Source organism: Clinocottus analis, unplaced genomic scaffold (genome assembly GCF_023055335.1).
Source record: "Clinocottus analis isolate CAN_PGR_092001 unplaced genomic scaffold, fCliAna1.0.p SCAF_9, whole genome shotgun sequence".
In the NCBI taxonomy this organism is placed as follows: Eukaryota; Metazoa; Chordata; class Actinopteri; order Perciformes; family Cottidae; genus Clinocottus; species Clinocottus analis.
In genome coordinates this window covers 20,677,227-20,820,994 of record NW_027176251.1, presented here as the reverse complement: position 1 = coordinate 20,820,994, position 143,768 = coordinate 20,677,227, and the positions used below count along the sequence as shown (strand labels likewise).

The following is a 143,768-nucleotide window of genomic DNA, read 5'->3' as shown; positions in this document are numbered from 1 at the left end:
AATGATCGTTTGAAAGCTCTCTGCGAGAACAGAGAACCATCTTTGTGTCGCGGCTCCCTGACGATCTGCAGGTTCCACCTCAGCATGACGTCACTTTACTGACGTTACTGATTTATTATAGTTTTCTGAAACGGTATGTTAAAATATGCAAATGAGGCATTAGCTTAAATATGTGTTGATTGCATAACGCGGGTTCAACATTGTTGTTTCATTTTGTTGAATTAAAGGTTTACAAGGAGAATTATGACATCACTCCATAAATCTGAAAATATTGTCAACAGCTATAAACAAATACATTTTCACCATATTTTTAGCAATAAAACATATAATGTAGTATAATGATGTTATGAATGCCTTGTAAACAAACACTCAGGACATGAAGCAATGAAAGAGTGAGGTTTGGTGATGTCACAGCTGCTGGAGTGAGAGGATGAGCACAAACCATGACTCCTTTAAGAGAAGTTTAGTAACGCATCTATCTATCTATCTATCTATCTATCTATCTATCTATCTATCTATCTCTCTATCTATCTATCTATCTATCTATCTATCTATCTATCTATCTATCTATCTATCTATCCATCTATCTATCCATCTATCTATCTATCTATCTATCTATCTAAGGGAAGAACTGATGAAGACTCTGCAGGTGAAGAGGGTCACAACATGAACTCACAGATATCAGTTCATCACTAACATTACATTATTATATGTATTTAATGTTTTGTTTTAATAATTTTCTTCAGAGAGATCTCAGCTGAGAGAAAATGTTCAAATGTACTCAAAAATATTATTGAGTTACTGCAAATACTTTTCCATCGTTAAGCGTCTGAGCGATGTCATGCTGGCAACAATACTATTAAATGAGCAACAATACTATTATTATTATTATTATTATTATTATTATTATTATTATTATTGTTATTATTATTATATTTGATCATATTTATCATAGCAATAATATTATCAATACTGCTATATCTTTTATATTTTTTAACCCTTTATTGTAATTCTTTGTTAGAAATACCGAGCAAAATAATTGCTTATGACGGGAAACACATCTTGAATCTTGAAATACTCTTCAATGCAGAACAATAATTACCTAATAAACTGTGTATAGAAACACTGATGTAACCTTTAGAGGATTTAGAGACGAAGAAGTGAAATAAAACGTGTTTGTTTTCATCCTTCTGTCCACGAGTCTGAGAGAAGACAAAAAGTGAGCAGAGGAACCTTCAGGAGGAGAGCCCGGCTCAGCGCAGCACAACCCAGATCTACCGATATCTGCACTTCAAAACACACACACACGCACACAAACACACACACACACACTCTGAGTAATGAAGTGCTGGTGGCTGCAGCTCCATCTACATATAGAGTAAATGGCTGGATGCTTTATATGCCGGTGAGATGTAATAAATCCTATGAAGCGTCCACACGGAGCCGCGGCCCTCAGACAGGAAACCAGCGGGAACGGGAACACGGAGACGGAGGAGGGGAACTGTCGAGGAGACGCAGACACCGCTCAAAGAGTGGGATGTAAATTGACTGCAAACAGAAAATCCATTAATAATGATAATTGCAAAAATAATTTAGGAGCAGGGGATACACACATTTAGCCAGGCAATCATAAATCCATCTGCAGAGGTGTTAATATTGAAGAGATGCTGATGGCACAGAAAAAAAAGGAAAAAACAACACACAGCATCTGAATAATAATGACGACTGGGAGGCCGTACCCAACACTGCTTTTATGTAGCGCGTATGACTTATTAAAACGGCATCTTAAATATTTATCACCTTATAGATGGCCCCTGTCACTGTTTCCTTATTTGTATCCCTGAAGACGAGCGTCTGCAGCGAGGGGAATGTGTGAACTCAGATTATTACAACCCCCTTCTCTTCAGAAGCCGCCTGATTAAAACAACTGCCACGCTAGATTGTGATGAATTATGCAGACTTTGGTAAGGAAATGAAGCAAAAGGCGGTACAGTTCATTTCAAAATGTAATCTTGGACCTCTTAGGTAGCTGTTAGCGTGCTGCATATTGATAAGCTATTGTTGCTATAGCGTGTGCCGTGTTGTTCTACACGTGTACATGTGCCGCCGCCTCTGAGGTTTGTCCGTGAGCCGCTGCAGATGGAAGCAGAGAAGCTGCTGCAGCAGGAGATCATTCATCTCCACGACGCTTTTTCATCCAGTCTTAAAGCAAATGAATACGGAGCCTTCAGCTCGCTGTGCAAAGGAGATGAATCAACATTGTAAACTGGTTCCGTGTTCACGGCCATGGATCATCGTTACTTTCTGTAAATGAGATGAAGTGTTCAAGGAAAGTGTGAGAAATATAACTGCTCATCTTTCTCTCCGCTTCAGGTCCAGATCAGAGACGCCGTCGCCTTCAGCCAGAGGGAGCTTCAGCCCAGAGAACAGAAGCATGAGGCATGCTATGATGCACGCTACGATGCATGCTATGATGCATGATATGATGCATGCTATGATGCATGTGTGCTGCATGCTATGATGCATGTGTGCTGCATGCTATGATGCATGCTATGATGTATGCTATGATGCATGCTATGATGCATGCTATGATGCATGATATGATGCATGCTATGATGCATGCTATGATGCATGATATGATGCATGCTATGATGCATGTGTGATGCATGCTATGATGCATGCTATGATGCATGCTATGATGCATGCTATGATGCATGATATGATGCATGCTATGATGCATGCTATGATGCATGTGTGATGCATGCTATGATGCATGATATGATGCATGCTGTGATGCATGATATGATGCATGCTATGATGCATGTGTGATGCATGCTATGATGCATGCTATGATGCATGCTATGATGCATGTGTGATGCATGCTATGATGCATGTGTGATGCATGCTATGATGCATGCTATGATGCATGTGTGCTGCATGCTATGATGCATAGGTTTGGTCATAGTAGGTCTTCAAAACGTAACAATGTAACGTAACAATGTAAAGTAACAATGTAAAGTAACAATGTAAAGGAACAATGTAAAGGAACAATGTAAAGTAACAATGTAACCACCATTAGTGATCTTTCTTGTATGATGAATGTTGAATGATTACAAATAAAACTAACTTCTGTGCTTCAAAGTGGAATCTTATTATTTTACAGAAGCATTAAATGTGCTATGAAAATGTCTAAGATTACCATAAAAACAGAGCATGTGTATTTTAAAAACAATGAAAATCAAAGCAAGCAAAGTGTGTTTCATACGTTGGGCCTCTGACTCCTCCATGACTCCACGCAGCAGACGGATGAGGAGTCTCACCAGCAGCCCTCCACCTCCAAGATACTGAACTCAGCAGCAGCTCCTTCATTCACAGGTAGGAACCGGTTCCACAACTCTGTGTTCACACTTTACAATTGATCTGTTTTAGGATCCGGCAATAATATCAGATGTGACAGGGATGAGTGCCCCTGTCTCCTGTCTCCTATCTCCTCTCTCCTGTCTCCTCTCTCCTGTTTCCTCTCTCCTGTCTCCTGTCCCCTCTCTCCTGGCTCCTGTCTCCTCTCTCCTGTCTCCTCTCTCCTCTCTCTTCTCTCCTGTTTCTTCTCTCCTCTCTCCTCTCTCCTGTCTCCTGTCTCCTCTCTCCTCTCTCCTCTCTCCTCCCTCCTGTCTCCTCTCTCCTGTCTCCTGTCTCCTGTCTCCTCTATCCTCTCTCCTGTCTCCTCTCTCCTGTCTCCTGTCTCCTCTATCTTCTATCCTGCCTCCTGTCTCCTCTCTCCTGTCTCCTGTCTCCTCTATCTTCTATCCTGCCTCCTGTCTCCTCTCTCATGTCTCCTGTCTCTTCTCTCCTCTCTCCTCTCTCCTGTCTCCTGTCCCCTGTCTCCTCTCTCCTGTCTTCCCTCTCCTCTCTCCTGTCTCCTGTCTCCTCTCCCCTGTCTCCTGTCCCTTGTCTCCTGTCTCCTGTCCCTTGTCTCCTGTCTCCTGTCTCCCTCCGTCCGGTCTGAAGACACAGAGGAAGAGGTTTTAATGAGATCAACAGAGGAGCGCCGGTTACATTGATAAGTAAATACTACAGCTTTAACTGCCTCTCGCTCTCAATTGGCTCCCTGCTATTGTTGCCGGGCGCACGCCTCACTGAACACTAAATTTTCACTGTCACACTTCAATAACCCTAATTGTCCAAAATAAATGAGCTAATTTCTGAAGTTCCATTTTCATATGCGGGAGATAAGGCAACTTTGCTGATTGATTGGATTCCTTTGTGTGGCTGTAAGTGTGCGCGTTCCTGAGCCTGTGTGTGTGTGTGTGTGTGTGTGTGTGTGTGTGTGTGTGTGTGTGTGTGTGTGTGTCAGAGAGACAGAGAGAGAGAGAAACTGCTGCACTCATAATTTGAGTGAAGGCTTCTGTTTATTATGCCTCTGTTATTCACTGCAAGCGTTTCTCTGACCCCTGCTGATATTCATCCGGCTCCTTTTCCCCAAAGCAAGAAAGAGAGAAGGAGAGAGAGAAGAGATGGAGACAGAGAGAGAGAGAGAGAGAGAGAGAGAGAGAGAGAGAGAGAGAGAGAGAGAGAGAGAGAGAGAGAGAGAGAGAGAGGGTAAAGTTAAAGAGAGAGAGGGAGAAGGGAAACCGCAATAGGAGCCGGAGTTTGTTTGCCTGTTTGTGTTCTTGTGTGTGTGTGTGTGTGTGTGTGTGTGTGTGTGTGTGTGTGTGTGTGTGTGAGAGAGAGGGGTCCCTATGGATTTGGTGTTGGATCCAGCCTGATCATTTGCATTTTTTCATTTGAGCTGTTATTTGCAGCACAACCCCCTGAGGGCCTGCCGAGTAATTCAGTAAAAAGGCAGGTAAGACATAAATTAATCATAAGACGTCTCAGAATTTATTGCACTCAATGCACACATGCGTTCACGTGCCCGGATATAAACTGAGATATATATATATATATATATATATATATATATATATATATATATATATATATATATACGCCCACAAGTAACTGCACATACAAACAGTAACACACGTGCACATGCACACATCGCACATCGCTGAGCCTCAGATTGGATGTGAAGGTCGAGAGAGGAAGACTTCAGCTCCATCAGGATGAGTCACCGAGCTGGATGCAGGAGGAACTTTTAATGGACTAATGTTTTAATCCAAAAACTTCTTCAAACTCAAACGCGACTTGCATATCAATGTGTTAATTACATTTTCCGTAATGTACATTGGATTTGTCAGAAGGAAAACAATAACTCATTTTATTTTTTTCCCTGTTGCTGTAAGTCAAGACAAATGGAAGGAAGGAGAAGGCATGAGGATGTGTTAAGTGTTAATAATGAACTTCTTTATATATATATATATATATATATATATATATATATATATATATATATATATATATATATATATATATATATATATATATATATATATATCAAATAATGAATTAGCTAACGGTAAAAATTAAAAATTAGCTAACGGTTATGCTAACATGCTGATGTTTGGCAGGTATATTTAAAATAAGGTAACTTCCTGTATGAGCATGATAATATTTGCCAAATAACACTAAACATAAAGTACAAAATAAAATCATGGGAAAATAATTAGTTTTGCAGGTATTTAGAGGGCAGCCAGCTCCTGGTCTGAAGTTGAGCCAATGGTTGTATAGAAGTCTATGCTTCATGTGTTAAAGCTGCATTCTCTCTCCTGACCACCAGGGGGCGACTCCTCTGGTTGTATAGAAGTCTATGCTTCATGTGTTAAAGCTGCATCCTCTCTCCTGACCACCAGGGGGCGACTCCTCTGGTTGTATAGAAGTCTATGCTTCATGTGTTAAAGCTGCATTCTCTCTCCTGACCACCATGGGGCGACTCCTCTGGTTGTATAGAAGTCTATGCTTCATGTGTTAAAGCTGCATTCTCTCTCCTGACCACCAGGGGGCGACTCCTCTGGTTGTATAGAAGTCAATGCTTCATGTGTTGTGTTCTGTGGTATTTAGTTAGAATTGTGTTATTTGAAAAAAAATAAGATTTCAAAGTATTTAGATTTGTTCAATTTGCCAATTCAATGATGTAGGTTTAGTTTTATGTTTTTTTCTATTGATCTTTTTCCTGATAAGCGCACAATGTATTGTTTATCTCTTGAACGTGTAAAGTTTAATGTGAATACTTAATACAAACCTTTACAGTCCGTTAGCCGGTTACTTGGATGGGAGATTAACCCTTAATCTGAGTAAACTTCAGGCTTTAACATTTATTTATTTCCTGAAATACAAACAAGAATGAACAAGAAAAAAGCTGTTATTTGTATTTAGTTTGCTACATTTCAAGAAACTGCAGCACAGTAATACTAAATAAGTGAAACTATTTATCAATATTTTCATCCGCATCCGTTCATGACATTTCCTATATTTTAAATGTTCATCAAGATTCCATGTTTCATCTCAGCTCACAACACAACTTTACATCTTCTTGTGTATTACTACACACATCCGCCCAACCACAAAGCGCTGCTTGTATCTGTAGAGTCCTGAGCTCTTTCATTCCACCTCCACCTCTTGTTTTATTGCTCTCACGCTGCCCGTGACCCCGCTGACCCCGAGCAGCAGCTCTGCATCGTCTTCCCTCCGACCGTGTCGTAGAATCCAGCCCCGAGCCCGGCTTTAATAATCCAGCGCTCCTCCCATTTACAACACAAACGCAGAGGGCTGAACTGGGTATTTTCATTCTTCTTTTTATATGCTTTAAATCCCCCGCAGTCCTCTGCACTTTCCTGCCGTACTTATCAGAGCCTTTGTTCCTGAACGCAGCAGTCTGAGGCAGATTGGCCCATCAATACACTATCAGAGGAGGTACGCTAGATAAGAGCTCTGCTGCTATCTGTCTGCTGAGAATAAGCTGTCTAGAGGTCTCCACAGTCCGGTCAACGCACATACACTAACACGTATAGAGGGTGCCTACACACACACACACACACACACACACACACACACACACACTGAATAAGCTGCCTGGAGCCTCCATAGTGTAATCCAGCGCATGCACAGACAACACAGCGTTATCAGTAAAAGAGGATTCAATGCAGAAGAGGAAGATATGAACACATCTAGTGTATCTCAGCGCCGACATTATGTTCCTCCCACAGTTCAACTTTGAGCCAAAGAAAAGTTGTCTTCAAGTCAGACAGCCAACAGGACCAACAAAACCAGCTGATACCTTAATGAAATAAGTTTGTCAAGTTCAAATCAGGTCAACTTAATGGTCGAGATCTGGCATCCGGACTTATGACTGAGGATTCAAGTCTAACAGCTTAACACCCCACTGACGCCACACAATACACACCTACAGACATACAATATACAATACACACCTACAGACATACAATACACAATACACACCTACAGACATACAATACACAATACACACCTACAGACATACAATATACAATACACACCTACAGACATGTCATACACAATACACACCTACAGACATACAATACACAATACACACCTACAGACATACAATATACAATACACACCTACAGACATACAATACACAATACACACCTACAGACATGTCATACACAATACACACCTACAGACATACAATATACAATACACACCTACAGACATGTCATACACAATACACACCTACAGACATGTCATACACAATACACACCTACAGACATGTCATACACAATACACACCTACAGACATGTCATACACAATACACACCTACAGACATGTCATACACAATACACACCTACAGACATGTCATACACAATACACACCTACAGACATGTCATACACAATACACACCTACTATACAATACACACCTACAGACATGTCATACACAATACACACCTACATAGATATCATACACAATACACACCTACAGACATACAATATACAATACACACCTACAGACATACAATACACAATACACACCCACAGACATGTCATACACAATACACACCTACAGACATATCATACACAATACACACCTACAGACATGTCATACACAATACACACCTACAGACATGTCATACACAATACACACCTACAGACATACAATACACAATACACACCTACAGACATACAATATACAATACACACCTACAGACATGTCATACACAATGCACACCTACAGACATACAATACACAATACACACCTACAGACATACAATACACACATACAGACATACAATATACAATACACACCTACAGACATGTCATACACAATACACACCTACAGACATACAATACACACCTACAGACATGTACTATACAATACACACCTATAGACATACAATACACACCTACAGACATGTCATACACAATACACACCTACAGACATGTCATACACAATACACACCTACAGACATATACTATACAATACACACCTATAGACATACAATACACACCTACAGACATATCATACACACCTACAGACATATCAGACACAATACACACCTACAGACATGTCATATACATCTTCAGACATATGATATACGATCCTATAGACTTCTATACAACCCGAGGAGTCGCCTCCTGGTGGTCGGGAGAGAGGATGCAGCTTCAAGACGCCACCATTGGCTTCACTTTTCAGACCCGGGGGTTACCACTTGACTCCTATTCTGGTCACATTATAACACTACAGCTATGTTATATAACACAGAGAAAATAACCAGCAGAGGTCCAAGACAAACACATGATTTAAAGGTCATTTTCATGAATTATTCTGGACCCATGCCCAGATGTTGAGAACATCTTTTATTCCACTGGAATTTTTAAGCTTAGTCATCAAGGTGTCCCATCTGTGCTGTGTTTTAACGAAGCATCCCGGGACTGTGAAGGTTAAGAAAGGATGAGCACAATGAGCACTTCCCCGTTAGAGCCACAGATCAGAAAGAGAGGGATGGAGAGGGAAGTGAAACGGAGGCGGCGAGAGGCTGATTAAAGGCGCTCGGGTGGACTGTTGAACATTTGAGAGAGCGAGGGAGGGAGAGGCTGAGAGGGGGAAGAGCGAGAGAGGAGAAATGAGGAGGCTTATCTTTGCCTGTGACCTGAAACAGCTGTTTCTCTGCGGCGCGTTGAAGATGGATCCTCGCTCATTTCCTCTCCATCCTGCCACTCTATTTATGTGGCCCGTTTACTGTCTTCACAGGGACAGAAACCTACTTCTCTCCCGGAGAGAGGAAGAAAATCAATTTGCCTCAGCGATCAATCACAGCGGTGAGGAGTCCTGTTTGTACCAAACAGTGCCGTCATGTAAGTGGCTCCTTCTGCTTCTGTTTGGGGACGCCCTCGACAGGAACAGGAGGCGCTGTTTCAGATGAGGCGGCTTCTCGGGGACGCACTCCTGTCAGCTGGGATGCCGCTCTGACGCCGCACATTTGACATTGAGCCCAAAAAGTCTTCTCCGAGCCGGCTTTCAGTGGCGATGGGGAGGGTTTGGCCTGTCGTCAGCAGCCGAAGACTCCCTCCTGCTCGCCACAGCTGTCACCCAAACACACGGAGACGAGAGGGGAGAGTTGGGAGGATGCTGCTGCTTCCTGGTCAGGAGCACAGTCAGCAAGGGCAGCGGTGCGGAAAGCCACTGAAACACAATCCTTTGTTCTCTGTGTCTGTCTCTCTCTCTCACACACACACACACACACACACACACACACACACACACACACACACACGCACACACAACCTGCACTTCCTCAATTTCTAACAGTAGAGTTTGTACATGCAAGTAAGTACTTTCCATGAGAGGCGAGGGGGATTGGAAATGAGCCAGAGGAGAGGAAGAGAGAGGATGAGGATGGTGGATTAAAAGTAGAGACAGAACGAGATGATGAAGATGACCTTAAACATTATAAATGGTCCATTGAGGACACAGTGCTTCACATGCTGGAGGCCTTTCATCCCACAACCACACAAGTTGAAAGCTACGCAGTAAACAAGCTAGTTGGTATTGTGCGTTTCTGGAAAACACGGTTATGTTTAATCTCGAATTTTCACATCAGCATCAGGTTTCCTGGGTGAAAGTCCTGTGTTTGAGCCGTCCAAGAGTCAGGCAAACGTTATTTTAATGTATTTGTGATACGTGAAATACTAATCTGGGAGACAGTACATCCCCTGTAGAGTACAGGGTGCAGTTTTGTTGTATGGAAATGTCATTTTTAAGATAAAACAGTTATTTATCTTCCTGACATGGGGGATGAGGGAGCTGTTCACGTCACTGCGAGGCTTGTGAGGAGAGGAGGAAGAGGAGGAAGAAGAGGAGGTAGAGGGAAAATAAAGCAAGGATAAAACTGTGAGGAGGTTTAGAGGAGAACGAGCAAAAGGAGAGTTAAAGGACAGGACGATGGAGGGAAGAGGGACGTATGACTGGTGGTCGGCGGAGGTTGATGGCCGGCCCGTCACTCAAGCTCACACAGAGAGAGCGGGGCCGGCCATCTGCTCCAAAGTTAATGGGAAGGAGACAAGGTGAGGAGGTGAGGTGTGTCGACAGCCCAGAGAGGCTGCAGCCAGAGGATGGAGGTCTGGGAGAAGGTGGATGAGCCCGAGGACAGACGGAGGGACAAAGAGATGGAGGTGGAGAAGTGTCCATGATGGATGAAATGAAGGAGTCCTCAGAGCGAGGAGGACTGAGAGCGTGCACGCTATCCCATCCACGCCGTGGGGCTCATCATTGGTCTGAATGTTCTTTTATTCACATCCATCATTGATGATGAACAATCACAATCAACCCGTCTATAACGTTTACGCAGTATCATCTTATTTTGGATTTAACGTAGCGCCGCTTTGTTCATGAGGTAAACCTTTAGTATACCACGAGCAAGCTTTATTTACCCAGAACATGACACGCTCACATAAACACAACTCATTGTAAAACATAGTTTACAGTCTTCTTGTGCTGTTCTCTTACAGGTTATAGCTTTACAGAAATAAAACGCTCTACTCCATGTATGACCAATGTAATCCGTCCGTATGTAATCTGCAGGGAGGAGGTCAGGTGGATGAAACAGCAGACTTCACGCTGTCCAGGTAAAACCAGACATCCAAGTAACACCACCGTACGTACTCTAAAACCAAAACACAAGCTTTTCCTGAAGCAACTTGTTGCCTAAACACTGCAGAGGCTCGTCTGGGTTAGAACAACACAATTAATAAGTCAGTGTTTGGACAGGATAACTGCAGAAGTGGTGTTAAAGTAAGTATGGAATAAGTCAAAGTTTGGGTTAAAATACCTCCATAACAAATGTAACCTTGACATCTTGTTTCACCTGGACACACTGCGCTTAAGCTGCTGGACATTTGAAGGAAACCGCACAAAAAGTAACACTTCAGAAAGTAACCTTTGTATGAGGACACATTGTGCAACTCTGATGAGGAGGAGCAGTGATGATGGCCGGTGTGAGCCTGCACTGCGCTCCACACACACACCTTCAGGAGTGAATGTGAGCTTAATGCTCAATCAACTGCTTTGTGATCCATTGAAAGCTTCTGAATGGACCAAGTGGTGACATCACCGAGGTCACAGACCTTTGAGAGGTCAACCCTCCTGATTCATGACGGGGTAGATGGCGACACACTGTAACACAATAACTACATCAGGCACCTTAAACGTCTGCTGGAGGTGCAGTTCCTCTCTCTGGTAAACACCCACATGCTTCACGCTCACGAGGTCACAGGGTGCGTGGACAAATCATTATGATTTTGATCTATAAATAAACAAAAATGGGAGCAGGGTCGAGTCAAATGACCGCACATCGCCCGGGTCGAGCCTCGCACCACCTGTTCAGGAAAGTAGGAACTGGGTCAGAGCTCGCCAAAGTCACAACCAGGCACATTTTTAGCGGCCCGGGTGAGAAAGATCCGGTCTGAGTGCAAGGATTCCCCCCCGCTGCTGGACATGAGCAGGACTGGAGTGTTCCCTCTGAGGTTAACCCCCCTCCCAGCCTCACCTTCTGACTGGACAACAGATGGACTGTGCTGGAGCCAGACAACAACACCTCCTGCTAGTGTGTGTCTGTGTGTGTGTCCCCGGCCGGCTGTGTGTTGTTAGGTCAACATGGCTGCAGATGCAGGTGTGATCCTCCATGTTTCTTGTTGACACCTGTTATCCGTCATTGTCCCAACACGGACGTCCAGTTTGCCTTTAGCTTCTTATTCAGGGTCAGTCGAAGTCCATCAAACATGAAACTCTTTGACAAAAGAAGCACAATAGACGTCATGTGACCAGAAGCACAATAGACGTCATGTGACCAGAAACACAATAGACGTCATGTGACCAGAAGCACAATAGATGTCATGTGACCAGAAGCACAATAGACGTCATGTGACCAGAAGCACAATAGACGTCATGTGAAACAGCAGCAACAGTGGATGTAATAGAATGGTAATAAAAGCAGTAATATATCGGCAATACTAATATCAATGCAACGAATAATAATATTAATATTGATAAGAGCAGAAGGTGTCAGGAGGGACTAGAGTCCAGGTAAAACCAGGAGTAGAGTCCAGGGAAACCAGGACTAAAGTCCAGGTGAAACCAGGAGTAGAGTCCAGGTAAAACCAGGCGTAGAGTCCAGGTAAAACCAGGACTAGAGTCCAGGTAAAACCAGGCGTAGAGTCCAGGTAAAACCAGGACTAGAGTCCAGATAAAACCAGGCGTAGAGTCCAGGTAAAACCAGGAGTAGAGTCCAGGTAAAACCAGGACTAGAGTCCAGGTGAAACCAGGAGTAGAGTCCAGGTAAAACCAGGACTAAAGTCCAGGTAAAACCAGGAGTAGGGTCCAGGTAAAACCAGGACTAGAGTCCAGATAAAACCAGGCGTAGAGTCCAGGTAAAACCAGGCGTAGAGTCCAGGTAAAACCAGGACTAAAGTCCAGGTAAAACCAGGACTAGAGTCCAGATAAAACCAGGCGTAGAGTCCAGGTAAAACCAGGACTAGAGTCCAGATAAAACCAGGCGTAGAGTCCAGGTAAAACCAGGACTAGAGTCCAGATAAAACCAGGCGTAGAGTCCAGATAAAACCAGGCGTAGAGTCCAGGTAAAACCAGGACTAGAGTCCAGGTAAAACCAGGAGTGGAGTCCAGGTGGAACCAGGATCCATGTAAACCTGTGAGGGGAGAAGTAAAGTTATTAATGTGCATTGATGGGCCATGAATCCATCCTGAAGGAGGAAGAGGAGGAGAGGAGCCCAGTGTCTGCTGATGAAGTGCAGCACAGTAACACACAGGATGTGTGCGTCACTGCTCCACTCTTCACAACACAAACACACCACAGAAGCTGAACGTTTGCCTCTTTGTACAGATTAATAAATGCTATAACCGCCAGCGCTCGTCCCTTTACAGCTCAACAGGTCCTTCAGGTGATGCATAAGACAGATGACAGCGTGACACACGACATGTCTGATGCGCTGAAGACCATCACGCGTCAGCCTCTCGGTGTCGAGCAGCCGATCCATCGCTCTGTCGGCGGCTCGGCCTCCTGCTGCGCCTCGGCTGAAAGTTGAGGACATTTGCAGTTTGAAGCGTCGTAACGACGGAGCACATTCCTCCACGGTCTGGCGTTCATGATCATCACTCAGCAGCTGAAGACGAGCATATGTTACGGCAACAAATTACACATTCAAAAGGAACAACAAACATTTAGCACCTCGTCAAACAGAGCGGCCCTGCTGCGAGGAGCCGGCGCTCTCAAGCTGCTGCGTGTGCACACACACACACACACACACACACACACACACACACACACACAAACGCACAGGAAAACACATTTTAAATAGCCAAATGTGCACACTCGAATGTGGTAGCACAAACAATGTGTGCACTCACACACTCACACAGACAAATACAAACACTCCCACACACACTGGTCTCCAACAGTGGTGATAGTCTATCGACAATTAGTGACATCTGGGCTTACTGTATTCACACTGTATGTGTGTGTGTGTGTGTGTGTGTGTGTGTGTGTGTGTGTGTGTGTGTGTGTGTGTGTGTAGGTGTGTGAGTGGGTAGGTGTGTGCTGGGTTATGTTGTGAAACATCTGGAGTCTAGACTAAATGACTGTGACTAGTGGCCAATAGTCCGTCTCGCTGTTGACTTAGTGCTGCTGCTGTGTGTGTGTGTGTGTGTGTGTGTGTGTGTGTGTGTGTGTTTGTACTCCTATCTTTGTGAGGACTGGTTAGAGGTTTTAGACTCCAGGTCAGAGACTTTGTAAAGTGAGGATGTTTTGGCCCTCACGTCTCCTCCAGAGGCCCGTTTGAGGGTTCAGACTTGGTTTTAAGTTCCTGTTAGCGTTAGCTTTAGATTGGTGTTTGACATCGTGTCATTTATCTGATGCTTTTATCCAAAGAGACTTACAATAAGTGCATTCAACCGTGAAAAGAAACTCAGAACAAGAAGACATTTCTTGAAGAAAGTTTAACTACAAAGTGCTGTCAGTAAGAGACATGTAGATGCTACTAAAATGCTACTTAAGTGCTACTAAAGTGCTACTTTGGTTCAATTTGCACTGAGACGCCTACACATGGTCAGCACTATACTGAAGTAAAGCTGTTCCCTGCATGTGCTTAACCTTCAGTCTGCTGGTTGGAGAAAGTTTCTGCTTTTAGTTCATTATTAAAACCCATTCTGCCTTCAACTCGCTGCTGATTATAACAATAATTACATTGTAATAACAATATTTCCCACGAACCAAATGCTGTGCCTCAAGACAACCAGAGAAACGTTATTTTGAAATATATTTACTACAAACATGTTGCTGTTATGTTTAGTGTCAGCGTGTTTGCAGGTGGAGGAGGAGGCGGGTGGAGCACATGGTGTGTCACTGCTGATGGTACCAGTGACTGAGAGATGCATATCGATAAATAAAGCCTCCTAAATGTCCTGAAAGCTTCACTTCCAGGAGTGAAGATGGTGAGTGTGTGCTGGTGGCTCAGCCTCTGGTCTCTCTGTTCCCGTCTTCCAGTCGAGCACTTGAGTTAATTAAGTCTGTAATTACACAGCGTTGTGTTTGTTTACTCCTCCAAATACCAGAATTAGACGAGTCATTTCAGGGTGCTCTCTGAATGTCATGTAATGAGCAGGGCAGCTGACATTTGGGCATTGAAAGGTTTTGTTGTTGCTGGAATCTGACGGCTTAAGTTGTTGTTGTGTGTAGTTTTGCCTGTAAATGGAAAGATGTGTTTGTGTTGTTTCAGTGTGTTCATGGAGGTATTCTCTCAGTGATCTGTGTCGTCTTGAACTCACTGGAGTGCAGTGGTGAGATGCGTCGATCCTGCAAATCTTATCAAAAAGCAGTCAGTGTCTGGGACGAGGACGATGCACAAAGTGCTGAACGCTGTGCTGAAATGCATCATTATCCCAAGTTTCATCAAAATCCAATCAGCAGAGACTTGGATTTAAATCTGACACATTTGACAAATAGAAAGCGCCTCATGGGGGTGTTTGCTCATTTGTTCCTCTGTTTCTCCTTTTTAATTATGTTTTGGGGGCGGGGGCTGGAGGGTGTTCATATGGATTGGTTGCCAGTCAATCATGAGTGTTTCCTGTCGTCGGGGCGTCACTGTGGGGGTCAGAAGATGCCGCATCCTTCATGCTCGACATTAGCGTTAGACTGAAATGTGTGCACAGACCCCGAGTGTGTAGAAAACAGTGCATGAGTCCAACAATCTGAAATCCATTGTTTCAAAACTCTGCTGTTCCTACACAAGCTCTGTGTTTCCCTCTACCTTCATGGGAACACTTTGCACTTGACAGAGAGCAAAGGCTGTGCGGTGGAGGAGGGCGGCGAGGGAGGCGGCGTGCCGGCAGGCGGCAGGTGATGTGTCTGCCTCCTGAATGCCTCCACATGCTCCGTGTCCGTGGATTTATGGCCGCGCCGCCGTCGGCCCGGATCCCCCGCCGGGCCGGAGGGGTCAGAGGGCGGCCCGTACAGCCGGCCAGCTGGTCCCGCTCGGCCCTGCCACCCACCAGCTGCAACGGGAGAGCCACACACACACGCTTACAACACACCACCACACACTCAGCGTCATGTACACACTGCTGGCCGGAGAGCCAACACAGATGCCCACGCAGAGCACACACCTCGACATTGATGCTCCTTGAACGAGTTTATAGACGAAGAGCAGTGTGTGTGTGCAGACACACTTAACGCACTAAACTATAGAGACAGGACCTCCCACTCTGCATAATAAAGTTGATTCCTTATTTGATTGCATAATTAAAATATAAGCGTTCATTTCCACTCGCTTGCTGCGCTGCAGTGTTTCTGACTCGAGTCCAACTTCTACGCTGAAGAAGTAGTGAAGAGGAAGAGTTACTCCAGGTGAAGATGTTGTGTAAGTCTGTGTTCTGCAGAGAGGGACGGACACGGATCTCTTCATCAGCACAGACGATGAAGAACAGAGTGTGTAAATAACATCATGCGGGAAGAAGTCGACCCCGCCTCCCAGGGAGGATGAGGGTAAGAAACATGGAGCTTGATGAGCTTCATCCTGGTCACTGAGTTTACCCGTAGCGGGAGGTCCACTCGGGGCGAGGATGGGTCAAACAAACACAGGACTTGGACCTAGGAGGGCTCTGTGTGTGTCCTGTATGGATCCAGAAGCAGCCGTGTACGTCCTGCTGGTTACTTGACGTTATATAAAGTCCACTAAAGTCGTTCACATCATCTTTTAAAGGGTGACGTTTGATCACAGCTCGTAAATACGATGATGACCAGCAGTCAGTGAACTGTTCAACTGCACATACAATCATTCCTTTACAATCATTGACAACATGGATCCAGGTTAGTGACAGCAGCCTTGAAGGAGATGACGGTAACTGAAGCTTGTAAAACAGGAAAGAAGTCGCCGATATAAACTATGTAGTAAAAGCTTCTGAGTAGTTTTACGTGGACATTCCTGTGTGATGGAGGAGATGCACATTCAGCTCTGCCTTTGCAATCCTATGGAAGTTGGATATTGATGACTCAGCTGTTCCCCAGAAGATAGAGTCTTCATCTTCAACTTCAGGCCGTGCTTTAAGTTTTCTGCTCAGGTTTGATGTTCTGTGTTTCTTTGCGTCGGTCCGAGCCACCGCTAACGCAAACAACAGCATCCAAGACGGCGTCTGATCCGCCAGCTCACCTCCTTCATTCCTCTCACGGCACAAAACACTTTGCCACAGAGAAAAGAAAGAAAGGAATACAGAGCTGCAGAGTTTACAGCAGATTGTGGCAGGTGATTGCAGAACAGCTCGGCATCTGTTGGGGAAACAAAGGATGTAATAAAAACTAGGCAGTAGTGACTGATAGCGTCTCGCTAACGTCTTAAATGCATTCGCCCCGTTTGGGACTCGCCCCATGACATCATCGCTTCAGTTGGACTGAGTGCACACGGTTACTGAGCGACAGATTGAAAGATGGTGTGAAAGGAGGAGAGGAGCAGTGGAGGAGGAAACCTGGAGGAGGTGAAACCTGATCTGGGATCTCTGAAGTCAACCTCATGGCTCTTGCTCACATTTAGCTCACTTCTGTAGTGAATTAAATAGCAAACATTTAATATGCCATCTTTCTGGGGACCCCTGGGACTCCCCCGAAGAAACCCCGTAGCTCCTCCGCCGCCGGGTTCAGCACCACTGCCCTGCACCAGAGTCATGTTGTGGACCCAGATGAATATTACCTGAACAGTGTTGAGCTGGCTCAGCGTCTCCGGCGTGTCCTCTGGGTGCTGCTCTCACCAGCAGGTCATCACCTCCAACACTGGTTCTTCAAGACGAGTCACAATAAGGTGTTTAAATCCTGAGCAGGGCGTAAATGAAGTCTCTGAGCATTTATTCTGCCGTTGACACATCACCTTATGTTATCTGGAATAGGTGGAGCAGTGTTTTAGACTTGTATGTGTGTGTTATTGAAAACATATACACATGTTAAATACTTTAAAAATGAGATGAAATATACGCATTTAAGGGGAGTGAACTCTTATTTTTTTTACCTCTCGTCAGCGGAACAAACTGAGTGAACACCAACCTTTATACTATATTAATATTAGAGTGTTGTATGTACAATACAAGTCTATGGAAGAAAATCAGCTCATTCAGTTCGTGACCCTAATAAAATCTCCTGCGACCCACCTGCGGGTCCCGACCCAGGGTTTGAGAACCACTGAGCAGAAGCAGTCACATCCTCTCACCACAGTCAGGTCAGACAGAAATACAAGAGCAAGAAATTAGGGGTGACACAAAGTACTTGTGGTGTAACACACACACACACACACACACACACACACACATGATGATGTGTATGAGGTCAGGGGGCTCCTGGATAATAAATGAGTCTCCAGTGATCAATCCACTCAGATGGTGTGTGTGTTTTTACATCTGTGTGAATGTGTGTGTACGAGTCCCCACACACACAGGTCAGTGTGTGTGAACCCGGCGTAACGCACAGCGGCTGTGTGTGTCCACTTTGCGGCACGACAGCCTGCATTCAGCGCGCTGTCATCCTGCAGCCAGTTATCTGCTCCCGCAGCGTTCTGCTGACAGACATTTTAAATTAGACTAATAAATTGCCTCGCGCTTTCTAAAAGAGCCCCGTTACCCGAAGACAAATTAGCATGCCGCAGGTATAAAGACGGGGTTCTGCACGGAAGGCCGCGTTGTTGACGCCTAAATGTCCGAACGGAGGAGGTCCTACAGCGCCGATAAGGACGGCGAGGCCTTCAGGTGCTAATGAGGAAGTATCGGGAAGTACAAGGCATCCTGATGCGTTTCAAAGCCGGTGCAGCGGGAGACGACGCGTTGTGCCTTGTGATGCTGCCAGTCAGAAGCGGCGGGTTTGAAGAGTCTCTGGAGCCGGCTCGCCGTCGCGGCGCGGCGGTCTTTGTCGGCGCTCGTTCGGTAGCTTTCAACTCTCCTCCGACAGATGAATTGAGCCGCACTCAAAAGCCGTGAGTGGAGGGAAATTAAGCTCCAGCACAAAGCGTGGGCAGCGCCGCCGGAGCGCGTGACAAAAGTGGAAAGTGTTGTATTTCAAGCCGTATAATGTTTCTCTAAAGTGAGGCGACGCTGCCGGAGCAGAAAAAAGGGGAAAGTGAAGAGAGGAAAGGGAGAGCAGGAGAGAGAGAAAAGCTGTATAGCCGGCCAAATAATTGACACTATGGAACAACAAGCCAGTACTTCTCCTCTTCCTCTTCCTCTTCCTCTCCCCGGCTGATGCCGTGCTGTTGCCGAACTTATTGTGCGCATTGTGAGTCCACAAAGCGGGCAGGAATGTTTGGCCGGCTCTCTGGGAAACGCCACTTCAGGACCCACAGCTGTCACAGCCCGGGGACTTGAGTCCCGCACAGAGGCTCAATGGAGACGAGCTGGCAGAGGATGAGCTCCTTTAACTGGGAGGCAAGCTGGGAGAACGGGACGTGAAGAGTCTGGATGAGAAGCTAGAGTCTGGATGAGAAGCTAGAGTCTGGATGAGAAGCTAGAGTCTGGATGAGAAGCTAGAGGATGAGAAGCTAGAGTCTGGATGAGAAACTAGAGTCTGGATGAGAAGCTAGAGTCTGGATGAGAAGCTAGAGGATGAGAAGCTAGAGTCTGGATGAGAAGCAGAGTCTGGATGAGAAGCAGAGTCTGGATGAGAAGCTAGAGTCTGGGAAGCTAGAGTCTGGATGAGAAGCTAGAGTCTGGATGAGAAGCTAGAGTCTGGATGAGAAGCTAGAGGATGAGAAGCTAGAGTCTGGATGAGAAACTAGAGTCTGGGAAGCTAGAGTCTGGATGAGAAGCTAGAGTCTGGATGAGAAGCTAGAGTCTGGATGAGAAGCTAGAGGATGAGAAGCTAGAGTCTGGATGAGAAACTAGAGTCTGGGAAGCTAGAGTCTGGATGAGAAGCTAGAGTCTGGATGAGAAGCAGAGTCTGGATGAGAAGCTAGAGTCTGGATGAGAAGCAGAGTCTGGATGAGAAGCTAGAGTCCAGATGAGAAGCTAGAGTCTGAGAAGCTAGAGTCTGGATGAGAAGCCAGAGTCTGGATCAGCAGCAGACCCTGGATCAGCAGCAGACTCTGGATCAGCAGCAGACTCTGGATCAGCAGCAGACTCTGGATCAGCAGCAGACCCTGGATCAGCAGCAGACTCTGGATCAGCAGCAGACCCTGGATCAGCAGCAGACTCTGGATCAGCAGCAGACTCTGGATCAGCAGCAGACTCTGGCTTCTCGGATGCTCGGGGTCTCTCGGCTCCGCCCCCTCACCTCGGTCGCACGCCGTCAGCGGCTTTCTTCCCTCCTTGAAACCTTCTCCTCGTCCTCTTTTCAAAAGCAGCTTCTCTTTCTGTGGGCCTGAACTTGAATAAACAATCGTCTCTCTGTGGCGAGCGCTTCCCGTCCCGCTTCCTCCAGGAACGCTGCCTCCCGTCCTCCGCCTCACCATGGTTACAGGGGAATCTGCTGGGAATCAGGGTTTTGCAGGGAGGTGAAAGCGGGGCTCACTTCAGAGCGGCGCTGCAGACTCACACTCATTTGAATACAGCCTTTCATCAAATCAGACATAGTCATGTTACTTCAGAGCCCTGAAAAGAGCTCATGCAGGTGCAGAGAGGATCTGCATCAGTTCACTGACTTCAACACGAAAACCATCAAATCCACTTTTCAAAATCAGCTTCTGATTAAAGTGATTAGTTTTAACAGCGAGAATGAAACTCACTCTGGGGTCAGTGCCCTTCAGGGCTTCAGTCAGTGGAGGTGTATTACAGATCATAAGGTTTACCTTTGACTGTGTACGCTTTATATGTCTCTGGTGTCAACCTGTCAATCACCCTGTAGCCCCGCCCTAAAGCGTCCCCTTATTATGGTCTGTTTGACTCTAACAGACCATAATGTACTAAATGAACATCATGCTGTATAGAAGAAGACTAGAAACTAGAGATTGAGACATAAACTCATGGTTACAATGTTTACTGAGGGAATACATCAAGAGAGAAGTAGAGTCACTTATGTAGACTTCTATACAACCAGAGGAGTCGCTCCCTGGTGGTCAGGAGAGAGAATGCAGCTTTAACACATGAAGCATGGACTTCTATACAACCAGAGGAGTCGCCCCCTGGTGGTCAGGAGAGAGAATGCAGCTTTAACACATGAAGCATAGACTTCTATACAACCAGAGGAGTCGCCCCCTGGTGGTCAGGAGAGAGAATGCAGCTTTAACACATGAAGGATAGACTTCTATACAACCAGAGGAGTCGCCCCCTGGTGGTCAGGAGAGAGAATGCAGCTTCAACACATGAAGCATAGACTTCTATACAACCAGAGGAGTCGCCCCCTGGTGGTCAGGAGAGAGAGTGCACAGCCTTAAACTTCATTGTAAACTTGGTTCAGTCGGTCAGGAACACGCGTGTTCTAGTGACATGTTGCAGAGCCTCTCCTCTCGTTAGCAGCTGCAACAAGTACAGCTCTGCCGCGGTGCCGCTGAGCCCGATGTGTTACTGAGTGTAGAATTCATGATCAGGCATGAGCTCATGAGCTCAACACGCGTGTTACTGAATCTCAAGGAGGACAACAAATAAATAATTATTTTCTTTAAAAAAACAAAAGGTTTCCAAGAGAATTGTAGAATTTAAAGTACCAGTAAAATACTGATGGTGGAGATGGGTAAAGAACTATTGTATATGTTTATATATTAGATGTTTATGCTTAAGCATCAACACAAAAGCAGCTTTTTAAAGAAAAAGATGATGAAGAAATTCATGAATTATTAAAATTAGTCTCTCAAAACTGTACCGTTCAGCACTTGAATAAATAAACTAGTTCAATCTCCCCATGTGTGATGTACATCACAATATGTATTTCCTACACTTGTATGTTCCTACATTTAAATATAAACATTAAAGAGTTTATATATAATATATATAAAAACTCTTTAATGTTTATATTTAAATTTCAGTGATTGTTATCCCAAAGGTACACAGATCTTAGTAGCATGTCTGTTTTTCAGTTTATCCGAGCTGCACACGGTGCTGCAGAGAGTTATTAAATGAAGGGAGATATAAACCACTCAAGTGCAGGAATCACACACACACACACACACACACACACACACACACACACACACACACACACATACACACACACACACACACACACTCAATGCCCCGCCCCTCACCACAAACACTTGCATATTTCTGTAACAAAATGCAAATCTAATTTTGTGCACTTCCATCTCCCCTCTCTCTCTCTCTCTCTCTCTCTCTCTCTCTCTCTCTCTCTCTCTCTCTCTCTCTCTCTCTCTCTCTCTCCCTCTCTCTCTCTCTCTCTCTCTCTCCCTCCCTCCCTCCCTCGTTCCCCAGCTCTAGCTTTGGCATTAGAGCTATTTGCATCTGACTGAGAGGCCATTAGAATAATAATTAGCCTGACCCACCAGAGAGGGAAGGCCTTCGTCAGCTCTACAGCAGCCTGAAGGCACACACACACACACACACACACACACACACACACACACACACACACACACACACGGGGAGAGGGAGGGAGCGGGCGAGGCCAACACATATATGTAATTCCATTAGCCAAATACATCTCTGCAATCAATCTGCACAAACAAGGTTTCTGGGGGTTTTCATTTTTGCCCGGGTGAGCTGCAGTGTTTATGCATCAGTTTATTTTCTTACTTTGTGTGTGTGTGTGTACGTGTGTGTGTGTGTGTGTGCGTGTGTGTGTGTTCAAAGAAAAAAACACAGAGCGAGAAAGCGGTCAGTTTCGTCCCTGAAACCACTAACGCATTCTTACTGCACGGTTTATCTAGATGTGTTTCATGAAATGGCTGATTGCATACTGGTGCTGCATACTGGTGCTGCATACTGGTGCTGCATACTGGTACTCCATACTGGTGCTGCATACTGGTGCTGCATACTGGTACTCCATACTGGTGCTGCATACTGGTGCTGCATACTGGTGCTGCATACTGGTACTCCATACTGGTGCTGCATACTGGTGCTGCATACTGGTGCTGCATACTGGTGCTGCATACTGGTACTGCATACTGGTACTCCATACTGGTGCTGCATACTGGTGCTGCATACTGGTGCTGCGTACTGGTACTCCATACTGGTGCTGCATACTGGTGCTGCATACTGGTGCTGCATACTGGTACTCTATACTAGTGCTGCATACTGGTACTGCATACTGGTGCTGCATACTGGTACTGCATACTGGTGCTGCATACTGGTACTCCATACTGGTGCTGCATACTGGTGCTTCATACTGGCAGCAGAGCGCGCTCCTGCAAATGGGATGAAGAATGGGTGTCACATGCTTTTAGCGGCTACGTGCTAATGTGCCCAATTTCCAGGCTCATTATGGCATTAATGTCCAAATGCTGTGGCCTGGGAGGTGATTATTCACATCGGAGGCCGGAAGAATCACCACTAATTATCTGAGTTGGAGCGTCGCAGAGAGCTGATCTGTTCTCATGGAGGCTCTTTGTGTGTCCGTCACAGACTTTGAGCTGTAGCTGGATGCATCGGTCCGTCCAGAAGAAGCTCCTTCCTGTGCAGCACCCTGAGGACAGTTCAAGGTTCCTGTTACCTGCAAATGATCAAATACAATAAGTCACCCGACTGAAGGACAGGTTCTGTGTGAGGAGGTCCAGCTGACTGTCTGCCACTAGAAATAACAAGTCACAGTCACACTGAGCTCAGATGTTACACCACAACCCGAAAATGTTTTTTTTTACTTCTAAAATGTACGTAAAAAACATAGTTCTTTAAGTTACGTGGGCTTCTCAACATGACAAGAGTAGTGAGTCCTAACGTTTGTTAGGTTGAAGAAAAAAATAGGAAAAACAAAATGGGGCCTAAGATAGAGCCTTGAGGCACACCTGTCGAGATGCTAAGAGGTTCAGACACGATGCTTTCGGTCTTCACCCGCTGGACAGGACCAGCCAGGTAGCGAGAAACCAGCTGCAACATCTTCTGGACAATCCAACGCTGGTTATGGTTGACTGAGGCAAAAGCCTTGCCTCGGTCTATGAAGATACACAAGTCTGTGTGTTGTCCATGGCGGTGATGACATCATCCAGGACGTCAGTGTAGACTGCAGGTTAGACAAAATATGATGTAAGTCGATGCAGTGAATTCTCTATGTCCTTGTCCTGAGAGGGCAAAATGTAAACCGGCCTGCAGCAGTTGGGGTCGGAGTACGTCTCCTTTAAAGAGGGGCAGAACCGTTCATCGAGAACATCAGGAACCTTCACAGGTTGAAGGGAGAAGCTGTTCACATTTACTCCGTGCGATGTGTAATCTGCCACCAGGAGGTCCTCGTCATCGTCCTCTGCTGTGAACGCCGATGCAGCGCGATGTCAGAGCGGCCTGCTCACAGCGACAGAGCAACTCGTCCCCTCTGAGCCTCGTGGTCCGTCCTCGGTTTGTCAGTTCCACCTCGTCTGCATCCGACCCGGAGTCCAATAGCTTCTCCACGTCCATGTTCCCGGTCCTGTCCTGCGTCCGGCTCCTCCTTCTCCGCTCGCCATGACACTGTTGGCCAGTCGTCAGCGATAAATAAGTCCCCCGACACGTGAAACCACATGGGTCGCTGGTCCCTCCTGTCTCACAGCTGAACACAGCTGGTCTGGTGAGGGTTACACAACAACACGATTCGGTCAGATTAATGTCAACATAAAACAATAATGCTACTTGAAGTATTGTTGTCGTGTACGTGACATGTCACAAGCTAAGATGTTGTAAAGGATATATAGAATTGGTGTCTTTGTAAGACTTTGTTTAGATGTTAGAACCCTCTGCATTATGGGAAAGGGGATGAAGGACTTTTGACAAATCTTAGATTTTAGTTACAAAACACATGAAAATATGGATTAATGCTCTTAATATGTTGTCTTTGGTCAGTGACCGCGGTCCCTTTGCAGAGGCAACAGGTGAGCCTTGAGTTTGTTGAATGAGTCAGGTGCTGTAATCTATTGTGTGATGTCACACTAACATAAAAGCAGGACGTGCTTCAGTTACATCTTGTCCTTTGGCATCCTGCGATAAAGAGGATCGCAACCAGGACCTTCAGGAAGCCGCCCGGCGTTGGAGGGAACCAATCAGAGCCTCTCAGCTCCTCCAGAGGAATGTGTGTGTGTGTGTGTGTGTCGCTGAGCTCCGTCTGTCGAGTGGCTACTGTGTGTGTGTACAGTATGCATGCATGAATCCTTGCATATGTTTTTCTGTGTGCAGGTAAGTCTGGCCGTATGCTGTCTGGCTGTGTGTGCACAGCATTATGAACTGTGTGTGTGTGTGTGTGTGTGTGTGTGTGTGACAGGCATGTGTGCGCGCATTAAGTATGTACATGTGCAAACATCCAGTTAGTATCGTTTCCAGTGTACACACGCAGGCCTGTGTGTAGCAGGCGGCTGCGTGCAGGCTTGTGTGTGTGTGTGTGTGTGTGTGTGTGTGTGTGCGTGCTTGCTGCAGGCAGGTTGAAGATTGTCTCCCCCCCGAGGGCCTCTCCCTCCCTGCAGCATGTGGAACCGTGGCGCGTTGCCAGGATACAAGCCCCTCGTCTGTACTGACAAGAAGACATGAAGAGCAAAGATTAATTATTTACAAGCAGACCCCTGTACGCCGCGTCTGGCTGGCACTTCTCCTGCATTAAATGTCACTATCTATGAGGCCGTCCGGTTTATTGCTTATTCTGCCGAGGCTCTGGAAAATCTGTTGCATCGCCCGAATCCTGTGACACGCAATTCAGCCAATATTCTGTTTTAATACGGATGTTTATGTCACGACAACCAGCGATGACTGAGCCCACGCTGAACTAACGACCATTTGATGAACCGCTTGTGGAGCTACTTCCAGTGGTCGCACGCTGGGATCAGCACACACACACACACACACACCTCATCTAATATTTATGGCGTCTATACTCCGCTGACTGACGGGCAGGTCAACCTCTCTGAGCAGACATTTAGCAAAAGGATATTTGCGAATGGTTCATTTACAGTCGCGGGTCGTCTTTGGCGTTCGCTCGTCCTCCGTCGACCTGAATGAGGAGACGACCAGAAGCACAGGAAGGAGAGGAGGGAGGAGGGAGGAGGAAAGGAGGAAAGGAGGGGGAGATGGAGTGAGTTGTGAGTTTATCGCTCGGATGGTTTTTATTGTTGCAGGAGAACCAGATGAACGCGTGCAGACTGCAACACAATATTCTACATCGAGAGTGAAATCAGATCCATATTAATATTCCAGTAATATTCAGTCGTCGTGGCTGCAGTGAAGGCATCTGTGCTGCTTCACCCCGAGCTGCTCCTTTGTTCTCCTTCACCTCTTTGTTGTTGCTGTCTGTGTGTGTGTGTGTGTGTGTGTGTGTGTGTGTGTGTGTGTGTGTGTGTGTGTGTGTGCGTGCAGGATTTAATTGGGCTGTGGTCAGAGGGGATCCCAGGTGGAGAGCAGGGTCCCACTGTTTGGAGCGTTATTATTGTTCCCATTGTTTCCCGCTCCTCCTCCGGTCGGCCCCTGCGCTCCCGCGGCGCCGACACGAGGCGCCTTTTCATCAGGATGAAGTCGGTCTGATCCGGAGCTGACGCCGCTCGTATCCAAAGAATTGATTCAAGGACCGCCGGCTGAGGACGACGCAGCTCGCTGTGACGCTCAGGAGGGGGAGGGGCCCCACAACACGCTACGATATCATAATATCACACTCAATTATTATTGGCTTGTGTGCAAAAGATAATAATCTAAAGATAATAAGGAAGACATTTGACCCTTTTTGTTGAAACGACATGCATCAGAAAAACACAGCCGGGCTCCCGCCTGCGTCTTTGTGTCTTTTTTGTCATCAGAAATATGATTGCACAGTTGTTGTTGGAGGACGAGGAGGCGGAGGAGAGGAGGGACCCGGCTGGGAGACACAGCAGAGCGTCTCCTCACATGACGGCCCGTCGTGTCCCCGTGACCCGCCGCCGTGTCACACGTCAGGAGACACAATCGCCGCCGCAGCCTCCTTCACCCCGAGGTGGACGTGCGCATCGGGCCGGGCGGCTGCAGAACACGGCTCATCACGGAGGCCGGCGGCTCGGAGCCGGCTGCGGCTGTCAGGTCAACAGACGTGTGTCACGTGTTGTTCATGTTGAAAAATGCACGGATGAATCTTTTACACAGGTGAGGGTGGGGGGGGGGGGGGGGGAGCAGAAGAGAGTCTACGTTTATTTTTATTAAATATTTTAATTTTGAGCGGGAGAGCAACGTGCACGTCTACACACGCCGAGCAGAACATAAATATAATAAATAAATATAATAAATAAATATCCAACGCAGATCAACATTCACACGTTCACCTGCAGCTCTGTGAGGAGTCATCACACCTGTCCGCCTTCTCTGCTGAACACAATCACTAAGTTATGTATATCTTATTATTTCATTATTTTTTCACAAATGCACAGCATGGTTTATAGTTATTTCCTTCTATCAGCTTCTGTTCTCACTTCTTCGGTCTGTTGTTGTTTATCTTGCTCACAAAGACACGTCTGCAGGACCCAAACCATCACGTTTACTTCACACACTTATTACACTCCTTTATATTTATATGATTTCCTCGTCGGTGTACCAGACATGATGAAGATTCACTCTTAGTGTTCATGATGCCGGCTGGTTCCAACGTAGTTGTGTTCTTTATTCAAAGACTTGAAACCCTTTCTGACAAAGGAAAGCATCTTTCATCATCACTTCCTGTCAGGCCGAACACGGAGAGCGTGTTCACTTCCTCTACTTCCTCCTTCCTTCCTGTGGTAACAGCTGTTAGAGCTCGTGGTTCAGAAGACCTGCCGGTCTTTATTATTTCTAGATGAGTCAAGATGGGTGTCAGTTAACTTTGTTGTGTAGTTGTGTAGAAGGCCTTGCATGTGTTTTGAAGTGAACCGTCTCCGGCCCTCACGCCGCCATGTTGAGATGATTGTAACCATGGAGTTTGAAGAACAAGATTGGCCTCGTGAAGACAGTCCCAGTGTTGCCCTGAGCTGCACCATCATGTCCGTTCACTTCCTGCCAGAAGCCGTTATCACGTACCCTCCCTTCAACTTCCTGTGTGACAAACGCCGCAGACAACAGGAAGAGAAAGGCGTCTCTCTCAGGCGGCGCGTGTTCTCCAGGTGATTCCACGTGAAGCGCTCACTGTCGGTCTTAAAACAATTAGCCTCTTTTGTTTGATGGGAGGAGAGAAGAGAGTCCACCAGAACTGATTATTGCGATGGGGTTTTATATTGCTTTTTAAAATCCAATTACCTCCTGAGAGCTTAGTGGCTTTCCCCGACAAACGGCACGTCGTTAAAGTATTGTTGAGAAACATCGCTGGGCGTGATAATTGGCATCCGCTCAGCGCCTCGCAGCCTCTCACCGACACCAGCCGCTCGGAGACGGACGCCTGACTCGGCGTTTCTGTCTCTGGTTCTTATCTGCTGCTCGCGCGGATCGTCCTCTGGAAGAAAACCTTCGGCGTCGCCGGCTGACACGCAGAGCACGTGAGGTCGTGTGTGCGTATTGTCCGTTCCCTCTTGACATTGGATTTTAAAGGAGCCGTTTGAATCCTGCCTCTGTTTCATCCGTCTCCTGACAGCTGCTGGAAATGTTCTCATTGTCCGCTGGAGCGCCGCTAATGTCAGCTCTCTCACTTTGTGACGAACACGTGTTGAAAGTCCAGATAAAATCTACGTCCCCGGAAACCTCAGCAGGATTTTAATTGGATTTCTTTCCTGAGGGTCGGCCATGGCACCATGTTTAAAGAGGCCCGTAGAAAGGAGTACAACAAAAACATGACACGTGTGTAATATGTATGAATATGGTGGATGTGTTTGTCATTCTACAACACGGGCTGACCAGAGATGCTCTCCTTTAGAAGTGAACGTTAGCGTAGCATACATGTTAGTGTAGCATACACGTTAGCGTAGCATACGCGTGTTGTCGTGTCCTTGTTCCCTGAGTTTCCTGTGAGAACGTCAAACGTTCATAACCACCAGACATCAGACCCGCTCACACCGACACACAGGAGGAGGAGGTGAACGCTGCTGCGGCACTGTGAAGCTGATTGGATGGAAAACAAACACACACACACACACACACACACACACACACACACACACACACACAGACACACAGAGACAGACACACACACAGAGACAGACACACACCTGCTGGTTGCTCTCCCTCTAATCGAACGGACATGTCGAGCTGCTCTCTGGGGCTTTCTGAGGCCCGGACTCTCTGAAGAACATCAGACACACACACACACACACACACACACACACACACACACACACACACACAGATAGATAATAATAAGACTCTCTCGGTTTGTTTTCCGCTCACTTTTCTAAATGTTTCAGCGTCTCTTCTCCGCTCAGATCTGCTCTGTTGACTCATATTTTGGTGTTTCTCTACAAAATAAATGTTATTTATGAACGCCTAAGCTTCAGTTACACGTCTTCTCCTTTTGCACCTTTTCCTGAAGGAGAATCTACTCAACAGGAAAAAATAATTAATCTTGTTATAATAAACTACGACGGGATGAACTGGAATAAATGTTTTGCATTTTTACAGCATCAGATATGTTCAAAACATGTGGATTAAAAGGTAATGTTGTGTGTGTGTGTGTGTGTGTGTGTGTGTGTGTGTGTGTGTGTGTGTGTGTGTGTGTGTGTGTGTGTGTCGTGAAGAGAACAATATTCCTTTGTGCTGCAAGTGTGTTTCTGGTGGCTGAACCTACTGAGAGAACAGAGATGAATAAAAGATGAAGAGGCAAAAGAAAAAGACGCAGCGAAGTAGAAGAAGAAGAAGGAGAAGAAGAAGAAGAAGAAGAAGAAGAAGAAGAAGAAGAAGAAGAAGAAGAAGAAGAAGAAGACAAATAAATAACTTTGAACACAGCAAAGTTTGCATTAAAGAGTCTGGCACTAGAAAGACATGGAAAGTGTTGTTTGCTTGAAGAAACCGGGCTTCTCTTTTCTTTTTTTAGATCGCTTTGATCAGAGTGACACAAATGGATCCAGAGAGAGAGAAAGAAAAACAACAACAACAACAAAAGAAGAAGCTGATTGACAGCTTTAATTAACAAAAGCAGCGCGGCTCGTGCACTTCCTCTCGCGGCCTCCGGGGGCCGAGCCGCGGCAACGAAAACAAAACCTCAACGCATCATCTATCCTCCGAGCGGCTGCATCCGCGTATGTTGGTGGAGGATTTTTTTTAATGAGGACGTTTAATTTGCTGAGCGTAATCAAACTGGATGGTGAGAAGACGGCTCCGGAAATAATGTTTCCTCTAAAGGAAATTAGTGAGATACCATATGTTTCTATAGAAACACGGCAACACGCACGTGACACCAGAGCAACACGTTGACGGTTCATCCTCTCCTGCGGAGAGACGGACCATCAGCATCTCCTTCTCATCTCTACAAACTAGACGCTACGAGTCAGATCATTAGTTACTGGAGCTGTTCTTCTCCAGCAGACTTCACGCTGAGCAACGCAGACACGTCGAGGCTCTTTCTGTCCTCTGGCCTCCATGCAGCAGTGACGACACAACATCTTCATAATTAAGATGCTGATAGATCTGATTTCATATGTTTCCAGAATAAAAGTGTCTCGCGAGTGTTTTATCTCCACGCTCCACATCCTGGTCAGCGGTTGTGTTTGCAGCAGCTCTGTGTTCCCCTGACGCTAACACACACACACACACACACACACTCTGACAGTAACACACACACACAGTCATCACTAGACACACGGCTGGAAAGGACCAGCGAGAGTCCTGGAGCCGCTCAGTGATGAACACACAGCAACGCACGGTGGACACACACAGTGCACCGCTGCATGCTGCCACTGCAGCTTCCTCCATCCAGATCATTATGTGTGTGTGTGTGTCTGTGTGTGTGTGTGTGTGTGTGTGTGTGTGTGTGTGTGTGTGGTGCTGATTATGCTGTATGGAGCGGAAATGGCAAGCAGGCATTAGCACACAGCGACATGAGCGTCGTCCCAGACAGCCTGTTAGCTGAAGTGGGTTTTAATTAGCTGTTTTCCAGTTAGTAAATGGTGGAATTATCAGTGGCCCCAAAAACAAGATTGAGAACTGGGATGGAGCCAACACACACGGCAGGAAACACACAGTCTTCATGTGCATGCATGGGCCCACACACACACACACACACACACACACACACACACACACACACACACACACACGTATTCAAAGGCTGCGGAGTACAAAGGCAAACACTCCGAGTAAATGACAGATACAGGCGTATCATATTAGCATAATGCGTGGCTCAGGAATGGAAAAACCCATTATCTAGTTTTAGGGACACAATTATTATTATTTTTCACCTGCTCCAAACAAATCAGAGCGCTCAGACGAGTCCCTGCTTACTGTAAGTGTTTATAAATGCAAGATTGCTTTCAATTCCTGTCCATTCAGCCGCTGCATGGCGGCTCCTGTGTCTTCTTTATGGACCTGCTCCGAGGCGGCGTGCCCAGGCCGTGGCGTCACGGCGCTAACACAACGCTAACACAACGCTAACACAACGCTAACACAACGCTAACACAACGCTAACACAACGCTGAGGTTATTAGCAGCTTTTTAATTAGATTCTGCCCTTCCACCCCGTCTTGTCCCTTCTTTCCTTTTATATGTGGGCGCACCACGGAGGCATTATTAATATTTAGATGAGAAGCCCCTGCCTCTTGCCTCGGAGCGCGCTGTTAGTGGAAGCAGCCTCCCCCATAGCGGGAGGAGGGGGGAGGAAGGGAGGGAGGAAAGGAGGGATGAATTCCCCTGACGGCCCTTCATCTCTGCCGCTGCCTCGGCCGTGCAGCCGCTCCGAGGCGGCCGTGGACTCGGGGCTGTGCTGCGGCGTGCGGCGTGCGGCGTGCGGCGTGCGGCCTGCGGCGTGCGGCCTGCGGCGTGCGGCGTGCGGCGTGCGGCGTGCGGCGCCGTGAAGGAATTCTGCTCCGACGGCGTCAGAACGTTCCCGCGTTCATGGTTCAGAGCTCAGGACGCTTTGTTTCTGCTCCTCTGCATCTCCGGCCCACAGGCCGCCATGTTGAGATGATTCTCACGATGCAGTTTGAAGAAAAAAAAAAGATTGGCCTGAAAATAGTCGTATCAAATATTCTATTGAGAGTGATTTATTATTTATATAATGATAGATTATTACGTTATTATTATTTCTTGGGATGTTTGCGTGTGTGTGTGTGTGTGTGTGTGTATCTCTGTGTCTATTTACAGATAATCTCACATCACACTCGACCCGTCAGCCCAATATGTTCTGTTTTTTTTGTTATAACGCTAAGCTATATTATATTGAGTACTTAATAGCTCTCTCGGAAGTTTCTGGGGCTTTTATTGTGAAGGGAAAAACGGAAGAAGAGGAAATGTTCTGAAGTGTGAAACGAGAATAAAAGTGGTTTCCGGCTTGTGCAAACTGCGCAGCATCGTGTTGTTTCATTAATAAGGTGAAGTATATAAACCCTGGGCTCCATAACTAACTGTGTTCTTGTTGATGAGAACTTCATGCATTGTCCGTTAATGACGCAGCATCCTGTCATATTTATGTAAACCATCAGAAGGCGGAGGTCAGAAACTGCAGCACACAAACAATGAGCGACTCGCTCCACTTCCTCTAGTCAGCCTCTGGTTGACTCACTCGGAGAAGACAAACAAAATGTTAACTTGGTAGCGCAGCTGAGAAAATAACCAACATCCAATGTCGTCTTTAATCTTAATGTGCCGTTATTACAGAAGCGCGAGCTCTCTGGTCGGAAAAACATCAGCAACATCAAATGAGTCCTGAGCTACAGTTTAGAGTTTATAGCTCTGATCCTGGAGTCAAACAGGAACTTCTGCATTAATGAGACCGTCTCCCTCGTGAGCGGCTGCCATGTAAACATTCCCGAGTCGCAGCCGTCTGGAAGAAGTCATGCGGCGGCGTCGCGATGAATTCTCATCGACTCTGACATCTCTGTGATTTAAATGGAAGACCTGTGTACCTCCGAAGTTTACCACCATCAAATATAAAACACAACAAAACCTCCCCGTTCCAGCGAGACCGCTTCGCTGCTAAATATTTCAAAAAGCTTCCCCCTTTTCCTCTTGCCGGCAATCAGGAAACAATCTTTCCTTGTCTCTCCCCGGCATCTTCGGGGACTCTGGGTACCGAGTGTGAGGGAAGACGTCTGAATGCGAGATGACTGCTCCAGATCCGACGGCGGATGGGTGTAGCCGGGTGGAGGGCGCTTTAATTGGAGATGCGGCGGGCGGCGGCTCCAGTGGAGGCGGAGCGGGAGCTGGAGTGGCTCCCAGCGGCTCGCAGCGTCGCAGAACCAGTGACCTAGAAAAAAGAACGCCGCCGATCACTCCCCGGAGTTGGCAGCGGTGAAGCCGCGACTCTAACGAACGCACGCTGCTCATCGGGCCAAACAGAAGGCATTGTGGGTACGCGGGACAGGCAGCAAGAAAGGTGTGACCACAAAGGGCCAAGAAGGACGAGCCGCAGAGGATCCAATTCAGACGTTACAATAAGGAGACTAGCTGTGGACAGAGCTGAGGACGTAGCATGTAGCATGTAGCATGACAACAGTCTTCATATGTGGCTCTTATCTCATCCCTTCAGGTGATGCTTCATGACTAAACTGCTGAAGTGAACATTTAAGAAGGGAAAGTCTATTAATAAAAAGTTTGAGGATTTAGCATTTTGATTAGTGGGTAGTCTTAAGAAACTAGCACAGAGGTAAACTAGCAGTAGCTATGCTAGATTTTGCTAACTAATGTAGCGGCCGCTGCTGATCCTCACGGTTCAACATCACGGTGATGAATAAAGTTTTACTGACGACATTCAGCAAAACATGACATCAGGACGTCATTGATGCTTTTCTAGTGTTCAGAGCTAGTAGCGTTAGCCTCACCGCTAACGGCTAATACAGGTTACATGCAGTTACATTACGGCGCCTTCAGGCTCCGTTTAGTGAAAATGAGAATTGGGTGACAGTAAATTATTAATAATAGTCTTATACATTGTGTGTTAAGCAGCTTATAATAAATCATTAAAACTACAAATGACCAGATTTACATCTATAGATTGTGGCTTAAATGACTTTTGTGTACTGGGGGTCAAAACAAAAGAAGCAGAGCTCTGTGCAGCGTTCTCAACCTGTCATCAGTATTTTTATGAAGTAACTCCTGACCAGAGAAAAATCATTTCATGCACTTTATCCTTATCTTTACTTTCATTTTTATCCTGTAGATCCAAATGTAAATATTCACTACTGTAAATATTCATGCTCCCCTTTTATTGCACTCTATTTCATGTAAAATGTTTATGTTTACTGTTAAATGTTAAATGTTACACATCTGCTGCCAGGACTAATTCCTCGTATGTGTAAACTTACTTGGCAATAAATGATTTTGATTCTGATCATTTTTTATAGAAAGAAAGATGTAATAAACCGCGCTGTGCCATCAGTGTCTGATTTAATATAGAATATGTACAACTCAGTTCATGAACATATACACTTATATTTTATTTAATATTCATGATTTTTTTTTAAAGGATTTTTGAATGAATGCTAATTTAAAACATAGATATTTGTAAATCCCACGTTCCCCCATGTGAGAAGCTCTGCTCTACAGGACGGACCATGAGTCCAGTTGTGTAGCGAGCAGCTCTGGGTGCACACACAATGAGTGCACAGCGTGTGTGTTGGTGGACGCGCTTACTTCAACAAATAAAAACATAAACAATACGAATGTTGAAGATGACCCAGCATAGCTTTAAACTACACGACCCACAACCACCACGTATGTGCCTCAGTATTACTGGTTCTCACCTTTTCCTCCATTTTGTGTACAATAATTAAATTACAGCAGATTGTGGACGTGTCAGGTTGTCTGAACCTCGTTGTATTCCCTGCTGCCGGCGTGCCTGCAGGCAGCACTGTGTTTGAATTGGAATGGTACCGGCCCATTGGAGGGGTTTCCAGTCCGACCAGTAGCCACTGGGCTACGCTGTTACAACATGGGGCTGAACGGTCGTCACATCTGTCATTTACAAAGACTAACGAGACAATAAGAAGCGTCTGAAAAGGCTCCGGCTTACGTTCCCCATGTAAAATAGAATAGCTCGGGTTCGTGAGCGAACATTTCCTTTATAATGAGACGAATCAGACAGAGAGAGAGAGAGAGAGAGAGAGCCTCCCATTAGAGGTGGTGGAGGTGGAGGTGGTGGGGGAGGAGGACTCCTGCTTTCCTTCCATCAATTAGCGGTGCAGCCGAACCAGAGGAGCTGAAGGAGCTGCAGCCAGCAGCTCGCGACGCGGCTAACCGCGAGGTGAGCTCCCAATGCGGCCAGTTAGTCCGTTAGCACAACCGTTAGCCAGACTGGGAGACGGGCCGCCGGTCTTCTGACGCGGCTCGTAGCACTCTGGGTGTTTTTAAACTGCTGCGTGCTGCACGGTGACTGCAGACATGAAGCAATCAGACAACAAGAAGCAATGTGGTGATGTCCTGCAGCCGTTAGCTGCAACGTGCAGCTTGAAGACATGATGAGGACCTCCAAGAGGCCACAGGAAGGACACGATATGATGTTGCACAAAACAAAATGTGTTCGCCTCTTTGCTTTTATACTTGTATAATTGTACTGTAAGGATTATTGAGATGAATTAAGGGGTTAAACATGATCATATTCAAGCCATGCTAATGGGCCACAGGGAGCCGGTTCTGGCCACGGAGCCCAAAAGGTCGTGATCACGTGGGTGTGCACGGGTTCTGTCCAGACTTGAGACAGAGATGTTGGTCGCGTCCTGGTTTCCCTGCTCAGAGAGAGCCCTCTTCTCCCTTCATGCCTCCCGTCTCCGTGCATCACAGCCTCCACATTAATCACCAGTCTGTCGCTCCTCCTGCTCGCAATTTATTCACATTCCTCTCTTTTCCCCTTCCTTTACCGCGAATCACGCCTAATTAGGCGCTCTCCAGATCTGATTTTCATAAAAGGCCTGGGGGGGTTTGAGTGGGGGCGAGATTTGGTTATGACAATTATTTTTCATATATGGAACGGGGACAAAGGATAAATGGTTATTAGTATTCCGCGCCTTAAAGGAAATCACCAAAAGATGCCGCTCTTGATTCTGCCGTTACAAAGAGATGCTGCGGTTGTGCGGATGAGACACGGCAACAACGCTCGGGGATTAACCCTGAGATTTGATAAGAAAACAATCACGTTAAAATACCTGAAATGATATGAATCATTGTAGAATTTCAACAGTTAGAGACTCGCTAAACATCCGCAGAGCGACGGTGGACTGCTGGTTCCCATCTGATGGAGTCGCTCTCCTCCTCATCGCCTCTGCAGCTCGCTCTGTCCCAATTACTGCGACCAGCAAGCATCAAGACCGACAAACAGGAAGCAGCCGAGAGACTGACCGACTTAAAGGGAATGATGCCATGGTGTACATGTTACACACACACACACACACACACACACACACACACACTCATTGTCCATCTTTTCTTACGTATTGAATAAGTGAGTCTTTACATTATTCAGAATGTATGAAGAGCAGCAGCATCTAACAGCCTCGGGGAGGATGCAGGGGGTGAGAAAACATTGGTTTAGGATCCTGTGACGTTCCCTGCTTTATTAACAACACACACACACACACACACACACACACACACACACACACACACGTATATTCATGCACACCGATGATGCCATATTGAGTGGGCTCTATTGTTTACGGCCCCCTGGACAGGGTCTCCAGATGGCAGGGTGCCTATTACTGCGGCCCCTACTGTGCAGGCCCCACTGTGTGTGTGTGTGAGTGTGTGTGTGTGTGAGTGTGTGTGTGTGTGTGTGTGTGTGTGTTCTATAAATGTGTGGAAATGCAAATACAGAGCGGTTCATATTTGTGTATTTGTGTGTATATGTCTGCAGGGCAGGTCGTGTGTGTGCGTGAGTGTGTGTGTGTGTGTGTGTGTGTGTGTGTGTGTGTGTGTGAGCCAGAGGCTACGTACAGTGTGACATTCCTTCAAAGGCCTCATCAGAGCCTTTCCGCCCTCAGAGAGCGGCGCGTGTCACCGGGGGATCAGCTCGGGCAGCGGTCATTAAGGCCTCACCACACGGCCCCGAGGAGACGCCGGCTGGATCTATAGCACCACACACACACACACACACACACACACACACACACACACACACACACACACACCCTCACGCGGCCGTATGGCCCCCGAGCTCATGAATATCATTACATAGTCATGAAGGGTGCGGGGTAAAGCCCGGCGTCACACACAGCGTGTGTTTGGGACGCGATGTGGACGTGACATGAAGAGTCAGGATGTCAAGCAGGTCGGGTTCTGTTCGGTTCTGTTCGGTTCTGTTCTGGTGTGGAACTGAAGAAGAGAAAGTCAAGGAGAGATGGGGGCCTCACCCTCCACCTCTGACCGTTCACGCCCATCAACAACACAACATTGATCAGCAGAGAAGAGCTGTCAATCACCCTCAAAGGTCACGAGGTCGGCCAGGAACAGTTAGCATGTAACCGGATTACGACAAACTGGATTAAAACACATTGAGTCTTTGTTATGGGAGAGGTGGGATTGAGCACAAGGTGCGCTAGTTTTATTGCACGTGTGTTCTTAATAATATAGTAAAATAATATATAATATAATGTATGATTCAGAAGGAAATTAAAGTTATGGTTTGGCAACGGAGCTGAGGTGCTATTCACCTTTTTAAATGGTAAAAATAATCCTCAATCCCACGTTGATTAATAACGATAAAATGTGCTCGTTAATTTTTTGGTCTTCTAAAGCAAATTCTAATATTTGATCATTTTGTTTGGTCCAAAAAAAAAATGTTTTAGTTTAACATTTTATGAAATTTTAAGAATTATCACCACACCTAGAAAACAATGAGCAGAATCATCCGTAGCTTGTAGTATTTTTTAGTTAGATATTCTCCATAATATATAATTATATAATATATATGTGCGTGTTTCAATAAATAATAATTTAAACCCTGTTCAATTTGTCTAAATGATAAAATGATGTTTAAAACACGACTCGATCTGACATCTCGTCCGTCTTTCAGATTCATATTTAGTTTGTACATAATATAAAAACTACAAATAAAAGGACATTTAAAATAAAAGAGTAAAATGAAACAGAGGGACGACAGACAGGAGAACATGATCCCTGCAGAAGCTCATGCATCATGTGAGTGTGTGTCTGCTGCCACCCGTCACACATCTGGACGGATGCGTCCGTCAGTATCACAGACACGCTGACATTTCAACATAATGGAGACAATAATGCATTCATCTGTCCCCCGTTTATGGAGCAGCAGTCAGGAGTGATGTGATGTCATGATATGTACCTCCAGCTCCTGCTGCCGTGTTTTAGATTATGGAGCGTTTGACTTTTAGCATTTGGACACACAATGGACTGCAGGGAGACAATGTGGGTTTTATCGCTCAAACTTGGGTTATCGAGTCTTCGCGACACGTTTCCATTAATAATCTTCCCGTCCCGGCCCGTCGACTCTTTCCCGTCTCCATCATCGGCACGCTGCGCACAGAAAACCGTTCCCCACATTTTTCAGCGGCTGATAAATTATTTACACGGCGGTATGGATCTACGATGAGGCCCAGGGGCGGAGCAAAGGGGGCGGAGGGCCGGGTGGCCCCGCGCGCTGTTCATTTATTTATTTATTTTTCACGAAAGAGCGAGCAAGCAAAGCGAAAATGCAGCGCTCTCCAAAGGTCATCGCCACCCACCGGGGTCTGCTGTGATATTTTCATTATTGAGGTGGAAGAAAAAAAAACACTCCGCTCTCTGTGTATGTGCACCACCTTCAGGCCGCCGCGGCAACCCCCATGGGCCACGCTGTGATGGAAGGGAGGTGTGTGTGTGTGTGTGTGTGTGTGTGTGTGTGTGTGTGTGTGTGTGTGTGTGTGTGAAAAGTAAAGGAGAAAATGCGAGGAGAGGAGAAAGGATAGGGAACAAATGGTGGAATGGGAAGAACAGCATAAAAAAGCAATGAGAGAAAAGGAGTAAGAGACAAAAAGATGAACTGCAAAAATGACCGAGAGAGAGAGAAATGGAAAGACAAAATGAGAGGAAAGGAGGGAGGGAGATGGAGGTGTGGGGAGATAAAGGGAGGAAGAGACTTCATTACAGGGACGTGTCTCCCGCTAAAGCTGGAATCAGATAGGCTCTGATTGTTTTCCTCAGATACTCTGTAATCTCACTGATCTCCAAACAGTGCTGTAATTGGATTCTTCTGGGATGATCAGGAAAAAGTCCTATTAACTGTTTCCAAACAACAGGAGCTCGAGCAGGATGCCCTCCATGATGGAGACAGGTTGGCTGTTGATGAGGAAGGAGATTACTTTGTAATAATTAGATGTTTCGATGCAGGAATATATTTTAATATTATGATCACCGTCTGACATGTATGTTACCAGGAGATCTGCTGATATGTTGAGACATAGATGCTTTAAACCAGTAGATGAGCACTGACGGTGTTAAATGATGCATCACAGCCCCGACGCTCCATTTGCATCTTCACTTCATGGAGGAGCGCGTTTGCTTTCCGACGGAGGATTACAGGATCGATTCCACTCTCCTGTTTGTCTGTTGAATATGAAGCTCGAGCCTTAGCTTAGCTTAGCTTAGCACACACCTGGAAAGTAATATCTGTTTATTTAAAATGTTGAAAAACAAAACATTAAAAACACAATTAAGTTTGTTTTTTTTACCATTGGCTCCTTCGTGAGAGGTTAGCTTTTAGTTTTAAAACTTGCTAACTGTTTTGAGTCTATGCTAAGCTAATTCCCATGTTGTCTCATACTTAGCATACATGTGGCCTCTGAGCGGCTGATGACATGGAGATGCCTGAGTGGACGGCTTGCAGCTAACAGCGCTAACAGGACTAACAGTGCTAACAAAGCTAACAGCGCTAACAAAGCTAACAGAGTTGACCTGAGAGATGTCCGTGGGTCGGGTCGGTGTTATCAGCTGTAACCGCCATGAGAGCTAACCAGTGGTAGCACGCTCACGAGCACTAGCATGCACGCTCACGTGTACTAGCATGCACGCTCACGTGTACTAGCATGCACGCTCACGTGCACTAGCATGCACGCTCACGTGCACTAGGATTTATTAAATCAACCGTATCTCTGAAAGATTCCTTTCCCATCCAGTAAACTGTACTCTTACGTTTTGAGGGAAACACGTTCTCCTTTCAGAACCGTTCAAACCATTTGAAACACAAGGAATGAAAACGAAACGCCAGAAGAAACACGACAAAACTACTCGATTCGGTTTAGTTAAAAACATCACTGAACCTTATTTTGCTTAAAATAATTTTAAACTAACACAATGAATGTCCTTTATGTTATGTTTATGTGACAAAGTACTGAGGACGAGTGGATGAATAAAAGAAGGACGAGATGGATCCTTCTTCTCTGTGCTGAAGCAGAGGTCAGTGCTTTCTCCACACACACACACACACACACACACACACACACACACACACACACACACACACACAAACAAAACACTTTGCATACAAGAATATTAAAATAGAACTCCTTTTTTAATTATGAGATATTGTTCTTTGAACATTTCTCGTGTAACCCGAAGCAATTACTGTCACTGAAGGTGTGTGAAATTGGTGCAAAAACGCTGAAGCTGACTGTTAATTAAATCTTCCTTTGAAATGGCATTAAAACTCCCCTGAACGTATAAAGCTCTAATTGCCGTAGTAAAGTCTTCGGGCGGCTGAGGAGGACGCGGCCGGGCCGGAGCAAAACAACGCTGATCCTCTGAACGCGTTCCTGCAGGAAGGTGACGTCTTCCTCTCGCCACGGGCGCAGCAGCGTGGAGGAGATGGAGGAGACGCTTCCTCTTTCCTCAACGATCCCTTCATCAAGCCTTTCTTTCTCTGCCCCCCCTCCTTTACTCTGCAGACAAATCCTTCACAGGGTCAGGGGTCAAATCAGCCGCTGCTCTTCTGATACCGGCGCCGGCTGGAACTTCTTTTAAGGCCTCTATTGATCCCCGCTATCTCTCTCTCTGTATAAATATGTATATATTCATGTATATATTCATGTATCAGTAAACGGGAGCACAGGGAGTTTTCCGGCGTCACCTGATGGAACACCTTCTAGATTGTTCTGTTGTGTCTGTTATTGTCTATTGTGTAAAGTGTCTTTGTGTACTACGAAAAGCGCTATATTAGTTGAAACTATTATTAATATTATTATTATTATTCTAGATGCTACACACACCCGTCACACACAGGGGCATCCTGTCAGGTAAGAAATACAAGTACGGAAGCAAAAGTAGACAAATCTGGCAACTTGAACCTTGTGACTCATCTTTAAGTGCTTAATTATCTAAATATATCAATTTAAATTATTATTAATAAGCTAGAAGTGTGGTGATTGTCTCAGATGAGTGAACAGAATAACTCCCCAACAGTCAGAGACAACGAGAGGCCAAACACGCCGTCGCCACCACGCCACCTCGCCACCTCGCCACCACGCCACCTCGCCACCACGCCACCTCGTCACCACGCCACCTCGCCACCTCGTCACCACGCCACCTCGCCACCACGCCACCTCGCCACCACGCCACCACGCCACCACGCCACCTCGCCACCACGCCACCTCGCCACCACGCCACCTCGCCACCTCGTCACCACGCCACCTCGCCACCTCGTCACCACGCCACCACGCCACCACGCCACCTCGCCACCACGCCACCTCGCCACCACGCCACCACGCCACCACGCCACCACGTAGCTTGCATAAAGTCCTTTCCAAAAGTAGGCGACTCACACCAGTGACGGCAGCAGTGCATTCTGGGGCGCACCGGCCCTTTAAGGGTGAAGCCGTGTCGTCTCACCTTGACTTACCTGATGCTGAGACTATCAAACCGTTCCACTGTGGACCAAATAATTCATATACTGCTTTCCTGCTTTTATCTTCCATTTCCTTTCCTTTCATCCTCGTCTTCTCCTCCTCTCACTTTCTTTATTTATTCCTCTTTCCCAGTCTCAATCGCTCCCCTCTGCTTCACACAGCTCTCTCTCTCTCTCTCTTTCTTTTGATTGAGCACCATTTTCAAAAGCGGCGGCCAAGGTTATTTGGCAGCCGCCACAGAGCACATTTGTTTGTGGCTCTGTGCGCCTGAAGAAGACACTCTGCTATTCTAATGGACTCCAGAAGAGAGAGTCCTTTTGAATGGGCTCATAAAGAAAGGCCAGCAGAGCTCCTCTTTCTCCTTCCCTCTCTCCTCCTCTGCCTTTGTGGGCCTGACAAAGGAGTCTCTCTGTGCCTGCCATGGGACCAGATGCACAGGATGCTAACCCCTGGAGGTCCTTATGGTCCCGCTATAGGACATTAAAGCTACACGGGGCAGCTTTGCATATTGGCAGCTCCCAATGGCCGCGAGGTGGTCGTTAGCGAGCCGAGAGCACGAGAGGCGACCCGGCGACCGCCTCCCCTTCAGCGCGGTGGCTTTGATACAGTGACGGAGACCCAGACCCAGAGATGACGGAGGCCCGGTCTGAACCACCACGCGGGGAGGTGAAGGAAACACGGCGGTTTGGATAAAAATGGACTTTCATCGATAATAAAGCCGCGGTGAAGGGAAGGATCGCGGTCGAGTGTTGAAAGAGAAACAGAGTTTACCTTTAAGTCTCTCTTTGAAAAGTTCATAGAATGGACAAATAAACCTGAAGTGACTCGACAGCTTCCTCCTTCAGGTGTGTGTGTGTGTGTGTGTGTGTGTGTGTGTGTGTGTGTGAGATACGGTACTTCATTTCAAATGACTGGGTTTCAGCTTTCCTCTGGACGACCATCCCGTGCAGCGATGATGTCGTTGATGTCGCTTCAGGCCTCGATGGATGAAAGAATCTTTTCCACATCACCTCTATTTCTCCACAAACACATTCCCTTGATTTCATTGATTAGTTTAGTTTGATGTCCTTTGAGGATGCACGATATATTTATTGATCAATCATTTGCTCTATTTGGGATTTTTTCATTCAATTACACTTCTTTGGTTTCTTGTTTGCTTTGATTTCTAATGTGATGACATCTGGACCGTACCAAGTAGGATGGCTGAAGGGGAGGGGGGGGGGGCAATGGGTGCACAGTTAAAACTACATTTATTGACAACTTTTATTATTTTATGGGACCCTTACTGTTAGCCGTTAGCTTTGTGGTTTTGACCTTTCAGAAGGTATTTTAATGTATTTTACATACAGACCGGGAAACTTCTCTTTATTCATTTAGAAACTCTGCAGCCTTATGTGTCCAGAAGCTTTCATGGAAGTTCTATAACTTCTATGCAACCAGAGGAGTCGCCCCTGGTGGTCAGGAGAGAGAATGCAGCTTTAACACATGAAGCATAGACTTCTATACAACCAGAGGAGTCGCCCCCTGGTGGTCAGGAGAGAGAACAGAACGTCACTGGTTTTTAGATCCATACCCAACAGACAAACAGCTTGAGGATGGAGAAGAGAATGGAGAAGAGGATGGAGGAGAGGATGGAGGAGAGGATGAAGGAGAGGATGGAGAAGAGGATGGAGACGAGGATAAGGGAGAGGATAAAGGAGAGGATGAAGGAGAGGATGGACGAGAGGATGGAGGAGAGGATGAAGGAGAGGATGGAGGAGAGGATGAAGGAGAGGATGGAGGAGAGGATGAAGGAGAGGATGGAGAAGAGGATGGAGACGAGGATGGAGAGACGGTCCTGTTGCTCTTTTCCTCGTTCCCGTATCTTCTCACATTCTAACAACAAGCTCATTAAACGGTGAAGCAAACTGACATTTGACCCTAACACCCCTCTCTCTCTCTCTCTCTCTCTCTCTCTCTCTCTCTCTCTCTCTCTCTCTCTCTCTCTCTCTCTCTCTCTCTCTCTCTCTCTCTCTCTTGTTTCACATCATTACATGTTGGTGCCAGGCTCAAAGGTACTCGGGCAAACTCTTTGAGGGAAAGCGGCTCGCTTGGTAAGCAGCGTTTTGATGAGCTTGTCACTCCCTCACCCCAAACACGCCTCATTAGTAGTTCAGTCGTAACACCCCACCACACACACACACACACACAGACACACACAGACACAGACACACACAGACACACACACACACACAGACACACACACACACAGACACACACACACACACAGCCCCCCCCCCCCCCTCCTCGCCCTGTTTTCGCAGCACTAATTAGCTGTTCTTTGCTTCTCCCTCTTCTGCTTCCCCCAGTCACAATCTCAAAGGGAGACGGATATGATTTTTCTTTAACCCAAAGGCCAACTTAATCAGCTGAATTAATGACTTTATTACCCGTTAGGCTCCGGGCCATGCAACACATTTCCCCTCCAATGCCCAGCGCTGCCTCTCTGCTGCTGCGCCTCGCTGCAGGATCCACATCTCAGAAATAGAAACAGACGAGAGACAGAGAGGCAGTACAAGACCAGGCAAATATATATTATGATATATATATATATATATATATATATATATATATATATATATATATATATATATATATATATATATATATAATTGAGGGCACGCAGAGACACAGGTACACCCTAATGAGTACTTGAACAATTATCTTAGAGCCGGTCATGTAGAGCAGTGTGTGTGTGTGTGTGTGTGTGTGTGTGTGTGTGTGTGGGCGTCGTCACCGTATCTGGAGGTAAAACAAGGAATATGAGCTCCTTACCAATTTCTGTCACATCCATTCTGTTATTTAAATATGTTTAATTAATTACCACCTGTGTCTGTCAAAGATGGCAATACACACGCACACACACACACACACACACGCACACACACACTTACACAATGTAAATGCAATGGAAAGCCCTGCTTTCCCCCGTAATGGCTGAAGCGCAGTAATGAGTTGAAGCATCAGCGTCTGTCAGCAGACGTATTACCACGTTGAGGAACAGCGCTGATAAGGAGATGCGCCATTAGTCTCCTCGTTTCCTTCACTAACTCTCCCAGAGCCCAGAGGCCGCCGCGTGGTGGGACGTTCACGCGCCGACAACAGAATAATGAGGTGCTTCTGCAAACGGAGAGCAGGCCTGAGGGGGGCGGGGGGGGGGGCACCACTGGACCGGAGACAGGAAGTGGACCCGGTGACTCATCCTGCTTAAAATGACACACGCAGTCATGAGCTGATTATCCTGCTGGATGAGCAGTGTGTGTGTGTGTGTGTGTGTGTGTGTGTGTGTGTGTGTATATTTACGTATATTCCTGTAAACACTGACATATACTAAAGTGTAAATATGTGGCACAAAGCATTCGTCCCTATTTTACTCATTAAAAAGGATTTTTCATATTATATTTAGTATTTTTTCTTATATTATAAAGGTTGCTTATTGTATTAATAATAATAATAATAATAATGTTGGCCTTCAGACAGTGAAATCCTGACTCATATTCAGTGTAAACTGGTTTATTTTATACTACAAGTATTTTCCAAAAGATGTTTTGCTCACAGAAATAATTTCTCAACGAGACTCCGTCGTCACCGCGAGGCATCATAAAACCAACGCGCTCAGTAATACGACAGCGTCGGCCACGAGCGACAATATTTATTTCTCCCAATCAACACCATTAATAACAAGTGATGCAGTTATGGACACGAGCTGTGAAGTGAAGGCAGATATGAGACTCTCATTAGCTGATGCCACCTCGCAGGAGGAAGACGTACAGTGTGAACACAACGTGAACACAACGAGAACACAACGAGAACACAACGTGAACACAACGTGAAACACGAGAACTCAAACCTCCACCTGCAACTTACTGAACCTTACAACTTTAATGAACACTACAGGTAACCATGAATATTAAAATATTCTCATTAATAGACGAAACGTATCTTAATGTTTAAATATGCAAATTGAGCATTTATTTATATATTTATTACTCAATATGAGCACGTGTGTGTGTGCGTGTGTATTTCCAGAACAGAAATCAGTATATTGGATGAAGGCAGGTTGAAGGCATGAAAAGCAAAACATATCTTGAAACCTTGAATATAATCAATTTTCCACCGAGTCCTCCCTGCAGTGTGTGTGTGTGTGTGTGTGTGTGTTAGTGATTGTTCATTTGTTCTGCTTCTCTGTGATGGATCTCAGTGACCTCGTGTCAGCTGCAGCTCAGGCTGAGCACCGGCTGTCCTAACACGCCATCTAGAGCTGACTTCCTGTACTGCAGCCTCCTGCACTGGCTCGTCTCCTCCTGACGTTTCTAAACACTGAAGCGCCTCTGACCCTCTTGCCTCGGATCTTTTTCACGCGTAGGTTTTACTTCGTGAGAGATTTTTAGCCCAACATGTTCCAGGTTTTGGTGGAAAGGTCTCTGGCTGGAGGTCCATCCAGCTCTTCATGATGACCTCATCGGACCCGTTCACTCGGTCATTTACTTTCTAAATCTTCACATCGTGAGTCTCCTGTTATTTGTCGTTACAATCCAACAATTTGATGAAAAGTGAACGATCTAGACGTTTCCATTCCACGCTTCCTCGCTTTCTATTTCCTCATGTCGTCATCCTGAGCACCGTCATGGAGGACGAGTCCTCACTCGCTCTTTCTGGATGAATCCCGTCTGTCAATAATAATATTCAGTCACCTAAGCAGAGGAACCAAAGTTCTTTTCTTTATCCAAAGAGAGGCTTGAAAGGCCGGAGAATGACTTCAATAAGCTCTAAAAGATATTTAAAAAAGGTTCACTTTATTTACAAAAATACATAAATAAATACAAGTGTGTGTCTGTACAGATGAAGAGACGACGAACGCCACCAACATGAGCTCGAGTCCCGTGTCGTCTCCTCCAGTACCAGTACTGTGGTACCAGGCCCGCGGCCTCCTTCCTGTCCGGCGGTTAGAGCACAGAGCGGTATTTACATGCGAACATGAGCCACACAGCGCAGGCGTCCTCCGGGTAGGCGAACACACGGACGCGGACGGCGAGCCTCACATGGTCGCCGCGGCAACACAGTATCTCCTCACAGAACGCAGACCTGCACAGGAAGTGAAAGAGACACGAGGCGTGGAACAGGAAGTACTGCTTCTCCGTCAGCAACAAAGGGAACATATGATATTTCAGTCGGCCGCTTCCATCCATTCTGTATTCATGCTTTATGTTAATCAGACCTTAAAAGAACTACGGTGTCCTTCAAGGAGCATAAAGATGCCGCCGCCCCCCCCCCCTCACTGGCTCACCTGAGGCAGGTGGCGAAGGCCCTGCGTGCGTTGCGGTGCAGGAAGTGGATGGGGAAGCCCTTGAAGGTGTGCCCGTCCGGCACCGCCCTCCTCACCGCGTCCTGGAACTCCTCGTTGCCGCAGGAGACGCCGGTGCAGCGCTCCAGCTCGTAGGCCGACAGCGCCGAGGACAGCAGGTAGGACAGGTGGTCGTCCCACACGGTCGCCAGCTGCAGGTCCTGGAGGGGGAGGAGCCACGAGCTCAACACTTTGACCAGCAGACCTCACACTCGAAGGGTCCTGAGGCGTTTCAGTGACTCGCACGTGAGCTCAACCTCCCGGGCCGGAAGCAACTCGACCGGCTCCGCTTACCTTCCTGTGCTCGGAAACCAGGAAGCGCATCTCCAGCTCCAGCTGGTTGCTGGCGGCGGCGGCGTCCAGAGTCGGGGCGCAGAGCGGCGGCAGCGGGGGCAGAGCGTCGGTGGAGCCGGGGGCGCACACGGACCGCAGGGCCTCGTCACTCATCGCCTTCCACCGGGACTGATTCTGGAGGGACAGAAGGGGGGAGGGGGGGGTGAGCTGGTGCTCTGGTCTCAACGTACTTTAGTTGCTCCTGTGGAAAAGAGAACCACGGGGCTGTAGCAACCGCTGCAGGGCAACGCAACAGCACTGAGCAGTGAGTTGCTGATGAATGGAAGCGTTGCCGGTTTCATTCACAGAGTATCACACACTCACTTCAGAGGACGCCTGTGAACAACACGACCCGGCAGAGAACGCCACGCCCACGAGCTCCATGACGCGTTACAGTCAATAAGAAGAGCGCGCTCCTACCTGGAAGTCAAAGACACAGAGCTCCACGGCGTCGGACGGCTGCCCGTTGGCCAGGAAGCTCTGGTGGTTGAAGACGCAGCCCACGGTGCGGTAGGGGGAGGAGGGGCGGGGCTGGTGGGCCAGGGGCGGAGCCTCCGGGTCGATGGCCCGGTGCAGGTATCTGAGCACGCACACGGGACTGTCATCACACACAGATTCTACATATTAAAGCCATGAGCACATGACGTTTTCAGGGCGTGATTAAAGAACCTTCAGCCGGTTTTATTCAGCCCTTCATTTTGTTGCTCAGTGGCTCATCGTACGCAACGAGCTCATCCTCGATGTCCAAATCAGCTAAATATTTTAGACAAGCTGAGCTTTCTGTACACAATAAGCTGTTCAACACATGCAGAACCAGGGAGTGACACCCTAACGCTTCATGAAGTCAGAGATAACATGATAATAACGTCTGCGGCGCTCCGGCTCATACGGGACCGTTTCACTGTGTTCTCACAAAAAGCACCAACATGTAACTGTTTCTCCATGAAAAAGATTCTGATGTCCCACTGAGGAACGAACCCTGGCTCTGAGTTTGAGTCGTTGCAAAACTGAAATGTCCTTCGTATCCAACATATGAATATTAAAAGCGGATTCCACGAGTTGCGGTTGATTAGCGGCGTGTAGAGAACAGACCTGTGTGCCGTCAGACTCTCCCAGAAGGTGACGCTCCCCTCGGCGCCGCGGGTCAGGACCCAGGCGTGCGGCGCCCCCTTGGCTCTGGTGCCCACGCACACGTAGGCGTCCAGGCCGAAGCCCAGCAGCAGGCTGCACAGCAGGGAGGCGTGGTCCTCGCAGTCGCCCTGGAGAGGAGGACAGAGCTCTGACATGAGGGAACGACATCATCCACGTGGCGTTCAGTGTCTGGAGCGCTGCGAGAGCCACTGCTGCTTCACGGCAGCACCAGAACCTCCAGAGCACATGATGGGTTCTTGTAACCCCACTCAGAGGCTCCTGACCCGACAGGTACGTCGTTCAGGTACATCTTCACATATTTTCATACACGAGTTTCACTTGAAAGCTGCACCGCAGTGCTCGAATGCGACAGCGTATTGAAGCGCTAACATCTCAACGTACTACAACTATTCATGAAATAGTCTGATTTTATATCGCAAATACTCTTCAGATACTTTATAACCAATATAACTCAACTTTACTATTGAAATGTATTTTTAGAATGATTGATATATTCCAAGTCCCTGTATTGAGACTGACGTGAAGCGGAGCGCCTCCTGCTGGACACTTCAACATGTCTCTGCTTGAGGAAAGAGAAGCGTGTTCCTCTCGTTCTCGGAGTGGAACGGGCAGGAACGTTCTGCTGGAGGTCGCCCAGCGGGAGCAACGCCTCGTCCACTCGTCCCGCTCTCCCGGTAGAGAGGCCGAGCTGCTGCTGCATGCTGGGAGCTGGCTCGGCTACCGGGCCGGTCACAATGATAGATGTTCCCCAGAAGAGCTAACATCGGAACAGGCTGGGGACTGATGAGGATAAATTAATTTTCCCTGGAATGAAACTCATAAATCACAGCTGACAAGGGCCACTTTGCCAGAGTTGCGTTGCGTGTGTGCTGGCAGCCGCTCGGAGGAGAGGGAACAGTCATCCTGCGGTGGTCTGGGAAAGCCCCCGCTACCCAGCACGCAGGAAACGCATCACTCTTCTCAGAAGTGACCCAAGCGGCTGTGCTCAGGAAGAGAGAATGTAAACGCAGCTGAGCCAGTTTATGATCCTGATGAATAACTCGTCTGCTCGCTCACATGAGGAGGCGCTGAGCGACACTTCCTCCTTCCATTTGACGCAGATTGTGTTGCAAGAGTTTTCATGACACCACGCATTCACTATTAGCGATCGTGATTCTTTTCACAGCGTTCCCTTCATCTCATCTTTCAGCACACGTCTTCAGAAACAGAATGAATTACAGACGATTAAAAAAAGTGTAACTGAATCTATTCCGTGATCTCTATGTCTCTGATGCTGTATGTGCTGGTGTTGAACGTAGCTAATAGCTTCTGCTAGCGGACATGGCTAAGCCGTTAGCTTCAGTTAGCAGAAGGCACCACAGGCAGAGAGATGAGTCCGCCTCTGTTCCCGTTCTCCTTACCTTCCCTCTACACAGGAAAGCCAGCAAGCTGCACCACTGCTCCTGCTTGGCTCCGCCCCCCACCACCGGGGCCTTCTCGTGGGCCAGCAGGCTGACGAAGCGGGCCGCCTGGCGGGGGCTCTCCAGCAGCCGCCCCGCCCGCAGGACGCGCACGTAAGAACACGCCGGCCTGTTGACGCCGTTCTCGTCCTGCAGACACAGACACGGTTGGAGCAGATAGGAAGTCCGTGAGTTCAGGATTCAATAATTCCTAAACGGGTTGTGAATATGAGAAGTCCTCTTCCCAAACCACGAACACACTAGACGAGGGAAACTAATATGTAGGTTGTTTTTAACTCCATAAGCAATGTCTGCATATTTATATGTCTGCATATAAACACATACACACACACTTGAGTCTAAGTACCCAGAAGCATGTGACATAAGTAGTTTTAGACGGACCTGGGCAAAGATCTTGACCATTTTGGATTGGTTGGACGGCCGTATCTGCAGGAACTCCCTCCACCACTGTTTGGCATAAACCAGGAAGAGCCTCTCCTTCTCTGCCGTCCGGTGCCTCTCCAGTGATTGCTGAACGAGGAGCACACAGAGCATCGGTTACTCCTCACGGAGCTTTGTTTCCTCACACGACGGCCGCCACACCGGCTCTGAGGAAGACGGACGGGCCCCAGCATGGAGGACGCAGTCACCTGAGTGCTGACGACGGCGGCGCTCAGAGGCTCCGTGAGAGGAGGGAGGAGCTCCAGACTGATGGTCAGAACACCGGCCGGGACTTTGCATTCACTTCCTGGACACACACACACACACACACGCTGGTAACTTGCCACAACACTTATGAACAAACCACAGACGTTTTTCTGTGGCAAAAACATACACTTCTGCATATGCCGACTGATGGTGGTGCACAGAGAGAACTGCTAGAATTGCACAGTATTGGTTTCTTTGTTTTTTTCTTCCCTTTATTGGTAATACTACAGAGATCTACATGCTGTGGGTTGGAAGATGTTTTGAATGGTTTTTGGGTCACCAGCCAGGAACCAACATTCCACTGTAACAACATCAAACTGAATAGTTTGACTGTAAAAAACACAAACGTTTCATTGAGTGTTGGGACGATCAGAAACCAGGATTTATAGGTTAGAATACATGAAACTGATAGTGAGCTCTATATTCATGAAAGAGAGAACAAAATGCACTATGTTTTAGAGTTTTAAGCAATCATTTTGTCCAGATGATCTGATGTTCATATTGTCTGACCCCAGAGGAGAAAGTCTTTGTAAATGTAATGTTGTTTCAGTATTTAATGGGTACTGTTCTACATCCGTGTGAGCTGGGCAATCACACACAATGAGCTCCTCGCCTCCACAAAGAGCTGCATCATTCGTTCTTCGCTCCTCGCCTCCACAAAGAGCTGCATCATTCGTTCTTCGCTCCTCGCCATAGAAAGTTTTAAAGCACATTAATAATTCAGCTTCACGCCGTCACTCGCGTGTTCACGGCAGCAGAACCACCGACGCCTCACCGACTCCCATTAGCTCCACGGCAAAGCAGGTCTTCCCGCCGGGCGAGCAGAGGACCGTCCTCCAGTCCAGGAAGTAGGACGAGACCAAAGCCGTCTCGCCCGAGGTGTCCGTCCGGATCAGCACCAGGTGAACCGGGTCACACAGGGACAGCATGGCGGTCGCGTCTGCCATTTTGCTGCCCTCGCCTATGGGAACCCAACAAATGATTTAGTCACAAACTAAGTACAGATGATAACAGATTACAAATGAAGCAGCAACATGAGAACTGACTGACGGACCTGAGCCGTCTCTGGTGACCTCTAGGAGGAAGCCCTCCTTTAGGTCGGGGTCGCAGGCGCACGGCACCGGCTTGGAGCGGAACCTCTGGCTGCGGAAGTGCAGGTACAGCGTCAATGTAGAGCACACCTGCCCGGGTAGAGGCTCTGGCTCCTGGAGGTGCTCCAGGAAGGCTTTACCGCCGAGCACTTGCACATACAAGTGCCGCCTGGATGGGTTGACACCGGCTGAGAGGATGAAAAGAATCAATTAACCGCTCACACATTAAGAAGGACAACTTGAGAGAAATGAAATATTCAGCTGGCTTAGTTGGACTTACTCTTCTTCAGTGGAGTGATGTTCTTGTCTACAAAGTGAGTGGCCGGCTTTGGAGGGGGCCCGGTTCCTGCATCGGCTGTGCCTTCCTACCAGAGCAAACCAACATGACACGAACACCAAAACCGTCAACTTGGGATTGAATTCATACCAATCTGTACCATTGAGAACTTGTTTCAAATTAGTAAAATTATTGAAGAAAGTTGTGTTATTTGCACACTTTTAAATCAAATGAATCGATGCAATCGCCTCGCTGCGTGTGGGCCGACCTGGGTGAAGTGCAGGTCCTTCATCACATCCTCGATGATGCCCCTGCGCTGCAGAGCGCGCAGGAGGTCCGTCTCAGACAGGGCTCCTTGTGTCTCGCCCTGGTCCTGCTTCACAGTCTCAGCCAGCACCTCTCGGATCCTCCCGTGGATGTCCATCTGGGGACCACAGAGACCGGGTAAACACCACAACAACAACACTACACTGATAACCTCTGTAGACCTCTGGAGGCTGCACAGGCTGACAGCTTGAAGACACCAACCAAACCGTGGTAAACAATGCCACCATATACTTATTTGATTCAGCCGAACTTCATAAAAGACTATGTGTCGTGGTGCCAGACCTTTAAACGGGATGCATAATGTGTACTCTTCTTAAATAGGCATTTGGACTTTAATTTGCTATATGTTCAAATGGCGTTTGGCGTATATGTGTTTTTCCCTTAAGGAAAACCCAGGAGGAGTATTAAAGCCTCTCCGGCACAGCGGCGCACAAAGAGACATGTTTACTTCCGTACTGGTAACGGGTTCCGGTGGCTCACCTGGAGCACAAAGTGACATGTTTACTTCCGTACAGGTCACGGGTTAAGATGGCTCACCTGGAGCAGATGGTTGTGGATGAGCCGCTTCAGCTCGGACGCTTTCTCTGGCGGCAGAGACATCTCAGCCGGAGCTCCGTTAGCGGCAGCGCCCTGTCACACACGTTACTCTGGTGTTGAGGCAATATTCTCTCCCGGTAAACATGTTGTCCTCTGTAACATAATACACTTTGTGTGACAGCCCGTGGATGACAACCACCAGAAACACACAACCGCCAGTTTGAACTGTGGCGGTAGAGCGAGCGGGAACGTCTTCTTCTTCTTCTTCTGTGTTTTTTAACGGCAGCTTGCATCCGTTCAGTTGCATTACTGCCATCTTCCGGTTCCCAACGCCAACACTTTCCCCATCAGTCCTGTTGCTCGCAAAAACTTGGTCAAGCACGTTCTTCCCCGCTTAATCTGATCCACACTCTAGTATATTCTTTAGCTCCATTCCTCCCAGTATGCAACTCCTTTCTGAGCTGTATCTCGTACAGCTTTTGGCGACATGTTGTACACTTTCTGGTGCCTGGCAGTGTTCACAAAGCGAGCGGGAATGCGGGCGCGCCCCCGCGGATGCCTGACGGCGTCCTGTTGTCAACGTTGTTGTCTTCGACTATGTTGACCTGGGACGAGGTATTGTAGGTCGAGTGGGATATAGATAGACGTCCCCTTTATTCTAGGGTAGGTCTAATTTAAATGAGTTTGAATAAATATATTACTTTTAGTCAGGCATTGTTTTCATCGCCTTGTTGACTCGTGTGCGGCAACAACCGTTAAAGGACCCCTTTGTAGTCCTTTGTTGTCTTTTTTACAAGTTATTTAATAATACATCAACTAGGTTTATACTATGCAGACAATTCAGATTGTTTTGCTCTTTAATATATATAACTTATATTAATATTATTTACTCAAAAAGAGGAGAGGACAGTAAATACAAGAAATACAGTACTTCCTTCTCCACACAGGCCTCTTGGAGCCTCTAGGACTGGATCCCAGCAGCGCTGTGGTTTACTGACACAAGAAAGAACACGCGGACAAGAGCGGATTGGTAACAAAACAAAAAAAGGATGAATGTTTTATTTTTAGGAAGTATTTCATGTTTTGTTTGCTCTTTTTTCCCTCTTTCAAGAAAACACTCCATCATGTTCTCACTGAAGCTTTTAGCAGTGTACAAAAAAACTCCCACGGGAATCTGAGTGTGGAAAAACTACAATGAATGGAATGTTACGGTCAAACGCTTCTCTCCTGGGTTCAACGAGCCAGAGCCATGTCCCGCCTCCCCTTCAGGGGTCAGTTCAGGCTCATGACACACTCGGTGTACAATCGACTCTGGATGCCGCTCCCTGCATCACACCTCAAGTTGCTAACCGGCCAATAGGGCGCTGGCGTGTTACTCATGTTAGTGACACTCTCATACACCTTTATCTGATCACGCTAGGACGCCTTGGAGCGCACCCTTTTCCATCTGATTCACTTCAAGGCACATTTAAAGCTATCTTCAACCAGCGAACATCTCCTGATCTCCTCACTGCACCCCAAGGTGCTCTGCTCCAACTCCTCCATTGCACTACTATAGCTTTAGATTGGTCTCTGTCAATTCACTATTTTTTCGCCACTTCTGTGTGTTCAAATTAAAAAGACACACGCCAGTTTTGTGTCAGTTATGTTTAAGAGATTTCAACGGAAAAACACATTCCAGGACAATATTTAAGCATTTAACAACCTGCCTTGTGGTTAGGGACACCTTTACTTTGGTTTTCCTACAAAGAAAATACACCTGAAAGTACACACATGAACCCATCCAGTGGGCACAGACACGCACTAAGCAGTGACGGGCATTAACCATGAACACAACAACCAAAATGTATGAAAAGAAGGTGCTTGTATAACAGAAAGAAGAGGTTTCAAACACCAGCAGGGCAGCTCTGCATGAAGTATCCAGTCACACAAAAATATATATCTGGCCGTATTGGGATGCCCTGCTAAATGTGAGTGGAAGAACGAGTCGTGCTCTGGAAAAACCTCTAAATGAGTGCAAGATGTGCACATTTCATTGCAGAAAAAGCAACTATTTGGCTCTGGGCTCTGATGATGGGATGGACAGTCAGTTATTTGAAATGTTAAAGGTTCGATTGCCACGCACCTGACCGTTACAGATAAGGAAATGAACTAAACGCGTCAGAGTTATTATGTTTCTCTTGCTTTGCACTGCAGGTTTGCTCTCAGAGCGCGTCTCTGGGCTTCAGTACATTCAGTGAGGAGAGAAGGGAATCGTGCTGGCACCAAGATCCTGAGATGTTACTCATTTGTTTTTCTTTGTTAAGATCTTAACATGGAAAACACACACGCACGCACACGCACACACACACTTTGATCTAGCGCTCCCGCAATTGTTGACCTTAAGAAATAAATACCCTCTGTAATGCTCGTGTTACCATCTAGTCTACTTGGGGGAGTACCTAATCCCAGGTACTGGTGCAAAATAGGAGTCCGGGTTTTTGTTGTTTCTTCTTCTCCTTTCAGTGCGTGTTCACTGGGCGTACATCCAGCACACCAGCAGGCCCACGGCCACGGCTGCCCCGGCGCCGACGTTGAGCAGGATGGGCCTCCAGTACAGCCACTGGTCTCGCTTCCTCTCCGAGTGGTTCAGTCTCTGTTTCATCTGCTGGACCTTCTGCGAGGTGCTGGCGATCCTCTCCTCGCGGTGGCGCTTTCTGACACTGAAAGAAAGAGCCGGTTAGCGGGTAAGTGGTCGGTAAGTGGAACTGTCATGAGGGGTCAGAGACCGCTTCCTCTGGGGTCCGAAGCGCTGACGGCGAGCTGGCTACTTACAGCCCCGAGTCCTTTGCCGCGTCGCGGTCCGGGTCATCCGGCTCCTCCGCCAACAGCATTGCCCCCGAGGCGGCTTGGGGCTCCAGACGGGGTCCCGGCTGACCGTTGGGCACGCCGTCGTTGAGGTGAGGCCGGGGGGGAGGCGGTGGCGGGGTTGGAGTAGGGGGAAGGTTTGGCTCAAGCTTGTCTCTGGACATCTCCCTCTGCTGGTTGGGCTGCAAACACAGAGACGCACGGTCATGACGGAGAGGACCGAGCTGAGAGAACGCCTCTGGACCGAAACACCTGTTCCCAGTTGACCAAGTTCAACTTTGTGTTTATACAACTTTAATCAACTGACTGGACGCTGAGAATAGCTGAACTCGCTTTAAGGGTGTCTCAAAGGCAGAGCAGCAACATTCAAATAGAAAGACCTTTGAGTTGTCACACATCGTGTCCATGAGGTACGAGGCTGCGGGTCCAAAACAAAAAGAGAAATGGAGGCATTGTGGCATTTTGCTTTGAAGACATTATCAGGAGGAAGTAGAGGGAACAATGGAAGTAGGAGGTGTGCCGGCTGATTGCTCAGTTGCATAATGATACTGATACTGATTATGGTTTCAAAGTAATAATAAAAAAAAAAAAGGAAAAGCATGACAACGCCTGTCTTTAGGGGCGGTTGCAACGACAAGGATTCATTTCATCTCATATTAGTTGTCATCAGAGTTTTGCAAAACTAGGGTTTAAGATGAAGAACTCCAGATTCTGTTGCTAAAAGAAATGGCAACGAGCGTGCCGCCATGTCCCGTCAGAGGAGGGGAGCTGTCCCTCTGGGCCGCTGTGTGAACAAGACCTTACAGCTAGCGAGCTCCTCGTGTCCACTCGGCAGAGAAAACGTGTTCAACCAATAAACAGCAACAAGTTAAATATGATTTAAACTCAACCGGTCGAGTCCCTTCCTCAACTTTCTTTGAGGAATTTGATTATTTTGCTCAATCCATCTCAAAAGGGTTAATCAATCCCCTAAAGGCTGAATGTGAAGCTAATACTGGGTCATGTAGTGGCTGGATTTCAAGTTAAACTTCAGTTTAATCTGGTTTAAGATGTTAGTTTACCGCCGGCATGAGCTTGGCTCCCTCGATGACGGCCATGTAGGAGAAGCGGAGCTGGTCCGGGGTCTGGATCAGGCCCATGCGGTACTCCCTCATGTCCAGCAGCACCTTCTGGACGTCCACCGACGACGGGGTCTCCCTCCGGTCCATCTACAGAGCACAGCCACATGTTGAAGGTACAGAGAGAATCGAAAGAGGATCCGACTACGGGGCATTTCTACATTATCACACTGCTTTTACTGGAGTTAAAAGGATGTGAGTACTTCTCTGTGCTCTCTCTGGCTCCACTTCCTCCATTCAGGCACGTTTACATTGAACACAACCTATTGGTTTAACTTTCTTTGAACGGTTTACTTCCCCCAGAACCCCGTCCCGTCCTCACCAGCACCAGACAGGTGTCCACCAGGGCGAGGGTTCCCGAGCGGCCGATCCCGGCGCTGCAGTGCACCACCGAGGGCCCGTGCTCTGGCCCCAGCGAGCCGGACTCCCGGACCTTGAAGAGGAAGTTGAGGAAGGAGGCAGGGGACTCCGGGACGCCGAAGTCCGGCCAGGTGGTGTAGTGAAAGTGGTAGAGCTCCCTGGACTCCCCCGTCTGCAGCGACATGTCAGGACATGTTGAGGAGACAAGAGTTCTGCGTGACTGGTTTGTCACTTGGTAACACACCCCGACCCGAACAGAACACTTGTCATCTCCAGAGGTGGAGAATCCAGCTGTGGCTACACTCGTCTGTTTCATGTGACTTCTGTCAGCCCATTAGCCAGACCGCATGCAGAGGGAACTACTCCTCAATAAAACAGAGGCGACAGCTTAAACATGTTGAGGGCCGTGACAGGTATATACTGGGCTTCCCAACAGCTACGACCACGCAGGATAACACCAGCAGAGACGGCTTGAACACACTCTCAGAGCCATCTGCCGCCCTCGCTGCTCCTGCACGAGACACTAAATACCACTCAAACTATTCTGCATTAAAAACGTTTAAACATTATTGGCTCACCACTGTGTTCTGCAGTTCCAGCACTCGGATGGTGTAGTAGGACTGGTCCTCCTCTGAAAGCAGCCGGACAACGAACCCCGTGTCCGTGAAGGACATCTGCAGCTCCTCGGTGGTGGGCCAGTACTGTGCACACTTTTCCTGTTGAGACACAACTGAATGAGTGGACTTCGATAAGAAAGTCCTGCGGCATAAACGCGCTTTGATTGAGGATGAATCACAGACTTCATTCCCAAGAACATTGCAGAAACTCAGGAAATCCCTCTTCATCAAGAAAGGCTTCACAATGTAAAGGAACGCACTGAGAACCAATCACCCTTTGCATCAGGTTACTTCCCCCAGGATCAATCGTGCTGTGAGACTGAACCGGAGAGGACTTGGCAGCTTGTTTACCACAAGTCATAAATAAGCAGCTCCCACAATGCACTGCCACCCTGACGAGCGTCTGCACGCTGTGAGGTGGCTCCTGAAGCCTGTTTGCTGTTTGTGCTCCTTTTACCAGCTGAAGGTGCTCGCCTTAAAGAAACAGTTCAACCCCAAAAATACATAACTCAACATTACAACATTGGTCTTTTATCTGCAGTGCTATGCATCAGTCTGGTTGTTATGGTGGGAGATGCCCAGATACCGATGAAGCAGAATGATGAAGAGCTCAAGAGAGGACCAGGAGAAGCAGGTTTTACTTTGATAGCAAAAACAGAAATCCAGAAAACTGGTAGTAGACTTTAGAATGACAGAATCTAACTATCATAGACAATGTAGAAAGAACATCCACAGCCTATACGCTGAAGAGCTGACACCTGCAAACAACAACAGCACAGATCTACTCACAGATCCCTTCTCAATGACTCGGTTGAGCATTATAACGGCTTTGGACCCCTGCTCCCAAATCATCAGCCAGAAGTGACCACAGGTGTTCCTCAACGGCCCCTGTGGACCAGAAGAAACAAATATATCAGAAGCTCACAAAGCCTCAGGGTGAAGTCCTGCACATCCTCCTCCACATCTCTCCCGGGTGCATTGGCGCTGCTGGAGTCGTACCTGACAGAGAATGTAGGCTCGCTGGGCTTCTTCCACCATCACCAGACTGGCGTTGATGTAGTCATTTTCTGAGTTTTCCAGTTTGACCCGACTGTGGTCGACTGAAACCAGGGGAGACAACAACAACGGGGCGGTTAAAAATCACAAGGATGGTGCTCCCATCGCAGGAACACACCTTCTCTCTCTCTCCCACAAGCGACTCACATGGGCTGACGTCTCGGTAGCGGTTCAGATTACGGTTCGCTGGGAGTTTGGCCACTTTGTAGGAATAGTCACTGGCTTGGTTACGGATCTCCTGCCGGACCAAAAACAACAACAAACAAACAAACATGTGGGGACATATGAGTATCATAATGTGTTGATGACACAATGAGAAACAACAGTGAGCATTCCACACGCATGCACACATACGCTATGGTTGTAGCTTATGAGGTGTTCAGGGTACAATAGCCCTCACGGGACACACAAGTTTCAGTGATTACATTGTTATATCAGTTATATTGGGCCTGAAGGGACGGAGAACTGAAGTATACTGATGCACAGGCACATAAACCTGACCAACTTTAACCGTTAAGTTAACTAGTAAATGAGGAAGGCCATCAGCATCCGTGCCTTCATACTGTAGAGGCAGACTGTAGTCTACAGCTTCAGCTCACACACTCACAGCTGTACTTCACCATCTGACTGTAAACGGTTCTGATCGTTATCTGTCAGATGTGTTGAGGTGCACTTCTTGTTCACTGGACAATACGTTTGCTGTGTCTTTCCTTTTATGCGATAAAGAGGAAATATTTCACTATTAAACAAACAAAAGCAAAACAAACCAAACTAACTAGAGTTTAACAGGAAGCAGTTTCACCCTGAACAGTACACATGGCTCACAACATCATCATTACTTTGATTTCTAGTATTATTTTACATGTATTAAAATACATGTCCCATGTGCCGTGTAACCGTGTCTAAACTACGGGGTTGTTTGCGGGGACCCGTTTCAGAGCTGGACCGGGTGTTCCTGCGCCTGTCCCAGCAGGGGGCCGTGTCCTGAGCCCCGCCGCCTGTAGCAGCACTGTGCCCGGCTAACGCGCGTCCAGCTGGCGGGGAAACACACGCGCGTTTCTCTGGAAGTCCTGACGAGTTCTCAGAAACTGCGCTGACGTCACCAGCCCGCTGAGAGACACCGAGCTGCACGCGTCCTCGCTACGGAAGTCACGGACTCCTAGCCGCTAGTTCTCCTCCGTCCTAGCTATGTGCACTAAGCACGACTCCTCCGTCCTAGCTCCGAGCCCTAAGCACGACCTCTACCCGCTGAGGATTGTACGTTAAGCCCGAGTAACAGAGTCCCAGCACCCAGACCCCGGGGAAGCGGTCCCGGGGGCCGCCGGGAGGCCCCGGGTCCAGACTCACGTTGAACAGGTTCTGCCATCTCCCGGACGAGTCGATCTCCTCAAACGCGCCCTCCATCGCGGCGCGGCTCCCGAGACCCTCGCTGGGGATCACGGAGTGTTTACAGCGACGTTCACCCAGTCACTCCTTTGTGTCCGCCATGTGAGCCGCCGTGTGTGTGTGTGTTTGTGTGTGTGTGTGTGTCACCCTGGGGATCCCTGCGGGGAGTCTGCTGCTCCGGCACAATACTGCTGCACGCTGACGGACTTGGGTTGCCAGTTGTGGGCTTTTGTCAACCTGCCAAAAATAAAAAAAAGTGTATCATATAGTGCTGTAATAAACGTATTGTTGGTGTTTTATTATTATGATATATATATATATATATATATATATATATATATATATATATATATATAAATAAACATTGATATGTGCATTAAACTATGGCATTCTGAAAGCTAGTTTGTTCAACCCAAATTATTGTTTATATTATTATTATGTTTCTACAATATACACATGACATGATTAGAATGTCAAATAAAGTAGCGCACAATACAAAATAAACATTTGACAAACACTTCTGCTATTGACCTCTTGTCCAAAGTGTTCAATGTGAGTGGGTGCCGTTGTAGGTAAATACAGACCAAACCTGGCAACCCAGGATGAACGGAGGAGGAGGGCCGTTTTCTTGGAAGTAGAGATAAAGTATACACTGTTTAGTTTAAATATACGGACCAATATATAGGTCCGTTTTCCCACTATGCAATTCCAAATTATATTCTGGTTGATGTTCAATTCGGAACGACAAATTTCGACACAAACCTTTTAAAAAGTAACCCAAAACAGGATCTACCCGCCGGTGTAAAGTGAAATGGGGTGAAGTGCGCCCCCTGTGGTCAACGGGCGTGATGCGCGCGCACTGCGAACACCCGCCAAACATAAGTACTCGCTCGCGCGCGCGCACTCGTAACGTTTAGACACATGACGGGCCTGCGAGGCAGCTAGGTAGCTCTTTCGCTGCTAGCCGGGTATAACCATGTTCGTCGCGCGGAGCATCGCAGCGGACCACAAAGATCTGATTCATGACGTGTCCTATGACTTCCACGGCCGGAGAATGGCCACGTGCTCCAGCGACCAGAGCGTGAAGGTACCATGAGATAACGGGACGTCTTATCCAGCTCATGTTAGCGTTCAAGCTAGGCTAACTAAAGCTGAGCAGCTCATGTAAACACGGCAGAGTTGGCTTCAAACACCGCGGGCACGTGCATAACGACACACCTGTCACGCAGAAGGTGTTTTATTAGTTGTAAACAGAGTCAATCATTTCAGAAATACGTCCTCATATTGTTTCTCGTCTTCTTTCTCAGGTCTGGGATAAAAGTGAGAATGGAGAGTGGCACTGCACGGCTAGCTGGAAGGTAAGCTGGAAGGATGCACATACAGCCCGACATCTCAGACTGGAGTTGGGGCTTGTTTGTCTGACCACAGATGCATTGTCTCCCCTGCAGACACACAGCGGATCCGTGTGGAGGGTGACCTGGGCTCACCCTGAATTCGGGCAGGTTCTGGCCTCCTGCTCCTTCGACAGGACGGCTGCTGTGTGGGAAGAGATCGTAGGGGAGTCCAACGACAAACAGAGAGGACTGAGCCACTGGGTGAGCTCCAGCATCACGGCTCAACTACAACCTTAAAACATAAATAAAGTGGTTGCCAGGCTGTAGACCTGGCCTCAGCTTCTGGTTATCGAAGTTGAAACCACGGTTGCCATTTTAAGTCTCCTAATACTTACATTATTGAGATAGGAAATCGACATTGTGATATATGATTCTGGCCGTATCGCCCGCTCTAGTTACTGTTCTGCCTTTCAACAGCAATATTTATACCATTCATTATTTCCACGCTGTTCCGTTTGTAGATCAAGAGAACCACGCTAGTGGACAGCAGAACCTCAGTGACTGATGTGAAGTTCGCACCGAAACACATGGGCCTGATGTTGACCACCTGCTCCGCCGACGGCGTGGTGCGGATCTACGAAGCCCCCGACGTGATGAACCTCAGTCAGTGGTCCCTGCAGCACGAGATCTCCTGCAAGCTCAGCTGCAGCTGCATCTCGTGGAACCCCTCCAGGTTAGACCGCTGTGCGACTTTGTTTGGGGAAAGAATACCGTGACATTGAAATGTATAGAAGATTTCCGGTTGTTCATTTCCAGTCCTCGTTGCAATAAAAAACAGTATTGATCGGGCAATTGTGAGAAAAATGGCGTTGGGTAAAGATAAGATCTCTGATCTGAGGAGTTTGTTTCGATGGGTGCAGTTGAAGGATTTAGGGCGAAGCAAAACTTCAATTAATGCAACATAACAATTAACTTTGGAAGTAATTCATTTCATGATTTGTACAAGGTCAAGTCAAAAAAAGATTTACTCTCTGCTGTCGAGCATGTGAACTGTGACCACATGACACCGACCTTGTGTCCTTCCTACCACGCAGCTCTCGTGCCCACCCGCCAATGTTTGCAGTGGGTAGTGACGACAGCAACGTGACGTACAGCGGGAAAGTCCAGATCTATGAGTATAATGAAAACACAAGGTAGGCACGACAGGTGTGTTGTCTTTTATGAGCAATAAAAAATGACATGGGAGTTAAGAGAAGAACTCAATGATTGTTCAAAATGTTCCCAATGTTGTAAAGGAAATATGCTAAAGCAGAGACGTTGATGACTGTCACCGACGCGGTCCATGACATCGCATTCGCCCCAAACCTGGGGAGATCCTTCCACGTGCTCGCCATCGCGACGAAAGACGTCCGAATCTTTAAGCTGGTCCCCATGAGGTGACTATTTCCATAAACATGCACGCTCCTCTGCAGCAGCAACCGCTTTAAACAAGTCTAGAAGACAGAAATGACAAACTACCAACTACAAACTGTGTAAACTGCATTCTCTAACCTTTGGGACAGGAAGGAGAGCGCCTCTACGGGACCCACCAAGTTAGAGGTGCAGATTGTGGCTCAGTTTGACAACCACAACTCCCAGGTGTGGCGTGTGAGCTGGAACATCACCAGCACCCTGTTGGCTTCTTCTGGTGACGATGGCTGCGTGCGCCTCTGGAAAGGTGAGCGCTTGGTGTTGCTCCGGTTGACGACTGCTCATCGTCTTCCTTTTTAGGTTAGCGACGGCTCTACGGACTGCAGCTTTAGTTTTGTTTTTGTGCAACATGTTAAAAATCACTCATCACACCTCCTGGGAGGGAGCGTTTGAGCCCATGTGCTACGGGCCCTTCCTCTTGGCTATCAGGTCGAACAGGCAACGTTTTTCTCAATTCAGCCAAGTGGTTTTAATGCACACAATAATAGAATTGGGTCAGTGTTAAAAAAAAAAAGGTTTGATACTAAGTCAAACATGGGACCGTACCGTATTCTACCACTAGGTGTCAGACTTCACCCGGCTGCCTAAAGAAACAGAAGCTTTTCTTATACTTTCTGTTGCAGAAGTTGAGTCACAACAGGTACAGTCACACACACACACACACACACTGTTCTGTTCAGTCATGAGTAAAACAGTCAGGTTTGGAAAAAGAAAAGTCAAACTTGTGTAATTGTTTTCTTATATTGCACTTTACTTTGTTAGCATTGTTAAATGAAACATAAGGACTAAAATCTAACTTCAAGGATTTTCCTTTTATATTGAAGGGAAACGGCTACAAAACGTGCAACGATCGCATCAAATTCCAGCGACGGCACATAAAAACTGAATTTGCCCACATGCATGGCTGCAAGGAAATAGATAAATAGTTTAAAGCATTGGGCAACAAATATAATAAAAGCCCTGTCTTTGCATAGACTGGCCGTCTCTCGACACACAACCAACAGCTCCTCGTAATCATTCATTAATTGCATGATGATTGTCGTCGCGGTGCCGTGGCTCCTTCTCCTCTGTCACACTATACATGTGTCATGTAAAAGAAAGAAAATGGCGCAATGAGGGCGACCATCTGCTTTGTGGATGAAGTGATCCTGTTGCAGCGTGAGCTCTTACTTTGCCTCCCGCGTTCCCTCTGCAGCAAACTACATGGACAACTGGAAGTGCACAGGCATCCTGAAAGGGGACGGCAGCCCTCTCACCGGCTCCTCCGGTCAGCCCACAGCCATGAGCACCGTGGTGGGCTCCTCGGTCCAGACCTCCCAGAACGCCCTGAATGGGACGTCTGCAGGCAGGTAGGTGGCGTGGTGCGTCCGCCGCCACTCACCCTGCCCGGGCCGAGCCGGTCGGAACTGACAGCTTTCTCATGCCTCGCACTGACCGGGACTGCAGCCGCTCACTGACTCGCCTCCTGCGCCCCACACTGACCCCACGATGCACTCATGCAAAGAGCTTGGCTTCCGAGCCCGCGGACTTGGATGTGCTGTGTGTTTATTGTCTGTGTGTTTTTTTTTTTTTTTTATGAATTAAGTGATTTCCTCTTGACTTGTACAGATGCATGCAAGAGTAGATCACACTTTGTGTTGTCAGTGTTAGCGCTAACCATACTATAAAATAAACCACTTTTATATAACATTTGATATGTGACGATTATTTCAAATTCATATGTTGGGAGTTGCAGCAGAACCATTGTGGTGTTTTGTAAATATTGAGAAATCTGATCCGCTTAAAGGCCTACAACTCGATACCCATCCTGAGAAGAGCCAATACATCAAAGCTCAGTCACTCTTCAATTGCAATGCATCCCTGAGCAAGTAATGCCAAACTCTTTGCTGAGCAGAAGGACAGCGTGAATGGAGCTCATTAACTGTCATAACACATGAGCTTTGAGTATGAATGCGGGTATGAATACAGCCACTGACGTTAAGAGAGAACTTGTCAAAAGAAGAGATAGTGGCCTTTCTTTTACAAATGAAACGTTGAATTCATAAGAAATAAAACTCACCTCTCAGTTCAGTGGACTCATGTTACCGGGTGACTAGTAGCCTTAAGTGGCCCACTTCCTGTTGACTTTCTGACTCTTCATCTGCTACAGGTTCAGCTAAATATTGTTTTACAAATAAATTCATATTTTATGTGGGATAAAACAACGTTAAGTGTGAAACTGAGTCAATACGTGGCTGTATTTATGTTCAACTTTAACACCCTCTTAACTCAACAAAACCTTTGCAGTTGTTTAACCCGAGTCACCCTTCAACCGTAGTAACACAAGACCTGTCGCCTCCTCACCGTAACCAAAGGGAAACGTAGACCAGGTCTTTGTAAACATGAGTTTGTATAAAAGGTTTTCTTGCATTCCACCTGTTTGGAGTGGGCTTGTTTGAAGTAATGTGGTGTTGTACTGCTTGTTGCATGCAGGATTGTCAAGAGAGCTCCCTTTGCCCCACCCCAGCGGCAGCTGACCTCTCCAAAGACATACCAGCATCCTGCGTATTACTAGTCTCCTCTGCAGCAGCTGCCTCGTGTGTCAATGCATTGAAGATGTGTCATGTCCTAGCTGAGTACTGACTGGTTAAGAGGTCTGTTATGGAATTAAAACCTGCACGGTTCTGTTTGGCCACAGCTTCCACGTTGTCTTGATTCCAACATGTTTGTTAAATAACCATTCACACGTCCACCTTTTTTATAGAATAACACTTCAACTCTGTCATTCTCCCCTCTTTTATTTTGTTTTCTGAAGCATACGTGCATCCTTTTTTAAATCTCTACTTCATTTTGACATTTCCCCCCCCTGTTCCATCGTCTTCGTCTTCCCACTGTCCTGCGTGTTTGTTGTCCGTTTGTCTGTCCATCCATTTTTTTGTTTGTTGCTTCAGGTATTTCTTCCCGCCTCTGGATCCTCCCAGAGCGGGGACGAGGTGTGGTCACCTGCTGCCTCCCTCGTCGCTCATAGAGCACTGTGACGCTGAGCCTCAGCAGCAGGCTGCTCCTCACAGACTCTACTCTAGAGCCCTGCTGCCCTTACCGGAGGCTGAGGGACTGTGACTGTAGACGGGAGGGGGAGGGGCGGGACCCAAACAAGTGCCTTCATTTCTAATAAAGATTCTGTTTTCTAAATGTGGTGGTCTTTTTTTCCTTTATGGAGATTTTGTGACATGTTAAGCCTCTAGATGGCCGGTGTCTGCAGAGGGAAGTGCTGTTGCTCAGCGCTTACGCTGGTATAAAAGCACACGTGGTGGAAGTTGGAATAAACAGCACAAGATAAGATTGTTATTTTTAACTGGTGTTCCTTCAACACAGGAGTCGGCAGTGTTCCTCATTAGTGATGACACCACGTGGAAACAATTCTGTTGTTGGAAATGTGTGCACTAAACTTTTCTGGATGCTGAGCTAGGTGAAAAGGTCCCATTTGTTGTTGAAACTTTATGAATAATATGTATATATATATTTTTTTATTACTATTTTGGGGGAAACAAATGTCTTCTCTCAGCTTTCCTCTCATGAAGGTAAATACACGTTATGTCATTTGTTCATTTAATGTCATGGCTCACTCGCGTTGGTACATCAGAATTGGAAAGCACTTCCTCAGCTGTTGGGGGTCTTAATCCAATCAAACTTCGGTAACTAATATACTGTCCTTATTAGTTTGATGTTCCTCTGTATGGTAGAGATCCAAACACTTAACTTCAACTCGTTTCAACCCAATACTGGATTTCCACAGTTTGTTGTATATTTCTATATTTTATATCGCCATTAAATTGTAGTTGCGGGCTAAAAATAAGCCGCCCCCCTCCATTCATGCTCGTGAGGACAAACGCTCCATGGATGCAGCGATGGGCCGCTGCCAAAACAGTCCAAAGTGTCTAAAAGTCTGACGGAGTGACGTGAACTCCAGCCTATCGGGATGGATAATGCCCTCCTCCCCAGTTGTGTTGTCCAATCACAGCGGTTTAAATTGGTTAAGTCCCGCCCACGTGACATGGACGCTCACGCGGGCTTCCTGTGGCTTCTGGGCGCCGCTTGTGTTCTCCGAGCAGTTAGTTGTTCTGTTGGTCGGTCGCGCCTCCTTTCAGGAAGAAACGACTGAGGAAGAACTTAACAAGAAGAACTTTAGGAACTTAACGACGTGACCGCCCCGGTTCTGAGACACGCGACTCGGGTTGGACCGGACCCGGGCTCTCGGCGGTCTCCTGGAGCTCCTGAAGGGTCGGACGTGAGTACAAGTCCAACTGCGGTTCTGGTTCCGCGCCGGTGGGTTAGAAGCGGGCCCGGGTGTTATGAGCTCTCTGCAAGTCATGAGGCACGCAGGGTAACTTCTCTGTGTCTGTAACTAGTGCTGCAACAACTAACTAATGGAGTCAAGAGTTAGTTAGCACCCCCCTTGTTTTTAGCACTTGAGCTAACCGAGCGAAGTTAAGTTGGCCGTTAACGTCCCTTAGTTTGGACGAGTTTCCTGGACAGCTGTGACGTTCTCACTTGTCCCCCCGACCCGTCTCTCTTGACCCATTGACCCGTCTCTCTTGTCCACTGACCTGTCTCTCTTGACCACACACTGTCTCTCTTGACCCACTGACCTGTCTCTCTTGTCCACTGACCTGTCTCTCTTGACCCACAGACCTGTCTCTCTTGTCCACTGACCTGTCTCTCTTGTCCACTGACCTGTCTCTCTTGTCCACACACTGTCTCTCTTGACCCACTGACCTGTCTCTTGTCCACGGACCTGTCTCTTGACCCACTGACCCGTCTCTCTTGACCCACAGACCTGTCTCTCTTGACCCACAGCCCTGTCTCTCTTGACCCACAGACCTGTCTCTCTTGACCCACAGACCTGTCTCTCTTGACCCACTGACCTGTCTCTCTTGTCCACACACTGTCTCTCTTGACCCACTGACCCGTCTCTCTTGACCCACTGACCTGTCTCTCTTGTCCCACAGACCTGTCTCTCTTGTCCACACACTGTCTCTCTTGTACACACACTGTCTCTCTTGTCCACTGACCTGTCTCTCTTGTCCACTGACCTGTCTCTTGACCCACTGACCTGTCTCTTGTCCACACAGTGTCTCTTGTCCACACACTGTGTCTCTTGTCCACACACTGTCTCTCTTGTCCACACACTGTCTCTCTTGTCCATTGACCTGTCTCTCGACCCACTGACTTGTCTCTCTTGACCCACTGAACTGTCTCTCTTGACCCACTGACCTGTCTCTCTTGACCCACTGACCTGTCTCTCTTGTCCACACACTGTCTCTCTTGTCCACACACTGTCTCTCTTGTCCACTGACCTGTCTCTCTTGACCCCCTGACCTGTCTCTCTTGACCCCCTGACCTGTCTGTCTTGTCCTCTAGTCCTGCTCGTGGATGGTCTACACCTGAAGCAGAGCCCTGCGCGCTCCCTTCTGCACGATGGCGGATAGTTTCTACAAGCTGGAAGATGAAGCCTTCCCCAGCTTTCTCTGCAGGTCCATGAACAGCACCGCGGGCCGCGCCACCCTGGGGAATGTGACGCTGGGTTCTGGCCCGGGACTCCCTGTGGCCGCCTCGACGGTGGCTAAAATTAACCCCGGGGCTGACAACAGGTGGGAGCTGCTGCGTCAGACAGATGTGGCTTTTTGTGGAAATGCTCTCATCAATCTGACTCTCACGAGCTCTGCTGACTCATAGGACAGAGAATGGATGCTGACATTATTCCAATTCCTGTTTTGGAAGTTTGTGGTTTTGCTAATTCAAGTGTTTATATGCAAAATAAATAGATGGGCTAGAAGTACATAATGACACAACACTGATGCGACGGCCACATATAGAACTGCACACGGATGCATGTTGCTGCAGCCAGTCTGGTGTCACATGTCCCCCTAAAGGTGTTGCTGATGTTGTTCTGGAGCAGCAGCATGACCAATGGGTTGTTTCTTACCAGCAGTGTGCTCTTGCTTTACAGAGGAGATCCTGTTGAGGCTTCATATCTGCAGGCCAACTCTCAGTCGTCTGTTGGAGAACAGCCCAAGTTCTCCCTCGGCTTCAAAGATGACTTGTGAGTATTTAAATGCATGTAATTCACACTGCTGCTCTGTGTTTTGCAACGTCCTCTTGTGTTCTAGCTCCTAGAAATGTTTGTATTTGCGGATTTGTTCTAAATGTTTTGTAATTGCATTGCTGGTTGATTCAAACCAGTGCAGGAGATTTTCTCCTAAAAAGCATAATCCATGCTGTAAAATGCAAGTATATAATATAATAATGGATATTCCACATTCTTTGTCCATGTAGTTCTTTGTGGTTCTAAGTATTTCCCGTCTGCATTACAGGGACAATGCGGATGAGTTCATTGCAGCCCACCGTCTCTCAGACATGCTGGTGAAGATTAATTTGGATGAAAGCGCTCCTCAAGGCCGGGGCTCCATGCCCGGGCAGATGGGCTCGGGCCTCGGCCGGCCCACAGAGCTCGGGACAGGTAAATATCTTGGTTGCTGTTTTTATTGCCAATCTGTTGCGAGGGCAACGGCTCTGGGCCACATGTGCTTTTGCATAAGACAACGAGAAATACAAAGTATTCCATTCATAATGTTTTATGAGGTCACATGTGAAAAGGTCAGTCGGTATAACAGTGTGCTAGCACTGCTCAGAGTCTGTGATTATTCCATCTCATACTGTATGGATGTATATTTGTGTTTCATGATGTACAAAGAAAAAATAATTGTCTGATTAGATGAATGATACCAAAGTGCATTTCTTCCTGTCTCTTCTGACAGATCTGTCAACAGGGCTTCTGACGTTTGCTCATTTTGGACATGCAGACTGCACAGAGGCCTCAAAGGTACACTTTGGCTGCTTGACAGGTGTACAATCATCTGTGACGGCTCTGTTGTAATTCCTAGACACAAAACGAGCCCTGTAGATAATAACAACTTTTTTCTAGCTCATAAAAAGTCCTGTGGCCCACTTTGCAGCTGGACTCGTATGATTGGAAACCCCTTTATGTTTAATTTTCCGTTTATTTTATTTGTATAATTCGGCATATTTCATCTTTTTGAATAGTCTGTTTCCACCCCAGTTCCTTTCAAGATACAAATTACTTTCAAATAGGTTGGCGTTTTGGATTTTAAACGACGTTTAAAATCGTCGTAGAAAACAACGTTTTCTACGAATGCTGTTTTCTTTTAATCTCAAACCAATCTATGATCGGGTACCTGCGACTCAGTTCCCTCAGGCTCAGCCCTCGTCAGCTGACGAGGACGGCGTGCAGAGTGAGGGAGAGGACGGCGAGCGCTTCGATGGCAGCTGCTCCAGCTTCCTGGTGAACGAGAAGCTCATGTCTGTGGACAGCATGGACAGCTACACCACGGGTTCATACAGCCTTGATTATTATTTATTTTATTATATATTTTTTGCCAACATTTTGTCAAAGCTTGAGTCATTGTGAATGTGTGTTTGATTCCCAGATGATGACATTGACTCTAACCACTTGCCTGACGATGAGCTGGAGCAGTATTTCAATAACCTGGTGCCTCCTGCCATGCAGAGAGGCCGAGTGGAAGGCCAAGAGATTCCTGCAGCAGTAAGTCTCCTTTGAAACACTCGCCAGCGATAGCGAGTCATTAGAAAAGTCTCCATCCCGGGATCTATTTGTCTCTGTGTCCTCATTTCTACATGTATTTATTTGTTCACAGAGTCTTCCCGATGCTACTGACAGCCTATCAAACCCGAGTTCTACAGAGCCAGACCCGTATAGACACCAGTTCCTGGATGACTACGATCAGGTGAGCATATTTACACCCTATAAGCTGCTTCCACTTCCATGGAGAGGAGTGTGAATCTGATCTTGTTTTGCCCCTATAATGTATTCTCAATTTATTTGTAATCTCTTGCTTGTATCATCTTGCGTACCTTTTTCTTCAGGAGGACTTCCAGATGCCGGATGTGCGTCTGGCTGCAACCGGTATGGACTCCTGTCCGGCCAGCGACGAGGACACCGAGGATGAGCTGGAGTCGGCCAGGAGAGACAGCAGAGGCTCCAGGACGCGGCTGCTGCCCAGCACCTCCAGACAACTGGTCAGACATGGGAAAACAATGTTATCAGACTTTTAAAACTCTATCAATATCAGTAGAAGCTGTAAACAAACCCTACATGCAGTAGCTGCCTCATTTCAGATCAACATGGAGTTAAAAACAGAGTTTTGCTTCATGCCGTGTCTGTTCGTACCTCCACGTGAGCACAGGTTGGAGAGAGCAACCGTCCCAGCTTCAGGCCGGGCTTAGAGGGAGGCAGCTCTGATGACGAGGCTTCCAGCGGCCGCGGCGGCTCGTCTCTGTCCGGCATCGAACACAGACGCTCTGCTGAGGGACAAGTCATCAACCCTCCAGTCACCGGTACGAGATGCAGCCTCAAGTCTGATAGAACAATGCACTCGACACCTGGTGGTAAAGTCATTAATCGGGACATTTATTCTTTGCAAGGAAGGAGCAGAGCCAGAGATACAGCGTGTTACTTTACTAATTGCATATCCAAGTCTGTTCTCAAAGCACCACCTCTTAAATACACGTGTTTATCAATACACAGAGCCACACATGACGTCTTTATGGCTTCATCGTGAACTCTTCCCCGTCATCTGATAACCTGGCCTGCCACGGCCAAAATCACAAGGCAACAGGCGCCCATGTGTTCCGAAAACATAAGTCATATTAACACTTGCTGTCTCATGACTTACCAGGAGACGCGCTAAGTTGACGCGTCGATATAACATGGAAGATAGAGTTCAATGAAAAGTCACTGGCCTTCTCATAATAAAATGTATTATATATACTTTATTATATAGATATGATTCTGAATTTAACAGATCAGTAACTGATTAAGAGTAAATATGATTTTCTTCCAACAAAGTCCTTCACTTGTGTCTCTCCTTTTGGTTCTTCGTGAATTCAAGTCATGATATGCATGCAGCAGTGAGCAGTTTGGAGGGAAGGCATTGAAGTGAGCTCTGCTTCCTGTGTCACTCCAGGGGATGGAGGCGGCGGGGATGGGAGCAGCGGGAGCGAGGAAAGCGGAAACGACGGAGGAGTGTCCACCATCCCTCTCCCTCCGACCGCCGGCCCGACCGGCTACGACGTCCTGCGCGGGCTGGGGATCGTGGGGAGCAGCGCCGCCGGCGAGGACGAGGACCCGAGTCCGCCAGCACACGGGAGGAGCGGTCTCTCCAGACACACTGAGGTGAGACTGAGGCTCAGTGGAGCACCTAGAACCATGAGTATCATGCACATTAATATGATCAGACACTTTATCTGCAGCGACAAAAGTGCCTTTGTGCAGTTTCCTCTCTTTATTTCATACACACTTTTACACTGAAACAGTGTATTAATTGCACGCGGTTTGGCAGATGGGCGACCGTGTGGGTCCTGTAGGGATAGGAGAGGCCAGCTCTTCTTTTGGAGCATCGAGGGGAACCCAGAGGCTCTCTCCCGTCAACTGGAGCATGGCCCTGGACCGGCAGGAGGCTCTGGTGAGGACAGAAGCACCACGACATTTATTCATTTCATAATAGCGTTTGGTACTTCTTCTTTTAAAAGTTGTAACTTCAATTGAATGCTGGTGATACTTACATGAGGGGAATGGGGAAAAGAAGCTGTTGATTTAACAAGAAGACACAAAGCACTGCTTACTCGATAGAACAGATATGGAAGTAAACGCTGCTCCGGCTAAAATCCTAATGAATCTGACCGATGGCGCTGTGTGTCCATGTGGTTCTGCTGTGGATGGCAGGATGCCATGGAGAGCACAGAGTCTGGGCCCGCTGTCGACCGGCTGCTGGACTCGGCCTACCTGAGGAGTGCAGCTGGACTCAGGAGGCCTCAGGACTCTGCAAATCTGACTTCCTCCCACCTCCAAGGCCCCCCGGGGAGCTTCCACCTGTCCCAGGTGCAGTACGGTCAACGTGTTACTCGGTTTGAATGGACTTGAGAGGTCAGACACGAGTGTTCAAACAATGTCATCGTTGTGCCTTTTCGCCAACAAACCAACCCCTTAGGTGCTGCTGCCAGAATGTGGTGATGATGGTGATGGTGATGGTGATGCAGTAGATGAGCCTGATGGTTCCCGGCATTCCTTGGGCCGGAGGGGAGGGCCGTGTGGGGACGTGACTGCGGCGGAGGCCTCGGACGGCGCCAGCGAGGACGGCAACAATCCTCTTTCCACGTCGCTGGAGCCCAAGTATTTCTCCCACAGCTTCCACCAGGACCAGGAGGATTCAGACGATGTCTGGAACAACTGCCCGGACGACCTGGAGAGCGAGTTTCAACAAGGTCGGCTTCATCTGTGACGTTTAGATTCAACATATAGACAGATTAGTCGATTATATGTACTCGGTCTTCTTACACAATGGGCCTCGTGCAGCGACATGCTCGGCTCTCGGGTCGCCCCCAAATCTGCTCTATTCTTTAAACACCTTGTATAAGGGCCGTGTGCAAATACTCTTCATCCAAATGGGTCTTCCTCAGCATGTCAGAAAGACAATAGGCTGCAATGAAGTCTTCCACATTGTTCCTGTAATGCGGGGGGATGTAAATAATTAGGATCACAAAAAATTTTGCAAAGTAAAGGTGGACTATAAGTTAATACAGTTAAGACCATAAATGCACCTGGCGCATGCCCAAGAATGAAGGAGATGCTGCCAATAAAGGGTTAATAGTAGAAGATCTTAACCATTGGTGGAACCCATGACTGCTTTATAAACATTTAAATAAACAAGCCAAACATGTGATTTTCTTTTTTCCTCCAGAGCTCCATTACTGGCATTATTATTATTATTATTATTATTATTATTATTACTACGCCAGTACAGAAACCATAGGGTTTTCATAGGGTTTCTTCGTTGGGCTCAATGGAATCGTGGTATTTCCATAATAATTCGATCATTAACATTACTCTAAAACAGACGATGGTCTACTTTATGTTTCCTTGTTGGATGAACAGTTTGTGGACCGTGAAAACAAGATGTTTAGTACAAGAGAACACCGATAAATCCGGGAAGTCACGCTAACAAAATAAGACCAACTCAGGAACCAAGAGGACATTTCTCCTCTGCGCTCCTTCATGAAGCCGCCGTTGTGTGAGACGTTAACGGCGTTGCTTGTGTCTTCAGCGGCCGATGCCGCTCACAGTGTGGTGTACCAGAATGAAGAAGGGCAGTGGGTGACCGACCTGGCGTACTACTCCTCCTTTGAGAAGGAGGTCGATGGGAAGACATCGGAGAATGTTTCCCATGTTCAGACGGAGGACTTTGTTCCTGCCGGTACGTACAAGCGCCACCGCTCTGTTGCATTTACTATACGATTGCTCCCACGTAGCGTTACTGTTAATAAACCAGCACGCATTGTTCCTCCTCGCAGGTGACGCTCTGGAGAAAATAGCAAAGGACCAAGAGGACTTTGAGAAGGAGCACCAGTTCATGCAGGTACACGCCGGTCCTTCAGGTCTCGAGGCCGTATCGTGAGAGCAGACGCTGACGCACTGCTAAACCACAGCCGCCGTGTAGTTTTGTAAAGCTCAGCCTTGCTGTGCGCGCAGGAGGAGCAGATCGAACCCGCCGGCAGCATCGGCACCTTCCACAGCGACTCCTCTTGGAAGGCCCCCGCCAACAGCAACGTCCTGATGCGGGCCTCGCAGGTGGCCTCGGAGTTCAAGCAGGGCGACAGCAGCTACCTGCGGCTGACGCTGGGCCAGTTCTTTGAGCAGCGCTCTGAAGCCCTGGGCTGCTTGGGCAGTATGGACGACGTGGATTGGGTGAAACGGGTGAATATGTTTTTGTTTTTTTTGTTCTGGCAGGAAATGAAGAAGGTTGTTGGACTGCAACGTGTATTAATAGCTGGGTCTCGGTTCCTCTAGCCCTCCTTCGGCTACGTCATCACGTCTCCAGAGAAGAGGGAACCGTTTCCCCTCATCCACCCCTCAGAGTTCTCCTCCAGTGACTCTCCTCACAGTGACTCCATGGAGCGCAGCCAAGCAGACAAGACCCTCAACCCAGGTGTGTTCACGCACGGCTCCGGCTGAGTGTCGCTTACGTAGCGGTACCAGACGATGTCCGTGTTTTAAGTGATTTACACTGTTGCTCATCTCCTCGCAGAGGACCTGGACCAAACTCTGGAGGCACCGGGTGAAAGGATGTCACCGAGAGGTGTCACTGATCCAGAACCACGGGACCAGGAGGTACGGGGGCCTTCTGGACATGTTGATGGCCCTCCATGTAGGGTTTCCCTCATGTCTTTCTGAGAGAACATGCCTTCTCCTCTTCAGGCCCACGCTGGCAGAGCGGCACCACCGGACCACAGCGAGGACTCTGATTGGAGCCCGGGGAACCAAAGCTGCGTGTCCCTCAACAATAACAGCAGCCACCTGATGCTGAGCATCAGCACCATCGCGTCAGCCATCGCAGACGCGTCCGTCAGCACCGACCCGTCGCAGCTGGCGGCCATGATCGTAGAGCTGAGCAAGAGGAGCAGGGCGAAGAATGGACCCGTTGGACCTGCTGTCGGCCGAGCAGAAGGACTACATCCTGCTGAATATGTATGGCGCTGCTTTGCCTTCTATAAATACGACTCTAATATTTAGTAGTATGTATGACGTGGTCATCACCAAGTGCTCATAACCTGAGTTACATTTGTTTGTCTTCTGGTGTTGGAACAGAGAATGTAAATAAAAACAAAAGATGGTTTTCCCTTCGCGTAGAGCCTCCCCGAGTCGGAAGAGAGCGGCTTGCTGGACGCTCTGCAGAGGAGCACCTGCGTGGGAGAGCTGAGCGCCTTCGACATGGAGAAATACCTGAAGCAGGCCGACGTGTCGAGCAGCTGCGACGCCACCGCAGGGCACGCGACCTTTGACCTGACCGCCTGGGCCCACGAGCTCAGCAGCTCTCTCGGGAACCCAGAGGCAGGACGTCCTGAGGACCGGGGGAGCGCCGCTCAGCGAGTGGACGGTGAGACGCCACAGAAGCCCACGAGAACGAAAACCCGGGACGAAGACGGAGGAGAGGCGACGGTAAATACCAGCTCGAAGAGAAACTCCATTCCTCGCCCTCGGACATCTTTCAGCTCTGCCCGGCGCTCAGTCGGCTCGGGGCAGGCCTCCACTGCCCCGCCTCATGCGGCCAGAATTACAGCGACGTGCGCCGCCTCATGCGGCACCCTCACAGAACATGGCGTCAAGCCCGGGGATCTGAACAACACTCGGTCTATCTTAGAAACGCCACAGAGCGATAGAAGCTCTGCCGCCTCACCGAGGACCCCACCGAGGACCCCACCGGGCCAGAGGAACGGCCAGGCGAGCCCGCCTCGTTTTAAAGGTTCCTCTTCTCCGCCTCAGAGGGCGAGGCGCGCAGGGCAGCAGCAGGACAGACGCAGTCGTTCTCTGGAGAGGAAAGCGGCAGCCAGGATCCCTACGGCCGCTCCGCCGCCTCGCGGCTCTCTGGAGAAACAAGTCGGCTTCTCTTGCCAAAACACTCGGCCTCCACCGGACGCCGCGTCTGGTGAGTAAAACGCAGACGTTATGGGGCTGGTGGTTTTAAATGAGTCACTTATTGGTAGACGGCATATTAAAACATATTGCCACTGTGAGAATATTGAGGCGACATCTATGGTAAGAACACATCATTACACCCTCCAGCAGCAGACGGGTTCAAACAACACCAGAAAGCTGTTCCTTTGGATATGAGCGAATGCAACGAACGCTCTGTTTGTTAAAGTATAAAACATGCAACAGCACAAGGGCAATTTTATTCCTTCTGCTGTATATTTCAGGTAAAGTGTGCACGCAAGATTAAGGAAAATATGTGGGGAGAAGAATACAAATCACTTCATCACTCCTTCCAACAACACGCGTCCTAGTGGGTTGTACATGTCCGACCCGCTCGGTCCAGACTCCAGAATCTAATGAACACTTTCCTGAATACAAAGGAAAAAAGGGATCCTTTCCATAACATGAATGTCATTAACTCCATCTCTCCACTCCTGCATCGTGTGTTAAACAAGTAACTAGCGCTTTAGTTTTTAGTTTATTTATACATTGAAATGTTAAACGTGAATCTATCAGGACGCCTTGCCTGAAACTCTTGCCAATACAGACGTCTGTGTCTGTGTGTATTTTAACGGTACCTTTGTTCCTCAGACCTGCTGAAGGGGTTCTCTGAGCCCGGCGTGGAGGAGACTCATTGTAGCTTCAGACCGTCCACCTCTCCCCTTACTCACTCCTCTCCAAGTCAGACCTCCAGTCCCTGTGCTGATGAGTACGTATCACACTTGTTGTTAGACCTTCTTGTGGCTTCGGTTTTAACTTCATCCAAATTGATGAAATAGTTTCAGGACCGTTAATCTTCAAAGGTGTCTCTTGTTGGTGTAATGTAAGTTTCTACCACTGAGCGACGCGGGACATTCACATCCTGAGTGATTGTTTCTGTGTTGGTTCCCGTGTTGTCTCGTCTCAGCAGCGCGGCGTCCCCCGGGCCGGCAAACACCCGTCCAGGTGTTGACGTCTCTCCTCAGTCGAGCTGCTCCAGCCCGGGTCTCAGCAGGCTCACGTACATCTCCATGAATGACGGCACGGCCATACCGACACCTGAGAGGCAGAAGGTGCGGTAGGACGAGTCCTAGACAACTCATCTAGGCTCCATTGTTGTTGCACGAGTAGGGATGGGCATCTTAAGGATGGTTATTGTTTTATCAAAACTCCTATTGGTGCTTTTTTATAACCAAATCATTGCTTCCTGGATTAGGATGTGTCCTTATTCACTGCTTGTGTGTCTCTCATCCACCTTCACTATGTTCAGAGCAAATTGAAATAATGCTTCTCTTAATGTTTAAACGCTTATCTCTGTTGAACAGGTGTATTGATAAGGTATTGGTCTCTTGTGAAGGTTGTATTGCACTTACAGTGTTTTATCTTCCCCTGGTTCGCGCGCCTTCCTCCACCCGTCCCGCTGTGTTCTGCTTGTTGTCGCTTATCAACACTCTCGTCTTTAATAATTAGATTTTAATAGCGGGCGTCGGTACCCATCCTTAAGCGTGAGACATGAAGGTCTGTTCTCTTTTTAAAAGGAACGTTCAAAGCCAGGTCAGCGTCTTGGGGCGACGCTGGAGCTCTTCAACGAGATGCGTCTCAAACGCTGCTGTTTGACGGTGTTGTTGTTAAGTGTCCCGGGTTGTTCTGTCCACAGAACAACTGCACCATGCCGCTGAGCACCACCATCATCCGCTCCAGTCCCACTCCCCCCGTGGAGCCAGACGCACCGTCTGACCTCCATCTCCTCGGCCGGCCTAAAAGCCTGGACCGGGGCCACCCGCAGCATTCCAAGAGTCTGGACCCGCTCCCGGCTCAGCGGTGTAAGAGCCCGGAGCCGTCCCGCAGCGCCTCCAGTCTGAGCTGCACGCGCAGCCAGAGCGACTTTAACCACCACGGCCACGGGGACAGAAGAGGGGATCTCTCAGCGGGTTGCAGGAACCACAAGCAGCTCCCAAAGGCCGACGCCAGACGGCTCACTAAAGTAGACTCTGGCTACTGCAGCAATGTGAACATCCAGCAAAGCAGCAGCGCCGCGGCTCCCCAGAGCGCGCAGCCGTGGGGAGCCGCTAGCTCGGCGTATGCTAGCGGGCTCGGCAGGCCTCCGCCCTACTCGTCAGAGGGGCTTCACTACGTGCCCGTCCCCAGCTTCAAGCCCACGTGTGCCGGCCTGCTGGAGCTTCCCCACCACGCAGACGTGCAGTCCCTCCTCGCTGGACGCTCGCTCTTCAACTCCCAGCTGGCTCAGCAGTATTTAGGACCCGAAGCCCCGTTGCATCCTGGGGGCTACCACGTGGGAGCAACAGGAAACGGTCTCTTCGGCGTGTCCTCCGCAGGCATGTCTTCTCTGTCAGCTTTCATGAATAAAGATGCAGAGTTATGCGTCGCATATCGATAGTGATGCAACTGCTGTCTCCTTTTATTTATTTTTTTCAGGCATTCCCAACATTGATCTCACAGCGAGACACATCCATCCCTCATCGGATCGTCTGGGGATTTCTGGACCTGCTGGGTCCCATCACCTCCCCAGACTCCATCAGGGCCAGCAGGAGCTGGGACTGTTGGGGAAACCCTACAGTCACTATGGTGCAGAGCCGCTGGGGGCCGGTGGTCTGGAGGAACTGAAAGGTAGCAGTGGATCGTTCTCTCCTGCAAATCAGAAAAACTCTTATTTTGTAATTTCTTTGATAAAGTCTTTCGCTCAAGTCTTTTGCATCTCTGTCACTCGCTGACAGCAAAGCATCACATCGCCCTTCTCCTCCACCGGGGGGCAGCGTTTCCCCGCATCAGCTGTGCCTGTCCCTCTGTTGTCCTCAGGCCAGGTGGTGGTTCCAGCGGAGCTGCGGTTCCCTCACGCCTCCTGCGTCGGCATCGCCTCCCAGTCCTCCCTCAGTCTCTTCAACCCGTCCGAGAGATGGCAGCAGGTGTCGATCAGCGTCACCGGCCTGGCCATCGACGGAGAGAAGGTGGGCAGAAAGCACCGCGGTGATGAATTCGAGGCATAAAAAGTATCTTCAGAATTGTATTGAAATATCTGTCGAAACCAGCCGACGAACTATTGAAGCCCTTTTCCTGCCGTCCAGGTGGACAGCTTGCCGTACCAGTGGCTCATAGTGAAGAACAAGACCATCATTGCCCCGAAGAGCACAGAGGAGCAGAAGGTGTTGTTCATCCCTCCACAGGCGGGCGTGTACCAGTGCGTCTTGAACGTTTGCTCATGGCCCGCTTCGGCGGAGACGGAGGTCGCTGCCAGGGCCGCCATCTTTGCTAAACGGGTGGTGCTGTTTGCCATAGCAGAGAATCCTGCAATAGAGGTGAGAAATGACCCACCCGAGACATTTAAACATGGCGCACAGCACGTGGGACGGCCGTCTCAACTTGACTTTGGTTCTCAGGTTGAAGTAAACGAATCTGGCTGTCTGGATTTTGGAGACCTCCCTGCAGGCAGCGCCAAATCCCTTCCTCTCCAGCTGCTCAACCGGACTCGAGCCACCGTGCCGATCCGGCTGGTCATCAGCGCTGTGAGTCACCCGGACGTTTCTACCAGAGATGCACCGACGGACCGTTTCTTAGCCCAAGCAGAGAAAGAGAAAAGTATCTCTCGTTCTGTTTTAAGCTACTAAGAGGTCGTGTTAGGAAGTTAGACACATCAGCATTCCCTCTACTTTATATAGCTCTGAATCTCCAGCACTGTTTGTATTCTGGTGTATTGCATGACTGGACTGAATTACAATATGTCTGACTTTTAAGGCTTATTTTGGACTTCCAGTTGTGACAAATTTCAGCTTTATGTTTTCAGTCACGGAAAGATGAGATTGATCCGCTGGCATCTCTGATTCCTACATGTTCTAAAGCATCATCTAAACTTGCTTTGCTTCACACAGCAGTGAGCTTAATGAATCTCCTCTGAACGGTTCACATCTCATCTCTCCAGAACGCGACCGCGTGGCGATGCTTCACCTTTTCCACGAACCCCGTGTCCATCACCTCTGAGGCGGCGCAGCAGGCGGCGCCGCTGTCCTCTCCCTCGGTGATGAATCACGTGATGCACGCCAGCTACGGAGAGGTTAGGACGGCCGAAGGTCACTACGACCTCAATCGGCTCACTCGCGTTGTCGTTTGATGCTGCGTGTATCTGCAGCTTGCTGAGCGGCTGGCTCTGTGTTTTAGTTTGGTTTCTGAAAGGCAGAACATTCATCACTCCCAGAATGCATTGTGCTTTGTATTTGTTGCAGAATCCACAGGGCTTCATGGTGTGGGTCCACTTCAGGCCGCCTCAGAAGTACTCTGTTCCTTCAGGTAACTAACCTCACATCAGTTCAATCCATTTAGTTGTGGAGTGCATACGGGAACTGTTTATAAATGCTCTACAGCGACACATACAAGCATCTTTTAATGAAATCACAGAACGAACCCCAGTCCTTTGCTGCTAACGGGTTCTGCTCTGCAGGAGAGCTCGGCCCGGCTGACGAGTACAGCGCCCGGGTGGACATTGAAGTGGACTCTCCTGGCCAGTGTCATGTGATCCGGAGTGTTCCCCTCAGGGCCCGGTCTGGAATAGCAAGGGTCCACGCGCCTAAAGACCTCCAGGTACTATTTACAAATAAGTTGGTTTGCCAAACTTCACGGTAAGACGCGAGTCAGAAGCACACAGAACCCAACGGTGTGTTTTGTGAACCTGACAGAGAACGTTTCATTGGGTTTAAAGTTTCCTTCCTTGTTGAAGTTTCCTCGTCCTCTGAAGCGTTGTTGTGCTACTTTTGTCTAGACGGTCAGCCTGTGTGCTCCAGCAGGTAAATGCAGTCAACAGACGCTGCCATTAAAGAACGCAGGGAACATTGACGTGCAGCTGAAGCTCAAGGTAATTCTGACCTTTACTTTTCTCATTAGATTTGGGGTTTCAGTGAGCCTCTGTGACATTTTGGGCTCAGACTGCGGCTCAAACAGGGGGATTCAGTGATATTTTGCTCCTTTTTTTTCTTGTTGTTTCTCTCATTTAGGGCTAGACGATACGGCTGAACAATATAATTTCAGACTTTTCTGCATCACACCACGATTTTTCTTAAAAATAAACGAGAAAGACAAAGGAATTATTAATTTTCATCAAACTCTACTTCTCAAAAACAGGAGTTAGAGAAAAAACAAATGCATCCCTGAAGGAAAAACACTTTTTATGACACTAGATTAAACACGTTGGATGCAATTCCATTCACATCCCAGGAACACTGTGTAATTACCCGAGAGAAAGTGAATATTGATTTTTCATTTTTTTTTATGAAAAATCGATGGTCCTAAACCATTTAAAATGAATTGATTAAATCAAATTCATGCCCAGCTCTATACATCTATGCACCGCCTTTTCCTCCCTGTTGCCTCCCAACATTCAGCCCAGTGTAATTTTGCTGTCTGGTCCACAGCGTTGCCCTCCTCTTCTTCTCCTCCCTCATTGTCTCTCATTCATTCCTGTTTCAAGGGCAGTGATGCTGAGGACAGTTTCTCTGTGGCACCTGAGGAGCTGTGTCTGAGGATGGGAGAGGAGCAAAGCATCGTGGTGTCCTTCAAACCACAGGGCAGCAGGAAATGTCGAGAAAGGTACACATGCAAGTATTGCTATTGAAGTAACCAACTGAAGTCGAGCCAGTGAGACTTTCAGGGTGAACTGACTCCATTTTGGGAATAAAAGGTTAAGTTCACTTCACAACCAGGTGGCAACTTCTGATTCTGATGAAACAAATGCTAAAGTGGCTTAAAGCTGCATTCCCTCTCCTGACCACCAGAGGGCGACTCCTCTGGTTGTATAGAAGTCTATGCTTCATGTGTTAAAGCTGCATTCTCTCTCCTGACCAGCAGGGGGTGACTCCTCTGGTTGTATAGAAGTCTGTGCTTCATGTGTTAAAGCTGCATTCTCTCTCCTGACCACCAGGAGGCGACTCATCTGGTTGTATAGAAGTCTATGCTTTATCTGTTAAAGCTGCATTCTCTCTCCTGACCACCAGGGGGCGACTCCTCTGGTTGTATAGAAGTCTATGCTTCATGTGTTAAAGCTGCATTCTCTCTCCTGACCGCCAGGGGGCGACTCCTCTGGTTGTATAGAAGTCTATGCTTCATGTGTTAAAGCTGCATTCTCCCTCCTGACCACCAGGTGGCGACTCCTCTGGTTGTATAGAAGTCTATGCTTCATGTGTTAAAGCTGCATTCCCTCTCCTGACCACCAGGGGGCGACTCCTCTGGTTGTATAGAAGTCTATGCTTCATGTGTTAAAGCTGCATTCTCTCTCCTGACCACCAGGGGGCGACTCCTCTGGTTGTATAGAAGTCTATGCTTCATGTGTTAAAGCTGCATTCCCTCTCCTGACCACCAGGGGGCGACTCCTCTGGTTGTATAGAAGTCTATGCTTCATGTGTTAAAGCTGCATTCTCTCTCCTGACCACCAGGGGGCGACTCCTCTGGTTGTATAGAAGTCTATGCTTCATGTGTTAAAGCTGCATTCTCCCTCCTGACCACCATGGGGCGACTCCTCCGGTTGTATAGAAGTCCATGCTTCGTGTGTTAGAGGTCGCCTCTCTACCTGATGACTCGTTGTGCTCCTTGTGTCGCAGCCTCCTCACCATCCTGGTGCTGCCGTCGGGTCCTCAGTACGAGGTGACCTTGAGAGGAGACGTGGTCCCAGAGAACTCTGGGAAGTCCGCCGTCCCCTCCGCTGCCGGTGACGTTCCCGGCGTTTCCAGTGACGTTCCCCCAATTCTCTCCAACAAACAGTTGGTAGCCTGGGGAGGGGTCACTCTGGGACGAGCTGTGTAAGCAACTTTTCAGTTCCTCATTAATTTCACCTTCACTTGGTTGCAGAAAAAGAAAAAAAATGTTTTTTTTGCAATCAATTATTCATTGGAATGTAATCAATAAAAAAAGTCTGGGCCCAGTGGGCCTTCTTATTCTATTAAGGGTTGTGTAATGTTATTCATGAGAAGGGACATAGGGTCTCTACAGGGAGTGTTATTTCTCTGATGCTATTTCAACATAATGCACAATTTATTTATACTCATTGAAGGGAGGTAGAGTACAGACGCAGTAACGAGGCTCCGTCCCAACAGAACGATGCCTTCGTTAAAGGTTTAACTGATGCAGGTTTGACTTAAATGGAGGACATTTAGATAATGACTCTCAATCTCAAACAAAGTTTGTCAAAGGCGTCAAGTTCCACGCAGAACTGTGATCTCATAACCAACCGGCTCCATTGTTTTCCAGCCAACAGAAGCTGGTTCTTAGGAACAACTCGACCAACACCACCCAGCAGCTGCGGCTGCTCATTCGGGGTCAAGACCAGGACTGTTTTCAGGTCAGTTGTAATGCTTCGCTTCAAGACATCTCAACTTCACCTCCTCCTTTAGAGCATCATCACAAAGGTTTCCCTGTGTTTTGACTGCCTGCCAGGAATCACATGCAGAGTTTATTTTTCCTTGCATTTGTTAAATGTTTGTGACCAAAGGTGTATTTATTAAGGAGTACTGCACGAATTGGCATTGCATTCCTATAACATTATTGATCCCATGGTAGACTATTTTAAATAATCCGTCTCGCCGAACCGGAGACAATGTCTGTCTTTATTTTGTACATTCATCTTCCTTGAGCCTCGATCACAGATGTAGGGTGACCTAAAGAGGTACTTCTTTTCTCCTTTTTCAATTGTAGTCTTCCCAACACCCACCAAAGCTGACAGAAATGCAGCTGACTACTCACTGAAGTCTATGCTTTATCTGTTAAAGCTGCATTCTCTCTCCTGACCACCAGGGGGCGACTCCTCTGGTTGTATAGAAGTCTATGCTTTATCTGTTAAAGCTGCATTCTCTCTCCTGACCACCAGGGGGCGACTCCTCTGGTTGTATAGAAGTCCATGCTTCATGTGTTAAAGCTGCATTCTCTCTTCTGACCACCAGGGGGCGACTCCTCTGGTTGTATAGAAGTCTATGCTTCATGTGTTAAAGCTGCATTATCCCCTGACCACCAGGGGGCGACTCCTCTGGTTGTATAGAAGTCTATGCTTCATGTGTTAAAGCTGCATTCTCTCTCCTGACCACCAGGGGGCGACTCCTCTGGTTGTATAGAAGTCTATGCTTCATGTGTTAAAGCTGCATTATCCCCTGACCACCAGGGGGCGACTCCTCTGGTTGTATAGAAGTCTATGCTTCATGTGTTAAAGCTGCATTCTCAAAAGGCTTGATGCAACCTTTTCAGAAAAGAAAAGTACTTATTTTGCAATTTAACATAAATGCAATGAACCCCTAATGCAGCATCTGAAGAGGTGAAGTGTATAAATCTTTTCTCGTCCCTCAGCTCCAGAGCATGTTCAGTCTGGAGGAGCGTCTGACCCGACACGGGGAGCTGTCCATTCGGCCCAAAGAGGACGTGGCCGTGCACCTGCTCTTCGCTCCCACCCGGGTGGCCTGCATGATGGCCAAGCTGGAGATCAAGCAGTCTGGAGTCCGGCCCTCTCAGCCGGGGGTCAAGTTCACGGTGAGGACGGAGGACTCTGGCCTCTTTGCGTGTGTCTCACTTCTCTCTAATCTGACTTTTTTTCCGATAGGATTGTGATTTCGGTTTAATTGGGCTCCTGTATTTCCCCTCAGATTCCTCTCTCGGGCTACGGTGGGACGAGCAACATCATCCTGGAGGACCAGAGGAAGCAGGCCGACGGCTACGTGGCGACGCTGAGCGACGTCGCCGTCGGCCGCGTCAGCAAAGTGTGCCTGTGCGTGAGGAACACCGGCTCCAGGGCGGCGTACATCAAAGCCGTGGCCTTCTCCGACGTGCAGACGCGGTCGCTCGCGCAGCCCTCCGTCATCAGCCTGGCCCCGTCTCAGTTTGTGCTGAAGGAGAGGACGCAAGAGGTAGAAGAGTTATTACGATAACAGAGATAATTGTTTATTATGAAGAGCGACGGCCCTTCATGTAGCCTCACAGCTGTGGCGGCGCCGTGTCACTAGTCTGTGTGCTTCCAGGTGATCACTGTGCTGATGAAGTCCACCCAGAGGGAAGCGGCTCTGTGTCAGTCGGCCGACGCTCTGCTGGTGACCGTCTGCCTGTTCTGCGGAGACGAGGTCTCCAGGCAGCAGTACAGGAGGTGAGGCTTCACTCTGATGCTTCACGTTGTTGTGCTGAGGGAAGTTATAGCTCATCGTTAACTCTGTTCTCAGGAAAAGTTTATTACAAAGCTCTGATGTAACCAAAACGTCCTTTTGTCGCTTTGCTGCGTTGACTTCAGTGGAGACGCTCCAGACATAAACATCATCTTTTATATGCTGGTCAATTTTAAGATTTGTCTTCTTTCAGACTAGTGGAAGGAAAATATCTTTCACCTGAACCACATGCAGTACATTCACATCTTTAAAAAGGCTGTTCTCAGATTCCTAAAATAACACATTTCTGTAAAGGCAACGCTACTTTGCATATTCAAATGCATGATTTCAGAAAACCTGTAACTTCTGAGTTGTTCTCTTTTCTCTATTCACCTCCTTCACTGTTTCAACAGTAAGCTGTGTGCTCAGATGGATCCAGTCAGAACAATGCAGGGGAACCAGTATCTCCACAATAAGATCAGTTGTCTGGTCAGCTTTGTAACGCACACGGCAGCACGTGTGGTACACCAGCTTTCCAAATGATGGAAAGGCCGGTGCTTGTGTGTGTGTTTCTTCAGGTTGCTGCAGAGCAAACCAGAGGCTGTGAGGAAGGCTCTGTCTGAAAACAGTCTGCTGAAGAACATCTCCTTCAGTGAGGCGTTCCTGGGAGAGGAACACGTCACAGAGAGTAAGATGTCATATAATGCCAGTTAAAAGCAATGGAAGTAAAACCTGTTCAATAAGACCTTTTAAGCTCATACTAAAAGATCGATACTGAAGCTACACTTCTCCATCTCCTCCCCTTCTCTGCAGCCTACGACTTGCCCCAGCGGCCCAACGAAGCTCACATCTTCTACGGAAACATGAGCAAGGTCGTGGTGTCGTTGCTGGGAAGTCCCAAGAGCAGCGACGGCCCCGCGGAGCTGCTGCTGCCGTCCTCCAGGCTGCACGCGCACACCGGCGGGTACGGTCACGCTAACCACATGCTACGACACAACACGTGCATTCCTCTCTCGCAATGAGCCGTTGCCTTGAACTCTGGGAGAAAAAACACCACCGTTTTCTCACCAGAGACAAACAGAGATGTCTGGATGAATGGAAGTCAATGGGTTCGAGGTTAGGGCAGCTTTTAACAGCTGTGAATGGGGTTTTGATGTCGTTTCATTCAACTCTCACAAAACGTGCAGCATCCTCCAAGTCTCATTCATCCAACCTTAGTGTCTACAGTACAACGCAGTCTTTAATCGTTCTTTTTTGTCCATGCTTCACATGAGGAAACGCAAAGAGAGGAATAGATGAAGTGTTCCTCTTTTTTTTCTGTAAAAAGTGATACTGTAGTACTGCCCTTTATATTTTCCTCTTAAGTGTAGTAAATGAAATGCACCGTACAGCTGCAGTGTTCAGTTAAATGTTGTGTTCTTCCCAGCGGGAACGTGAACGTGTCTCTGGACGTGCTGCCGGTGAAAGGCCCCCAGGGGCCAGCGCTGAGGGCCGAGCCCTGCTTACAGGTACATGAGCCCTCTGTACGGGCCGATGCTGTCACTGTGTAGAGGGATGACATGCTGGTCCTACTGGAGGAGATGAAAGCTTTTGTTACACTGCGTTTGACATAAACACAGAAAGTAGTTCTCAGTGCATGAAGCCTGTTTCCTCTTCAGGCGTCGGAGCCGGTGCACCGGCAGTCTGAGTCCTGGACCGTCCACCCGGAGCAACTCGTGCTCGCGGCGCCCACCATCAGTGAGTGGGCTCCACACTCTACATGCATGTCATACAGCTCAGCTCTGAGCTGGTCGGCAAAGCGGTGACGCCTGACCAGAACCCAGTCGCTCAGATCTTCCCTTTTGCTGTTTCCAGACGGCACGGCCTCCACCAGTCAGGTTCAGATCCGGAACAACACGCCCAGAGAGCTGAGCTTTGACTTGTCGTGGCCGGCTCACTGCCTCACCATCACGCCTCAGCACGGAGTCATCGAGCCGCAGTAAGAACACACGCGCTCGTGGTTTCATTTGCATTTACCAAACGGTGTCGCTGGAACCGTTCGCTTCATGTTCACCGTTTAGCGGCTGTGGCAGTGCAGCCTCATCCCATGGGACCTTTTTTTAATGAATCATTTGTGTCCTGTTTTCTTTATTAATGTTCTACAAGGTGCCACCTGCAGATCTTGATCAGCCCCAATCCTTCACTAGCAACTAAATCCACCCTGCTGCCGTGGAGCGGACAGATTTACGTGCAGTGTGACGGTCAACAGAAGGTATGGGACGCCCGGGACCTTCAGCGCCTCGGCCCTGCTGACGGTCGCTCATGAATCTTGTGGCGCTGTGAGGACTCTGAGCAGAGTGATGGCTGCGAGGAGCCGGTTCAGAGGACCAGGAGCAGGTTTAGCTGCTGTGTTTAGAATATTGTTCCCGCTGTACAGTCAGACTACTGGTGATAACACCTGAACGTTACATCTCTATGCTTTCTTTTGACTAAAACCAGTAATGTGACTTCACTGCCGCCTGTTTTGATTAGTTTGTGTTCAGTTAATCTTAACTATCTGTCTGATTTTGTTGTGTATTTTCTTCTTTCTCAAATATGTTTTATTATATTGTGTTTAAAGCCTTTTTATATCTACATGTTAGCCTCCCAACAAACACATCTCCCACAGTTGTACTTGTAAAAGCGATCAGCACCTTGAAGTCACGCAAGCACGCCAACCGATCAATGCTTCGGTGTCTAAAATGTCACTCTGCTCCTTCTGATTGTAATGATGGCTGTGGCTGACCGTGTGCCTTGTGGCCTGCTTCAGCTCATCCGGGTGCAGATCCGTGGGGACTTGGCCCTGGACGTGTCCGCGGCCCCGGCAGACAGGACCCTGTCGGCCCTGCCGCCTCAGGCTGCCACCCCGGTGCTGCCGGCTGCCCGGCCCTCCCTACCGCCGCTGACCCCGCAAGAGCCTCGAGCCCCGCTGGAGATCAGCAACAAGACCATCATGTTCCCCACCACCGCCTCAGGGGAGGCGTCAGGTAGGAGGTGGAGGACCAGAGGAGTCGTAGACACCGTGATCTAGAGGCATAAAACCTTCTAAGTGACTCTCAACCTTTTGTAAGCTGAGGCCCAACTTCTGATCGTTAAAGACCGCCTGTATACATTCATACAAAGAAAACCTGAAGAAGAAAGACATGTACTCGGCTGGATATATGTCCGCCACAGTCAGCTGTAGGGGCCGACATCTCCCATGAATCCTACTTAAATGTCTTCAGGTTGTTGGTCTCCAGGTGCTCTGGCGCTCCTCCTGGTGCAGGTCGTCTTCCTCGTGACTTTAACACTCTTGTTTCTAAAAGCATCCGTCTCGTGTGGTCTGTTGGCCAGCTGACCGTCCCTTCAGTCTCCACCCGGCGATGTCGAAGAATATTTAGATGCAGAAAGGACTTTTTTTTTTGTAAATTGGCAAAAGCGAACTATTTAGCAGTACCACTTGTGCCCAGTAGGGGGCGCTCTGAGCCCCTCTGTGTGTCCTGTGTGAGGCTCACTGTGCTCCTCCTCCAGAGGCCCAGCTGGAGGTGCAGAACGGGGACGGGGAAGTGAGGTGGTACCTGTCATCGTTTGCTCCTCCATACGTCAAGGTGCTCTTTGCTTTTTATCGTCTTTCTTCTGTCGACAGTTTACGCTTCTTCTCTTCATCTTCCCTCCTCGGGAGTCACATTCTTCCTTTGGATTTGTAGTTTATTTTTAATAGATTCAGTATGTGAGCGTCTCATGACTCGTTAGTGACGTGTGTGTGTGTGTGTGTTGTGTAGCTTCACGTGTTGTCGTGTCATCCCTCTCTCTCTCTCTCCTCAGGGCGTCGACAACAGCGGAGACGTCTACCGGGCCACTTACACTGCGTTCAGGTGCTCCGGGGTCTCAGGCACTCTGGGAGCGATGGAGAAGATGCAGGTAGGCGGCAGCTGTTCTGAGCCTTTGTTCTCCTTTGTTTAGGTTCAGACCAGCGCCCTTAATCATTTAAGGGCATCTCAATTTCAGGGCTTCTTGGTTTAAAGAAACGTCTTTTTACACATTAACATCCGCAACAGCTGGAACAGTCATGAAGAAGACCTACACAACACTTCATTAACTCATTGTGTGGCTAAAAACTATCATCAAACTATAGATTATGGTTATTTATCCCAAATAAAACAAATCATCTATTTTTAATGTCTACTTTTATGGTTTAGGCCACATTTCGTTCATATGTTTTTAAAAAGTTTTCTTGAATACATTTGACTTTTAATATGTTGGGTTATTTTATCAACTTTATTCAAATTTAACAAACGTGCATATCGATTGTTTCAACAGCATATGAGTTTCTCAAAATGTACCTCCTGCTAATAGCTCTGTTCCATGTAGCTTTAGCTCTGTTCCTTTTAGCTTTAGCTCTGTTCTATGTAGCTTTAGCTCTGCTCCTTTTTAGCTTTAGCGCTGTTCCTTTTTAGCTTTAGCTCTGTTCCATGTAGCGTTAGCTCTGTTCCTTTTAGCTTTAGCTCTGTTCCATGTCGCGCTCCTCCGTCTGTTCTGCTGGGGAACCTTACAGGGAACCTTACATAAATTCTTCAGTCCTTCTTTGCGCTCATGGAGACCCTTTAAAATATATAGTTTGTGATTATTGTTTGCGGTTTCAAAGGTGTGGATGAGACTTTTTGAGCCTTTAGTTTAGTAGTTTTGTCGCTGCTGTTTGTTTGTTCCTCCTCAACACCGCTCAGAGCTCTGGGAGTGCGCAGGAGCAGCATCTCCACGGTGGACTCCATCACCACGGTGGACTCCATCACCACGGTGGACTCCATCACCACGGTGGACTCCATCTCCACGGTGGACTCCATCACCACGGCTTCCTCTAACGCTGCGCTCGCTCTCCCAGGTGCCCATCACGTTCCTGCCCCGCGACCGAGGGGACTACGCTCAGTTCTGGGACCTGGAGTGCCACCCGGTGTCCGAGCCCCAGCAGAAGACCAGGATCCGGTTCCAGCTCTGCGGCACAGTGAGGACACCTTGTTGCTTTAGTGTCACTCCAACAGCGTGCTCACGAGCACATGTCTGTCAGAGAACCCCACTACTAGCCTGCTAGCTTTAGCCATGCCGCATGGTCGCATGCTAATCGGTTGACTCTTTGCTTAAGATATGCGCCAGCTAGTCTGACAGATCTAAAGTGTGTGTGTGTGTGTGTGTGTGTGTGTGTGTGTGATGGTCACATTTAGGTTTGAATGGTGTCTGCAGTAGATGTAGCAGGATGTGAGGAGACTCTCACCAGCTGCTAGTTGTGAAGTGTTTACTGACTGTGTGTCTGAAGGGAGTGAAGTCTGGCCCAGTGGAAGGACCACAGGAGGGAGACTGCTCTCTGGTGAAGACCGAGGCCACGCTCAAGACCAGGAGGAGACCCGATGCCTCTGCAGGCAAGACCAGGTGAGACCCGGGTCACAGGCTGACGCCGTTTTAACCCCATGACTTTTTAGAAGAGTTTAATCAGAGTTGTCACGGTTATAGAAAACCTGGAAAAGTCATGACATTGTAAAATGGTTATTTCCAGGCCTGAAAAATGTCCTTGAGGAAAATTGAAAAGTCCCAAATGTGTAGTCAAAGTCCTGTAAATGTGTTATATTCATGTGTTCATTCCCGTTGAGTTTGAAATAATGAACATTTTATCACTTTGTACTGTTTACACACACTTCACACAATGTTAGCTCATGGGCGTTTGGTTTAAAGTCATGGAAATCAAAATGGTCCCAATGTGCATGAACCCTGCTTGATGTACCTGTTAACACACGTCTATCTTCCAGTCAGGAGGAGGCTGTGCGGCGCGGCGTGTACGCGCCTCAGGACCTCTACGCCTTCCCCGCCACGCGGAGCGGCGAGTCCAGCACGCTGAAGGTCAACATCCGCAACAACTCGCCCGACACGCACGAGGTGAGGCGGCTCACGAGGACGCGCCCTCTTCCTCTGGAGAGAACGCGTCCATGTGGAGCGCTTTCTATTCCAGACCCAGAGGAGATAAAGCCCTTTTTAAAGCTTCTAGTTTGACGTTTGTATTGTTTCAGATGCTCGCTTTGTGTTTTCATTGTATTCCATATTGTCAATACAAAGTGCACGACTGCCTTGGTGGTGTTGTACTGAACGATGACTGTAGTAACCCTAACCGCTGTGGTTTGTGTTGCATGGATCTGGTGTTTGATGCGTGGCTTCTCTAATTGACTTGCAGCTGACATTTGTAAAGCCCACGGAGCCGTTCCACATCAAGCACTCCAAATATTCCCTGAGGTGAGTCCAGCGGCCGCCACGCAGACGCCCTCCTGCTGCTCGACGCCTCCAAGTAGCTCGCTGCTAATGTTTAGTCAGGAATAGTGAGCTTGACTCCTTGACGCTGTGTTCCCACTGTGGGAGCCGATGGGAGCCGGAGGACACCGGGAGGCCTCTGTGTTGAGATCACTGAGGCCGGTTGTTGGGATCAGAATAACCACGAGCATCTGTGTCTTGACTCTTTTGTATCTCCACTGTTGTCATGCGTTTGCCACAGCCTGAGCCTGAGGAGGCCTCCAGCAGGTGTGTGGTGAGCGCCCCCTCCAGCATGGTGTGCTCATGTACTCATTGTTTACAGTGTTTTAAGGCTGTTTCTCATAGTCCAGCACAGAGGGGCATTTTTATATTTGCTTGTGAGTGTTTGAGTTTCATTATGACATCACAACTCATTCGTCTTTGTCGTTTGTTAGAAAGCGCTTTCCTCCAGTGATCAGGACATAGTTGTGTTGTGAGAGAAGAAGACTTCTTTATGAAAACATCGAACCCCACGACCTCCACCAGTCAGTTCATCAGCAATAAAGTTCACTCATCTAACTGAACGCAGACAGTTCTAGCCAATCAGAAGGGGGCGGGGTCAAAGCGCTGTGAATGAAGGTGAACCCTGACTGCTGCATGCCGCCGGCCGCCTCATTCCTCCGTTCATAAAGGAGGTTTCATGTGACCATGCATGTTGTGTGATGTGCTCCACAGTTCAGCTGTAAGTGGTTTTCTTGATTCTGCGTCCGTCCTCCTGACCGTCCTCCTGTCCCCCGTCAGGTCGCAGCACTACCTGAAGCTGCCCGTCCAGTTCAAGCCCCGGACCGCCGGCCGCCACGCCGGCGTGCTGCTCGTCCAGTCGGAGACGAGTGGAAGTCTTGTTATTCATCTGAGCGCTGAGGCCGTGCCTTCAGTCTGACTCCGCCTCCTCACGGGACGAGAGGCCAGCGAGCTCAACGCCCTCCTCCTCCTCTTCCTCAGGACTGCAGACGTCTAGTCGCTGAGCGACTGGAGAAAATAAATAAACGCTTGTGAATGATTTGTTCTGACTCTCCATCAGCCTGCAGCGCTGTGATGGAAACCATTAGTTCGGTGTCCCTTTTTTCTGTGCTGGTCTTGTCCTCGCCGCCACACTGCCAGTGGGGACGCGGTGCTTTGAGCCTCCGGGCCTCGACCCTGACAGTCATTTAACAAGACTACCTGACATTTAAAGACTCCCTTTTGTCATCTCCTTTAAACCAGAAACCTTCAGGTTTGTGCCTCGTCTTCAGGACGGAGTACCCGTTGGTTTCCAAGCGGTCCAGATGCTCGTGGTTCAGGCGGATCGGCTCCATCGGTTAATGTCTGGTATTGCTCGCTGGAGGCGTCGCCCTCTGGTGGCTGCTGGGCAGCGCGCCAGGCCTGCTCGGTGTGGTTTCCATGGCAAAACGGCGTTAATCACCCCTCCAGTCACAGAGCATCACCGCCCGCGTCCTGGAGCATCATGGGAAACACCTGACCTTCATCACTGGGAGCACTGGTTTCCTCCTCGTAGTGCCGTCACTGGCCGACGGCCTGAGATACTTTGCACACACTTTAAATAGTAAATAATGTAATATATTGTATGTACACATTTTAAATAAAGTTTTGTGATCAATAACCCGGCTGGCTTTAATCCTTTCAGACCGTGTTGTCGTCAAGAAATAAGTGGAAGAAAGTGAGTTGTGAAATATTATTTCATGACCTGACAGGCAGGTTTATTTGTGCACATTTCAACAACAAGGCGACTCAAAGTGCTTCACATAAAAGCTTCAAAACATATTGCAGATAAAACAAGATGTAAGAACATTAAAGAAAACGGTTAAAAATAAATACAAGTTGGCTTCAACAGAACCGGCTGTTCTGAGTCTTCAGCCTGCAGTCGACCCAGAAGACGCGGCTCATGTCTCTGTTGAGCTTCTTGCTTCGTCCTCACTGTCCGTGTCCTGAGGGCAATGAAAGCACGAGCACCCAGTTTAACCGTTCAGAGGAAGACATTACGGCTGTAAATAAAAGATGAGGACGAAATGGGATTAAACCAGCATGGCGTTTTGATGGCGCGCATGATGGTGATGATCATAAACTTTATTTATGCAGCACTTTTCTTAACCTCACAAAGTGGTTCACAACAATGCAATAACAGTAATGATGAACAATACAGATAAATAAATGGCAGTGAAATAAAAATGTACATAGAAAATCTTTTTATTTTTTCAAGGAGGAACTTTTCAAGCTGAGCTCAGCAGTCTGGGGGTCAGATGGAAGAGGTGGACATTCAGCACACTGAATGACTTTAAGTCCCTCTGTGGTCTGGCTCTGCTTTACATTCAATCACATTCACTTTGTATCGGCAACATTACGAATGTGCCTCAGAGGACTTTACAATCCGTCACGTGTCCCGGGACCCTCACCGTCTGAGTCCTCATCCTGCTGCAGGAGAAGAGAAGCCCTCTTTATGACGATCATAACAGTGCTGGACGCTTTGCCCTCAGCGCAGCGGCTGCAGTGCGCCGCGCGGCCTGCAGGTGTCGCCAGAGCGTCGCGCTGCGCGCCGCCGCTCCTCCTGACGGGGCCGCGGAGCAGCTGACGTGACGTCACGCGACATAACGCAGCTGCAGAGCGGCGCGCAGCGCGTGAGTGGCAACAGGTAGGCTGCGCGCGACCCCACTTACCTGCATGTATGTGTGTGCGCGCGCGCGTGTGTGTATGTGTTAATCTTCCTGCTGTGCTGGAGGCGGCGTGTCCTGGTGATGCGAGGTGGTGTGTCGGCTCGCTGTGCGTGTGTGTGCGTGTGCGCGTGTGTGCGTGTGCGCGTGTGCGCGTGTGTGCGTGTGTGCGTGTGTGTGTGTGTGTGTGTGTGTGTGTGTGTGTGGTGGAAGTTGCAGTTGAGTTGAAACTGTTTCCAAACTGCGCCAGAAAGCAGCGCTAAGAGCTAACGTAAGGCTAAGTAAGCAGGCTACACGCGCGTACGCGCGCGCGCAAAGAGAGAGAGAGAGAGAGAGAGAGAGAGAGAAGAGAGAGAGAGAGAGAGAGAGAGAGAGAGAGAGAGAGAGAGAGAGAGAGAGAGAGAGAGAGAGAGAGAGAGAGACCTCAGTGTTAACATAACTGTGTGAGGGCCAGCAGTAGAGTATGTGTGTGTTTGTGCGCGCGCGCCATCAGCTGATGAACAGCTGGCTGACCTGAGCTGTCGCTCACCTGTATGCAAATGAGGCATCTGTTGACGCAGCTTCACCTGGAGAGCTGTGAGTGGAACACCACTAATGGTGACCTGCACGTACACGTGCTGCTGGATTACTCATTATTTCATTAAACTCTTCTTTCAAGAGGAAGATGGTCAAAGTTAGATGTTTACATTTAGGAGTCAGCTGGTCACACCTGGAGCTGCAGGTGACAGTCTGGTCCCTCACAGGGTCAAAACTAGACAAAGTAAAAGTATTACATTTATTTTTTGTGAATGTTCACTGACTTCAGTGTTGAATACATTTTGTGACGATGGTGAACACAAAGAGTGAGTCCTGTAGAGCAGCTGCTCCAACAAGATCTGTTAATGTTTCTCATTAATGATCGGTATTAATATCAATAACCTGATTGGATCTGAAAATTATATCTGCTCTCTTTTTCTTTTTGTGGTCTTGTTGTTGATGGATTTGGCTCCAAATCTTGATATTTTACTACAAAATGATGCCTCTACTGGTTGAAACGTGTGTGTGTGTGTGTGTGTGTGTGTGTGTGTGTGTGTGTGTGTGTGTGTGTGTGTGTGTGTGTGTGTGTGTGTGTGTGTGTGTGTTTCACTCTTTGCTAATTAGCGGCTTCTCACCTCCGGAGGCGAGAGGCCGAGTGTGTGTGAGACAGAGGGGGAGGCGGTGGACTTGACTGGACTTGTCTGCCGCTGACGGCTCACCCTCAACCTGAACTCTCTCACACACTCCTTGCCCCCCCCCCCTCACCTAACACACACACACACACACACACACACACACACACACACACACACACACACACACAGCTCCAGCCAGTTGTCGGTGATGCGGCCCCGTCTGCCTCTGAGCTCATGTGACACGCTGGAAAACGTCACGGCCTCGAGTCTGTGGAGCGACAGCGCGAGACGAGGGCCAGCCTGCACCTGTGTGTGTGTGTGTGTGTGTGTGTGTGTATGTGTGTGTGTGTGTGTGTGTGTGTGTGTGGCTTCAGCAGCGGTCGCCGCCTCACAGGAGCCCAAAGCGTCTCGTTCAGTCGGGTGAACAGTTTCCTCTGTTTCCCTTCATGTTCTCATCTGGAGCGGATCTCTGTGCTGCTGGATAATTAATCAGGAATAGTTCATTATGTTTACGCCACCAGCTCCGGTTTCTTGGTCTAATCTTCTGCATCAACATCAAAAGGTTTTTTTTTTGGAGAAACAGCTTGATACCACATTTCCTTTTTAAGTTATTTGGCAATCCATTAAAAGAAACTAGAAAACAAATCCACATCCTTTGAAAAGCAGCACGAGAAGACGTCTCCGCTCCAGAGAAACAACACAACTCCACAACTCCACAATGTTCTCGGGCAGCTCGCTGAGTTCTGACCCAAAGCATCCCGCATAATGTTGTGCTCGTCAAATGTTGATCAAAGTGTTGCGCGGGAACCCTCCGAGCAACGGCAGCTTCTATGTTCAAACCCCAGTGGGCACGCCGGGAAAAGTCCATCAAAGAAGAGATTTGCCAAAACATGATGTGTTGTTCTGCTGCAGGAGAGTGAGTCACAGCTCAGGGAACAGGCCGGGAAGTCGCTCTCTACCGGGCGCTCAGGCCCTTTACACCGACAACCGACTGCGCACATTCAGAAATATTGTACGTGGGAATTAATAACGGATACAAAAATACCGAAAACAACGCTTTTGATGCCCTGCTTTAAGAAAAGTACCCGTCCTCGAGAGTCTTCAGACGTCTCCGTCCTTCCACAAACGTCGTAACATCAGACGCCCTCGTGTCTGTTGTGTTCATTATATATATATATATATATATATATATATATATATATATATATATATATATATATATATATATACCCGTAGGCGCACACAGCTCCAGGACCTGCCTCCTCCAGCGCTCCTTCGGGCGGAGCAGCAGCAGTTCATCAGCAGGACGGCGGCGATGACGGGCGGAGCTTCTCAACGCTGATTGGCTGACGCAGCTTAGCGTCACGCAAATTAGTATTTGTTATTGATTCATCAAATGTGAACACATGAACTTGAAATAAAAAGGGGGCTGTAAGGATTAAAAGGTTTGAAGCGTGTGGCATTTGAAGCGTTTATCTTGTGGAGCGTTCACTTCCTGCTCGAATGTTGTTGATAAAGTTCACTCTGGTTTGTATAACTTCATTTAACCACAAAGCCTAAGTAGTATTTAATAATTCAGTTCAGTTCCTGCAGAAAGAGAGAGAGAGACAGAGAGAGAGAGAGAGAGAGAGAGAGCTCAAATTAAACATTTACATGTAGTGTGCACGTGTAACACATTATGGATCTCATTCTCGTGCAGATGTAGCATCGTAGCATAGCGTCAACATGGTCCAACAACCACGGGTATGAAACAGGGTTCTGATCACCTGCCATTCTGGGATGGAACCATCAACCTTCAGAAGGAGGCGCCGTCAGCGTGACGCCGTGTGAGGACCGCGGGCGAGTGACTTAAAGCTGGTGCATCGTCTCTGGTAGCGACTTGTCAATCAGGTCGTAGCCCCGCCCTAAAGCATACCTTGCTTTATGGTCTGGTTTACTCTCAATGAAACTTCATTTATGGCTTCAGGGTCAATTACCGGCTGCAGAGGTTAACGTGAAAAACACAAAAGGTGTGTGTGTGTGTGTGTGTGTGTTCCTAAAATAGCCCTGCGCTAGCGCTCTTGTTCTCATGGTGCCGGTCCGAGACGTCTTCCCCCGTCTGGGCGCTGTGTTGTCGGGCAGACATGTTAGCAGCTGTGGTCTCTGCATTATTGATGCAGACTGTGACCATAGGCTCACAACTTAAAAAAAGAAATCTGGAGGTGGAGTGAACTCCGGCTGAACTCGCGGCGCCTCTATCAGGAGACGGGCCTCTCCGGCTCGCAGTCTAGTGCAGAGGTTTGTTAAAACCGGGAGCGGAGAGACGACCTGATTCTGGTGACACGACACAAGCTTTACCGGTGCATTTTAATGAGCCGGGTCCCAGGGCGAGCGCAGATGATTAAATCTGGCTCATGGGCCGGAAAGGTTTAAGACTTACATAGAGGCTGAGCTGCACATGGGTTTCTGAAGTGGATACACGGACTGCATTAGAGCTTTCATTGAATTCTGTAATTTTATGTGAGGACATGATGTGTTGACTTCATTCATCATCATTTACATGATATATGAAGACCATGAATCTCATTCAAAACTACAACTCAGAAGTGGAAATGTCTTTTACCACAAAGTATAAGAAGTCATGGTGACGTCATTCTCTGCAACCAATGAACAGAATGTGGAGGAGGGACATGGAGACAATCCCCTTATAGCCCCGCCCTAAAGCATATCCTGCTTTATGGCATAGACTTCTATACAACCAGAGGAGTCGCCCCCTGGTGGTCAGAAGAGAGAATGCAGCTTCAACACATGAAGCATAGACTTCTATACAACCAGAGGAGTCGCCCTCTGGTGGTCAGGAGAGAGAATGCAGCTTTAACATATGAAGCATGGACTTCTATACAACCAGAGGAGTCGCCCCCTGGTGGTCAGGAGAGAGAATGCAGCTTTAACACATGAAGCATAGAGTTCTATACAACCAGAGGAGTCGCCCCCTGGTGGTCAGAAGAGAGAATGCAGCTTCAACACATGAAGCATAGACTTCTATACAACCAGAGGAGTCGCCCCCTGGTGGTCAGGAGAGAGAATGCAGCTTTAACACATGAAGCATAGACTTCTATACAACCAGAGGAGTCGCCCCCTGGTGGTCAGGAGAGAGAATGCAGCTTTAACACATGAAGCATAGACTTCTATACAACCAAAGGAGTCGCCCCCTGGTGGTCAGGAGAGAGAATGCAGCTTCAACACATGAAGCATAGACTTCTATACAACCAGAGGAGTTGCCCCCTGGTGGTCAGGAGAGAGAATGCAGCTTTAAGACACTTCTGAATCGGCTTCATTAAGCAGAAGTGTCTCAAAGAGGCTGAGAGATCCCAGACTCGGACTCTGAGCTTCTGACACGCCCCAAATATGAGTTTGTCTTACGAGGAGGGTGTAATTGGACATTTCCTGATATGATGGATCCTTCCAGACCTCCCAAAAACTGTGGAGAATATTACCATAAAGACAGAGCTTTGCTAGAGCTTTGCTGTCTTTGCCAACAGTCAGCTGTCTCTTTGGTGGCACATCTCTCTCCTTCGTTGGATGCCATGAGTCTGGCTGCAGACGCTCACATTCAACTCACAGGAAGACAAAAGTAATTTTCATTCATTTATCATTTACTGTCTGGAAAACCTGGACAAATGAAACTCTACTCCGGCCCGTTCGGGCGATTCATCTGCACGGATCCCTTGTTTTAGTTGTGTTCCCCACACCTGCGCCTCACATTGAGACTTCCTGCCGTGAGCTGGACCGTGACGGCCGTGAGAGGAGAAGCTCAGCTCGGTCTGAAATATAAAAGAAGTGGAGTCGCTTTGGAGTCAAGGATGTTCTGTTTCCTTCGTGCTCGTTTGGCGACTTACTGACGTCTGTTTTTTATAGATATAATGTTGACCATGACATAATTTAACATAATCTCAAAAAGGGACAAATCAAAAGACACGTCTGTCTTCATCCGCTGTCATTGAACTATTTTTTCTTCTCCTTATCATCCGCTTTGTGTGACTTATTCAAGGAGAAAAGCTTTTTATGTTTTGCCAGAACTTTTCTCCCACTTGCCTTTTGAAGGAAAGTAAAGGTGGTGATTTGCTCGGTGCCGGGTGATTGCCGGCCATTACCACACCGATTATAACGTACAGTCCAACCCTGTTTCCAGCGGTGCCGCAACTCCGGCCACAAAATAACCCCAATCAGCTGGCAGGCCTCGTGTGTTTACTCGCCGCTCTGGCTGTACGAGACCTTTGGATGATTTATGTATTCAGGCATTTATTATTTATATATGTAAGCACTTGAACGGTGTTTAAAGCGGGCTCTGGGTTCTGAAATGTAAGGCTTACAAATGTGGCATCGTCTTGGTAAACTGAGTTTTTCATGCAAATCGGATAAAATATGTTTTTGTAATTTTATTTATACCTATTTAATTTTTGCTGGCATTCGGAAGTTCTTTGACTTGGAGAAACCTGCAGACGCTCTGAAATTGGGGACTGCTGATGCCACATAAATGTAAATTCTTAGATGACGTCTCCCTTAGCCCTCAGGACAGCAGCCACAACTTTTTACATCAGGAAAGAAAAATCTGCTGTGTGGCATTCTGTAACGAAATCCACATCCCTGTTTTTTATAGAGGATAGAACATTAGAAACATGGCTTTTCAGTTGCACTTGTAACGAACACTCCCCCCTGCTTGGCTCCTCCCCCTATATGGCTCCTCCCCCTTGCTCGGCACCTCCCCCTACATGGCTCCTCCCCTCTGATTTTCTCCTCCCCAACTCAGGTCCTCCCCTCTGAACGTCTCCTGTCTTTACATGGCTCCTCCCCCTTGCTCGGCACCTCCCCTTACATGGCTCCTCCCCCTTGCTCGGCTCCTCCCTCTACATGGCTCCTCCCCCTTGCTCGGCACCTCCCCCTACATGGCTCCTCCCCTCTGATTTTCTCCTCACCCAACTCAGGTCATCCCCTCTAAACATCTCCTGTCTTTACATGGCTCCTCCCCTCTGACAAGCTCCTCCTCCTTGCTCAGCTCCTCCTCCTACATGGCTCCTCCCCCCTGCTCGGCTCCTCCCCCTACATGGCTCCTCCCCCCTGCTCGGCACCTCCCCCTCTGATTTTCTCCTCCCGCTACTCAGGTCCTCCCCTCTGAACGTCTCCTGTCTCTACATGGCTCCTCCCCTCTGACAAGCTCCTCCCCCTACATGGCTCCTCCCCCCTGCTCGGCACCTCCCCCTCTGATTTTCTCCTCCCCCAACTCAGGTCCTCCCCTCTGAACGTCTCCTGTCTTTACATGGCTCCTCCCCTCTGACAAGCTCCTCCTCCTTGCTCGGCTCCTCCCCCTGCTTGCCTCCTCCCCCTACATGGCTCCTCCCCTCTGATCTAATCCTCCCCCTACTTGGCTCCTCTGATAAGCTCCTCCCGTCTGATTGTCTCCTCCCCCTTGCTCGGCTCCTCCCCCACACTTTGTGATGCCTCCCTCCTGTCCACTGTCACCAGACAGCCGGTGACCTTCTGCCCTGACCCCTGAGGTCACGCTGCCTCTCCTCCTCGTCCAGCTGGGCTGCTGGTTAGTCGATGGGGTCTTCAGACCCACCTGGCCGTGCAGCACCTGTAAAAACGGGCTCTCTTGGTGCTTCTTGCTCCGATGGTGTCGTGGTGTTGCCGTCCGCCCGACATGCTGCCGCTTAATGAAATCCAACTTAACATAATGAGTGTCTCCATTACAGTTCAACTGATTGGTTACAGTATATTTCCATCAGCTCATTTCAAATCGCAGACTAATTCTGACAGTGAATAATTGAGAATTAAATTGAATGAATATCTCGTGACTAAAATTACTAAACTGAAAGTACTTTTCAAAGGACTCTGCTTGCAAAATCAGATGAACACCAACAATAGCGTGAAGATTAGCAGCGCGAGCGCTTCTGACATCCCACAGACTCCATGATGCAGAAAATACCGACTGGTTACCAGGCAGCTGTGCTAAATGAAGCTGTGCTCCTCCATGAGTCAGTCTGTGGGCTGCTGCAGGCCGGCGGAGGCTCAGGTAGCGAGGCGTGTGTTCATGTGAGATAACTGGAGGCTGCCGGAGGTTGGCCGGGGGTCATGGGATGGTGTGTGTGTGTGTGTGTGTGTGTGTGTGTGTGTGTGTGTCGGCATGGAGGAGGCGCAGCCTCCCGGTCGCTGCCAAGACCTTCAAGGAACTTTCCCTGGCTCTGAATCCACCGCTTTAATTGCAGAGAGTCTTTGTGAATACCAAGGGAGCCACTAACTCTCCCCCTTTCTCCTCCACCCTCACCCTCTCTGGCTCTCCTTTTCAGGTCCCATTCTTCCTTTCTTGCCCTGTCAAAGAGCTTGTAGCGTGTTTACATCCTGAACTTGGAGCTGGATGGTGGTGAAGGTGGTGTTCGTGGTGCTGGTGGAGGTGATTGTGGTGGTGGTAGTGGTGCTGGTGGTGAAGGTGGTGATTGTGGTGTGGTGCTGGTGGTAGTGATGGTGTTGATGGTAGTGATGGTGGTGCTGGTTCTGGTGGTGGTAGTGATGAAGGTTGTGAAGGTGGTAGTGGTGATGGTAGTGATGGTGGTGGTGGTGGTGGTGGTAGTGGTGCTGTTGGTGGGGGTGAAGGTGATTGCGGTGTTGGTGGTGCTGGTGGTGATGGTGGTGAAGGTGGTGTTGGTGGTGCTGGTGGTGAAGGTGGTGTTGGTGGTGGTGCTGTTGGTGGTAGTGAAGGTGATTGCGGTGTTGCTGATGGTAGCGGTGGTGGTTGTGGAGGAGGTGATTGTGGTGTTGGTGGTGCTGGTGGTGAAGGTGGTGTTGGTGGTGCTGGTGGTGAAGGTGGTGTTGGTGGTGGTGATTGTGGTGGTAGTGGTGCTGGTGGTGAAGGTAGTGATTGTGGTGGTGGTAGTGGTGGTGAAGGTGGTGATTGTGGTGTGGTGCTGGTGGTAGTGATGGTGTTGATGGTAGTGATGGTGGTGCTGGTTCTGGTGGTGGTAGTGATGAAGGTTGTAGTGGTGATGGTAGTGATGGTGGTGGTGGTGGTGCTGTTGGTGGTGGTAGTGAAGGTGATTGCAGTGTTGCTGATGGTAGTGGTGGTGGTTGTGGTGGAGGTGATTGTGGTGTTGATGGTGATGGTGGTGTTGGTGGTGATGGTGATGAAGGTTGTGGAGGTGGTGATGGTGGTGATGGCGGTGGTGGTGATCGTGGTGGTGGTGATAAAGGTTGTGAAGGTGGTGGTGGTGGTGGTAGTGATGGTGGTGGTGGTGATAAAGGTTGTGAAGGTGGTGGTGAAGGTGGTGTTGGTGGTGTTGGTGGTGATGGTGATGAAGGTTGTGAAGGTGGTGGTGGTGGTGGAGGTGGTGATGGTGGTGATGGTGGTGATGGCGGTGGTGGTGATCGTGGTGGTGGTGATAAAGGTTGTGAAGGTGGTGGTGGTAGTGATGGTGGTGGTGGTGGTGATAAAGGTTGTGAAGGTGGTGGTGAAGGTGGTGTTGGTGGTGTTGGTGGTGATGGTGATGAAGGTTGTGAAGGTGGTGGTGGTGGTGGAGGTGGTGATGGTGGTGATGGCGGTGGTAGTGATAAAGGTTGTGAAGGTGGTGGTGGAGGTGGTGATGGTAGGGGTGGTGGTGGTGCTGGTGGTGGTGGTAGTGATAAAGGTGGTGAAGGTGGTGGTGAAGGTGGTGGTAGAGGTGGTGGTGGTGGTGATAAAGGTTGTGAAGGTGGTGGTGAAGGTGGTGGTGGAGGTGGTGGTGGTGGTGGAGGTGGTGGTGGAGGTGGTGGTGGTGGTGATAAAGGTTGTGAAGGTGGTGGTGAAGGTGGTGGAGGAGGTGGTGGTGGAGGTGGTGGTGGAGGTGGTGGCAGCCTTTTGTGTTGTCGGTTGAATTGTTCTTTTGCCTCGTCTACGTCCTTCAAGAGGAGACGAGCTGTGACTGAAGTTGCTGAGTCACTTCTGTGCAGTTTGTGTGGACAGTTTTTCACTCATAGCTGGTTCCAGACGTTTGGTGACAACTAGCTCGTAAACAACCGACTAGCTGCTAATATGCTAGCCAGCAAGAAAACGCCCATCCGCGACACTTTTCCCTCCAAAATTCAGTTTTTTTAAACGCGGGAAACACCCGCTCAGAAAGCGACACTCTCTCCTTAAAAACAAAACAAAATGTCCGACTGCTGCTCGGACGGAGACGACCAATCAGAGCCGAGAGATCCCTGATAAACCTCCTGCAGAGCAGCACAGCTCCTCTGTTGCACACTCAGAGGCTTTTAATGCCCTTTCACCAAGAATTAGCTACACCATGCTACTTCCTCTCAAAACTACGAAATGGTTTCTCTACGTTCATATTTGACCAAAAGCTAAACAGATTTGACTTCATAAAGTTCCTTAATGAGATTTAGAGTAACCGTGACCCGTAACTCTGTAGCTGATGCTCAGACAGAGAACTGCATTCTCTCTCTCTCTCTCTCTCTCTCTCTCTCTCTCTCTCTCTCTCTCTCTCTCTCTCTCCCTGTGTTGTAGCTCAGACCTGAGAAATAATGGCGCACTACAGTATTGGACAACCATCTATTCTTCAGCAAGAATCTCATTGCCTCTGCAGTGTGTGTGTGTGTGTGTGTGTGTGTGTGTGTGTGTGTGTGTGTGTGTGTGTGTGTGTGTGTGTGTGTGTGATGCCACTGGTTTGTGCAGAGCACTGCAGTCTTGTCTTGCCAACTTTTCTGAGGTTGGCACCTGGCCAACTGTGACAGGACTTTCTGGGGCGTCAAGTCGAACACAACACACACACAGACACACAGACACAGACACACACACACACACACACACACACAAGCACACATACACACACACATTCAGACGTATGAGGTGATGGAAATGCCATAAATCTGTCAGAGAGGCTGGAATGAGCTTAGTGCCACCAGAGGGGTGTGTGCTCTTCAGCGCCGTGTGCACTATAAAATCCCATGGACTATAAAAGCCGATCTGTCGCGCGGAACCGTGTGTGTACGTCTCTGTCTGCACATACAACAAGCTCTGGAAATGTCCCTCTCGCACACACGCACACACACACGTGCCATGTGACTTCCCGTCTTTGTTTTTGCGGTCTATCTTTTCTATCTTATCAGTCTGTTTAGCTTCTCTGACTCTTATTCGCTGAGTTTCCATCCGAGTTGTGTTATGTAAATCAGGATAAATCAAGTTGTTACGGCTGAAGTTTTTCTTGCTGATAAAGGATTTCTTATTCCAGCAGCACGGTCAAACTTGTGAGCAAGTACAAGAGGCTTGTCTCTGAGCAGGATCTCTGGCGGCTGCTCCTGTTAACGTTCATGTGTTGGTGCTTTACGGCGTTCCCGACATGCACGGTGACCCGGCATGTTCTGCAGCCGCTCCATCGCAGCAGACGGAAGCTAATTCACATTCCCCTCCGCGGTGGAGGGATTAGGACCCGTTTGTCCGTCCATCTGTCACACATCGCTTGTCGCACATGTTTAGGATTTGGACTAAGTGTGAGCCAAAGGCATATCATCATTCACTCTCAATCATGTTGCTAGCATGCTGCCTCGCCGCCTCTTGTGATGTAAAGCTTTGTTAATCACACGCCGGCAGCAGTTCGTTTCACCCTCTGAGAGCCGTACTGTCTTTACGAGGCTGTAGAGCTCAGCTGTCAAGCTGCTATCATGTGATGCTCTTCACAGACATGCTTATCATAATCACATGCAGTTTGGTGTTACTTTGGCTGATTATGAAGAAGTGAATTTGAATGTCTCTGCTCCCTAAACAGTCTTGGAACTACATAAATGTGAACGTAAAGCTGACACTCTTGTGGATCCAATGAGTCCTGTTATGTTCATGTGTGATGATGTCAGTAGTGAGACGATTGTTTTAAATTGTAAAATGACCTGTTGTGACCTCTTGGACTAGCACAGCCTCATGAAACCGTACAAACACAAACTAGAGACCTTCAGAGCCTTCAGGGGTCGCTGGGCTCTCTCAGCTTTATTGACAGATCCTGACGAGTTTCCACAGCAGAAGCGCTCGTCATGCATTGGCAGAAATCTCCAAATGTGGAAAGGCGTCGTCCCAAATCACAGCATGCATTTTTCTACGGTGTTCTGCAAAGTCTTGATGTCTTCATGTTGTATTTTGGAGATTGTTTGGAGGTTTATCTTGTTGTCCTTTGAGAACGGTCAAACATTTAAAACTTTGCATCAAGCTCACGGTGCTGAAAGCAGGAGGATGAACCCGTCTGACGAATGCAGTGAAAGAACGCCGCGCATTGACGTTAGAAACACGAACCCAGCACGATGTGGAGAGAGCGAGAGGCATGCAGCGGTGGTGAAGTGTTCCTCTTTCCTGCCTCACACTGGGGCAGATCACATGACCTGCAGTCTGGTTACCTGGCCCTCCCTTTGCCTGTCAGTTTGCCCACCTGTCTGTCAAAGCCCCGCCTCCATCTCTTCCTCTGCAGAGACCTGTGTTTGGCTGTAATGCGACTGCTCAGAAGCATTCCCGTGGCGTGATGCTGCCAGGCTTCATTGAACACGTTAGAGTGGTCACGTGATGAAGATTCATTACTAAAAGTTCTCTCTTTCGTCCCGTGAGAGCGTGTTCAGACCCGTCGCGTGTAGACCCGTTGAGCCAAAAAACCTGACTGGACCATTATGCCAATTTGGTTTTACCACAAGATGTCGCACTTGACTCGGCAGCCTTTTCATACTCATCATCACACACCCGGTGTTGTTTTGTTTCTTGACAGCCGGGCTAGTGGGTCAGAAATCTATTGGCCGGAAGTTCATTTTTTTCTTGCTCTTATAATAAACTTTTCTATTTGCCAGAACGTCTCACAGCGCCATGCCAATTCAGCCGGTCCGCGGTCCGCCATGCCCAGTCCGTAGTACGCCATACCCAGTCCGTAGTCCGCCATGCCCAGTCCGTAGTACGCCATACCTAGTCCGTAGTCCTCCATGCCCAGTCCGTAGTCCGCCATGCTATGTCCATAGTCTGCCATGCCCAGTCCGTAGTCCGCCATGCTATGTCCATAGTCTGCCATGCCCAGTCCGTAGTCCGCCATGCCCAGTCCGTAGTCCGCCATACCCAGTCCGTGGTCCGCCATGCCCAGTCCGTAGTCCGCCATGCTATGTCCATAGTCTGCCATGCCCAGTCCGTAGTCCGCCATGCTATGTCCATAGTCTGCCATGCCCAGTCCGTGGTCCGCCATGCCCAGTCTGTAGTCCGCCATGCCCAGTCTGTTGTCCGCCATGCCCAGTCTGTAGTCCGCCATGCCCAGTCTGTAGTCCGCCATGCCCAGTCCGTAGTCCGCCATGCCCAGTCCGTAGTCATCCATGCCCAGTCCGCAGTCAGCCATGCCCAGTCCGTAGTCCACCATGCCAATTCAGCCGGTCCGTAGTCCGCCATGCCCAGTCCGTAGTCCACCATGCCGAGTCCATAGTCCGCCGTTCCCGGTCCGTAGTCCGCCATGCCCAGTCTGTAGTCCGCCATGCCCGGTGTGCAGTCCACCATGCCCAGTCCGTAGTCCGCCATGCCCAGTCCGTGGTCCGCCATGCCCAGTCTGTAGTCCGCCATGCCCAGTCTGTAGTCCGCCATGCCCGGTGTGCAGTCCGCCATGCCCAGTCCGCGGTCGGCCATGCCCAGTCCATAGTCCGCCATGCCCAGTCTGCGGTCCTTCATGCCCAGTCCATGCGTGTGAGCGTGCTCCAGCAGCATATGGCGGGAACATGCTGTCTGGGGAGCCGGTCTCCTGGCCCGGCTCCCCGGCTCTGGACCAGATGGCGGCTCGCTGGACCCCTACGAAGAGCAACTGTGCTGCTGAAGATCCTGGGCCTCGCTCGTCCTCGTACCTTGGCTCCTCTTGTCTGCCCGTGGCCTCTTTTCCCTGGAGCGCCTCCTCGCATGCCAGGGCTCCTCTGCATGCTGGTGGGCTCTTGATTTAATTGGGTTAGCATCCCGGCTGAATGGGAGAGGAAACGCGAGGAACAAAATGCACCCCGTTGTCACCGTTTGATCGCTCACCTGCGGCCGCAGAGATTCAGCCGATAACTCCAGCATTCAGTACTCGCTAAATAGTTGTGGCAACAAACCACACGTGAAAGAGTTATTGTACTGCACTGGAGGGTTTCCTCACATCACATGAACACATTTTATTCATCCTCAAAAGAAATCTTGAGAAGTTCATGATGTGAATTTCAGCCATATGGTCCAGTCCTCCTGGCTGTTAAATTGGTATGGTATGACACCCTAGTAAACATGTTATTTCTGAGCCTTTGTGTTGTTGTTTACGATCCCCGGTTGTCCTGGTAATGGGCCAATGAACCTACCGCTGTGATCACACCCTCGTTGTCTCCAGAGCATAGACAGGCCCGTCTGTGTTGCTCACATGTATTTCAATCTGTGCTGGAGACCACGCAGGCTTTCTGGGAGCCGTAAACTGGACAGTTGGTTATGGTTCACCTGCCTGAAAAGTAGGACTAGAGGTTTCTACTGACCACCAGGGGGCGACTCCTCTGGTTGTATAGAAGTCTATGCTTCATGTGTTAAAGCTGCATTCTCTCTCCTGACCACCAGGGGGCGACTCCTCTGGTTGTATAGAAGTCTATGCTTCATGTGTTAAAGCTGCATTCTCTCTCCTGACCACCAGGGGGCGACTCCTGTGGTTGTATAGAAGTATATGCTTCATGTGTTAAAGCTGCATTCTCTCTCCTGACCACCAGGGGCGACTCCTCTGGTTGTATAGAAGTCTATGCTTCATGTGTTAAAGCTGCATTCTATCTCCTGACCACCAGTGGGCGACTCCTCTGGTTGTATAGAAGTCTATGCTTCATGTGTTAACGCCGCATTCTCTCTCCTGACCACCAGGGAGCGACTCCTCTGGTTGTATAGAAGTCTATGCTTCATGTGTTAAAGCTGCATTCTCTCTCCTGACCACCAGGGGGCGACTCCTCTGGTTGTATAGAAGTCTATGCTTCATGTGTTAAAGCTGCATTCTCTCTCCTGACCACCAGTGGGCGACTCCTCTGGTTGTATAGAAGTCTATGCTTCATATGTTAAAGCTGCATTCTCTCTCCTGACCACCAGGGGGCGACTCCTCTGGTTGTATAGAAGTCCATGCTGATGAGTTCAAGGACTCCTCCGCTGTCAAATCGCCGCCAGCCCCTCAGGGACTTTCGTCTTTTTCACTTAACGCAGGAACAGTATCAATCTGAGGGTTCTCAAACACAGACACATTTCACAGACTTTCCGTCCACAATCACACACACACACACGCACACACACACACACACACACACACACACACACACACACACATACAAATAAACAAACAAACAAATGCTTTTCCAGCCATTGAACTCACTCCATTTAGAGATTCAAAGGTGTCTTTTCACACCTGTAGCAGAACTGATCTATTTGAGTCACGTGTGATCGTCTTCACACACACACACATACACACACACACACACACACACACACACACACACACACACACACACACACACACACCTCCTGCCCCACTTTAAAGAAGGTTTCAGGTTTTCTGTCCCTCACTGCTTTTCTTTTCGTTCCCTCGCCTCCTACTTTCCTCCAGCCTGATGCTTCCTCCCCTCCTCTCCTCTTCTCCTTCTCTTCTCCTCTCTCTGTGCTGTTTCTGCTCAGTCATGAAGGAGAGGAGGATTCCTCAATCTTCTTCTTTTTCCTTGAGAATATTTCTGAACGTACGAGTGGAATCTCAATGCTTGTATTTGGCAGAGCGAATTGAAATTCAGCTTGGTTGGCCGTCAACGAGACACACACACACACACACACACACACACACACACACACACACACACACACACACACACACACACACACACAGCCTGCTCATTACCCTATCTCCATTGCTCCCCATCAGCAGCGCCACCTCTAGCAGCGTACATACATCATGGCACACAGCACTCTGTCATGTGTGAAATGGGCTGTGGTTGATCCTGAGAGCAGACGAGTGTTTCTGCAGGAGAGATGAGAGGGAGGGGAGGACGTTCTGGGGGATAAATAAAAGAACAGAGTTGCAGAAGGTGACGTGAGGGTTAAAAAAAAAAAAAAAAAGGGGGGGAGCGAGGCAAGAGATTTAAGAATGAGGAGTTTTTTTCCCGCAGAATAAATGTGGAGAGGAGAGTAGAAGAGGAGAGTAGAGATGAGAGGAAAGTAATGTGGGAGGGAGAGGAGATGAGCTTTGAGGGGAGGGGAGAGGGGCATGATGGGATACTGGAGGGAGAGGAGTTCACAAAAAGAGGAGAAAAGAGGAAAATGACAGGGAGGAGAGTGGCAGAAAGACTTCTGAATCACTGCCCACATCTCATCTCATCAGGGATTTAAATGAAGAATTGATTCATCCAATGTGAGGATTATCTGCTTTTATTTGGTTTAGAGTCATTTGTTGGACAAAACAAGACACTTTCTCTGCCAGGAGATCGTGCGTGTGTGCATCTCTTTGTCTGTCCACAGCTCCTCTCACACACAACTGGACCCATCAGCGTGATGTTTTCTGCGTTTGTTTATGACCGTGCGCTCAAGGAGCTTCACACTTATACAAACATATTTTATTCTGAACCGATCTTATTGACGTTTCAGAAACAGTGATTAAACATCGTTGCTGTTGAAGGCTCTCCTCACACATGTATGGCATGTCACCATCACGCCGGTAGCTGGAGCGCTAGTTAGCTGTTAGCAGTGTGTTGGGCTAACGGAGCTAAACGCAGTTTGACTGACAGTGTGTTCAAAGGAAGGAACACACCTTTTCTAGTTTAATTAATATGTTATATTGGGCTCATTTGAAACAGTGTTTTATCTTATTTAGACCAAATAATTAAACTATTGATCAAAGAAAGAATGGAGACGTTCAAGACACAAAGGCTGTTTATGGACGTAGCAACAGCCGAGCTAATCAGAGCTTTTTTAGGCCGGACCGGGACAGCACCTCCATCGAGCTGCAAGGTCTATTTTTTTCTCTATTCTGTTTCCATTTGCAACTGTGAGAAATGACAGATGGATTGAAATCCTAATACATCCGTGATCCCGGGCCGCTGTTGCTATGGAGAACAAGCCAAACGCCATAGTCGGTGGCGCCGTCCAGCCATTGCAGAAGAGCAGGACACGTGGAGCCAGAAGAGCTTCTGTGGGGTTCATGTGTTCATGTGAGGAAGGTTGCAGTCCCCTACAAGCCTTGGAAGGGGTCCAGCTATGAGTCACCCAAAATCTGTGGATCAAATAAATGAAACGTTTACGTCTGGACCAGGCGCACCAGAAGCAGCTCGTCCACCTTACACCTCCATGCAAACGGATGAAAAGTAAAAATGAAATGACGATTCTGACCACAAGCCTCCAAAAAGCTGACTGTAAGGGCAGAGGAACGGAGGAGACGAGGAGACGAGGAGTTTAGACAGGAACTGAGAAGATGACAAAGACAGAACAGCAAAAAGGAGGGAGGAAGCTAGGAGACGAGGAGACGAGATGAAAGTATAAATCTCAGGAGGTGAGGAGGTGAGGCTTTGGGAAAGGGAGGAGAGGAGGTGAAGATGTGGAAAAGAGAGGGGAGGAGGTGAAGATGTGGGAACGGGGGGAGGGGGGGTGAAGATGTGGAAAAGGGAGGAGAGGAGGTGAAGATGTGGAAAAGGGAGGAGATGAGGTAAAGATGTGGAAAAGGGAGGAGAGGAGGTGAAGATGTGGAAAAGGGAGGAGAGGAGGTGAAGATGTGGGGAAAGGAGGAGATGAGGTAAAGATGTGAAAAAGAGAGGAGAGGAGGTGAAGATGTGGAAAAGGAAGGAGAGGAGGTGAAGATGTGGAAAAGGAAGGAGAGGAGGTGAAGATGTGGAAAAGGGAGGAGAGGAGGTGAAGATGGGACAGGAAAACAAAAGGATATGAATATTGAGGCGTGAAGGTCGGGAGGGTTCTCTGTTTGAGAGCGGATGAGGGGATGAAGAGAGTTGGACAGAGAGGGCAGACGGATATAGAGGAGAGACGGGTGTAAAGGAGAGGAAGGAGAGAGAGAGAGAGAGAGAGAGAGAGAGAGAGGCACTGCACCACTCTGCAGCACCACTGACTGACAGCCATAGGAACACTGTCTGTCTGTCTGTCTCTCTCTCTCTCTCTCTCTCTCTCTCTCTCTCTCTCTCTCTCTCTCTCTCTCTCTCTGTCTCTCTCTCTCTCTCTCTCTCTGTCTGTCAGTCTGTCTGGATGCAGTAGTGTACCCACAGCTTTGCCCTTCTCTCCTCCCTCCCTCCACCTCCCTCCCTCTCTCTCTCCCTCCATCCCTCCCTCAGCAATGCAGCATTAAGTTGCTCTGGTTTAGAGAACACTTCTGATTTGACTCTTTAACAAAAGAGGACAGTAGAGTTGCCTCGTCTCTCCAGGGCGGCGCATGAAGAGACGTACAAAGATATGAGACGTCCATCCTCAGCGTGTCCTCTCTAGGACACTACATGTGCGTCTTTTCTCCTCTCACCTTGGGTTCTTTTTTTTTCTGTTAACATTGTTTGTGGAAAAGCGCGACACAAGAAAAGTTCATAATCACATCCCATAAATATCTCGTCCTCCTTTCCCGCTGGTGCATTATCACCCTGCGGAGCGGAGGAGGAGATAAGTGACAGTGAGACACGGCGGCGGCCTCCGGGCCGATGAAGAGGTCGCGGTCCGTGTGACCCGCCGTCCTCTTCCTCCGCCGGGTCACACATGGTTATCTTCAGGGGGGAGGGGCTTCAGATCAGCTGGCGGGGAACCGAGGCTCAACAAAGTCTAACATCCGTCTGCTCTGCTGCTGCAATGCAGCACCACGCTGTCCTCCCTCCCTCCCTCCCTCTGTCTCTCACCCTTATCTCCCTGCCCAACACACACTACTGCTTCACTTTGCCTTCAGGGAGGGAGGAATGGAGGGAGGGAGGGGGGTGAACCACATCCAGAACCTGTTGTGGTGTTTCATGTAAATACGAGTGTAATGTTATGTGTGTGTACGTGTGTGTGCTGCAGCGATAAGACGGGTTAAATTGTGCGTACGAGCTATAAACTGGGAGTGAAATGCACTTTGCTCCTCCCATTCACACACAAGGCGTCTCCATCACGCAGCCTTGTCATGGTAAATCAAAGGACTTCCATCGGCAGCACAACTTTTTTATTCGGGGAATCTATCAACTCCAGTGGAGTTGAGCATCGAAAGCAATCAGAAAGTGAAGGCGGCGGCGCAGATACAACGCGCTGCCTCTGCTTAATGGTTTGAGATGCCGCGGTTACACAACTCTTCAGTGAGGGCGCGGCTGACACATCTACATCGACTGCATGTCAGAATATCTGCCTCCAGGTCTCTCACGGTGTCTCCCTGTCAGCTGAGTGTCGTCCATCTCATCCGTCCGATGGTCAGGAGGCAACTCCTCAGCAGCCGTTCAGCTATTGGCTGTCAAGAAAGTGAATCCCAGGCAGAAGTGTTTTAAAACCTGCATTCTCTCTCCTGACCACCAGGGGGCGACTCCTCTGGTTGTATAGAAGTCTATGCTTCATGTGTTAAAGCTGCATTCTCTCTCCTGACCACCAGGGGGCGACTCCTCTGGTTGTATAGAAGTCTATGCTTCATGTGTTAAAGCTGCATTCTCTCTCCTGACCACCAGGGGGCGACTCCTCTGGTTGTATAGAAGTCTATGCTTCATGTGTTAAGGCGGCATTCTCTCTCCTGACCACCAGAGGGCGACTCCTCTGGTTGTATAGAAGTCTATGCTTCATGTGTTAAGGCGGCATTCTCTCTCCTGACCACCAGAGGGCGACTCCTCTGGTTGTATAGAAGTCTATGCTTCATGTGTTAAAGCTGCATTCTTTCTCCTGACCACCAGGGGGCAACTCCTCTGGTTGTATAGAAGTCTATGCTTCATGTGTTAAAGCTGCATTCTCTCTCCTGACCACCAGGGGGCGACTCCTCTGGTTGTATAGAAGTCTATGCTTCATGTGTTAAAGCTGCATTCTCTCTCCTGACCACCAGGGGGCAACTCCTTTGGTTGTATAGAAGTCTATGCTTCATGTGTTAAAGCTGCATTCTCTCTCCTGACCACCAGGGGGCGACTCTTCTGGTTGTATAGAAGTCTATGCTTCATGTGTTAAAGCTGCATTCTTTCTCCTGACCACCAGGGGGCAACTCCTTTGGTTGTATAGAAGTCTATGCTTCATGTGTTAAAGCTGCATTCTTTCTCCTGACCACCAGGGGGCAACTCCTCTGGTTGTATAGAAGTCTATGCTTCATGTGTTAAAGCTGCATTCTCTCTCCTGACCACCAGGGGGCGACTCCTCTGGTTGTATAGAAGTCTATGCTTCATGTGTTAAAGCTGCATTCTCTCTCCTGACCACCAGGGGGCGACTCCTCTGGTTGTATAGAAGTCTATGCTTCATGTGTTAAAGCTGCATTCTCTCTCCTGACCACCAGGGGGCAACTCCTCTGGTTGTATAGAAGTCTATGCTCGGTCCTGGTTCTCCGTGCAGTAGGTCCTGGGCAGACCTGAAGAAGTTCACTTGGAGAACCGGCACCACGTCGTGGGCAGCTTTAGGAACAAGAATCCAGAATATCTCCTCGCTGATGGTTTGGTTTCCTGATGTCGGTCACGGGAGACGTCAGCATTACAGCGTTCCACATGTCTCGGTAACAGAACATACATAAACGTGTACGGCCTTGGTTTGAAGGACTGACAGACTGAAGGGTTATGAACCCGTTCCTCCACGCTTCGAGCCAAACCTCCCAGCCTTTCTCCAAATTAGATTTCCTCCTTCCATTTTCTGACAAAGAGGGTTGTGAGTGGTCATCTCAACAGAAAGCTAACAGCACTGTTGCTAAGTGATTTGTTTTTCTCCAGGAGAAACGAGTGAAACTCAAAGTAGAGGCTAATAATACCTCGATGGACATCTTTTCTGAAAGCTGCTATTGCACAGCCACCACTTTCTGCTCACAGTCCCATGATGCAATGTGTCCACATTTTATAGATATGAAATTAAAGATGCACCGACCTCTTCAACACGCTACCTGGGCTTTGGTACAGTGTTCAGCTCACTGTGTGGGAGACATGGATCATAAGACCATATGAAAGGTTATTTATTCTAATGGTAAATCTGCTATCCAACATAATCTAAATTAGGATTATAATGATATCTGATACCAGATCTGAGCCGTTGTCACCGAAATCCTGTAGAGCTGTTGAATCGGTAAAGATTTCACTACAAGTGCACGTCCATCAGAATGAGTCTGTTATGCGACTCTACAGCGGTCAATGGTGATGATGATGATGATGATGATGATGATGATGATAAAGGATTTCTCAAGTGTTCCAAACCTTAATTAACTTCTCATGTCCGACTACACGACTCACTGAGCGTGAGAATCGCACCAAACGTCCATTTTGTGATGAAAAGCCGTTCAGCAGATGATTGGCAGCATCGAGCGTGAAGCCTGAAGCCGTTTCACCATCTCACTCACCATGAAGTGAAGCGTCGGCAGCTCTGGTGCAGAACACACGTTGTGTGCAGGACGTGGATGAAAACACAACGTTCTGAAAGTCACAGCGATGGATGTCGTGATTTCTTTCGTCTGACTCCACCGTAGTGCAGAGAGAAGGACGAACACACCGAACGGTGGAAACAATCTGGTGCACGTGGAGAGGCCTGCATGTGGAATATGGATCATATGAACACACACACATACATGCACACACACGCACACACACGTAGACTACCGTATCAGTGTCTGCAGGTCACACAGGCTGCTCTCTGTCCGTTCCCGTCCTCCTGTGTCGCTCCTCCCTCCCGCTGTTTGCAACCTCTTTTTCAGCCTCTCATTATCTCTCGCTCCGTCTCCCCCCCTCCCTTTTCTCACTCTGTCACTTTCCCTCTGCTTGCCTCTGTCGTTGTTCTGCCCACATGTCTAGACTGAAGAGAAGCGTTTTGCCTGCGCGTGTGATATCTGTGTCGCGGCCGTGCGTCTGACTCTTTGTTTCGATGCTTCACGTCTCAAGTTTGAGTTTGGGGTCAGTGAGGCCAAACCCCGGCGGATATAAAGACTCTCGCTGCATGAAGCATCCTCATGATCTATAGCAGCTAAATGGCCATCAGGGCTGTTTCTATTGCAGCCCGAGCGATAAATGGCGGCACGCCACTTAGCTGTAGCTGTACATGATCAACAGCGCTTAAAGAGCCGTTCTGGTGAGCCGTTTGTCATTTGGAGCGACTGTACAGGTTCTTAAGTGAAAGATAACGCAGCCTGAGAAGTCATGAGAATCACAGATGCCGTCCTCAACAGACCCTCATATTGCCGGATTAAACCAGGATGTTGCTTGAGTTTTAAGAGGCCAGACAGTTTATAAAACCAGTATTGTCAGTGAAAGCCTTTGATTGAGCCGGACACGCAGCCCTCCCTCCAGGTGATGAAGCTCGAATGCCATCGCTGTGCTGCTCCATCGCGACTCTTCTGTCAGCAACACAAGTGTCCAGGTGGAAGAGGGCCACTGGTTCCTTTGTGTCTGCAAATCTGTTCTATTGTGTTTCTGCAGGGTTAGGGTTGCAAAGGCGGCTAGAGCGGTGGAGGAACTCAGGAACCGCAACGTCTTCCTTAATGTCGGCGGCACGGCGGTTCCACTGAGCGACGTCGTGATGCGTTCCAGCCCTGATCCGACAAAAATGTGCAAAGTATTGCGCAAGTTAAAACGTCATCAGGATGTGTTCAAATGTTGTTTTTGGACAGATATTTGAATAACTCTAGTTGTTTGAGGGAGGTTCTCACAGCAATATGACGATAACAAAGTAAAAAACAAAAATCAGGACAATCTCTTCAAGTTTTGTTCCCCTCCGAACTGTAACCTCAAACTGAAATACGATGTGAACCGGTCTGAAATGTTGCATCACTGAATGAAACCAATATACTTCTGCTGTCTTCCTGTAGATGCCTCGGAGTGAGCATGAAACTGGAGCTTTAGGTCTATATGTTCCTCCAGTTCTACCATCGACGCGTCTGATGCAGGTGCGGCACCAGCTCGCTGTATGAGAATAAATACAGCTCATAATTGGAGCTGCACTGCCATAACAATGTGAGCCCGTAGCCAGAGCTATAATGCAGCAGGTGATTCATTGCTTTTGCTATCAGGAAGCGTTTTGAGGTAATGGATTGTCGTCGGTAAATTACACATCCTATCGTCTGGAGGGAGGCCTGCACTTCCTCCAGCGTCACAAAGCCCAGACTGAGTGACCTATCGTTTAACTGTGACATCAGCAGAGCAGGATAAAAGCCCAGCTGGAACGCCGCGTATCTTTTTTTTCAAAGTATTTAAAACTCCTGCATTCAAAAGACTCGTCCCTTCGCATGTCCCCATGGGAAAGTGACAGTTTGTCGCAGTAACTCAAATCATTTAGTTTTGTGTGAAACCGCTCTCGCCTCGCTCGATGCGTCACCGACACATTAGTTACCTCGGCTTGCTAGCTCGCTAGGTTTCTTCGCTTCATGCACAAATGCGACGTTGTCTGCTCCGATCAACCGAAAGAAGGATGGCGTGAGGGCTTCCTGTGAGGAACAGCCTGGCGTCAGAGCGCCGCGAGAGACGCAGACTTCCATGTGAGAAGTCTTTCTACTTCCATAAAGTCTGATATGGCAACAGGTTTCATGACGTGCAAAATGATGACTTTGAGCTATAGACCTCGTCGTTACGACGCAGAATACTAACTTAACACTTTAAAGTCATGGAAAGTGTGTCTGTATCAAAATGTTCATGCATATATCATATGAATATTGTTATGCAAATCAATCAATAGTTTTACAATGGAATGAAAGGAATGATCTTATTTAGAGCAAGAAGATTTGGAGCAAGATGCTCATGGGAAAAAAAAAGTATAAATCTGTTGGCTCCCCATTATTCTGTGTCTTTCGTAATTAAATACCAATAACATACATTTAAAATTTTGTAACTTTCTAATTTCATGCTGAATGCAGCTTTAACACATGAAGCATGGACTTCTATACAACCAGAAGAGTCCCCCCCTGGTGGTCAGGAGAGAGAATGCAGCTTTAACACATGAAGCATAGACTTCTATACAACCAGAGGAGTCACCCCCTGGTGGTCAGGAGAGAGAATGCAGCTTTAACACATGAAGCATAGACTTCTATACAACCAGAGGAGTCGCCCCCTGGTGGTCAGGAGAGAGAATGCAGCTTTAACACATGAAGCATAGACTTCTATACAACCAGAGGAGTCCCCCCCTGGTGGTCAGGAGAGAGAATGCAGCTTTAACACATGAAGCATAGACTTCTATACAACCAGAGGAGTCGCCCCCTGGTGGTCAGGAGAGAGAATGCAGCTTTAACACATGAAGCATAGACTTCTATACAACCAGAGGAGTCGCCCCCTGGTGGTCAGGAGAGAGAATGCAGCTTTATCACATGCAGCATAGACTTCTATACAACCAGAGGAGTCGCCTCCTGGTGGTCAGGAGAGAGAATGCAGCTTTAACACATGAAGCATAGACTTCTATACAACCAGAGGAGTCGCCCCCTAGTGGTCAGGAGAGAGAATGCAGCTTTAACACATGAAGCAGAGACTTCTATACAACCAGAGGAGTCGCCCCCTGGTGGTCAGGAGAGAGAACGCAGCTTTAACACATGAAGCATAGACTTCTATACAACCAGAGGAGTCGCCCCCTGGTGGTCAGGAGAGAGAATGCAGCTTTAACACATGAAGCATAGACTTCTATACAACCAGAGGAGTCGCCCCCTGGTGGTCAGGAGAGAGAATGCAGCTTTATCACATGCAGCATAGACTTCTATACAACCAGAGGAGTCGCCTCCTGGTGGTCAGGAGAGAGAATGCAGCTTTAACACATGAAGCATAGACTTCTATACAACCAGAGGAGTCGCCCCCTAGTGGTCAGGAGAGAGAATGCAGCTTTAACACATGAAGCAGAGACTTCTATACAACCAGAGGAGTCGCCCCCTGGTGGTCAGGAGAGAGAACGCAGCTTTAACACATGAAGCATAGACTTCTATACAACCAGAGGAGTCGCCCCCTGGTGGTCAGGAGAGAGAATGCAGCTTCAACACACTTTTGCAGAGCTGGAGGTTGTCGCCTGGGTAGAATATGTATTTTAGACTTTGAGGTGAACTATCCCTTTAAATATCCACCAGACATTGGTTCCACTGCTCTGTCCACCGTGTTTCTCAAGCTTGGACTTGGTTGGTTTTGGGGTCGTGAGCTTCTCGGCGTGGAGGCTCACCTGCTCGACCTCTTCGGGCAGTGACGGGCAGCTGCTCAACATTTTGGATGATTTTCAAGCCTCCGCAACCTATTTTTAGAATGTGTTTCTAGCAACGTGATCGTGGTGTGTTAATCTAGTTCTAGTTTGTATCGTTTTAGCGTGTCTTCGGTCATGTTGTCGTCCCTGCAGTGGAATGTTGTCGATGTTGTTTGCTGCTCGTAGCCTTCAGTGACATTCAGAGCTCCGTCCCTCCAGCTGCACCGACGGGACAGTGTGTGTCCACGCTGTGCGGTTTCACTGTGGTCTACACACCCAGACAGGACATGATGAGAAACCTGACCTTCACTACGTTAGAGGTGGTGTGTGTGTGTGTGTGTGTGTGTGTGTGTGTGTGTGTGTGTCTGGCAAGTTGACAGCACAGTGTGTTATAGTACTTACTTGTCAGCTATAGGGTGAGGGTGGGAGTGGACTCATAATAAGTCTGCACAGAGGGAGGATGAGTGTGTGTGTGTGTGTGTGTGTGTGTGTGTGTGTGTGTGTGTGTGTGTGTGTGGGCGCGTGTGTGTGTCCATTTTCTGGTTGTCATACAGATACATAGCTGGTTTGAAAGCAGGCCGTTTGATAAATGTATTATGAGCCTGCTATGTGCTGCACATTTTAAGTTATTTCCTTAGTCTACTATTAAATAAGCCCCATTCAATTACAGTTATGTCTTGTAAAACGATATTACTCTGTGACAAATAACTTTAACATGAGGTTGAAATAAAAATGCAGCTTCACTACACTGTACTATACAGATACCACGGAGGCAATGGAAGCAGTTATTATAGATTAATAAAGCGTCTGAATGGCTGATGAATGAATGATGAATGAATGGTTTTTACCGTCAAAAGACCTCCAGCTGAAGCATCATGTGCATGTTATTTACAAAATGTTCAATATTGAATAGACAAACAAATGTAATTGCATCAATGAATAATACTGTTAATAAACTATGTAAAATAAATAATTGGACCAATAATTTGTGAAATAATTGAGGACATTCAAACTCGTTACTCTGAAATCGTTAGTGAGTGTTTTGCCAGAGAAACCTTTTCCAAAGTGCTTTTGAGTTTTGAGTAAAGCTTGTTTTTTGCAACAAACTGCCTCGTCTCGTGTCTTTGGGTCCTGTTCCCTGAACTCCTTCCCTCCTCATCAAACCCTGACTGTACTGTGTGTAGACAGTTTGTTTGTTTGTTTGTTTGTTTGTTTGTTTGTCCTGTCAGATTCCAGATTTTGATTCCTGCGTCTGTTTAAAGTCTGTCCATGTCTTCAGCCAATAAATTTACTTTAAACAGTTGTTGGCATTTTGGGTCTTTACTGCGTAGCCGATCCTGACTAAAGAACCCTTCTTAGAGGGAAGTTAACGTTAGCAGCTAACGTTAGCTGGATGAAGCAGCAAAACAAACTCACAACGAGGGCGAGCTAGTTAGCTAGCTAGGTAGCATAAGCGCCTTGCTAAGTTAAATAAGTTAAGAGGGTGATTACGCCACTGTGAATCAATTGGACATTAAACACTTGTGTTGCTGTAAGATAAATTTTATTATACAATAAAATATATTGATATTTATTCATTGTGCTATTTGTTGTTTAAATTACATTTGCATGTCCGCCTGCAACGCTCCATCATGGTGTCCTCACCCTGAACTCCTACATTAATATCCAGAGCTGCTCACCTGGCTGCACTTCTCCTCACTCACAGGGACATTTTCAACAATAATCCATATGGTCCCTCCTGTGCACGGCTAGATTACGGCTGCCACGGTTCCTCCAAACACACAACCCGCTGCGGCTGCACAAAGCCATGCCAGTTCATTTTCACAGCTCCACTGATAAGATTTCATTTAACTTGATAAGCCCGATCGACATGACCCGCCAGAACATGTATTTGTATTCTGAGGCTGGTAATTCATGAGCAGTGTGTGTGTGTGTGTGTGTCAAACATATCCATCTTTTATTGTGTCGCTGCTGACACAGAACTTTTACTTTTTTACTTTTTGTTGCTGATCAGCTCGTGCTTTTGTTTTTCGGTGGAAGAGAAACTTTTGTTGAAATCAACTTAAAACCTTTTTGAAGAAAGACGAGCTCGTGCAGAACGTGTGTGCCGGAGTCAATATCTCATCTGTGTCCAAACCAAACGGCGAACTCATTGTTTTTATTCGTGCGAGTTGGATTTTGGGATCATTTGTGTTAATTTGCTTTCGCTGGTGTGAGTCGCGGCTCCCTCCGTACGGCTCATCACTCATAGAGGAAACCATGAGGCTCTATAAGTGTCATTGTGTGTGTGTTCATTCTCTCGGTCCATTCCCGTCTTGGCGTTGACTTGTATGTAAAGTTTGCTTCGTGTTGGGTGTAATCACAGCATGAAGATGATGGAATGGCAGAAAATCACATCGAGTCTCCAGTGCAAAACAAAATGTAATTATTAATATTAAAACAATTGTTGCTGTTTGTAAAAAGCCCCAAATGTGGGAACAGCTGAAACAGGAGCAATCAACATCTGAGAGGCTGAGACAGAACCGCTCTGCTTTCCTCTATTAGCGGTTTCCAAACCAGCACACTTCACCGTTACAAGAACATGCGTGACAGATACTGTCAATCCTGGAGTGTTTGGATAAACACACACTGCATCTTGTAATAAACATCAGCGCTCAGCATAAGTCGCTCTGATCCATCGCTTTGCCTCGCGGCGACGTGTCCCAGCTTTGTGATGCCGGGCTCGTTAAACCAAGAGACTTAAAAAAAAAGAAAAGATGTAACAGCAACCTGTGTACTTTACTGAGCGAGTGTGTGCAGCCTCTTTGTTGTGCAGCAGATGAGAGAACACATAATATATTCAGAGACATCTGGACTGCATTGATCTGATTCTTTTCATGTTGTCTGAGGGAGAAAATAAAAAACACCACCTGTATTTTCAGCAGATTTAGGATACCATAAGAAACCACAAGTTGGACCATTAAAGGAGTATGATGAGGTATTTGGTGAATGTTTTTTGTAGTAAAGGCATGAAACATAGCACATTAGATACTCTATGCTCTGTCTTGTTATGTTGAAGTTGATTAGTAATTGTTTTTTTTAACATTCTTACTGCATTTGAGGGTTAGCATGAGCTGAAATATCTCTTACTCATGGCACTTTGTAGTTTAACTTCATTGAAGAAATTGTACTTTCCTGATTCTTGTTGTTCTGAGTTTGCGCTCATGCTTGAATGCACTTATTGTAAAAGCATCAGCAAAATGAAATCCAAGCACCCCAACGTCAGCATGACTACATCAGCATGAGTACCTTAGCACCAGAACGTTAGCATCACTATGTTAGCACCCCAACGCCAGCATCACTATGTCAGCCTCCTTACATCAGCATCCCTACATGAGCACCCCAACGTTAGCATCACTACGTTAGCACCACTACGTTAGCATCACTACGTTGACACCACTACGTCAGCATCACTACTGTTACAACCAGACCTGGGTAGTTTTGTGTTCACTGTTTTGTTGTGTTGGCTGTCACTCACTCTGTCTCTCGTTTCAGACTCCTCCCCCCTCGTGTGCCAGCCTCATGTGTGATTGCAAGCCCCGCCCTCATTGTTTCCACCTGGGTCTCCTTCCCCTGTGTATTTAGTCTGCGTCTACCATCTGTCTTGTGCCAGTGTGTCATTTGATGTTACGAGTGTTTGGAGTAAAGACTTTGTTTTTTGCAACAAACTACCTGGTCTCTCGTGTCTGCTTTAGGGTCCAGCCTACCGTGGTGCTGGTCTCCCTAACAACTACATCATCATCCCTACATCAGCATCACTACGTTGGCATCACTACGTCAGCATCGCTACGTCAGCACCGCTACGTCAGCACCCCTACATTAGCATCACTACGTCATCATTCCTACGTTAGCACCCCTACGTCAGCATTCCTACATTAGCACCCCTATGTCAGCATTCCTACGTTAGCAGCCTTACGTCAGCATTCCTACATTAGCACCCCTACGTCATCATTCCTACGTTAGCACCCCTACGTCAGCATTCCTACATTAGCAGCCTTACGTCAGCATTTCTACGTTAGCAGCCTTAAGTCAGCATCGCTACATGAGCATCACTATGTTAGCATCGCTACGTTAGCACCCCTATGCCAGCATCACTATGTTAGCTTCCCTACATCAGCATCTCTACGTCAGCATCTCTACATCAGCATCACTACGTTAGCACCCCTTCATTAGCACCTCTACGTTAGCTTCTCAGCTCTTAGCACTGCTGAACACTCTCACTCTGAGCGCCATCTATTGACACAAATGTCTCATTTTAGACAGCGATATACTCAAGCTGGAGAACTAAAACCAAAATTAAAATGTCCTTTTTTAATTGTATTTTACTGTTACAACCCAGCTTTCTTCATTGCCTTTGTTTAAAATAAAATAAAATGCCTCAAAGAGATCAGTCAAATTTAAATATATTACATATGTTCCAACTCTTCTGCTCATAGACAAGTTGGTATGCACAAGACTTGTTGGTTTTCTCTTCGACTACGTTTGTTTCTTTCCCTTTCAGCGGCAGAAAGCTGACGTTTAACACCAACACACACACACACACACACACACACACACACACACACACACACACACATATATATATATATATATATATATATATATATATATATATATATATATATATATTCATTCACGTTGGTAAACCTACAGAGATGTGCTGCAGAAGGTCAGACAGAAGACTTTACTACAGCGGCTGCAAACAACCAGAAATACTTCCAATACTGCCAAAAGGATGCAGACGTGCGGGATGCAGACACAATTTGAGAACTGTGAAAGTCTTTGTTATTTTTTTAATCTCATCAACTTGCCACCCACCCACCCACACACACACACACACACACACACACACACACACACACACACACACCCCTCTTCCGCCTATTGTCTGCTGTAAAGTTGATAGGAGTCACTATCAGTCTGTAATCAAACCCTCAAAATGGTTTCCTTTTCTCACACACACACACACACACACACACACACACACACACACACACACACACACACACACACACACACACACACACACACACAACATAACTGTAAAATACATCATACAATGGGTTTATTGTGGTAGTAGGTGTGATCGAGTTGCCAGGTGTGCACAGCCTCGTGAACACACCCACTCAATATCTCAGTGTTACTTAGTTTGGTGCGTTTGTGCAAACTGTCTCAAGGTTTATGAGCATCATGTAATAAATGAACACCATGCAGTAGTGAAGAAGACTTTAAGCTAGAGATTGAGACATAAACTCATGTTTACAATGTTTACTGAGGGAATACATCAAGAGAGAAGTAGAGTCACTTATATAGACTTCTATACAACCAGAGGAGTCACCCTGTGGTGGTCAGGAGAGAGAATGCAGCTTTAACACATGAAGCATAGACTTCTATACAACCAGAGGAGTCACCCCCTGGTGGTCAGGAGAGAGAATGCAGCTTCAACACATGGAGCATAGACTTCTATACAACCAGAGGAGTCGCCCCCTGGTGGTCAGGAGAGAGAATGCAGCTTTAACACGTGAAGCATAGACTTCTATACAACCAGAGGAGTCACCCCCTGGTGGTCAGGAGAGAGAATGCAGCTTTAACACATGAAGCATAGACTTCTATACAACCAGAGGAGTCACCCTGTGGTGGTCAGGAGAGAGAATGCAGCTTTAACACATGAAGCATAGACTTCTATACAACCAGAGGAGTCACCCCCTGGCGGTCAGGAGAGAGAATGCAGCTTTAACACATGAAGCGTATACTTCTATACAACCAGAGGAGTCACCCCCTGGTGGTCAGGAGAGAGAATGCAGCTTTAACACATGAAGCATAGACTTCTATACAACCAGAGGAGTCGCCCCCTGGTGGTCAGGAGAGAGAATGCAGCTTTAACACATGAAGCATAGACTTCTATACAACCAGAGGAGTCGCCCCCTGGTGGTCAGGAGAGAGAATGCAGCTTCAACACATAAAGCATAGACTTCTTTACAACCAGAGGAGTTGCCCCCTGGTGGTCAGGAGAGAGAATGCAGCTTTAACACATGAAGCATAGACTTCTATACAACCAGAGGAGTCGCCCCCCCGACTGGCGATCGTAGCATTGAACAACATTGTGCAGAGGTTAACGAGAAGGGAAAAGTAACATTTACTGTGTAATATTCTGAGAAAAAACTCTGATATTAAAGTCATACATTCATAAGGAGAAGAAAAACAACTTGGATATTCGCTGAGATTAATACAGCAAATTTATGTAAAACAACTTTGAAATGTAGAAGATTAATGAAAAAAAGTGTGAAATTCAAAACAGCTAAAAGAAGAATCGTGGTGTTTTCTTTATTTTTATCTAAACATCTCTCTGCACAGTTTGATCAACGTCTCACACCGTCGGGCGTTCACGACTTCATGCAGTCAAACATAGAAGCTGTTCGTTTGGACTTTTCTTTAACTTCTACAGTATTAGTATTTATTTATGTTCATAAAAAAAGATGAAAGAAGCTGTGTATGTGTCTTTCTCCTCGCTCTTAAGCCATCCTTAGAATAACTTTGACTTTTCTCTTAATTTTGCCTCTTTAATCTCAGGGAATACCGGATATTTTTTTCAATTTTTTTTTCAATTTGCAACTTTAATCTTTGAATTCCTCCTCTGAATATTACCCCGTCCCCGGCGCCATAATGATAATTCTTCTTGACCTGCGATGGCCCTTACGCGCCGTCATAGATCTGCCCCAAGGGCCCACTGTACGGTTTTATCACCAATGTACCTTCAGCCATTAACAATCAGTCCTCGTCAGATTCATTCAGATTAAATCAACTCTGTAGAGTCATTCGCTTTCAGACGTTCACGTTCAAAGACTCGGTCCGGCCTCGCCAAGGTCGTTAGGATAGCAGACATTAGCAGACGTGGGTTTGGATTGTTTTTTTATCGCTCTCTCACATTCTTGTGGTTTCCTCCTTTTTTGCTCATCGGGACGTTCCGGTAAAGGGGCCATTCATCAGCTCTTCTCATGCTGTTAGACACACAAAGGCTTGAAACTGTGCGTTCAGCGCTCCAGAAACAGCTGCTCAATCCCCAGCCCACGTAGTTTATCAGTGTCATTCTCTGAAAGGTGGGATCTCCTCCGGGCGGCGTCCCGCGTCGCCCTCTCGCATCGATGAGCCTTATTGTCAGAGCTCACCCGGGACAGCGCATGTGGAAGCCGTCCATGTGGATCATGTGTAGCAGACAGCGGCGGCTCTGGAGGGAGCGAGCTGGACCCATATGATGTGTCGCAGCTCTTCAGGCTTCAGGATCATATCAATAACAGGCTCACCACCGGGCTTCCAGCGTGAATCCCTCCTTTGTGGAGCTCCTTTCTTCAATGAATCACGGTTCCAACTGAAAACAAATTGCTAGACAGAGGTTTGGAGGCATAAAAATACTCCAGAGACACAGAGTGTGGCATGCAGATGAGAGATGAAATACATTATGAATAATATCCACTGGGAAATTGCACCGTTTGCAGAAAGCAGCAGAATGGAAATCAAGAATCAACAGAGTTACAGTAGACTCGGCACACGCAGAGACAGTGAAAAGAAGAGAAGAATATGTTAAAATATAGATTATGAATACATTGAATAAAGTTTCAGATCAGTCGAGTCCTCAACCTGAACCCAAGTCTTTAGAAATCTGAAGCTACAGGATCATTATGCATATTTAACACAGAAGAAAAAGTCCATTAGATTCTGACCATGAACTGTGTATTTAATTCAGTTCACTTTATTTTGCACAGCCCAAAATCACAATTACAAATTTGTCTCGGAGATCTTTACAATCACATACATCCTGTCCCAGGACCTCACATGGGATCAGGAACAACTCCCCAAATAAAGATACTAAAAAGAAAACCCTTGTGAGGTGACATTTGACCATTAAGACGTCACCATCTTGGTTTTTGGGACCTGAAGTTACACGTTGAGGCCGAGCTTATTAAACTGACCGCTGATGAGACATTTTACCAGAGGACAACCAGAGGAGTCGCCCCCTGGTGGTCAGGAGAGAGAATGCAGCTTTAACACATGAAGCATCGACTTCTATACAACCAGAGGAGTCACCCCCTGGTGGTCAGGAGAGAGAATGCAGCTCTAACACATGAAGCATAGACTTCTATACAACCAGAGGAGTCGCCCCCTGGTGGTCAGGAGAGAGAATGCAGCTTCAACACATGGAGCATAGACTTCTATACAACCAGAGGAGTCGCCCCCTGGTGGTCAGGAGAGAGAATGCAGCTTTAACAGGTAAAGCTTAAACTTCTATACAACCAGAGGAGTCGCCCCCTGGTGGTCAGGAGAGAGAATGTAGCTTTAACACATAAAGCTTAGACTTCTATACAACCAGAGGAGTCGTCCCCTGGTGGTCAGGAGAGAGAATGCAGCTTCAACACATGACGCATAGACTTCTATACAACCAGAGGAGTCGCCCCCTGGTGGTCAGGAGAGAGAATGCAGCTTTAACACATGAAGCATAGACTTCTATACAACCAGAGGAGTTGCCCCCTGGTGGTCAGGAGAGAGAATGCAGCTTTAACACATGACGCATAGACTTCTATACAACCAGAGGAGTCGCCCCCTGGTGGTCAGGAGAGAGAATGCAGCTTTAACACATGAAGCATAGACTTCTATACAACCAGAGGAGTCGCCCCCTGGTGGTCAGGAGAGAGAATGCAGCTTTAACACATAAAGTTTAGACTTCTATACAACCAGAGGAGTCGTCCCCTGGTGGTCAGGAGAGAGAATGCAGCTTTAACACATGAAGCATAGACTTCTATACAACCACAGGTAGCAGGTCTCTTGACTCAGGATTTCCTGACCAGTTTACGAGCCTCGCGGCACAATTCCAACAAACAGAATAAATAAGAAGTTTAACTAAATCGGTGATCGGTGGCTTGGAATGGAGTCGACTGACAACAAATGGTGGCGGTCCAGCTGGCCACTTCCTGGTTCTGTTCAGGCGGACCCTCGCCTCGGCGCTGGTCGCCTACGCTCACTCAACACATCCTGTGTGGACGGAGCGGCTGAAGCTGCTGCGTGTGGCTCGTCGGTCTTGTTTATGTTTTTATTTCTGACGCTGCACCTCCTGGAGTTGCTATCATTGTTGTGAGCATTTGCATCTTTTGCATACAGACGGGATTTGGGAGCTTCAGCCCCACCGGCAGCTCCCGCGCTGCAAAACGGTGCTCATTGTGCTCCTGAAACATCCGATAAAGGCGAGTTTTGTACACCGCAACGTTTGAAGTCGAACAGCCCTTCAACTCTCAAACCTTCCAAACTCTTTTGTAAGAGTACTTCATTGTGTCACACACACACACACACACACTCTCTCTCTCTCTCCTCCTGACGTTGTGTCTGTTTCCCAACCCAAGCCACGTTCTCCCACGCAGCAGATCTGCCTGCCTGGCAACTCTGATAACGCCGGGCTGCAAAGACCTGGAGCAGCACAAATCATCCCAGGATTACTGCATGTAGTCCCGTCTGCGCGCTGCGAGTCTTTCATGATGACATTGATTGGCGAAAGCGTCTCTCTGTGCCCCGGCTTCTCCCGCCAGGGCCCTATCAGATCTACACTTGAACCTGTCGAGCGCGTACACGACTCCGGGAGAAGGAACCTGAGCGTCTGATAGCGAGCTCTCCCGTCTCTCCCGCCGCGCCGTTATCTTTCATAAATATGATGCATTTCTGCGCGGCGGGGAACAGATCGGCTCATCTGCAGAGATGGCAGACAGCGCTGAAGCATTCCTCCGCCCTAATCTGCTTTTTTTTCTGCTTTTTTTTTGTAATAAAGGTGATTTATTCAGTCCGAGCGCCGCCTGCTCTTCCCTGCAGCAGAGCAGGTTGTCCATGTTTCTTAATGCTCCAGATGTCCCGTCCTCAACTCCTTGGTAGGAGAGAGGACGAGACCGAGCGGCTGCAGAGGTCATGGACATGAACGGTCAGAAAAAGGCCCGATTGGTCGAGAAGGATCAAAGCCGTCACCGCTATGGTCGAACAGTTCAAGGATCATTTAGCGTCATCATGCAACACACTAAATGATGCACTACGAGACCAAGTTGTTGCCCATTTTCAACGCGAGAAACTGAACAAAACAGCAACGTTTGAGTACGAACAGCAGCAACACAAACGGCTCTCTGGGCAGACAACATGGCCGACATCCCCACATGAAGACCTGGACGCAGAGTCCACCTCCTCGTCCCACCTCCTCGCCCACCTGAGTCCGCCCCGGGTCTCCGTGAAGACGTGGGCTCAACAGTCAGCGCCCCCCCCGTCTCCGGGTTTGCCTGGCGTCTCATTTCATCCCTCTTATTTTCCTGTGACTGAACATTAGACAGCCAGGAGCATGCTGGGTAGTGGAGTACCCTCAGGTCCTAGCCAGGTTAGCTTAGCTTCCAGCTCGGTGGTTCCGCCTCGGGCTCCTCCTCACATGTTGAGTGAGCTGTAGCGCTCCAGGGATTAACACGGAAACACATGAAATTAAGACCAAAACATTGAACAAAACTCATGGGAGCTAGCGACCGCAGCATGGACAACTTACTCAATAGAGTCACACACACACACACACACACACACACACACACACACACACACACACACACACACACACACACACACACACAGGCCCTTTTACAAGACTTCATTGATGTTTTCAGATCCAAGATGAAACATAAAGGGAGGTGGGGGACTGAGAGAAGTAGACGTCGAGGTTTGAGTGAGGTGAACGAGGTCAGTGAGCGGCTTTTTATTTATTTATTTATTTAATGCAAAGCAGGAGGTGTTAGTTCTTCAAGGGAGTAAAGCAGGATGAGGAGGGAGAGCGGACTGCAGAGGTCGTTCTGCAGAGGTCGTTCTGCTAAAGGAGTGAGGAGCCAGAGAATAGGAGCTAAGAGAGGATCCTCAGGCCCTCAGGAGTGCACACACTTCACTCTTTTTTTCCTTGTCAAGAAAGGATGGATTCCAGTTCATCTTTTTCCCACATTTTTCACCTGCGTTATTATAAGAGACATTTTAAATTGTTAATCACATTTCTTGGTCCAAGAGGAGTCCTGTTTCGACTTCTACGATTAGTATACCTGACTCCGAGGTTTCCTTCCTACGTGCTAGCCGACTAGCTAGCTAGCTAGTAAGATGGGTTCAGCTAGTTGGCTATCGGCTGAACCCCGCCGCTATTTGGAGGAGAGCAGGCGGCGGCAGGAGGGCGAGACAAGCGAGACACTTGTTAGCCACTCGTTAGCCACTTGTTAGCCACTCGTTAGCCACTTGTTAGCCACTCGTTAGCACCGTGATCGAACTTCATGATCTGCTCGAGTTCATATGTCGGTTCAGCCCATTTGTGTTCATGTGTCTTCTTCTTGACTCAAGTCTTTCCGTCAGGAGCCGTCGTTAATATCTATTACTTTACTGCAAATCTTAACTTTAGAGCTTTCATTTCATATTCACATTCCATATTGGCACAGTTATTTGCTAAAGTTGTATTAAAGAATTCAAGAAACACATTTGTTTTATTGCAATTCTCCGTACATCCTGACAGCAATGAATCAAACGTTCTGACAGAGAGAGAGGAAAGGAAGTGTGCACGGCTGCTGCAGGACTGTAACACTGATACTGCCCACCTTCCTGTGTTCCCTCCCTCTCTTCCACAGCTGCGAGTACTAACAATAACCGTGTTCCTTATTTATGCTCATCATGACACGTTTAGTGGCTTTGCAGGGAGGCAGGCCGCAGGGGACAGGCTGTCAGAGCTGCTGAGTTGGCGAGTTTCTCTCGCTGGACGTTTGGAGCTCGTGCTGCCGGCATGATACGAGAAAGGCGTTGATCACTTGTGCTGTTTGTCATCGTGGTAAAAGAGGTCGTTGACATATTTCATCAGCCTTGTCACGTGGTAAACAATGCTGCACATTACCTGGAGATGAAGACGACGTGGCTCCAGGGTCCGGGTGCCTGGCTGGTCCCGGGTCACCCTCCAGGACCCCCTGCCCCTGACGGACTCGTCGTTTCCACAAACGGCCGGATGCTTTTCAGACATGTCGAGAGAAGAAAGGGAGACAGGTAAGGGCGAGCAGAGGAAGAGAGGGAGTCACCGCTTAACGCCACATCTCAGATCGCACGAATGAATGTTTAATCCAACTCTCGGGGTTAATTGAATTCAACCTTGGTCACGCATTTGTAGGTTTCGCTCAAGGAATCTTTGATCTGCTGTGAAAATCAAGGCAGTTCTGCTGTCCTGGCTGATCAATAGCCATTAACAAGCAGGGTGGAGGGAAGTGGAGGAGGAGGAGGAGGAGGGGGGGGACTAGTCAAGGTGACTTTCAACCCACTGAGACGGCGGTCACACAAACCGCTCCGCTGAATGAACCCAAGCCAGGCGATTGTACGCTGACTCACTGGGAAAATCATTTTTCATGCCGCCCACCCGGGACCGGCCGCTGTGATCTGAAGACGTGCTGCGCCGAGGATTCAATATCAGACACCTGTCGGAAGCAGCTCCTCCCAACACACACACACACACTGATGACGGGGTCATTGGCGGGGCGAGACCACAGTGAAGGAGTCCCCAGTTGCTCCATTACACCCCCCCCCCCTCCCAACCCCTTCTTTCAGCCCCTCCTCCCTCCACCAGGTGCTGTGTCTGCACCGCGCTGATAAAGGAACGTTCAGGGTTATAGGGGGAGTCGGCAAGGCAGAAACAAAATGCCACTGCTGGGTTTTTAAATTGGAGCGCTGCCCCCCCCCCCCCCCCCCCCCCCCCCCACACACACACACACACACTCCTCCAGGACATGGCTGGCTGGCGGCGGGGCGGGCCGTCTGTCAGGGTGACTGGCAGGCCGAGCCGAGCCGGTGTCTTGCCGGCTGGGGGGTGAAGAGGAGAGCTCTGCCTCCAGCGCTTCATCACATCTGACATGTCTGTTGGAAGAACATTATTCAAAATATTGAAATGTCGCAACACACATATCCATTGTGATGTGTGAAAAGTCCACCTCGCCGTGTGGTAGGAACGGTGGTTTTATCACCACGCGCCTCCTGTTTCCATGGACACACGGTTTGGTGTCATGCTTCCTCTCGTGCCCCTGTGATTGTCCGCCGTGCACCTTCCCTTGTGTTTACACCCGGTTTGTCTCCTGCCCCGGGGTCGGATTGCACTGTGGGTTAACTGTGAGGAGATCATTTGTTCGTCCTGTCAGATTCACGTTTTTGATTCCTGTTTTGTTCTTCTGCCTTTTTGGACCGGGTCTGTTTTGAAGCCTGTCCTCGCTTCTGGAGAATACGTTTACTTTAAACAGTTGCTGGCATTTTTGGGTCCTTACTGCGTAGACAATCCTGACAGAACAATCCAACCAGAACCTTGACGGAGCCTGAAACCCTTCCCCCCCTTTTTGTTAGATTCCTGCCACGTCAAACCCAGCGGACCCGGATCCGTTTGTTTCTTTGTGGACCTGATGGCCGTATCCTGGGACATCACCACGATGTGGACCCAGAGCGTGACCCACTTCATGAGCCCCGCCAGGCTTATGGTGGCTCCCTGCAGTCCACAGCTCCACATCTCCAGTTGGCGGTCCGGCACACCCCCGGGTCCGGCCGCTGCCTCTACGCCGCTGCCAGGCCTGGCTTCCACGCTGCCACCTCCGAGCCGCAGCCGACACATGATTACCCCAAGTCTCTGGACTCCCCGGAGCCCCGGTCTCGCTCTCCGGAGCCCCAGCATCCTCCAGCTGGTTCTCGTTCCCCTGAGGGCGTCTGTCCGCCCGGTGGCCGTCCTCCGGCCCGCCGCCCCGGACTGCTTCTGCCGTGCCCTCGGTCGCTCTTCGGGCTCCCCTCCACCAGGCGACCTCGTGCCGGTGGTGGTCCTGGACGCCCCGGCTCACTGGCAGGACGGGGTTTCATTCTGAGACGGGCTTTTGTTTTTGCTCTGGGAGAGAAACGAGGGGGAAGAAAGAAAAGTATCAGACATTAATACACCACCGCGAGGAGGACGCCCCGTCATAGCCAGACAGAAAATGACAGACGAACCCCCCCCCCCTCGTTCCACACAGACAAGTGCTCAACCAGACAGTGTGTGTGTGTGTGTGTGTGTGTGTGTGTGTGTGTGTCTGTGGCCTCATGCTTCACACGTCAACAGGAGCCAGACAGTGTGTACGGAGTGCAGCTTCACTGAGTCCATCAAGTGTAATAATTGCCATAAATTCCCTCCTGGCTGCTTCTCTCAGCATCCTCTCCTCTCCTCCCCCTGCATCCCGAGCAGCGCTCTCCCTCCTTCCCGACATCAAACACTCCCTTCCTCCCCCACCTCCCATCCATCAAGCCCTGCTTCTTCTGCAACCCCTCCCTCCTTCCATCCCTCCTTCCATCCCTCCTCTTCCTGTCTGCTTGCTCTGGGTTTCTGGGTGATGTGTGTCTGGTCTTTGCTTTCCGTTCCTTCCTCACCTTTTCTTCCATCTCGTCTCATGTCCATCTCTCTTCTTTCCTCTTCATTCTTTCTCTATTGGTCTCTCCTCCCCGGTTATCGTATCACCTTCTTCCTGTCTCTCATTTCCTCTCATTTTACTTTTTCTTTCATTTCCTTATCCTTTCACATCCCGACCCCTTTTCTTTACTAATTAGTCTTTCCTCCTCCCTCCTTCTTTCTCTTCCTCTCCTCTCTTCCTGTCTACTTTGCTGTAAAGTTGCTCGTTGTGACAACACAGATTAAACATTAGCACGTGCTGAGTCGAGGAAAAGACAAAGCTAAATGAAGTCTTGTGTGTTTAAAACAATATACAATGTCGAAGTTATTAAAACATTCCTTAATGAAAAAATTATCTATGGGTCATTTTTCTTTGTTTTGGTCAATTTGTAAGAGTATTTCCCCTCATCTTCTATCCGCCCCTCATTTCCTTCATCATTCACTCCTTTTTCTTTTATGCTCCCAACACTCCACCCCTTGTACACACACACACACACACACACACACACACACACACACACACACACACACACACACACACACACACACACCTCCATCATTTCCCTTCCTTGTGGGCAGATAAATCATCTGCAGAGTGGCAAAAGCTGCAGTGACTCATCTCAGACCACCTCAGCATTGGAAGAGAGAGAGAGAGAGAGAGAGAGAGAGAGAGAGAGAGAGAGAGAGAGAGAGAGAGAGAGAGAGAGAGAGAGAGAGAGAGAGATCCCAAAAAGGAATTGAATAGCGTAAGAGAGTAAAACTAAAAAGAATAATAGTTGTGAAAGCTGAAGTCAGCAATAAGGAGATAAGGATGGAGGAAAGGTGGAGAGGCCCACAGAGACATGGTAATGTGTGTGTGTGTGTGTGTGTGTGTGTGTGTGTGTGTGTGTGTGTGTGTGTGTGTGTGTGAAGTAGTCCCAGAGGGAGTGACGGACAGACAGACGATGAGGAGGGGTCGCCTCAGAGGAAAGGAGAGGAAGGATGATTGACAGCTCTGCTTCTGACAGATTTACACAACAGCTGTCTGCTGCCTTACCTGTGCCCTGAAGTCTGTGTGGTTGGAACTCTGACACACACACACACACACACACACACACACACACACACACACACACACACACACACACACATTGATTGATAAATATAATAATAGTGTTGCTCATATCTTTATTTACTATGCATTGCTACAACGATGTCCATGTATGGTCGTGACATGAAGTCACAGCAGCCGTTCACGGTTCAGTGAGGAATGCTGAGATGTGATTGGACCGTCCACAGCGTGGCCGTCACACATGGTCCAGGCTGTGCTGATGACGCTGACAAGCAACACGGACACGTGTGTTTCGTTGATCCACATCCGTACCGCAGCAGAGGGAACATTAAGGGGGAACCAGCCAAGTGCCTCATAAACATGCTCAGACAAACAGGAGAAGATGAAACCAGGAGATGAACACACTCGTCTGCTTACTGAGGATATATGTGTTGGTGTGAGAGAGGAGAGGGGGGGGGGATCGACCGGCGAAAGTTGGAGAGAAGATGAAAAAGCGACGCGGCCGCCTCGGCTATTGCTCTGGAAGACATTTTTAGTCTGTTTTTCAATTTACAGTTAATGAGATTTCCAGCAGCCTCTCTGTGTCGGTTGTTAGTGTTCGTCCCGTCTCCACCGCCACATCCTTCACCGCGCCGCACTTCACCCTGTCTGAGCTGCGATTGGCGTGTTTGTATGAATAGCTTCCCGCTGCAAACCCCTCTGAGTGTATCTGTCTGCACGTGTGTGTGTGTGTGTCCACATACAGTCTGTACACAGTCCTTCTGCTGCCGGCGTCTTGTAGCACGGAGGCTTTTCCCAGAGTCCTCTCCTGGTTCTCTTGACAACTCAAAGAGACGAGACTTATTATGTTTTATTTCTTCTTTATCAACCAACCCTCCTCGCGGCCGGCTCAGGTTGAAGTGGAATGTTCTCCATTCATCCGGCCGCTGACTTGTTGGCTTCATTGCTACTCATTGCAAAATAAAAAGCACCAAATAGGCTTCAATACAGACTGAAAACACCAAGCAGAAAGACAACCGTGGTGAAGTATTACAACTAACCAGGTGAACAAGCTGCTGCAGAGGCGGCTGATCGCTCACACAGAACAAAGCACTCATTAGAAGCAACTCATTAGTCTGGTGTTTAATAGAAGAAAGGTTTCCACTTCCCACAGGAGGTGTCTTCTGGGAAACTGATATGAGGTGTCGTGTGATTGGGTTTCTGGAGTATTTCAAAGACCGAGAAGAGAACCGTATTAATGACTATGTGGCGACTGTGGCTCAGTGGTGAGCAGGATCGCCTTTCAATCAGAGGATCGGCGCCGCTAGCCCGTGTCGATGTGTCCTTGAGCAAGACACTTAACCCTAAATTGCTCCCGTAGCTGCGCCTACGGAGCGTGAATGGTTATTGATACTGATGTGGCACCTTGCTCCTCCCATCAGTGTGTGAATGGTTGTAAATGGGTGAATGATGTCATGTAGTGTTGAAGCGCTTTGAGTTGTCGGAAGACTTGAAAAGTGCTATACAAGACCATTTACCATTTATGAATATCATAACCGGAGGAGACGCTTCAGGCTTCACACAATGACACACCAGGATGCAATCAATCAGATTGATGAACTCAAGAAAGGTTCATATGATGTGGAGGAGTGGAGCTGGTCTGTGGTCGGATGCTTCTTATCTCTCCAGAAGGCAGCAGGTGAACAGGAAGTGGCTCTTTAGCCTTTAGCTCTTCTCAGGTAAACTTGAGAAACTTGCAGTTCATAGTTCAAGTTTAACATTATTTATATATATATATATATATATATATATATATATATATATATATATATATATATATATATATATGTATATATATATATATATATATATATGTATATATATATATATATATATATATATATATATATATATGTAATGCTATTTTTCAGCTATTTTCAATTATTTTTCAGCTATTTTCATATACATTCAGCTATTCTGTTTCTCTCTCTCTCTCTCTCTCTCTCTCTCTCTCTCTCTCTCTCTCTCTATATATATATATATATATATAGTAAAGTATTAAATCTAAATTTTATACGACAAAATGAACTCAGTAAATACACATTTGCTTTATTCCTTCAGTTTTTTCAGAGTTTTTATTTCATGTCTAATATTCCTTTTCTTTCCGTCGCCTGACGTCCTGCACCGCTGCGCTCATGTTTACGAGGTTCAACCACGAGAAGCGCAGCGCTCCTGAAATACCAACCAACCAACCTCTCCAATCAGTCACTGCAGCTGCACAGGGTGTATTTCCCATACGTCTTATGTAACGTCCCTTACCTCACACATCGGTCAAGACCTTTTCATTCTACATCAGGTATTTAATACCAACGCATCACTTTCACGTTGCGCACAGCTTACCCTTTTGCGTTGTTTGTGTGTTCCTTTTTTAAGCTAACTGTGTTTGACATTGACATTCTGTCTCATGTTCTCTGTGTTGAAACAAACCCACTGTCCCCTCTCGCTTTCTTTTATCTCCCTCCGTTCCATTTTATCTCACAAAGCAGAAATGGCCTGAAAACAACAGCATAAAATCTATCGCTCCACCAGCGATGCATCGCCCTGAGCTATGACCTCGCTGGGGGAATTTCTCAGTGTAGGTACACATTATCACTAATAACACATCTCTGAACCGTTGTTACGGGCAAATACTGGCTGGGGTTGGTTAGCTTTAATGTGTGTGTGTGTGTGTGTGTGTGTGTGTGTGTGTGTGTGAGTGTGAGTGTGTGTGTATGTGTGTGTGTGTAAGACGGAGGAGATGCATGTTTAAAGAATGTGTTGGCTGGTCATAAAGAATCCTTGTTTATGTTTGTAAGATGAGAGGTATATGATTCAGACTGCTCGGATAACCTGTGCACTCATGTGTTATTCTGTGTGTGTGTGTGTGTGTGTGTGTGTGTGTGTGTGTGTGTGTGTGTGTGTGTGTGTGTGTGTGTGTGTGTGTGTGTGTGTGTGTGTGTGTGTGTGACATACTGTATCATTACAGGGGTCCTGAGAAGAAGGAAACAGAACTAGAAATTGCATTTCCTGCTGAAAATGCTTTGGAATGCAAGAAGCTGAAGCTTAAAGCAGAAATATTTGAAAAAAATAGCTGAATATAGCTGAACATAGTGGAATATAGTTGAATATAGCTTAACATAGCTGAATATAAATATATAGAAACAGAATAGCTGAATGTATATGAAAATAGCTGAATAAAGCTGAAAATAATTGAAAATAGCTGAAAGAAAGCTTAATATAGCTGAACACATAGAAACCTGATGAAAAGTGTTGAAAAAGTTGAAATTCCTCAAGTAGCTGAATATATGAAGGAGTTGAAAAGGCTAAAAATACGGAAGAAATTGAATTATATGTTTATTAAAGAAGCATTCCAACTTATAAGAATAATTTTGAGTTCATTAAAGATTTGAAGAAGCATTACAACTAATGAGCCATCATTTAGGATGTGATAGCATATGCTACCATATGCCAGGCGACAGTTTAGCTCTTCATCTTCTTTTCATCTTCTCTTCATCTTCTCTTGCTTTCCTCCTAAATTCGGCCACGCGAGTAGCTAAAGCCGTTACAGTTAGCCGTTGCTCTCGCTGTGTTTCATTTACCTCAGAAGTTGGAACTGGGAAAGACGTCACACTGAGTTGTCAGAAAACCTGACTTGGTGTGCTCCGGCCAGGTTAGCCATTTTTAGCTTTTGTTAGCATTCAAACGCCCTGGCAACTGGTCCACGGCGAGAAGTTGAATATCTATGAATGATTTATTGAGACACAAATCAATTCAATTCTTTTGTTTTTAGCCCAGAATCACAAACTAGCTACAGAGGGCTTTACACAATGTACACATACAACATGAGCTAGTACAGAAGTAATCATTTATTTTCTTAGTTTTTGTTAGTACACAAACTGCAGCATTCTGGATCAACTGGAGAGACCCGAGAGATTTATCAGAGCCAGTTCAGCTCATTAGCTTTGATAGCTCAATAGCCTAGCTAGCTAGCTCCTGTTCATGAGCAGGAATACAAACGACACAGCCCAATGGGCTCCCAAGTGTTTCATGTTGTAAAGAGGCAGATATGTGAAGGAGCTTGTGGAGCTATGACAGCGTGTTCATGAAAAATGGAAAATAAAAGCACAAAAGCCGCAGTAATGTTTGTGTTTCCCTCACTCACTCAAAGTAAGAATGCACATTCCAGTTCAACTGACAAAACAGGTAAAATGAGATGAAAAAAACTATGAAAAGTAAGATAAATAAAAGTGTCCTGGTGAACAGCCAGAAGGTAGACAGACAGACGAGAGAGAGTCAGAGCGTCAGACGAGTCTGAACAATTAGCCGCTGTGATTATATCAGACTACTGAGCTGAACAACGCCTGGAGATACACTGGCCTACTTGGCACACACACACACGCACACACACACAAAGTACTACCACAGCTTTTAGTACTTGACAAGTAATCCAGCCTTATGTAATTGTCTGCTCATCACACACACATAGCTGTGTGGCTGCCGGCTGTGTCGTGGTGTCACATGACGAGCAGTAAACTGCAGTCAGTCAGGACTTTGATGCTCAGCAACAATCACCCGCATCAGTCATCAGGCTGTATTGTCAGCCTCAATTAAACAACGAAAGAAGCAAAAACTTAATTCAAATTAATCAAGCGTGAATGACAAACTCCTCTGATATCGGATAATTTGCAGCTGAATTTTTTTCTTTTACAAGAATCTGAATATTAAGATATTAAACCTGCATGTGCTCTCATTGATTGATGCATGCTGATGTTTTATGAAGGGGTCTGCTCTTTAATAATAATCACTCTCTGGATTTGAGGATTGTCGCATCCGTGGCATCTTTTTTATGTCTTTGATTTTCTTAAAAGAGGATACGCCGCAATCAAAAAACAATGAGATTTATTGGTTGCTGATTATCTGCGGGGTGATAACGTGCCTGATTACTGTCAGTCTGTGGTAGCTGAATGCAGTGAAGAGTGACTTCAGAGGACACAAACGCTCTTGTAAAGTTTCAAGTCCATGTTCCACCCGAGATGGATGCAGTAAGGTCTCAGGCAGGTTTCACTATTTATAGTTTTTCAAGTTTTTTCGTGTTGCAACGTCACGTTCTCAAGGACATTTTCTATGATCCCCGGGATGCTGGTCGTCTGGATCTGTGGACCCCGTCCCCCACAATGCAGCAGTGCTGAGGTGTAAAGAGCGCTGTCACGTCTTCATCAACTCTGTACCAAAGTAGTAACGCTTCTCGTGACGTCCTTACAGCGGTCCAACCAGACGGTGATACAGACAAAAGCTCAGTCCGGCTTTTAATGTCCCCTCAACGCGTCAACCTGGACCGTGTTCACGGCTGTGTTGACACGGGTCAGATGCTTTGAATCTGCTTGGTAAAGGGCAGGTAGTACTTTGCCAAACAGAGTTTTGAGGGCGTTATATCAGGTTTTTACTCGCCAGGAAAAGGAGCATCATACAATATTTACAAGTAGGCCAAAACCTGGCTGGAGGATGCTGGAATATTGATGGACAAAAGACACATGTCAGCGTGAGCTCTACTCCACTGAACCAAAACAGATCCTCTCTTGATGCAGCGCTCCGCCACGAGCATTGATTTTCTAGAACATTATTCCAGGTTTCAGACAGCGCTCTGTCTGTTCTGTCAGGAGGGGACTTCTTGAAACATGACATAGCCGGTGTAAACCTCTTTTCCTTGGAGCGCGTGGAAACGTGAAACTGTGTCTTATCCCTGGCGGCGCGGCGCTGATGTCAACATACGGTCAGAAGTGGTCACATGTTTAATGAGGCTGGGCCTCAGAGCCGGAGAGAACAACCCCGCTCATTAAGCCCGGGGGAGACGAACACAATACGTTTTTCCTAATGTACAGTTCCAGTGACCTTTGGCTGATTAATGCAGAATGAGAGCGGCTCCAAAAGGACTCCGCTCTGCACTTCTTTAACTGCATTATTATGGGACTCATTTTCCTTAGTCAGCTCCTTGTCTCACCGCAGTTTTATGGCCGCTGAGAGACTGAACTGGGAGATTAAGGACTCATAACAAGTTGCTTCATGTAGAGTGTCACCTCTAATGTCCTCTTAGAGCGTAATGGAACGAGCCATTAGGCCCGACCTATTTACCTCGCCGTCTCTGTTCAGAATCGGTTTGGAAATGTCGCCGTGGTCCAGCGCAGCTTGTGGCGTGAAGCGCAGAATGAGGTCAAGGGAACAGGAGACGAGGGGGGATACTTAGATCAGTGCTGATGTTTCTCATTTAAACAGAAGCGATCAGGTCCAGAGGCCCTGCGGAGCAACCTCACCTGTCTGATTGTACTTAAACACACTCCGGGCTCAACGGTTCCTTCTCTGGTCAGTCGTGTCGTGTCTCACAGAGCCCGTTTTGATGTCTGGACTGTTGCACCGCTGTGACCCGGTGACTCAGGATAGGAGAAATGTTCATGAAGAGGAGAGGAACCACTGAGTTCCTCCATGAAACCGCTGACAACTCTGTGGATTATCCTGAGGAGTCGTCACGGGTTCTAGAGAGAGAGAGAGCACGTTTTGCTAACTGCCGCTGTGATTGTAGTATTTGTCATGAACCTTGAACGTGGCATCGTTTTCTTTTCTTCCGGCCGATCGCGCCGCGTGGAAGGGGTTGCACCTATATTAATAATAGAAACAATATAAACACAACATATAAACATATGTACCAACGACACGGAGGCTCCGTAGTCCAAAACGGCAAACTTTATTGCTCCTTTTTAACCTCGACAAAGGCAGATCCAATCCTTCTGTTCTTATCCTTTCAAAACAAAAGCCGTAGACGTATAATATTCACATACGAGCATTTTGCTGTTTTCTTCGGCTTACTCGTCATGCACCCCCCGGTGTTTAAAGGCTTCACGTTGAACGTGCAATTTAGAACATATGTGCGTTGGAAGGTAACAGACAGCGCTCCCTCTGGGAGGCCGCTGCCTCCTGTCTGATTCCTCCTTTTGCTTGTCTTTATTTATTTATTCATTTTCTCCAGTCAGAGGGAACAAGATGGATTTCTGCTGCCTCTAGCTGCTGATTTTGCACATGCTGTTTTCCTTTGTGCAATGATTTTATGCGTGTGTGTCTATATTCAAATATAGCTGCATATTCATCTCTACATAGCTCTTTGAATGGCGTGCGAGCTTGTTGCCGTCTGCATTCAGGTCTTCGTGGTTGAAGGAAACGAGTCTGTTCTCTTCACACATTTCATAAAGGAGTTTTATTGAATGGTTTGATCCAGGACTGAACGAAATGATTAGTTTTTTCCTTCTTCAAAGGACAGGATCTAAACTGTGTTCGGCCTTTTTTTTGTACTTATTGCTCTCCATAATCCTTTATGTCTCTGCAAATGTATTTTTTATCTGGCTCTTTATTTCCCTTTGAATGGGACTGAAAGGTTTGTGGTTGACTGGAGACACACGGGCCATGTGGAGCGCCGCCCTACGTCTTGTTGTTATTGATGCTTTGTCTTTAGCTATTACAGGTGAGAGGCTGGAGCTGAAGAAATGTTAGCAGAACTAATTTAGAATCACAGCCCGACATTAAATCAATGCAAAATTAAAAGGAAATGGAAAATGTACTTGGAAACATTTGCTTTTCTGAACAACAATTTGTTACTTTTCAGCCGGCAAAAAGTCAGAGACCAGATTTACCTGCAGATTCGTCCTTGAAACATAATGCTAAAAGCACATTAAGGTGTGTGAGGTTCCTCCTTCCTGTCTCTCTTCAGAGTGAACGTACGCTGAAGGCAGGAAGTGTGTTGTGTAGCTTTGTAAACAAGAGCAGGAAACTGTTCACGCTGTGTTAGCCCTTAATCATGTACAAACAGTCTGAATAAACAAAGTTTCATTAGAAACATGTGGAACTTTTTTTTTTACCTCGGTTCTGAACCCTGGCGGGCCGGACTCGAGCCCTCGAGACGCCGTTCTTCTTCTTCACTTCCTCCAGCAGCGGGAGGAGGAACCGTGAGGACGCTTCGCCCAAAGCAACCTCACGCTCCACCCGTTACCTCCTGAGCAGTTCACTGTGTCCTCGTATCAAAGGTATACGCTCATGAAATGCTTAAAGTTCAACTCCCCCTTTATTGTGGCCGGTGTTCATGTCCAACCTGCGAGCTGTACCCAGCATGCCGTTAGGTATGTATTAGTCCCTACGTTACAGAACACAGGAGTAATAAAGATGTCCTGGAGATGTTGCAGAGACAAACAAAGGACGCCAGAGTGTTTGAAATCTGTGAATGGATTTGTGTGTGTGACCCAAAAAACATATTTGCCAGCAGTAAACCCATCAAGATCTTTTTTACACATAAACAAACACTTGCAACACACTCGTGTGTGTGTGTGGCTCAGTGATGGCGGTCCTTCAATCAGAGCATTCAGCGGTTTGATTCTTGCACCGCGAGTCCATGTTGATGCTTTACCTCAAATGTCTCCCTACACTGCGTGAATGTTAGCTAGTCCTGATGGACAGGTGGTACCTTCATGTAGCTCCTCCATCAGTGTGAATGTTAGCTAGTCCTGATGGACAGGTGGTACCTTCATGTAGCTCCTCCATCAGTGTGAATGTTAGTTAGTCCTGATGGACAGGTGGTACCTTCATGTAGCTCCTCCATCAGTGTGAATGTTAGCTAGTCCTAAAGGACAGGTGGTACCTTCATGTAGCTCCTCCCATCAGTGTGAATGTTAGCTAGTCCTGATGGACAGGTGGTACCTTCATGTAGCTCTTCCC

The 143,768-nt window shown here is 47.9% G+C and overlaps 3 protein-coding genes across 6 annotated transcripts; 1 reads left to right on the top strand and 2 right to left on the bottom strand.

The window, feature by feature from the left end:
* Positions 1 to 46,733: 46,733 nt before the first annotated feature.
* Positions 46,734 to 53,661, bottom strand: cep76 (centrosomal protein 76). Its single transcript, XM_068570042.1, has 13 exons — positions 53,165 to 53,661; positions 52,569 to 52,724; positions 52,304 to 52,388; positions 51,987 to 52,211; positions 51,708 to 51,893; positions 50,875 to 50,972; positions 50,627 to 50,755; positions 50,186 to 50,374; positions 48,726 to 48,892; positions 48,054 to 48,213; positions 47,595 to 47,768; positions 47,244 to 47,461; positions 46,734 to 47,041 (listed from the first exon to the last, which is right to left on the bottom strand). Exons 1-13 carry the CDS (start codon positions 53,225 to 53,227, stop codon positions 46,903 to 46,905), a joined length of 1,989 nt encoding a protein of 662 aa, XP_068426143.1. The 5' UTR covers positions 53,228 to 53,661; the 3' UTR covers positions 46,734 to 46,902.
* A 941-nt stretch (positions 53,662 to 54,602) lies between these two features.
* On the bottom strand, positions 54,603 to 61,392 carry ptpn2a (protein tyrosine phosphatase non-receptor type 2a). Of its 4 annotated transcripts, XM_068570593.1 has the most exons (12): positions 61,311 to 61,392; positions 61,080 to 61,175; positions 60,696 to 60,785; positions 60,510 to 60,591; positions 59,310 to 59,400; positions 59,106 to 59,206; positions 58,896 to 58,994; positions 58,068 to 58,205; positions 57,452 to 57,661; positions 57,073 to 57,219; positions 55,979 to 56,193; positions 54,603 to 55,866 (listed from the first exon to the last, which is right to left on the bottom strand). In XM_068570593.1, exons 4-12 carry the CDS (start codon positions 60,564 to 60,566, stop codon positions 55,677 to 55,679), a joined length of 1,248 nt encoding a protein of 415 aa, XP_068426694.1. In that variant the 5' UTR covers positions 60,567 to 60,591; positions 60,696 to 60,785; positions 61,080 to 61,175; positions 61,311 to 61,392; the 3' UTR covers positions 54,603 to 55,676. The 4 variants fall into 4 exon arrangements, with proteins under 4 accessions (XP_068426694.1, XP_068426693.1, XP_068426695.1 ...); XM_068570592.1 differs by having other exon boundaries at positions 61,133 to 61,390; XM_068570594.1 differs by having other exon boundaries at positions 61,138 to 61,390.
* cep192 (centrosomal protein 192) lies at positions 61,247 to 93,376 on the top strand. Its single transcript, XM_068569813.1, has 60 exons — positions 61,247 to 61,635; positions 61,856 to 61,906; positions 61,997 to 62,143; positions 62,404 to 62,615; positions 62,977 to 63,075; positions 63,178 to 63,318; positions 63,445 to 63,599; positions 64,548 to 64,701; positions 66,283 to 66,447; positions 68,782 to 68,982; positions 69,342 to 69,434; positions 69,706 to 69,851; positions 70,150 to 70,214; positions 70,599 to 70,743; positions 70,840 to 70,955; positions 71,068 to 71,157; positions 71,297 to 71,449; positions 71,617 to 71,767; positions 72,397 to 72,605; positions 72,772 to 72,894; positions 73,155 to 73,310; positions 73,420 to 73,693; positions 74,533 to 74,682; positions 74,780 to 74,844; positions 74,958 to 75,182; positions 75,276 to 75,414; positions 75,514 to 75,596; positions 75,684 to 75,953; positions 76,116 to 76,911; positions 77,550 to 77,667; positions 77,866 to 78,010; positions 78,595 to 79,273; positions 79,374 to 79,565; positions 79,755 to 79,903; positions 80,021 to 80,251; positions 80,333 to 80,458; positions 80,872 to 81,003; positions 81,173 to 81,236; positions 81,388 to 81,527; positions 81,706 to 81,798; positions 82,411 to 82,529; positions 83,537 to 83,734; positions 84,183 to 84,273; positions 85,269 to 85,448; positions 85,562 to 85,822; positions 85,934 to 86,055; positions 86,629 to 86,738; positions 86,864 to 87,014; positions 87,477 to 87,558; positions 87,709 to 87,787; positions 87,905 to 88,028; positions 88,196 to 88,301; positions 88,839 to 89,055; positions 89,579 to 89,655; positions 89,873 to 89,968; positions 90,927 to 91,046; positions 91,356 to 91,468; positions 91,843 to 91,969; positions 92,262 to 92,320; positions 93,116 to 93,376. Exons 1-60 carry the CDS (start codon positions 61,525 to 61,527, stop codon positions 93,252 to 93,254), a joined length of 9,525 nt encoding a protein of 3,174 aa, XP_068425914.1. The 5' UTR covers positions 61,247 to 61,524; the 3' UTR covers positions 93,255 to 93,376.
* The last annotated feature ends 50,392 nt before the right edge of the window (positions 93,377 to 143,768 follow it).

Excerpts from the sequence above, each read along its gene's own strand:
- cep76 (XM_068570042.1), bottom strand. The coding sequence starts at position 53,227 with ATGTCTCTGCCGCCAGAGAAAGCGTCCGAGCTGAAGCGGCTCATCCAC. Across the intron at positions 50,756-50,874 it reads CCGCCGTCGTCAGCACTCAG|CAATCACTGGAGAGGCACCG; the intron begins GTGACTGCGTCC and ends CTCCTCGTTCAG. Across the intron at positions 47,462-47,594 it reads TGGTTTCCGAGCACAGGAAG|GACCTGCAGCTGGCGACCGT; the intron begins GTAAGCGGAGCC and ends CTCCCCCTCCAG.
- ptpn2a (XM_068570593.1), bottom strand. The coding sequence starts at position 60,566 with ATGGAGGGCGCGTTTGAGGAGATCGACTCGTCCGGGAGATGGCAGAAC. Across the intron at positions 58,206-58,895 it reads GAGTCATTGAGAAGGGATCT|GAAAAGTGTGCACAGTACTG; the intron begins GTGAGTAGATCT and ends GTGTCTCAACAG. Across the intron at positions 56,194-57,072 it reads GAGCCAAGCTCATGCCGGCG|CCCAACCAGCAGAGGGAGAT; the intron begins GTAAACTAACAT and ends CTGTGTTTGCAG.
- cep192 (XM_068569813.1), top strand. The coding sequence starts at position 61,525 with ATGTTCGTCGCGCGGAGCATCGCAGCGGACCACAAAGATCTGATTCAT. Across the intron at positions 75,597-75,683 it reads CAGAACCACGGGACCAGGAG|GCCCACGCTGGCAGAGCGGC; the intron begins GTACGGGGGCCT and ends TCTCCTCTTCAG. Across the intron at positions 91,047-91,355 it reads GGTTCCAGCTCTGCGGCACA|GGAGTGAAGTCTGGCCCAGT; the intron begins GTGAGGACACCT and ends GTGTGTCTGAAG.